Source organism: Mauremys reevesii, linkage group 24 (assembly GCF_016161935.1).
Source record: "Mauremys reevesii isolate NIE-2019 linkage group 24, ASM1616193v1, whole genome shotgun sequence".
Lineage (NCBI taxonomy): Eukaryota > Metazoa > Chordata > Testudines > Geoemydidae > Mauremys > Mauremys reevesii.
The window spans coordinates 18,796,558-18,927,313 of record NC_052646.1 but is presented as its reverse complement, the minus strand read 5'-3'; the positions used below and the strand labels follow the sequence as shown (position 1 = coordinate 18,927,313).

The window sequence follows — 130,756 nt, the reverse complement described above, 5'->3', positions numbered from 1 at the left end:
TGCCTACAGTTCCAGAAGGATGTTGACCCATCGGGGAGGGCTCAGAGGGGAGGCAGGAGAATGATTAACAGGTTAGAAAACCTGCCTCAGTGTGCACAATTTTTCCTTCAGTAACTGTCTAACGATGACGTTCGCATTGTATCCTTTGGACCGGTGTGCTAGGAACGGGCAGTCCCGGAACTCTTTGCCAGGAAAGGTCTTAAGAAAGGTAGAAAGACACTCACTGCTCTTAAATTCCCAGGACTTTTCCAGCTTTAAAGACACTGAAACAATGTAATTGGGTATGCGCAACCCTGTCTCCTGCGTGCATTCAAAATCGTAAAAAATACACTTTTCTGGTGATCTGGGCTTTCAAATGCTGTCCATAAAACAGAGCTGGCTGCCTACATCACGGGTGATCAAACCCTGACACTGCTTACAGAGCCTCTCTTAACACCTGTGCCCCGAACTGGGCCGATCGGCCGGAGGTGGAGCAAAGTCACTGACTGGAAACTTCCTGTTGTACGAGATCTGCTCAGCAACCAGCCTCCCAGCACAGCCACTGATGCCCACACACAGGGGCACAGAGCTGACGTGCCACTGGCCTGGGGCAGAGCGGGCCAAGGTCTGGCTGGGAGACCGGGCCAGGGTGGGGGACTTGGGAGGGCCCGGCCATCAGGACTGGCCTCAATGCATCTAGGGGGCGCTGCATTTCTTTTAGCTATAGGATTTTCCCAGACACTTCTGCAGCTCAGCACCGGGTGAGGGATCCTTGTATAAACAGTCCCTGCACCCCACCCCAGATTCAGCTGCATCTCAGCTCTTAAATTGAAGGCTGGAGTCAGTAGCCACTTTCAGCTGCCTTTCCTGAGACCCGCTGCCCCAGCTCTCATCACTAGGGAATCCTCAGTGACCCGGGACCTGGGAGGCGTTTGAGGAACCGAGAGACAGAAAGCAAACGTCTGCGTTCAATGAACCAGTTCCGATCTGCTGACGTTTCCCCTGCTAAGAGACCCCAGAGGGGAAATACCCATGTTCCATTCCCCCTCCCCACAGCCAGTCCCCCCCGTGGTGGGGTCAGAAGCCGGCTGTCCGTTGGAGCTGCCTGTATCTGGGACAATCTCTCACTTCCGTCGATGGCACCGAGATCTCCAGCCAGCGGATCCAAGTTGTGCAAGATGTTCTGGGGCCGCATTTCTCAAATGCAGCTTTTCCTGAGGTCGGAGACTCCTGGGTGGTGATTGGGGGGGCAAAGCAGAGGCCTCTCCCCTGGGCCCACCAGCAGGGGTTTGGCCCTGCCCCCTCTGGAGACACAAACACTGGAGGAGCAGGGGGCCAGTGAGTTCCCCACCTTCACAGGGATGGTGGGGTCAGTCTTCAGCCTTGGAGTGGCGGGCTCCAGTTGTGGGGTTTCGGGCTCCCACTCTGAGCCCCGGGTTCCATCTCTGGGCCCCGTCCCGTGGGCTTTGGGCTCTGTCTCCTGGCCATAAAGCAGTAGGTTCTGGCCCCAGGCTCAACCCCCACTCACCCATGGCCCCCACTGCTTCCCCAAGCCCCCCATTCAGTCCCACTATCACCCCTGACCCCCACTGCCTCCCTACCCGCCTCCCCATCCGGGGCTTAATTTGTCCCCTGCACTTCCGGGGCTGAGTCTGCTGGGAAAAGGGATACATGTACGTTTGTCGCTTTTCCAAGCAGACTTAGGAGCTAGCTGGGAGGCTGGAAAAAGCTCAGGGGCCTACTCTGCGGGTGCTCCCGGGCTGGAACATCCATGGGAAAAAATAGTAACAAGAACAAAAGACAGGAATGTTCTAAGCCCCTTATTTGTGTTTCTATTCTGTACAGATCCAGGAAAGAATAGAGAGAACTGAACATTATTTTATTATTGAGTCTGCAAAACTCCCTAAATAAATGACTGACAGTGATTTCGACATGGATCTGTGCATATTTCTGTGTTTTAAATAAAGTTAATTCAGTATTTTAGGATTTAGGAAGAATTCTCTGAGCAGTGCCAGTGAGCTCTTTCCAGCTGTCCCACCCCAGAGGCGAATGCGTCTCAGCTCCGGGTAAGTGATTAGGATCTGCAGCCCGTACAGTATGATAAGAGGTGTGAGTTGCTAGTGTTAAAATATTGTTTGGTAACTGGAGACAGCAGAAATAAAGGGTTAGAGCGGATGCAGGGGCTGGGCGCTCCCTCCTCCACTACTCGGTTCTGTCCCTGGCTCTGGAGGTGAGGGGGGTCTGGCAGGTTAGAGCAGTGGGGGCTGGGAGCAAGGACTCCTGGGTTGTATCCCAGCTCTGGGAGGGGAGCAGGGTCTATTGGGTTACAGTGGGGGGGTGGAGGCAGAGAATCACGACACCCGGTTTCTGTCAGAGCTCTGGGAGGAGAGTGAGGTGTAGAGGAGCTCAGAGCCAGGACTCATGGGTTCTATTTCCAGCCCCACAAGCAATATGCAGCCAGCCCCTATTGCAGGGAAGCCACAGGCAGCCCCAGCCAGAGGGAGGGGAAGTCGGCAGGATGCTGGTGCTGGGGTTTCTGAGAAAGCATCTCCCCCCAACGGCCCCTGCCAGCGCCCACTTCTGCTTTCAGCTTCCTGTGCTTGCTGCTTCCCCAGGCTCCGAGTCACAAACCCTGAGGATCCTGGGCTGCAGGGTCGGAGAGCCGGGTGCTGGGTCCCCCTCTGCAGTTCTAGGGGTGAGTTGAAATGCGGGGGAGGGAGCTGGATGGTCTGTGGAGACTGGGGAGCCCCTCAATCCCGACCTGCAGCCCCTTGCTATCCCAGCCCTGGGCTCCCTGCCCCCACAGCTCTGCCGGTGCCCCTCCAGCCTGAGCAGGGTCCCACCCCAGGGCTCCGCCACCATGGGGACCACATTGAGGTGTCAGCTCCGGGGGCCACGTACAGCAGGGGGTTCCCCAGCTCCCATCTCTCAGCCTCCTTCCTGAGAACATCTGAGGGCAGCAGAGGGATGGTGGGAAATGGAACTGCCGGGGGGTTTCCCCTTCCCTATGGGGGTGGTTTTGGGGGGCAGGGAGGGCACGTATTGCAGAGGGGGCAGTTATAGATACCCCAGGTTGAGCACGTATGTGCAAACTTCTCACCAATAGTCCAACTGTGCTCACTCCATTGTGCTGACCCAGCTCCATGGGGGGCAAAGTGGGGTGTATCTGTGGGGCACAGACCCCCTGGGGCTCCCAGCTACTCTATGGGGACAGGGCAGCCCCCAAGGGATGGGGATGGAGTCTGGATCTCTCAGGGCCGGTCCCTTCCCATCCAGCCCTGCTCTGGCAGGGGATGGTGCATGGGCCATGGGGGATCCGAGCTGAGACCCGCCCAGCTCACTGCAGTGGATGGGGGAGGGGGAGGCAGGAGTGAGAGGCCCGTACCATTAACAGGTAAAGACGGGGAAAGGTGTGAGTGGCCCAATTCACATGTGAGGAGGGGAAGGAGGGAGTGGGCCCCACCATTCTCATAAGAAGGAAGAGGATGGAGGGTCCATAACATTGACAATGAGGACAGTCCCAGCTGCAGGAGGAGCAGGGTGGAGCGGGGTAGGGGGGAATGCAGCTGTGGGGCACAGAGGGCAGCATTAGCGCCCCACCCTGTCTGCAGAGGGGGGGAGCCATGAGCTCTCTGCAGGACCGCCCCGCCCCCCCAGGGACGATTTACCCATGTCCAGTTCCACTGGGTCCCTGCAGAACCAGCCCCTCACCGTGCGGGGGCGACACCATCACTGCGGGGGGGGGGGGGGAGTTGAGCCAACGGGCTGCAAACAACAGGGGGGTTGGAGGCAAAGCACAAATCTGTGGATTAAAAAACCCAGTCTCAGGATCTTGAAATCCTTTTTCAGCCAATCACATGATTCTTAGGGGAAATCTCAGGATTTATTAGCGAATTTTGGGGCGGGGGTGGGTTTCTGATGTTTAAATCTCAAGATTTTTTAGCGAATCCTAGAATCACAGACCCACAGGGTGAGAAGGGACGACAGGGGTCACCTAGCCGAACCCCTGCCAAGGTGTAGGATTGGTTGGGTCTGTCCCAGGGGTCCACAATACAGCACCCGCGGGTGCCATGGCACCCGCTGGGGCATCTAAGTGTGCCCACATACTGGCCGGCAGATAAGCATCAGTCAAAATGCTGCTGAGTAGTAGCGTCATCCAGAGATGTTGCCCCCAAAATGCCACCAAAAATCAGCAGCATTTCGGTGGCGACACCTCTGGGTGACGCTGCTTCTCGGTGGCATTTCAATGGCAATGCCTATTGACGTTGCCGCTTGTCGACGGAATTTCAGCCGATGCTCGTTCACCGCCACGGTCCTCTGTGGCTCGTCGTCTGGCCCCTGCCAGACGAAAAAGGTTGGGGACCACTGATCTAACCCATCCCAGACAGATGCTGTCCAGCCTCCTCTCAAAACCCTCCACTGAAGGAGCTTCCACCACCTCCCTGGGCATCTGCGCCATTGTCCAACTGCTCTCACAGCTGGGGAGTTTTTTGTGAGATTAAATCTCAGTCAATGCTGCTGCAGTTTGAACCTGTTACCCCTCGTCCTGCTCTCTGGGGCGAGAGAGAACAACTTTTCTCCAGCTTCTCTATGGCAGCCTGTCCAGTACTTGAAAACAGCGATAATGTCCCCTCCCACCCCACCAATCTCTTTTCCAAACTAATCATACCCAGTTCCTTCAGGCTGTGCCCCTAGGGCTTCCATTCCAACCCTTTGATCCCTCGCCTCTGAATCCTTTCCAATTTCTCTACATCCTTTCTGTACATTGGTGAACAAAACTGGATACCGTCCTCCACTGAGGCATACAGCGGTGCTGTCACCTCACCTGACTTGAATGCTCTGCCTCTGTTCATGCAACCTGACATTGCATTTGTTTTTGGTTTTTTTTGCAACAGCATCACATTGCTGACTCCTGTCGAGGTTGTGATTTGCCACAACTCCCAGCTCCTTCTCAGCAGTGCTGCTGCCAAGCCAGTTCTTCCCCATCTTGTATTTGTGCATTTGGTTTTTCTTCCCTAAATAGAGCACCTTCCATTTGTCCTTGATGAATTTCATTGTGTCAACTACAGCCCAATTCTCCAATTTATCAAGATTCCTCTGAATTTTAGCTCCATCTTCCAAAGTGTTGGCAACTCCTCCCAGCTTTGTGTCATCTGCAGATTTGATCAGTCTGCTCCCTAGTCCTACATCCAGGTCATTGATAAAGATGTTAAACAACACGGGACCTAGGACAGACCTCTGTGGAGCCATACTTGAGACCTCCCTCCACTCCCACATCGTTCCATTAACAGTTACTCATCGTTTGCAGTTGTTAAACCAGTCCTGTATCCACCAAGTCCACATTTCTCCATAAGTATGGCCAGACTGGGTCAGACCAAAGGACAATCTAGCTCAGTATCCTGTCTTCCAACAGTGGCCAGTGCCAGGTGCCCCAGAGGGAATGAACAGAACAGGGAATCAAGTGACCCATCCCCTGTCGCACATTCCCAGCTTCTGGCAAAAAGATGCTATGGACACTATCCCTGTACATCGTAGCTAATAATCCATTGATTGACCTATCCTCTATGAATTTATCCAGTTCTTTTTGAACCCTGTTATAGTTTTGGCCTTCACAACATCCTCTGGCAAAGAGTTCCACAGGTTGATTGTGTGTGAAGAAATACTTCCTTACATTTTTTTTAAACCTGCCTGTAGACGGGTCGGACTCACCCCTGCGGCGCCTCCTGCTGGTGCTTTTGGGAATTAGCTCAGTTCCAGTCCAGAGCGCCCTCTGCAGGCCGGTGATCCGCCTGTCTTCAGGCCCCCGTGTCCCTCCCTGGACCCAGTGCCCTTTTACATGGGGTGTTGCCCCTGGCAGTAACCCCTTTTTCTCTGGGTCTCCCCTCCTTGGGGAACCCCCACCCTCTATCCCCACCTTGCCTCAGTATTGGCTACTGCCAGTCATTGTCTAGCCCCACACTCTGGGGCAGACTGCAGTATCAGCCTACTCATCACAGGCAAAGGGGTTTGGACCTGCTGCCTTGGCCTACCCCTGGGCTGCCCTCTGCAACCCCGAGTACCTGTTGGCCCACTGCTAGGCCGCAGCCTGGGGCTTTCCAGGCTGGAGCTCCCCAGCTCCTCAGCCTTTCCCCAGCCCTGCTTCACCCTAGGTACCTTGCCTATAGCCCCTGCAGCCAGGCCCTTCTTCCTCTTCAGGCAGATGAAGACTGTCTGGGCTTCTGGCTTCCCTGCCTTCTTATAAGGCCCTGTTCAGTTTGGGGCGTGGCCCCAGCTGCAGCCACTTCCTTAATCAGCCCAGCTTTTAGAGCCACTGCTCTCAAGCTCTGCCAGGCCGCTTTTTAAACCCCTCAGGGCAGGAGCAAGGGTTCACCCTGCTACACACACCCCACCTCAAGAACCCCTCCACCGGAGGGCAGGCAGGGTGCTCTACTGGCCCAGCTTTCTCCTCAGCTGGGACCGCAGAGAATCCCTTTCCTGCTGCAGGCTCTCCAGTGTTTGGAGCAGCCTGCTTACTTCCTCCACAGTCTGGGTCCCCACCGTAGACCTCCCTAGTCCTACGTGGGTTCCCACATCCATTTGGGTCCCCACTTCAGCCCTCCTGGCCCTGGTGTGGGTTCCCTGATTAAGGTGGGGCCTCTCTACCCCAGCCCCTTTCCCTTTAGGGGCCTCAGTCCGGACTACCCCTTCCTGGCAGCTAGTCCCTGACCGAGCCTTGGTTTTGGACACTCCCCCTCTATTCCTCAGGGGGCAATGCCTCTTTATGTGGCCCTTGGTGTGGGAGTGGAAGCACCCTTGGCGCCTTCCCCCTGCCACGGCCCTAGTTCTGCTTGTTTGGGCCCTAGCCCTTCCTTCTGGGCTGGCCCAGGCCTTGGGATCTCCATGAGGGCTCTCCTTCTTTAGGTGTCCCTGCTCCCCACAAGCCCAACAAGTTTGGAGCCCCCCTGTTAACTTCACAGGGGGCACTTGAGTCTTGTCTGGGTGAGGCCTCTCTGCCCCAACCCAGTAGGGGCACACCCTTCTCAGGTGTCCCCGTCGCCCACAGGCAAAACAGTCTTTAGGCCTCGGCACTGGCCTCCAGCCCAAGGTGCCTGGCCCCTGTTGAGGTCCATGTGCCCGCCCCCGCAGCAGCTGAAGCAGCCGTGCTTGCTGCTCGGCGAGCCGGGCCACACAGGCTCTCCAATAATAGTCCATCGTCGTTTTCTCCACCCTTTTATCTCTCAGCCTTGCAATGTGGCACAAACTGCCTAGTCTCTCAAGTCTCTGCTCCAGGCAATAGTCCTCAGTCCTTGCCCTGGCCCCTTGTATCAGGGGCGGACCGCAACTTCCCGCATTCTCCACCACGTGTAGACGGGTCGGACTCACCCCTGTGGCGCCTCCTGCTGCTGTTTTTGGGAATTAGCTCAGTTCCAGTCCAGAGCGCCCTCTGCAGGCTGGTGATCCGCCTGTCTTCAGGCCCCCCGTGTCCCTCTCTGGACCCGGTGCCCTTTTACATGGGGTGCTGCCCCTGGCAGTAACCCCTTTCTCTCTGGGTCTCCCCTCCTTGGGGAACCCCCACCCTCTATCCCCACCTTGCCTCAGTATTGGCTACTGAGGGTCATTGTCTAGCCCCACACTCTGGGGCAGGCTGCAGTATCAGCCTATTCATCACTGGCAGGGAGGGTTTGGACCTGCTGCCTTGGCCTAGCCCTGGGCTGCCTCTTGCAACCCCCAGTACATGTTGTTAGCCCTCTGCTAGGCCACAGCCTGGGGCTTTCCAGGCTGGAGCTCCCCAGCTCCTCTGCCTTTCCCCAGCCCTGCTTCACTCAGGTATCCAGTCTCAAGCTCCCTGCAGCTAGGCCCTTCTCTCTCTGAAGGCAGAGAGAGACTCACTTGGCTTCTCCCTGGGCTGCCCTCTGCAACCCCCAGTACCTGCTGGCCCATTGCTAGGCCGCAGCCTGGGGCTTTCCAGGCTGGAGCTCCCCAGCTCCTCAGTCTTTCCCTAGCCCTGCTTCACCCTAGGTACCTTGCCTATAGCCCCTGCAGCCAGGTCCTTCTTCCTCTTAAGGCAGGGGAAGACTGTCTGGGCTTCTGGCTTCCCTGGCCTTCTTATAAGGCCCTGTTCAGTTTGGGGCATGGCCCCAGCTGCAGCCACTTCCCTAATCAGCCCAGCTTTTAGAGCCACTGCTCTCAAGCCCTGCCAGGCCGCTTTTTAAACCCCTCAGGGCAGGAGCAAGGGTTCACCCTGCTACACTGCCGCTATTAATTTCATTGGGGAACTTCTCCTTCTTGTGTTATGGAAAGGAGTAAATAACACCACCTTATTTACTGTCTCCACACCAGTCATGATTTTATAGACCTCTATCATATCCCCCCTTAGTCATCTCTTTTCCAAGCTGAACAGTCCCAGTCTTAGTAATCTCTCCTCATACAGAAGCTGTTCCATCCCCTAATCAGTTTTGTTGCCCTACTCTAAACCTTTTTCAATTACAATTTGGGATAGGGCCACAGAACTGCATGCAGTATTCAAGATGTGCACGTACCATGGATTTATATAGAGGCAATATGATATTTTCTGTCTTATTATCTATCCCTTTCTTAATGATTCCCAACATTCTGTTGAGTTTTTTGACTGCCGCTGCACATTGAGTGGGTGTTTTCAGAGAACTATCCATCGTGACTCCCAGATCTGTTCCTTGAGTAGTAACAGCTAATTTATACCCCATCACTTTATATATATAGTTGGGATTATGTTTCCCAATGTGCATCACTTTGCATTTATTAACATTGAATTTCATTTGCCATTTTGTTGCCCAGTCACCCAGTTTTGTGAGATCCCTTTGTAGCTCTTCACAGTCAGCTTTGAACTTAACTCTCTTGAGTGGTTTTGTATCATCTGCAAACATTTCCACCTCAGTGTTTACCCCTTTTTCCAGATAATTTATGAACATATTGAACAGCCCTGGTCCCAATAAAGAACGCTGGGGGACACCACTATTTGCCTCTCTCCACTGTGAACATTAGCCTTTTATTCCCATCCTTGGTTTCCTAGTTTTTAACCAGTCATTGATCCAGGAGAAGCCCTTTCCACTTATCCCATGACAGCTCACTTTGCTTAAGAGTATTTTGGGGAGGAACCTTGTCAAAGACTTTCTGAAAATCTAAGTACATGGACTGGGTCACCCTTGTCCACATGCTGTTGATTCCCTCAAAAAATTCTAGTAGTTTGGCAACCCATGATTTCCCTTTACAAAAACCATATTGAGTCTTCCCCAACAAATCTCTGCATCTGATCATTCTGTTCTTTGCTATACTTTCACTTTACTATAATTTCAACCAGTTTCCCCGTCACTGAAGTTAGGCTTATTTGCCTTCAACTGCTGGGATCACCTTGTGAAGATGCAGTTCTGGTGGGACCCAGCTGAGAGTGCCAATTCAGGACCAATTGCTTAAACAGGAGAGTCACAGCCCAAGGCTGGATTTTTCCACCTCTAAGGCAAACCAAACCAGGCAGACAAAGAGGACTTTGGTTTTACCCCAGTGACCAACCAGAAGTCACACAAGCAATTTCCTTAGACACTCCAGTCTCCCAGTATCACCACCAGTCCCACGTCCTGGGAAATGAATGGTTATGAAAACCAACACTAGATAACCACAAGTCATACAAGCAATTTCCTCAGACACTCCAATTTCCCAGTATCACCACCAACACCACTCTTTATGGGGATGAATGGTTATTTAAAACAATACCCCAGTAAAAGAAAAAGGTTCTCCTGATCTCAAAGGACCAAGCCCCAGACCCAGGTCAATATACAAGTCAGATCTTATCCACAAATCACGCTGTTGCCAATCCTCTAGAATCTAAAATCTAAAGGTTTATTCATAAAATGAAAGAAATACAGATGAGAGCTACAATTGGTTAAATGGAATCAGTTACATCCAGTAATGGCAAAGTTCTTGGTTCAGGCTTGTAGCGGTGATGGAGTAAACTGCAGGTTCAAATCAAGTCTCTGGAGAACATCCCCAGCTGGGATGGGTCATCAGTCCTTTGTTCAGAGCTTCAGTTTGTAGCAAAGTCCCTCCAGAGGTAAGAAGCAGGATTGAAGACAAGATGGAGATGAGGCATCAGCCTTTTCTAGACTTTTCCAGGTGTAAGAACCTCTTTGTCCTCACTGTGGAAAATTACAGGAAAATGGAGTCTGGAGTCACATGGGCAAGTCCCTGCACACCCTGCTGAGTTACAAGGCGTATCTGCCTCCTCTCAATGGGTCAGTTGTGTAGCTGATGGTCCTTAATGGGCCATCAAGCAGGGTAGGCAGAGCTAACACCAACTTGTCTGCGATGTTACCCAGAAGCACAGCACAAATTTGAAATACAGACAATATAGAGCCAACACTCATAACTTCAATTACAAAATGATACATACATATAGACACTGATCTGAATTCATTCAAATTGGTCGGAACACCTCTGACGTGTTCTTTACTGATCCCGATCTGCAGCCCTTCCCCTTTGTTGTCCGTGGTAACTTCACTGGTCACCCGCTCACATGTTGGTTTTTGTGGGAAGACTGAAGCAAAGCAGGCAATGAGCAGCGCTGCCTTCCCACCATCTTCTGTCACCAGATCAGGATTTTCTGGCCGCTCTCATGATTCTTAAAGAAAATCTCAGGTTTTTTTCACCAATTTAAGGATTTTTTTAGCTCACGATCTCTCAGGACCGTCTGGTGATTTGGGGTTTTCTATGTTGGTGGGAGGTCCCTGCGCTGCCAGCAGCCCCAGATCAGCCCCCTGCAGAGCCCAGCAGCGCTGATGGTCCCCCAGGCAGATCTGCGCCCCCCAAACAGCCTCTGCTCTCACACTTCTCACCCCCCTTCTGTCTCTAGGTCTGTCCCAGCTCAACGCCCCAGCCATGGGCAGAGCCCTGCTGCCACAGCAGGATGCTGGGGAAAGGGAGCTCCTGCCTCAGAGCCCTCCCTGGATAGCAGGGGGTCCTGCCACGCTGAGGGTCCTGATCCTCGCCCTGCTCTGGACGGGTAAGTAAGCAGCACCTGCAGCCCCAGTGCAGTGGGAAGGGCAGAACCTGCACTAAGCGGGGCCAGGTCTGTCCCAGGACTTGGAAGGGAGACTGGCTGGAGGGGGAGGGGTGCGCAGTGCCCCAGTGTGGTGCTAGGGGGCGCTGAGCGACAGGCAGTGGGGGCAGGGGGCTCAATGTAGAGAGGGATGAAAGTAAATGGAGTGAGAATTGGTCAAGGACCCAGGGCTGGGCTCGCAGGGGCCTGCAGGTCAGGAGTGAGGGGAACCGGCAGAACTGTGGGGAGTTGCGGGGGCTCTGCTCTCTATGGGTCCCACTTCAATCCCTCCCCATCCCCGGCAGGGTCCCTGTCCCAGCCACCTGGATTTACCCTGGCGGTGCCTCTGGCGGTGTCGATGCAGGAGGGTCTCTGCGTTCTCGTCCCCTGCACCTTCACGTACCCAGCCTCGTACGACACCGACAATCCCTCGGCCCAGCTCTACAGATACTGGTACAAGGAGCCTGCTACTGTGGGCCAGGATCCTCCCGTGGCCAGCAGTGTCACCAGCCTGGGAGTGTCGCAGGAGACCCAGGGCCGGTTCCGGCTGGCGGGGGATCCAGCCCACGGTGACTGCTCCCTGCAAATCAGTGATGCCCGAAAGACGGATGCAGGGAGATATTTCTTTAGCATCGAGAAAGGCCTGTTAGATCACACTTACCGCTCCAATTCCGATGGCACTGACCCTGCGCTCACGATCTCTGTGCAAGGTAAGAGCAGCCGCAGTCACCACTTGTGAGGGTTCACCCCCACTCTGAATTCTGGGGTACAGATGTGGGGACCCGTAGGAAAGACCCCCCTAAGCGTATGTTCTACCAACTTCGGTTAAAAACTTCCCCAAGGCACAAATTCCTTCCCTTGTCCTTGGACGCTATTGCTGCCACCACCACGTGATTTATAGAAAAATCCAGGGAAGGGTCACTTGGAATCCCTGTCCTCCCAAAATATCCCCCCAAGCCCCTTCATCCCCTTTCCTGGGGAGGCTGGAGAGTAATGTACCAACTAATTGGTTAACAATGTGAGCGCAGACCAGACTCTTTGTCTTTAGGACACTGACAATCACTCAGGTTCTTAAAAGAAGAACTAATTTATATCTATAAAAAAGAATCACAGCTGCAAAAATCAGTTTGGAAGGTAACTTCCCAGGGTAAATAAAAGATTTCAAACACAGAGGATTCCCCTCTGGCTCAGCTTCACAGTTACAAAAACAAGAATCAAACTACATCTGTAGCATAGGAAAATTCACAAGCTAAAACACAAGATAACCTAGCGCCTTTCCTTGCCTCCTTACAATGTCTGTGGTTTTAGATCTATTCTTCCAGGTATATTTGCAGGAGATGTTGTACCTGTTCGGTCTCTTTCCTCCATCCAGAGAGGGAACAACAAAGAGAGCAACAAACAAATCCTCCCCCCACCCGCCCCAGATTTGGAAGTTTCTTCTTCCTTCATTGGTCCTTCTGGTAAGGTGCCAACTAGGTTATTTGAGCTGATTAATCCCTTACAGGGAAGGTGATTTAGTGCAGCTGCCAAAGAGGGATTTGATGCTACTACACACAGAGAGTTGTTACTCTTCCCTCTATATTTATGACACCGCTCATCAGCCCCCTGAGCCAGCCAGTCCCCGCCCTAGGGCCGGATCGGGGCCGCACCCCTAGAGGTGAAAGGCCCTGTGTCCCCGAGTGATTCTCTACCCTCTCCCCATGTCTCAGGGCTGAGGGAGGAGCCAGAGATCCACATCTCGCTGGCGCGGGGGCTGCCAGGGACGCTGCTGGCCGGGGAGCCGGTGACTGTGACCTGCACAGGCCCCGGGCGCTGCTCCGGGCCCCCTCCCCGAGTCACCTGGACGGGGCCGTTCAGCTACACAGCCCGGAACGCCTCAGCCCAGCTGGCGAATGGCACCTGGGCCCACAGCTCCATGCTCAGCTTCACGCCCGGCCTGGGGGACCACGACAAAGAGCTCATCTGCAGCGTCACCTACAGGCCGCCACAGGGACCTTCCACCCGCAGAACCGTCCGGCTCCACATTGGCTGTGAGTGACCCCCCCCAGCCCCTCCACACCGGCCCCCAGCCCCCTCTGCTGGGATCCCCCTCTGGGCGCCCCAGACCTGTCCTCGAGCCCCTCCCCCAACTCCGCCCTGTGCGGGGATCCCCACCCCCCACCAGGCACCCTCCGCCCATTCTCCTGCAGGCCCCGGCACCCCACACCGGGCCGCCCCTTCTCCCTTGGGATCTTCACCCCTTCCTGCCCCGCTTGGCTATGGCTCCCCCTTCCCATCCACACCCCCAGGCCCTTCTCTTCTGGGATCCTCTCTACCCGTGACCTGCCCTGCCCCCAGAATCCTCCTGTGCTTTGATCCACCCTCCCCCCGTACTGGGATTCCCCCACCACCACACCAACTACCCCAGTTCCCCCTTAGATCTCTCTGGGCCGTCCCACCGTGTCTCCTCCCCACTTTCCCTTTCTGCCGGGATCGGTGGATGCTCTATATGGGGCAGAGGGTTAACAGGACCCAGTCACTGTCCGGCACTAAACACGCTCTAGGCTCGGTGCCCAGAGACCTCGGCCCGCCCTGACCCAGGGCAAACCCCCATTGAATGGCCTGTTACCCTCGCGCTGCACCTCCAGGGCAGAGTGAAAATCAGTGGCCGCCTTTGCGAGGTGAAGGATTAAATCAGGCTTCACTGTAAGGACGGCCCTTGTTCCTTTCAGCCGGAGGGATATTTAGAAGGGACCTGACCCCCAATCCCCAGCCCGACCCTTAACAACTACACAGACCTCGGAGGAAACGTCCGCGCTGCAATCAGAGACCCGCAGCCCGAGACCTGCAAGCCCGAACCAATGGACCCAGGCTCTGAGCCTCGGCACCGTGGGGCTTTGAGGGCAGCGTGGACGGATCCTGCCAGGCCTGGCCAGCCGGTACCAGCGTCCGGCTGTGCTGGGTGTTACTTTTAGCTGCCCCTCTGGGCAGTGCCAGGCTGCAAAACACCCAGTCCTGGCCGGCCAAGCCAGAGGGCGAAAGGAGAGGGCTGGGGAGAGACGAACCGAGGGGGGAAGGCAAAGGACCCATGACAGGGGTGTCTGATGTCCCTGGTGGTGGCTGGGTCTGGGCTGGGATGGGAGTGGGGTTATTTAGACCCTGGCTCTGACCCGCCCTGGGGAGGAGACACTTGGGGAGCAGGACGCTGAATGCCCAGGCTCCCGGCAGTCAGTGGCACTGGTGACACTCGCTCAACTACCCAGGCTGAAGCAACCCGGCCCCTCGTTAGTGACTCTGCCAATTAGGCCCAATTTTGACCAACCAGTTTTGGTCCCTTAGGTGTCAGTTTCCCATGGTTCTGTTTCCCCGGCGCGGCCCTAACCCAGCCCCTGGGTTAAATCAGGAGCCTTTTGGGTGGGGCTCAGTCGGGTCTGTCACTTCCCTTCCCCGCCCACGGGCCTTGTGTCACTTCAGGGACTTTCTTGTCCCCCAGCTGAGCTCACAGCGAGGGGCCATGTCTAGGCTCAGGGATCACTAGCGACACCTCTCCCCCCCCGGTGCTGTGCAGCCCCCCTGATCCCCCCTGTCTGGTTTGTGTTTCAGACCCGCCTGGGCCCCCCAACATCACTGGGACCCTGACCAGGAACGGACACCCCGGTGAGAGGCCGCACTCCGAGCCCCGGGAATCAGCGAGCACCTCCTAGTCACGCTCTGCCCACGCTCAGGGCCACGCCCCAGGCTTAGCCAGGCCAGGCTGGTCTGTGCCCAGAGGGGAGAGCCTGAGGAAGCTACAGGACTGTGGGGAGGGTGGTGAGTGGAGCAGGCCCTTTTCCCTCTATCTCCGGACACCAGGGTGGCATTAAGGGGGCTCAAGATAGTGGGCATGAGATGGGTCAGGGACCGATTTCTCCAACAGAGACCGGCTGCCATTGAAAGTCACCAAGATTGGCCTCCGACTCCAGAGCTGCTACGGTTCCACACTGGGCGAGGGCTCCTCATGTAAACAGCTCCCATTTCCCACCCCAGAGGTGGCTGAATCTTGGTTCCTTGGCAGAGGATCTCTGGGGGGGTCATAACCTGTCCGCTCGTCTCTTCCAGTGCCAGATGCGTGGGGAGCTGAGGGCGACGTCGTGCCTCTGGAGACCCAGGAGGGCGACTCCCTGAGTCTGAGCTGTGAGGCTGGGAGCAGAGCCGAGGCCACCCTGACCTGGGCCAAGGGGAACGAGTCCCTGAGCCCCAGCCAGGGAGGGACTGGACGCCTGGTGCTTTCGAATCTCAGCCCAGGGGATGCTGGGGAGTATCGGTGCTGGGCCAACAATTCCTACGGGTCGGCCAGCCGGGCTCTGTGTGTGCACGTGCAGCGTAAGGCTCTAGGGGGCGGCCTGGCAGACAGAGGGTCCTCAGTGGGTGCGCTGGGCTGCAGGGAACAGGGTGGGCTGAGATCCAGGGGGGGGGTGCTGGGCTGCAGGAGGTGTGGGAGGGGTCAGTGATGGGTGCTGGGCTGTGGATCAGGGGGACAGTGGAGGGCTCTATCCATTCTAAAACGTTGCTGTGGGTATTTCAGCTCTAGAGAGGACTCTGCAAATCTCCCAAGCTAACAGGCGCGACCCCCAGTTATTCCAAGGTATCGCTAGGGGGTGGGAAGTGGGGCACGGGGCCTTTCCCCTCGAGGGGGCGCTGGCCCCAGTGCAGGCCCTGGGCAGGGACTGGCTGCCTCAGGGTGCGAGTGGCTACTTGTTATTCCTGTTCCCAGATCCCCCAACCCTGGTGGACAACGGTTCACAGCACATGGCCCGGGAGGGCGACTCCCTGCGGTTCCTCTGCTCCGTCGCCAGCAGCGCCCCTGCCACACTGGGCTGGGTGAGGGGGAATCGAGCCATTGGGGGTGCCGGGCCCATAGGGGTGCATCAGCTGTGGCTGGAGCTGCCCAACATGTTGACTGAGGATGGGGGGGCTGTATGGGTGCTGGGCCCAGAATGAGAGCTCTGCCAAGGGGACGTTCCAGGTGCGCATTGAGTGAGAATGGGGTTAGCCCACAGGACTTCCTGCCACCAGATGTGAGTGGAGTTAACCCGCGGGACTCCCTGCCACTGGATTTCTCTCTCTGACTATTGTCACTGGTTCTCCTGCGCTTCCCAGACAGCCCCCAGCCGGGGACCAGGCTGAAATCATCCTGCCAGTGCCAGGGGCCCAGCATCAGCTGCAGCTGCTCCCTGCGCTTCCACCCCCCACCCCGGCTCCAGTGGCAGGTGGACAGGGAGCCCCTGTCTGGGAACGGCTCATGGGGGGGCCCTGCAGGTCAGCCCGTGGGCCCCGGGGGACGAGACGGTCAGAAAAGTGTAGGGGACAATTTCCTGGTGCAAGTGCTGGAGGAACCAACTAGGGGCAGAGCTCTTCTAGACCTGCTGCTCACAAACAGAGAAGAATTAGTAGGGGAAGCGAAAGTGGATGAGAACCTGGGAGGCAGTGACTGTGAGATGGTCGAGTTGAGGTTCATGACACAAGGAAGAAAGGAGAGCAGCAGAATACGGACCCTGGACTTCAGAAAAGCAGACTTTGACTCCCTCAGGGAACTGATGGGCAGGATCCCCTGGGAGAATAACATGAGGCGGGAAAGGAGTCCAGGAGAGCTGCCTGTATTTTAAAGAATCCTTATTGAGGGTGCAGGAACAAACCATCCCAATGTGTAGAAAGAATAGTAAATATGGCAGGTGACCAGCTTGGCTTAACAGTGAAATCCTTCCAGATCTTAAACACAAAAAAGAAGGTTACAAGAAGTGGAAGACTGGAGAAATAACCAGGGAGGAGTATAAAACTATTGCTCAGGAGTGCAGGAGTGAAATCAGGAAGGCCAAATCACACTTGGAGTTGCAGCTAGCAAGAGGTGTTAAGAGTAACAAGAAGGGTTTCTTCAGGTATGTTAGCAACAAGAAGAAAGTCAAGCAAAGTTTGGGCCCCTTACTGAATGATGGAGTCAACCTAGTGACAGAGGATGTGGAAAAAACTAATGTACTCAATGCTTTTTTTGCCTCTGTCTTCACGAACAAGGGGAGCTCCCAGACAGCTGCACTGAGCAGCACAGTATGGGGAGGAGGTGAGCAGCCCTCTGTGGAGAACGAAGTGGTTCAGGACTATTTAGAAAAGCTCATAGACTCATTGACTTTAAGGTCAGAAGGGACCATTATGATCATCTAGTCTAACCTCCTGTACAATGCAGGCCACAGAATCTCACGCATCCACTTCAATAACAGCCCCCTAACCTATGTCTGAGTTATTGAAGTCCTCAAGTTGTGGTTTGAAGACCTCAAGCTGCAGAGAATCCTCCAGCAAGTGACCCGTGCCCCACGCTGCAGAGGAAGGCGAAAAACCTCCAAAGCCTCTGCCAATCTGCCCTGGAGGAAAATTCCTTCCCAACCCCAAATATGGTGATCAGCTAAAACCTGAGCATGTGGGCAAGACTCACCAGCCAGCACCCAGGAACGAATTCTCTATAGTAACTCAGATCCCACCTCATCTAACATCCCATCACAGACCACTGGGCATACTTACCTGCTGATATTCAAAGGTCAACTGACAAATTAATTGCCAAAATTAGGCTATCCCATCATACCATCCCCTCCATAAACTTATCAAGCTTAGTCTTAAAGCAAGATATGTCTTTTGCCCTCACTACTCCCCTTTGAAGGCTGTTCCAGAACTTCACTCCTCTAATAGTTAGAAACCTTCATCTAATTTCAAGTCTAAACTGCATAGTATCCAGTTTATATCCATTTGTTCTTGTGTCCACTTTGGTACGAAGCTTAAATAATTCCTCTCCCTCCCTAATATTTATCCCTCTGATATATTTATAAAGAGCAATCATATTCCCCCTCAACCTTCTTTTGGTTTGGCTAAACAAGCCAAGCTCTTTGAGTCTCCTTTCATAAGACAGGTTTTCCATTCCTTGGATGATCCTAGTAGCCCATCTCTGAACCTGTTCCAGTTTGAATTCACCGTTCTTAAACATGGGAGACCAGAACTGTACACAGTATTCCAGATGAGCTCTCACCAGTGCCTTGTATAAGCTGGACGAGGGTGCTAAAGGAGTTGGCTGATGTGATTGCAGAGCCATTGGCCATTATCTTTGAAAACTGATGGCAAAGAGGGGAGGTCCCGGATGACTGGAAAAAGGCTCATGTAGTGCCCATCTTTAAAAAAGGGAAGAAGGAGTATTTGGGGAACTACAGGCCAGTCAGCTTCACCTCAGTTCCTTGAAAAATCATGGAGCAGGTCCTCAAGGAATCAATTCTGAAGCACTTAGAGGAGAGGAAAGTGATCAAGAACAGTCACCGTGGATTCACCAAGGGCAAGTCATGCCTGATTAACCTAATTGCCTTCTATGACGAGATAACTGGCTCTGTGAATGAGGGGAAAGCAGTGGATGTGTTATTCCTTGATTTTAGCAAAGCTTTTGATACGGTCTCCCACAGTATTCTTGCCAGCAAGTTAAAGAAGTATGGGCTGGATGAATGGATTATAAGGTGGATAGAAAGCTGGCTAGATCGTCGGACTCAACAGGTAGCGATCAATGGCTCCATGTCTAGTTGGCAGCCAGTATCAAGTGGAGTGCCCCAGGGGTCGGTTCTGGGGCTGGTTTTGTTCAATATCTTCATTAATGAGCTGGAGGATGGCGTGGACTGCACCCTCAGCAAGTTTGCTGATTACACCAAACTTGGAGGAGTGGTTGATACGCTGGAGGGTAGGGATAGGATACAGAGGGATCTAGACAAATTAGAGGCTTGGGCCAAAAGCAACCTGATGAGGTTCAACAAGGAGAAGTGCAGAGTGCGGCACTTAGGACAGAAGAATCCCATGCACCCCTACAGACTAGGGACCGAGTGGCTGGGCAGCAGTTCTGCAGAAAAGGACCTAGGGGTTACAGTGGACGAGAAGCTGGATATCAGTCAACAGTGTGCCCTTGTTGCCAAGAAGGCTAATGGCATTTTGGGCTGTATAAGTAGGGGCAGTGGGCTCCCCTTTTTACCCCGACGTGTCCTGCTCCCAAATCCTCCTGTGCTGCGATCTGCACCCCCCATTCCAATCACCACTTGTTGGGATTTCCCCGCACACCAGCCGCCCCAGTTCGCCCTGAGATCCCCCCAGACTGTCCCACCACATCTCCTCCCCCTTCCCCTTTCTGCCGGGATCGGTGGATGCTCTATATGGGGCACAGGGTTAATGACACCCAGTCACTGTCCGGCACTAAACACGCTCTGGGCTCGGTGCCCAGAGATCTCGGCCCGCCCTGCCCCAGGGAAAACCCCCGTTAAATGGCCTGTGACCCTCGTGCTGCAGATCCAGAGCAGAGGGAAAAACAGCAGCTGCCTTTGCGAGGTGAAGGATCAAATCAGGACTCACTGTAAGGACGGCCCTTGTTCCTGTCAGTCGGAGGAAGATTTAGAAGGAACCTGCTCCCCCAGTCTCCCTCCCGTGTCTGAGCCCAGGCCCCAGCCCAACCTCGAATGTCTACACAGACCTCGGAGGAAACGTCCGCACTGCAATCAGAGACCCGCAGCCCGAGCCCCATGAGCCCGACCCAACGGACCCAGGCTCTGAGCCTCGGCGCCGCGGGGCTTTGAGGGAAGCGGGGATGGACCCTACCAGGTCTGGCCAGCCGGTATCAGCGTCCGGCTGTGCTGGGTGTTACTTTTAGCCACCCCACTGGGCGGTGCCAGGCTGCAAAACACCCAGGCCTGGCCGGCCAAGCCAGAGGGCGAAAGGAGAGGGCGAAAGGAGAGACGAACCGAGGAGGGAAGGCAAAGGACCCATGACAGGGGTGTCTGATGTCCCTGGTGGTGGCTGGGTCTGGGCTGGGGTGGGAGTGGGGTTATTTAGACCCTGGCTCTGACCCGCCCTGGGGAGGAGACGCTTGGGGAGCAGGACGCTGAATGCCCAGGCGCCCGGCAGTCAGTGGCACTGGTGACACTCGCTCAACTACCCAGGCTGAAGCAACCCGGCCCCTCGTTAGTGACTCTGCCAATTAGGCCCAATTTTGACCAACCAGTTTTGATCCCTTAGGTGTCAGTTTCCCATGGTTCTGTTTCCCCGGCGCGGCCCTAACCCGGCCCCTGGGTTAAATCAGGAGCCTTTTGGGTGGGGCTCAGTTGGGTCTGTCACTTCCCTTCCGCACCCACGGGCCTTGTGTCACTTCAGGGACTTTCTTGTCCCCCAGCTGAGCTCACAGCGAGGGGCCATGTCTAGGCTCAGGGATCACTAGCGACACCTCTCCCCCCCCCGGTGCTGTGCAGCCCCCCTGATTCCCCCTGTCTGGTTTGTGTTTCAGACCCGCCTGGGCCCCCCAACATCACTGGGACCCTGACCAGGAACGGACACCCCGGTGAGAGGCCGCACTCCGAGCCCCGGGAATCAGCGAGCGCCTCCTAGTCAAGCTCTGCCCACGCTCAGGGCCACGCCCCAGGCTTAGCCAGGCCAGGCTGGTCCGTGCCCAGAGGGGAGAGCCTGAGGAAGCCACAGGACTGTGGGGAGGGTGGTGAGTGGAGCAGGCCCTGTTCTCTCTGTCTCCAGACTCCAGGGTGGCATTAAGGGGGCTCGGGATAGTGGGAATGAGATGGGTCAGGGACCCATTTCTCCGACAGAGACCGGCTGCCATTGAAAGTCATCTATATTTGCCTCCGACTCCAGAGCTGCTACATTTCCACACTGGGTGATGGCCCCTCATGTAAAGAGCCCCCGTTTCCCACCCCAGAGGTGGCTGAATCTTGGTTCCTTGGCAGAGGATCTCTGGGGAGGCCTAACCTGCCTGCTCGTCTCTTCCAGTGCCAGATGCGTGGGGAGCTGAGGGCGATGTCGTGTCTCTGGAGACCCAGGAGGGCGACTCCCTGAGCCTGAGCTGTGAGGCTGGGAGCAGAGCCGAGGCCACCCTGACCTGGGCCAAGGGGAACGAATCCCTGAGCCCGAGCCAGGGAGGGGCCGGGCGCCTGGAGCTGCCGAATCTCAGCAGAGGGGACGCTGGGGAGTATCGGTGCTGGGCCAACAATTCCTACGGGTTGGCCAGCCAGGCCCTGCGTGTGCACGTGCAGAGTAAGGCTCTAGGGGGTGCCATGGCAGACAGAGGGTCCTCAGTGGGTGCGCTGGGCTGCAGGGAACAGGGTGGGCTGGGATCCAGGGGGGGTGCTGGGCTGCAGGAGGTGTGGGGGGGTCAGTGATGGGTGCTGGGCTGTGGATCAGGGAGTCAGTGGGGGGCTCTCTCCAATCTAATACGTTGCCGTGGGTATTTCAGCTCTAGAGAGGACTCTGCAAATCTCCCAAGCTAACAGGAGCGACCCCCAGTTATTCCAAGGTATCGCTAGGGGGCAGGGAGTGGGGCACGGGGCCTTTCCCCTCGAGGGGCGCTGGCCCCAATGCAGCCCCCAGGCAGAGACTCGCTGGCTCAGGGTGCGAGTGGCTACTTGTTATTCCTGTTCCCAGATCCCCCCACCCTGGTGGACAACAGTTCACAGCACATGGCCCGGGAGGGCGACTCCCTGCGGCTCCTCTGCTCCGTCGCCAGCAGCGCCCCTGCCACACTGGGCTGGGTGAGGGGGAATCGAGCCGTTGGGGGTGCTGGGCCCATAGGGGTGCATCAGCTGTGGCTGGAGCTGCCCAACATGTTGACTGAGGATGGGGGGGCTGTATGGGTGCTGGGCCCAGAATGAGAGCTCTGCCAAGGGGACGTTCCAGGTGTGCATTGAGTGAGAATGGGGTTAGCCCACAGGACTTCCTGCCACCAGATGTGAGTGGAGTTAACCCGCGGGACTCCCTGCCACTGGATTTCTCTCTCTGACTATAGTCACTGGTTCTCCTGCGCTTCCCAGACAGCCCCCGGCCGGGGACCAGGCTGAAATCATCCTGCCAGCGCCAGGAGCCCAGCATCAGCTGCAGCTGCTCCCTGCGCTTCCACCCCCCACCCCGGCTCCAGTGGCAGGTGGACAGGGAGCCCCTGTCTGGGAACGGCTCATGGGGGGGCCCTACAGGTCAGCCCGTGGGCCCCGGGGGACGAGACAGTCAGAAAAGTGTAGGGGACAATTTCCTGGTGCAAGTGCTGGAGGAACCAACTAGGGGCAGGGCTCTTTTAGACCTGCTGCTCACAAACAGAGAAGAATTAGTAGGGGAAGCGAAAGTGGATGAGAACCTGGGAGGCAGTGACTGTGAGATGGTCGAGTTGAGGTTCATGACACAAGGAAGAAAGGAGAGCAGCAGAATATGGACCCTGGACTTCAGAAAAGCAGACTTTGACTCCCTCAGGGAACTGATGGGCAGGATCCCCTGGGAGAATAACATGAGGGGGAAAGGAGTCCCAGAGAGCTGCCTGTAATTTAAAGATTCCTTATTGAGGGTGCAGGAACAAACCATCCCAATGTGTAGAAAGAATAGTAAATATGTCAGGCAACCAGCTTGGCTTAACAGTGAAATCCTTCCAGATCTTAAACACAAAAAAGAAGGTTACAAGAAGTGGAAGATTGGACAAATGACCAGGGAGGAGTATAAAACTATTGCTCAGGTGTGCAGGAGTGAAATCAGGAAGGCCAAATCACACTTGGAGTTGCAGCTAGCAAGAGATGTTAAGAGTAACAAGAAGGGTTTATTCAGATATGTTAGCAAGAAAGAAGAAAGTCAAGCAAAGTGTGGGCCCCTTACTGAATGAGGCAGTCAACCTAGTGACAGAGGATGTGGAAAAAACTAATGTACTCAATGCTTTCTTTGCCTCTGTCTTCACAAACAAGGGGAGCTCCCAGACAGCTGCACTGAGCAGCACAGTATGGGGAGGAGGTGAGCAGCCCTCTGTGGAGAACGAAGTGGTTCGGGACTATTTAGAAAAGCTCATAGACTCATTGACTTTAAGGTCAGAAGGGACCATTATGATCATCTAGTCTAACCTCCTGTACAATGCAGGCCACAGAATCTCACCCATCCACTTCAATAACAAACCCCTAACCTATGTCTGAGTTATTGAACTCGTCAAATTGTGGTTTGAAGACCTCAAGCTGCAAAGAATCCTCCAGCAAGTGACCCGTGCCCCATGCTGCAGAGGAAGGCAAAAAACCTCCAAGGCCTCTGCCAATCTAACCTGGAGGAAAATTCCTTCCTAACCCCAAATATTGCGATCAGCTAAACCCCGAGCATGTGGGCAAGACTCACCAGCCAGCACCCAGGAAAGAATTCTCTGTAGTAACTCAGATCCCATCCCATCTAACATCCCATCACAGACCACTGGGCATATTTACCTGCTGATAATCAAAGTCAATTGCCAAAATTAGGCTATCCCATCATACCATCCCCTCCATAAACTTATCAAACTTAGTCTTAAAGCCAGATATGTCTTTTGCCCTCACTACTCCCCTTTGAAGGCTGTTCCAGAACTTCACTCCTCTAATGGTTAGAAACCTTCATAGAATCATAGAATCACAGAATCTCAGGGTTGGAAGGGACCTCAGGAGGTCATCTAGTCCAACCCCCTGCTCAAAGCAGGACCAAACCCAACTAAATCATCCCAGCCAGGGCTTTGTCAAGCCTGACCTTAAAAACCTCTAAGGATGGAGATTCCACCACCTCCCTAGGTAACCCATTCCAGTGCTTCACCACCCTACTAGTGAAAAAGTTTTTCCTAATGTCCAAGCTAAACCTCCCCCTCTGCAACTTGAGACCATTACTCCTTGTTCTGTCATCTTCTACCACTGAGAACAGTCTAGATCCATCCTCTTTGGAACCCCCTTTCAGGTAGTTGAAAACAGCTATCAAATTCCCCCTCATTCTTCTCTTCTGCAGGCTAAACAATCTCAGTTCCCTCAGCCTCTCCTCGTAAGTCATGTGCTCCAGCCCCCTAATCATTTTTGTTGCCCTCCGCTGGACTCTCTCCAATTTATCCACATCCTTCTTGTAGTGTGGGGCCCAAAACTGGACACAGTACTCCAAATGAGGCCTCACCAGTGCTGAATAGAGGGGAATGATCACATCCGTCGATCTGCTGGAAATGCCCCTACTTATACAACCCAAAATGCCATTAGCCTTCTTGGCAACAAGGGCACACTGTTGACTCATATTCAGCTTTTCGTCCACTGTAACCCCTAGGTCCCTTTCCAGTCCCCAAACAGCCCTACGTGGCCCCGACCATGCTCTGCCCCCAGGTCCCCGAACTGCTGCCCAGGCATTCGGTCCCTATTCTATAGCAGTGCATGGGATTCTTCCGTCCTAAATGCAGGACTCTGCACTTGTCCTTGTTGAACCTCATCATATTTCTTTTGGCCCAATCCTCTAATTTGTCTAGGTCCCTCTTATCCTATCCCTACCCTCCAGCGTATCAACCACTCCTCCCAGTTTAGTGTCATCTGCAAACTTGCTAAGGGTGCAGTCCACACCATCCTCCAGATCGTTAATGAAGATATTGAACAAAACCGGCCCCAGAACCGACCCTTGGGGCACTCCACTTGATACCGGCTGCCAACTAGACATGGAACCATTGATCACTACCTGTTGAGCCTGACAATCTAGCCAGTTTTCTTTCCACCTTACCGTCCATTCATCCAGCCCAAAATTCTTTGACTTGCTGGCAAGAATACTACGGGAGACTGTATCAAAAGCTTTGCTAAAGTCCAGAAATAGCACTTCCACTGCTTTCCCCTCATCCACAGAGCCGGTTATCTCATCATAGAAGGCAATTAGGTTAGTCAGGCATGACTTGCCCTTGGTGAATCCATGCTGACTGTTCCTGATCACTTTCCCCTCCTTTAAATGGTTCAGGATTGATTCCTTGAGGACCTGTTCCATGATTTTTCCAGGGACCGAGGTGAGACTGACTGGCCTGTAGTTCCCTGGATCTTCCTTCTTCTCTTTTTTAAAGATGGGCACTACATTAGCTTTTTTCCAGTCATCCGGGACCTCCCCCGATTGCCATGATTTTTCAAAGATAATGGCCAATGGCTCTGCAATCTCATCGGCCAACTCCTTTAACACTCTCGGATGCAGTGCATCCGGCCCCATGGACTTGTGCTCATCCAGCTTTTCTAAATAGTCCCGAACTACTTCTTTCTCCACAGAGAGCTGGTGATCTCCTCCCCATACCGTGCTGCAGAGTGCAGCTGTCTGGGAGCTGACCTTGTCTGTGAAGACAGAGGCAAAAAAAGCATTGAGTACACTAGCTTTCTCCACATCCTCTGTCACTAGGTTCCCTCCTTCATTCAGCAAGGGGCCCACACTTTCCTTGACTTTCTTCTTGTTGCTAACATACCTGAAGAAACCCTTCTTGTTACTCCTAACATCTCCGGCTAGCTGCAACTCCAAGTGTGATTTGGCCTTCCTAATTTCACTCCTGCATGCCTGAGTAATACTTTTATACTCCTCCCTGGTTATTTGTCCAGTCTTTCACTTCTTTTAAGCTGTTTTTTTGTGTTTAAGACGAGCAAGGATTTCACTGTTAAGCCAAGCTGGTCGCTTGCCATATTTACTTTTCTTCCTACACATCGGGATGTTAGGAAGAAAATTTAATTAGACATCTAATTTCAAGTCTAAACTGCCTATTGTCCAGTTTATATCCATTTGTTCTTGTGTCCACTTTGGTACGAAGCTTAAATAATTCCTCTCCCTCCCTAATATTTATCCCTCTGATATATTTATAAAGAGCAATCATATCCCCCCTCAACCTTCTTTTGGTTAGGCTAAACAAGCCAAGCTCTTTGACTCTCCTTTCATAAGAAAGGTTTTCCATTCCTTGGATCATCTTAGCAGCCCGTCTCTGAAACTGTTGCAGTTTGAATTCACCCTTCTTAAACATGGCAGACCAGAACTGCACATAGTATTCCAGATGAGGCTTCATCAGTGCCTTGTATAAGCTGCAAAAGCAGCAAAGAATCCTGTGGCACCTGATAGACTAACAGACATTTTGCACCATGAGCTTTCGTGGGTGAATACAAAAAGTCTTGCATCCGACGAAGTGGGTATTCACCCACGAAAGCTCAAGCTGCTAAATGTCTGTTAGTCTATAAGGTACCACAGGATTCTTTGCTGCTTTTACAGATCCAGACTAACATGGCTACCCCTCTGATACTTGTATAAGCTGGACGAGGGTGCTAAAGGAGTTGGCTGATGTGATTGCAGAGCCATTGGCCATTATCTTTGAAAACTCATGGCGAAGGGGGAGGTCCCGGATGTCTGGGAAAAGGCTCATGTAATGCCCATCTTTAAAAAAGGGAAGAAGGAGGATCTGGGGAACTACAGGCCAGTCAGCTTCACCTCAGTTCCTGGAAAAATCATGGAGCAGGTCCTCAAGGAATCAATTCTGAAGCACTTAGAGGAGAGGAAAGTGATCAGGAACAGTCAGCATGGATTCGCCAAGGGCAAGTCATGCCTGACTAACCTAATTGCCTTCCATGATGAGATAACTGGCTCTGTGGATGAGGGGAAAGCAGTGGACGTGTTATTCCTTGATTTTAGCAAAGCTTTTGATACGGTCTCCCACAGTATTCTTGCCAGCAAGTTAAAGAAGTATGGGCTGGATGAATGGACTATAAGGTGGATAGAAAGCTGGCTAGATCGTCGGACTCAACATGTAGCGATCAATGGCTCCATGTCTAGCTGGCAGCCGGTATGAAGTGGAGTGCCCCAGGGGTAAGTTCTGGGGCCGGTTTTGTTCAATATCTTCATTAATGATCTGGAGGATGGCATGAACTGCACCCTCAGCAAGTTTGCTGATGACACCAAACTTGGTGGAGTGAGGTCAAAGCTAGGGGCCATGACCAGGCTCAGTGATCACTAGCGACCCCGCCCCGGTGCTGTCCAGCCCCCCTGATCCCCCCTGTCTTGTTTGTGTTACAGACCCGACCGGGGCCCCCAACATCACCGAGACCCTGACCAGGAGCGGACGCCCCGGTGAGAGGCCGCGCTGCGAGCCCCGGGAATCAGCGAGTGCCTCCTAGTCCCGCTCTGCCCGTGTTCAGGGCCAGGTGCCAGGGTCAGCTGGGCCAGGCTCATGGGTGTGGGTATCCCATGCCAGGGGAGGCTGAGCTGCCCCAAACAGCCCTACGTGGCCCTGCCCATGCTTTCCCCCAGGTTCTCTCCTGCTCACTGCCCACGCTGTTCCCCCATGGCAGCGCTGGAACTGGGGCTAGGGGAACAGGGGGGCAACCTGCAGCCTGGGACTCCAGGAGGCTAGTGCTGCACCTCCCTCCTGCCCAGTGGTCTGGAGCTGGGGTACTCTGGTGGCCCAGGGCTGGCTAGGGTGGGGGAAGTGGCTCCAGTGGGGGGGTTCTGGGCTTCAGTGGGGGTGGGGCCTCGGGCAGAAGGGGCGGGGCCATGGGCCGGCCTCCCTGAGCTGGCTGTTCATATGTCACCCATGGCCAGACTAGTCTATGCCCGGAGGGGAGAGCCCGAGGAAGCCTCAGGGCTATAAGGGGAAGGTGGGAGGATCGGGCCCGGTTCCCTCTGTCTCCAGGCTGCAGGGTGGCCCTAGGGGGTGCTGGGCAGCAGGGAGGAGATGGGTTAGGGACCAATCGGTGCGACAGAGACCTGCTGCCATGGAAAGGCACTGAGATTGTGCACCCCCCCCAGAGCTGCTACGTCCCCACGCTGGGTGAGGGGGGCCTGTATAGCCACCGATGCTGTCCAGCCCCCCTGATTCCCCCTGTCTGGTTTGTGTTACAGACACGACAGGGGCCCCCAACATCACTGGGACCCTGACCAGGAGCGGACGCCCCGGTGAGAGGCCGCGCTGCGAGCCCCGGGTATCAGCGAGTGCCTCGTAGTCATGCTCTGCCCGTGCTCAGGGCCAGGCCCCAGGCTGGTCTGTGCCTGGAGGGGAGAGCTCGAGGGATGCCACAGGACTGTAGGCAGGGTGTGTGGGGGAGCGGGCCTTGTTCCCTCTGTGTCCAGGCAATGGAGTGCCATTAAGGGGGTGCTGGTCAGTGGGGATGAGATCAGCCATGGACCAGTCTCTGAGACAGAGACCTGCTGCCATGGCGAAGCAACAAGATTGTGCTCCGACCCCAGAGCTGCTGCGTCTCTACACTGGGCAAGGGCTTCTCATGTAAACAGCCTCTGTTTCCCACCCCAGAGGTGGCTGAATCTTGGTTCCTTGGCAGAGGATCTCTGGGGGGCCTAACCTGCCTGCTCGACTCCTCCATGGCCAGCCCCAGGGCCGGTGCAACGATTTAGGTGACTTAGGCGGTTGCCTAGGGCACTGGGATTTGGGGGGCGCCATTTTCTTCGGCTGCTGCGGTTGCCGCCGGCATTTAGGCGGAGGGAGCTGGCGCAGAGGGGTGTGGGGAGGGCCGCCTGCAGCAAGTAAGGATGGGGGGGCAGCACGCAGGGGAACTCCCCGCCACAATTCACCCCTGCCCCGCCTCCTCCCCGCGCACGCCGTGGCTGCTTCACTTCTCCCGCCTCCCAGGCTTGCGGCGCCAATCAGCTTAGGGGTGCTCTTGCACGGAGCAGGGGTGAGCTGGGGTTGGGGGGTTCCTCAGGGTGGAGGGTAGGGAGCTGCCACAAGGGGAGCGCCTGAGGGCGGATGGGGGGAGCTGCCGTGGGGCGCCTTCCGGCCGGGGGGCGGGGGGAGGGGGACAAAGTGGAAACATCCTTGCACTGGCCCTGGTGTCAGTGAGGGATTTCCAATTAAACATGTTGCCGTGGGTATTTCAGCTCCACTGAGGACTCTGCAAATCACCATCTCCAGAGCTAACAGGAGCGGCCTCCAGCTATTCCAAGGTATCGCTAGGGGGCGGGGAGTGGGGCATGGGGACTTTCCCCTCTATGGGGCACCGGCCCTGATCCAGTCCCTGGGCAGGGACTGGCTGGCTCAGGTTGCGAGTGGCTCTGTCTTATTTCTATTCCCAGATCCCGGCACCGAGGTGGCCAACGGGTCACAGCTCTCGGCCCGGGAGGGCGACTCCCTGCGGTTCCTCTGCTCCGTCGCCAGCAGCCCCCCCGCTGTGCTGGGCTGGGTGAGGGGGGGGCGAGCCGTCAATGGTACCCACCCCGTGGGGGAGAATCAGCTGTGGCTGGAGCTGCCCAATGTGACGGTCGAGGACGGGGGGCTGTACGGGTGCTGGGCCCGGAATAAGGAGAGCTCTGCCCAGGGGACGTTCCAGCTGCTTGTCGAGTGTGAGTGGGGTTAACCCACGGGACTCCCTGCCACTAGATTTCTCTCTCTGACTATTGTCAGTGTGTCTCCTGCGCTCCCCAGACAGCCCCCAGCAGAGGACTCGGCTGAACTCGTCCTCCCAGTGCCAGGGGCCCAGCATCAGCTGCAGCTGCTCCCTGCGTTCCCACCCCCCACCTCAGCTCCAGTGGCAGGTGGACGGGGAACCCCTGGCTGGTAAAGGCTCACGGGGTACACTGCAGGTCAGCTCATGGGCCCAGGGGGACGAGACTGTCAGAAAAGTGTAGGGGACAATTTCCTGGTTCAAGTGCTGGAGGAATCAACTAGGGGCAGAGATCTTCTTGACCTGCTGCTCACAAACCAGGAAGAATTAGTAGGCGAAGCAAAAGTGGTTGGGAACCTGGGAGGCAGTGACCATGAGATGGTTGAGTTCAGGATCCTGACACAAGGAAGAAAGGGGAGCAGCAGAATACAGACCCTGGACTTCAGAAAAGCAGACTTTGATTCCCTCAGGGCACTGATGGGCAGGATCCCCTGGGAGAATAACATGAGGGGGAAAGGAGTCCAGGAGAGCTGGCTTTATTTTAAAGAATCCTTATTGAGGTTGAAGGAACAAACCATCCCGATGTATAGAAAGAATAGTAAATATGGCAGGTGACCAGATGGGCTTAACAGTGAAATCCTTGCTGATCTCAAACACAAAAAAGAAGGTTACAAGAAGTTGAAGATTGGACAAATGACCAGGGAGGAGTATAAAAATATTGCTCAGGCATGCAGGAGTGAAATCAGGAAGACCAAATCACACTTGGAGTTGAAGCTACCAAGAGATGTTAAGAGTAACAAGAAGGGTGTGTTCCGGTATGTTAGCAACAAAAAGAAAGTCAAGGAAAGTGTGGGCCCCTTACTGAATGAGGGAGGCAACCTAGTGATAGAGAAGTTGGAAAAAGCTTATGTACTCAATGCTTTTTTAGCTTCTGTCTTTACGAACAAGGTCAGCTCCCAGATGACTTCACTGGGCAGCACAGCATGGGGAGCAGGTGACCAGCCCTCTGTGGAGAAAGAAGTGGTTCGGTACTATTTAGAAAAGCTGGATGAGCACAAGTCCATGGGGCAGATGCGCTGCATCCGAGGGTGCTAAAGGAGTTGGCAGATGTGATTGCAGAGCCCTTGGCCATTATCTTTGAAAACTCATGGAGATCGGGGAATGTCCTGGATGACTGGAAAAAGACTAATTTAGTGCCCATCTTTAAAAAAGGGAAGTAGGAGGACCTGTGGAACTACAGGCCAGTCAGCTTCACCTCAGTTCCTGCAAAAATCATGGAGCAGGTCCTCAAGGAATCAATTCTGAAGCACTTAGAGGAGAGGAAAGTGATCAAGAACAGTCAGCATGGCTTCACCAAGGGCAAGTCATGCCTGACTAACCGAATTGCCTTCTATGAGGAGATAACTGGCTCTGTGGATGAGGGGAAAGCAGTGGATGTGTTATTCCTTGACTTTAGCAAAGCTTTTGATACTGTCTCCCACATTATTCTTACCAGCAAATTAAAGAAGTATGGGCTGGATGAATGGATTATAAGGTGGATAGAAAGCTGGCTCACGGGTAGTGATCAACGGCTCCATGTCTAGTTGGCAGCCGGTATCAAGCGGAGTGCGCAAAGGGTCGGTCCTGGGGCCAGTTTTGTTCAATATTTTCATTAGTGGTCTGGAGGATGGCGTGGACTGCACCCTCAGCAAGTTTGCAGCTGACACTAAACTGGGAGGAGTGGTAGATATGCTGAAGGGTAGGGAGAGCATACAGAGGGATCTAGACAAATCAGAGGCTTGGGCCAAAAGAAATATGATGATGTTCAACAAGGACAATTGCAGAGTCCTGCACTTAGGACGGAAGAATCCCATTCACTGCTAGAGACTAGGGACTGAATGGCTGGTCAGCAGTTCTGCAGAAAAGGACCTAGGGGTTACAGTGGACGAGAAGCTGGATATGAGTCAACAGTGTGCCCTTGTTGCCAAGAAGGCTAACGGCATTTTGGGTTGTATAAGTAGGGGCATTTCCAGCAGATCGAGGGCTGTGATCATTCCCCTCTATTCAGCACTGGTGAGGCCTCATTTGGAGTACTGTGTCCAGTTTTGGGCCCCACACTACAAAAAGGATGTTGAAAAATTGGAAAGAGTCCAGCGGAGGGCAACAAAAATGATTAGGGGGCTGGAGCACATGACTTAGGAGGAGCGGCTGAGGGAACTGGGATTGTTTAATCTGGAGAAGTGAAGAATGAGGGGGGATTTGATAGCTGCTTTCAACTACCTGAAAGGGGGTTCCAAAGAGGATGGATTTAGACTGTTCTCAGTGGTACCTGATGACAGAACAAGGAGTAATGGCCTCAAGTTGCAGTGGGGGAGGTTTTGGTTGGATATTAGGAAAACCTTTTTCACTCAGAGGGTGGCGAAGCACTGGAATGGGTTCCCTAGGGAGGTGGTGGAATCTCCATCCTGAGAGGTTTTTAAGGTCTGGCTTGAGAAAGCCCTGGCTGGGATGATTTACTTGGGGATTGGTCCTGCTTTGAGCAGGGAGTTGGACTAGATACCTCCTGAGGTCCCTTCCAACCCTGATATTCTGTGATTCTGCCCTGACCTGGACTGAGAGTGGGGACGGGGGCTCTGGATTTTCTCCCTTTGAACTCAGCCCCCTGCAGAGAGGTGAGACCTTTGTCTCCTGGATTCTGCCCCCAGCTCAGGGAGGGGAGTTGGGGGCGGGGGCGGGGGCTGGGATCCAGGACTTCTAGATTCTATCCCCAGATCTGAGATGAGAGTGGGGTGTCTGGGAAATAGGACTCCTGGGTTCTCTTCCAGCCGTTCCCCATGCTCTGTGTTTTTGCAGGTTCAAAGAAGCCTGACAATTGGATGATCATCGGGGTCACCTGTGGGTTGGGGGTCCTCATTGGCTTATTCCTTCTTGGGCTCTATGTGATCAAGTAAGTCTGAGGCCTCCCGCACTGACCCCCAACTGCCCCTCCTAGATTCCACTGAGTTCCCCTGACATCTCTGCTGGGGTATTCCAGCACCCCCAGTCCCCAATAAGATCTCCCCTCCCCTGACCTATCCCAGTCCCCTGCACTCTAGTCTCCTACACTGGTGTCACCCCTTTCTCCCTCCCCACGGGGCTATTCTATGTCCCTCCCCCCAGGCTCATGCATCTGTCCTGATACGTTTCCCTTCAGACTGCGGCGCCGGGAGCTGGCGCCCCCCAGCACCGAGTCCGGGGAGACGGCTAATGGGAGCCTGGTGGAGCACACAGCCAACGAGGCCAGCGTGATCTATAGTACCGTCACCCACATCCCCATGGTATGTACCTGTGGGGAGCAGGGGACCAAGCCCACCTGCCCTCCCCACCCCGTCTCTGCCCCCTCCATTTCTTCTCCTTCCCACCCCCATAACCAATGCATGAATATAAGTCAGGCTTTCACCAGGGCACCTGACCCTCCACGTGTGCCCAGTGCAAGAAATGCACCCCTGCCACCAGCCTGCGCTCGCTGAACTGCGTGGGATTGGCTCCTGCATGCAGAAAATGCACCTCATCCCTCGGGTTTCGCTCAGAGAGGAGGACATGCAGCGAATGCATTCATATGCATTCACAAAGTGCACGGGACTAGATTGGGGCTGGAATGCTGCCAATGCCTGGGCATCTCCCGAATGCACCAGCTGGGCAAGAAATGCATTTCTGCAGCTGCCTGCTATGGTATTAGGTGCATATGCTCAACAATGCATGCAGGGTGCACCTTGTCTGTTGCAAATATATTCACCCTGCAGAAAATGCAACAAACACATCAGCATCGTCTTTGGAACCACAACATGCATGGGATCTAATCATGCATGCACTGTGCATACAATGTACACAACCCCTTGCATATTGCTAATGTATGGCCAGTGCAGGCAATGCAGAGAATGCATTAATGTAACCAGTGCTGCCCAAGTGCTCGGTGCATGAAATGCAGAAAATACCTTTCCTGAACCTGTTCTGCAATGAGATGCAGGAGATGAAATCCTGCATTAATAGTGCATGAAATTAACATACCCACACGCATGTTGCTAATGTGTGCCCTGTGCAGCTGAGGCAGTGAATGCATTAACCGAGCTGGTGCTGGCATGGGATTGGCTCATGCGTGCAGAGTGTGAAACACACCCAATCCCACGCCTCTTACTAGTGCACGCCCGATGCAGGAAATGCATTTGCACCGAGGGTGGGGGAAACAAAGCCTGGGACAGCCCATGCAATCAGCTCAGCAGGGTGGATGCAAGTCTCTGCCTGGTGTCTCTGCCTTGCTTCTCACTCAGCATCACAAGACTCCAGCCGCCCACCGGACCAAAGGCGTCCAGGACAGGCCTGCAGCAGCACAGGGCCCGCTAGGCCCCGGGGAGCCGGAAGAGCTGCATTACGCCTCCGTCGAGTTCTCCAAGCGGCAGCGCAAAGGGGGGGAGCCTGCAGAAGCCCCCGCCACAGAATATTCCGAGGTCCGGCGCAAATAGCTTCCTCGCACCATTGGCCCAGGCTGGGAATCTCTGGCCCATCCAGTGCAGGGGGGATCACAGTGTGGAGGGAAGGGGGAAGGGGTCGGCCCAGGGCTGGGCCTGCGACGTGGGAAACCTGGGTGCAAATCCCTGCTCTGGCCTGGACTCAGGGTGGAGTCAACAAAGCCTTGGAAATGCTGGAGCGCTGCATTGAATGGAGGTATCCCAGAGTCCTCTGCAGCCAGGTCTCAAAGCCTGCCCCCTCCCAAACCTCACTGCCCCCTGGGGAAAGAGCCTCTCATCCCTCAGCCACAGAGAGTCTCTCTTCTACCCTGCCTGAGCCCTCACCCACTCGTTTCACAGGTGGACAGGATGGTCATCCTCAAGGGTAGCAGCTGGCGGGAGTGGAGGGATGGGCTTGTGTCTAAGCTGCTGGCCAGGTACTCTGGGTTCTAACCTCTGTTTCGCTAAAAAATGCTGTAGGGTGAGGTTGGTCCAGTTGCTGCATCTGTCTAGTCTCAGTTTCCTTACCCCCCAAAATTGGGATAATAATGGTAACTTGTTCACTCCAAAGCCAAAAGCATCTGATTGTAAAATTCCCTGTTTACAAGCTGTTCCTTGAAATAGATTTTCATGTGTCGTTTTTCTCACGGCTACTTTTTTAACAAAGGGCCACTAACAACTATGACTTATTTGTGTCCAGTAAAGAATCAGTTTTCACATCTGGCTTTCCCCTGGAAGGCCCCGATTGCAGCTGGTTTCTGGGCAGGGCCAGTTATAACATGGCCCCAATTCCAGCTGGGGCAGGGCCTGTCCCTTGCTGCGTATGAGCAGCACCTGGCGCAATAGGGCCCTTGTCATAAACATACAGCTAACGGGAGGATAAAATCCCTTCTTTACCTCTAAAGGGTTAAGAAGCTCAAATAACCTGGTTGGCACCTGACCAGAAGGACCAATGGGGAAGGAAGATACTTTCAAATCAGGGGGGCGGGAGGGGAGGAGCTTTTGTATGTGTGTAAAAGCAGCAAAGAGTCATGTGGCACCTTATAGACTAACAGACATTTTGGAGCATGAGCTTTCGTGGGTGAATACCCACTTTGTCGGATGCATGCGACCAAGTGGGTATTCACCCACTAAAGCTTATGCTCCAATACGTCTGTTAGTCTATAAGGTGCCACAGGACTCTTTGCTGCTTTTACAAATCCAGACTAACACGGCTCCCTCTCTGATACTTCTTTGTCTGTGTGTTCCCTCGGGATGCAGAGGGACCAGGGCAGGAAAAAACCTTTCCTAAACCCTTACCTGAAATAAGCATCTAAGGTTACAAAAATTGTAAGTAAAGGCAAGGAAACATATTAGATTATCTTTTGTTTTAGCTTGTGAATTTTCCCTATGCTAAGAGGGAGGTTTATTCCTGTTTTTTGTAACTTTGCAGTTTTGCCTAGAGGGGAATCCTCTGTGTTTTCAATCTTATTACCCTGTAAAATTACCTTCCATCCTGATTTGACAGAGGTGTTTTTTACTTTTTTCTTTATAATAAAGTTCTGCTTTTAAGAACCTGATTGGGTTTTAGTGTCCTAAAACCCAACGATCTGGTTTGTGCTCACTTTGTTTACCTATTTGGTTGATATATTATTCTCAAGCCTCCCCAGGAAAGGGGTGAAGGGGTTTGGGGGGATATTTTTGGGGAACAGGAACTCCAAGTGGTCCTTTTCCTGAATCTTTGTCTAACTCACTTGGTGGTGGCAGCAATACCGTCCAAGGACAAGGAAGGATTTGTGCCTTGGGGGAATTTTTAACCCAAACTGGTAGAAATAAGCTTAGGGGTCTTTCATGCAGGTCCCCACATCTGTACCCCAGAGATCAGAGTGGGGAGGGAACCCTGACAGCCCTGATCCCAGCTGGGGCAAGGCCTGTCTCTTGCTGTGTCTGGGCAGCAGCCAGCTGTCACGGACTCACAGGACTCATTCTCGCTAACAGTTAGCTATTGTCAGGAGAGCTGCACATGCCTGATTAAGGGGGAAAACTTTTTACAAAACTTAACGTTACCAACTTTCTCACTCACACCTATGTATTTGCTTAAAATACAAAACAGGGTGGATAAAAATCAATGATATTTTTAAAAAAATAAAAAAATGGATTTTTTTATTTTAATTGGATTTTTTTATAGGTTTTTTTCTCAAAAAGCATTTTATCTAAAAATCATTTTAATTAAAATACATTATAGCCCCAAAATATCTCATCATGGAATGGGGATTATAAATTCTAATTCTATAGTATGAGACAATATATTCATGTAATGTTAAGAAAAGTTTTGCAAATGAGTTCCAATAACAAATGGCATTATTATTAGTTAAATTGGATCAATATGAAATTGAAAGGTGGCTAAGGAACTGGTTAAAGGGGAGACTACAACGGGTCATACTGAAAGGTGAACTGTCAGTCTGAAGGGAGGTTATTAGTGGAGTTCCTCAGGGACTGGTTTTGAGACCAATCTTATTTAATCTTTTTCTTACTGACCTTGGCACAAAAAGTGGGAATGTGCTAATAAAGTTTGCGGATGACACAAAGATGGGAGGTATTGCTAACACAGAGAAGGACCAGGATATCATACAGGAAGATCCGGAGGACCTTGTAAACTGGAGTAGAAGTAATAGGATGAAATTTAATAGTGAAAAGTACAAGGACATGCATTTAGGGATTAATAACAAGAATTTTTGTTATAAGATGGGACTCATGAGTTGGAATTACCAGAGGAGGAGAAGGATCTCGCAGTATTGGTTGATCATAAGATGATTATGAGCTGCCAATGTGATATGGCTGTGAAAAAAGCCAATGTGGTCTTGGGATGCATCAGGCGAGGTATTTCCAGTACTGATAAGTGTTAGTACCATTATACAAGGCACTGGTGAGACCTCATCTGGAATACTGTGTGCAGTTCTGGTCTCCCATGTTTAAGAAGGATGAATTCAAATTGGAAAAGGTACAGAGAAGGGCTTGTAGGATGATCCGAGGAATGGAAAACCTGTCTTATGAAAGGAGACTCAAAGAGCTTGGTTTGTTTAGCCTAACCAAAAGAAGGCTGAGGAGAGATACGATTGCTCTCTATAAATATGTCAGAGGGATAAATACCAGGGAGGGAGAGGAATTATTTAATGTGGCCCAATGTGGACACAAGAACAAATGGATATAAGCTGGCCATCAGGAAGTTTAGACTTGAAATTAGATGAAGGTTTCTAACCATCAAAGGTGTGAAGTTCTGGAACAGCCTTCCAAGGGTAGCAGTGGGGCAAAAGACATATCTGGCTTCAAGACTAAGCTTGATAAGTTTATGGAGGGGATGGTATGATGGGATAGCCTAATTTTGGCACTTAATTGATCTTTGACTATTAGTGGTAAGTATGCCCAGTGGTCTGGGATGGGATGTTAGATGGGGTGGGATCTGAGTTACTACAGAGAATGCTTTTCTGGGTGCTGGCTGGTGAATCTTGCCCACATGCTCAGGGTTTAACTTATCGCCATATTTGGGGTTGGGAAGGAATTTTCCTCCAGGGCAGATTGGCAGAGGCCCTGGAGGTTTTTCGCCTTCCTCTGCAGCGTGGGGCACTTGCTGGAGGATTCTCTGCACTTTTATGGTATGTCTACACTACGAAATGAGGTTGAATTTATAGAAGTCAGTTTTTTAAAAATAGTTTTTATACAGCCGACTGTGTGTGTCCCCACACAAAATGCTCTAAGTGCATTATGTCAGCGGACTGCGTCCAGCATACCGAGGCTCACATCGACTTCCGGAGTGGTGCACTGGGGGTAGCTGTGAGTAGCTATCCCGCAGTTCCCACAGTCACTGCTGCCCATTGGGATTCTGGGTTCAGATCCCAATGCCTGATGGGGCAAAAACAGTGTCGCGAGTGGTTCTGGGTAAATGTTGTCAGGCCCCCCTCTCCTTCCCTCCCTCCATGAAAGCAACAGCAGACAATCGATTAGCGCCTTTTTTCCTGGGTTACCTGTACAGACGCCATACCACGGGAAGCATGGAGCCCGCACAGCTCACCATCACCGTACATCTCCTGGGTGCTGGCAGACATGGGACTGCATTGCTACACAGCAGCAGCTCATTGCCTTTTGGCAGAAAATGATCCCCTCCCCCCTTCAATCACTGCTCTCTTGGGCCGATCGGGCGGAGGTGGAGCAAACTCACTGACTGAAAACTTCCTGTTTTACAAGATCCACTAAGCAACGAGCCTCCCAGCACAGCCACTGATGCCCACACGCAGGGGCACAGAGTTGATGTGCCACTGGCCTGGGGCAGACCAGGCCAGGATCTGGCTGGGAGACCAGGCCAGAGTGGGATATTTGGGAGGGCCTAGCCACCAGGGCTGGCCTCAATGCATCCATTTAGGGGGTGCTGCATTTCCTTTAGTTATAGGTTTTTCCCAGACACTTATGCAGCTCAGCACCGGGCGAGGGATCCCTGTATAAACAGTCCCTGAGCCCCAAGCCAGATTCAGCTGCATCTCAGCTCTTAAATCAAAGCCTGGAGTCAGCAGCCACTGGAATCTAGCTGCCTTTCCTGAGACCCGCTGACCCAGCTCTCATCACTAGGGAATCCTCAGTGACCAGGGACCTGGGAGTCGCTTGAGGAACTGAGAGACAGAAAACAAACATCTGCGGTCAATGGACCAGTTCCGATCTGCTGACGTTTCCCCTGCCAAGAAACCCTAGAGGGGAAATACCCATGTCCTATTCACCCTCCCCACAGCCCACCCCCGTGGTGGGGTCAGAAGCTGCCTGTGTCTGGGACAATCTCTCTCCTTGCGTCGATGGCACCAAGATCTCCAGCCACTGGAGCCAGGTTGTGCAAGACGTTCTAGGGACGTGTTTCTCAAATGTGGCTTTTCCTGTGGCCAAAGCCTCCTGGGTGGTGATTGTGGGGGCAAAGCAGAGGCCCCTCTCCCAGACCCACAAGCAGGGGTTTGGCCCTGCCCTATCTTGAGACACAAACACTGGAGGAGCAGGGGGCCAGTGAGTTCCCCACCTTCCCGGGGGTGGTGGGATCGGTCTTCAGCCCTGGGGTGGTGGGCTCCAGCTGTGGGGTTTGGGGCTCTAACTCCGGACCCCATAGTCTATTGCTGGGCCCTGTCCTGTGGGCTTTGGGCTCTTTCTCTTGGCCACTCAGTGGTGGGCTCTGGCCCTGGACCCTCGCCATGCAGCAGTAGGTTCTGGCCCCGGGCTCACCCCCCAATAACCCACAGCTCCCACTGCCTCTCCAAGCTCCCCATCCAGTTCCCCTATTGCCCCTGGCCCCCACTGCCTCCCTACCCACCTCCCCATCCGGGGCTTAATTTGTCCCCTGCACCTCCGGGCTGAGTACGTCTGCTGGGAAAAGGGATACATGTATGTTTGTCCCTTTTCCCAGCAGACTGAGGAGCTAGATGGGAGGCTGGAAAAAGCTCAGGGGCCGACTCTGTGGGTGCTCCCGGGCTGGAACCCCAATGGGAAAAAATAGTAACAAGAACAAAAGACAGGAACGTTCAAAACCCCTTATTTGTGTCTCTATTCTGTACAGGTCCAGGAAAGAATAGAGAGAACTGAACATTATTTTATTATTGAGTTTGCAAAACCCCCTAAATAAATGACTGACAGTGATTTCAGCATGGATCTGTGCATATTTCTTTCTTTTTCCTAAAGTTAATTCAGTATTTTAGGATTTAGGAAGAATTCTCTGAGCGGCGCCAGTGAGCTCTTTGCAGCTGCCCCACCCCAGAGGCGAACGCGTCTCAGCTCCGGGTAAGTGATTAGGATCTGCAGCATGTACAGTGTGATAAGAGGTGCAAACTGCTAGTGTTAAAATATTGTCTTGTAACTGGAGACAGCAGAAACAAAGCGCTAGAGCGGATGAAGGGGTTGGGCGCTCCCCCCACCACTGCTGGGTTCTGTCCCTGGCTCTTGGAGGTGAGGGGGGTCTGGCAGGTTAAAGTAGGGGAGGCAGGGAGGCAGGACTCTGGGGTTCTGTCCCTGGCTCTGGGAGGGGAGCAGGGTCTATTGGGTTACAGTGTGGGGGGGTGGAGGCAGAGAATCACAACTCCTGAGTTCTGTCACAGCTCTCGGAGGAGAGTGGGGTCTTGTGGGTTAGAGTGGGGGATGGGGGTGGGGAGTCAGGACTCCTGGGTTTTATTTCCAGCCCCACAAGCAATATGCAGCCTGCCCCTGTTGCAGGGAAGTCGCAGGCAGTGCCAGCCAGAGGGAGGGGAAGTTGGCAGATGCTGATTCTGGGGGTTCTGAGAAAGCATCTCCCCCCAACAGCCCCTGCCAGCGCCCACTTCTGCTTTCAGGTTCCTGCACATGCTGCTTCCCCAGGCTCCGAGTCACAAACCCTGGGGAACCCGGGCTGCAGGGTCGGAGAGCCAGGTGCTGAGCCCCCCTCTGCCGGTCTAGGGGTGAGTGGAAATGTGGCCCCTCCAGCCCGAGCTCTGCCGTGGCCCCTCCAGCCTGAGCAGGGTCCCGCCCCAGGGCTCCCCCACCATGGGGACCACACTGGAGGTGTCGGCTCTGGGGGCCACGTACAGCAGGGGGTTCCCCAGCTCCCATCCCTCAGCCTCCTTCCCGAGAGCACCTGAGGGCAGCAGAGGGATGGTGGGAAATGGAACTGCCGGGAGTTTCCCCTTCCCCACATGGGTGGATTTGGGGGGCAGGGAGGGCAGGTATTGCAGAGGGGGCAGTTATAGATACCCCAGGCTGAGCACATACGTGCAAACTTCTCACCCATAGTCCCACTGCGCTCACTCCATTGTGCTGACCCAACTCCATGGGGGGCAAAGCGTGGGTGTGTGTGTGGGGCACAGACCCCCTGGAGCTCCCAGATACTCTAGAGGGGCAGGGCAGCCCCCCAGGGATGCGGATGGAGTCTGGATCTCTCAGGGCTGGTCCCTTCCCCTCCAGCCCTGGGCAGCGGGGCCCGTCCCACCCTGCTCGGGCAGGGGATGGTGCATGGGCCATGTGGGATCCAAGCTGAGACCCGCCCAGCTCACTGCAGTGGTTGGGGGAGGGGGAGGCAGGAGTGAGAGGCCTGTACCATTTTAACAGGTAAAGACGGGGGGAAGGTGTGAGTGGCCCAATTCACATTTGAGGAGGGGAAGGAGGGAGTGGGCCCCACCATTCTCACAAGAAGGAAGAGGATGGAGGGTCCGTAACACTGACAAGGAGGGGAGTCCCAGCTGCAGGAGGAGCAGAGTTGAGCGGCGGAGGGGAGAATGCCGCTGTGGGGCAGAGAGGGCAGCATTAGCGCCCCACCCTGTCTGCAGAGTTCACTGTGCGTTGTGTGAAGAAATACGGCCTTACATTTCTTTTAAACCTGCCGCCTATTCATTTCATTTGGGGACTTCTAGTTCTTGTGTTATGGGAAGGAGTAAATCATACCACCCTATTTACTGTCTCCACACTAGTCAGGATTTTACAGACCTCTATCATATCCCCCCTTAGGCGTCTCTTTTCCAAGCTGAACAGTCCCAGTGTTATTAATCTCTCCTTCTGTGAAATCTGTTCCACACCCATCATCATTTTTGTTACCCTTTTCTGAATCTTTTCTAATTCCAATTTGAGATGGGGCCTCCAGAACTGAATACAGTATTCAAGATTTGATTGTTACCATGGATTTATATCGAGGCAATATGATATTTTCTGTCTTATTATCTATCCCTTTCTTAATGATGCTCAACAAATTCTTTTGATGGCCGCTGCACATTGAGTGGGTGTTTTCAGAGAACTCTCCATACTGACTCTCAGATCTCTTCCTTGAGTGGTAACAGCTAATTTATACCCCACCACTTTATATGTATAGTTCGGATTATGGATTATGTTTCCCAATGTGCATAACTTTTCATTTATTAACATCAAATTTCATCTGCCATTTTGTTACCCAGTCACTCAGTTTTGTGAGATCCCTTTGTAGCTCTTTGCGGTCAGCTTTGAACTTAACTATCTTGAGAAGTTTTGTATCATCTGCAAATTGTTCCACCTCACCGGTTACCCCTTTTCCAGATCAGTTATGGACATGTTGAACAGCACTGCTCCCAGTACAGACCCCTGGGGACACCACTATTCACCTCTCTCCACTGTGAAAATTAGCCATTTATTCCTGTCCTTTGTTTGCTATCTTTTAACCAGTCACTGATCCAGGAGAGGATCTTCCCACTTATCCCATGACAGCTCACTTTGCAAAGGAGCCTTTTGGGAGGAACCTTGTCCAAGGCTTTCTGAAAATCTAAGTACATGGAATGTGTCACCCTTGTCCACATGCTGTTCACTCCCTCCAAAAATTCTAGTAGTTTGGTGAACCATGATTTCCCTTTACAAAAACCATATTGAGTCTTCCCCAACAAATCTCTGCATCTGATCATTCTGCTCTTTGCTATACTTTCACTTTACTATAATTTCAACCAGTTTGCCCATCACTGAAGTTAGGCTTATTGGCCTTCAACTGCCAGGATCACCCCTGGAGCCTTTTTTAAAAATTGGTGTCACATTCGCTCTCCTCCAGTCATCTGGTACAGAAGCTGATTTAAATGAGAGTTAGTAGTTCTGCAATTTCACATTTGAGTTCCGTCAGAAGTCGTCTCCAGCTTCCTTATGAGAATGTCATGTGGGACTGTGTCAAAAGCCTTGCTGAAGTCCAGGTATGTTATGTCCACTGCTTTCCCCCAGCTCCCAACCAGTTACCTCTTCAAAGAAGGAAACGAAGCTAGTTTGGCAGGATTTGTTCATGGTAAATCCATGCTGGTGATCACCGCTTCGGCCTCACAAATTGAAGGTTTTATACATTGCTCTAGTAACTTTCCAGGTGTTGAGGTCAGGCTGACTGGTCTATAGTTCCCCGGCTCCTCCTTTTTCCCCCTTTTAAAGATGGCCCCTCTGTTAGCCCTTCCCCCGTCTTCTGGGACCCCTCCTATCATCCATTAGTTGGCAAATATTATTTCCAGTGGGTCCAAGATTTTTTCAGCTAATTCCTTCAGCCCCCTGGGTTGAACAGCTTCCTGCCCCACTGATCTGAATTCATTCAAATTGGCCAGAGCATCTGTGACGTGTTCTTTACTGATCCCGATTTGCAGCCTTTCCCCTTTGTTGTCCATGGTAACTTCACTGGTTGCCTGCTCACATGTTGTTTTACACTGAAGCAAAGCAGGCACTGAGCAGTTCTGTCTTCTGACCATCTTCTGTCACCAGATCAGGATTTTCTGGCCGCTCTCATGATTCTTAGAGGAAAGTCTCAGGTGTTTTTTTTTTTTTGCCAATTTAAGGATTTTTTAGCCCACGATCTCTCAGGATCATCTGGTGATTTGGGATTTTCTGAGGAGGGGGAGGTCACTGTGCTGCCAGCAGCCCCAGATCAGCCCCCTGCAGGGCCCAGCAGCACTGATGGTCCCCCAGGCAGATCTGTGACCCCAAACAGCCTCTGCTCTCACACTTCCCACCCCCCTTCTCTCTCTAAGTCTGTCCCAGCCCAACGCCCCAGCCATGGGCAGAGCCCTGATGCCACACCTTGATGCTGGGGAAAGGAAGAGCCCGCCTCAGGGCCCCCCCTGGAGAGCAGGGGGTCCTGCCACGCTGAGGTTCCTGATCCTCACCCTGCTCTGGAGGGGTAAGTAAGCAGCACCTGCAGCCCCAGGGCAGGGGGAAGGGCAGAACCTGCGTTAAGCGGGGCCAGGTCTGTCCCAGGACTTGGAAGGGAGACTGGCCAGAGGGGGAGGGGAGCGCAGTGCCCCCGTGCGGTGCTAGGGGGCTCTGAGTGACAGGGAGCGGGGGCAGGAGGGAAGATGTAGGGAGGGATGGAAACTAAATGGAGTGAGATTTGGTCAGGGACCCAGGGCTGGGCTCGCAGGGGGCTGCAGGTCGGGAGTGAGGGGCACCGGCAGAGCTGGGGGCTGCATCTCAGGGTTGGTCTCTGCTCTCTAGTAGTGTCCCTGGAGCCGGCCCTGTCTGTGGGGAGCTCAGGGGGGGGCTCTGCTCTCTACGGGTCCCATTTTTTGGAGCCGGCCGAAAAACAAGGAGCGCCACCCCCCTCCAAGCGTCACACCACCCACGGTCCCGCCCCCGAGTGTCACACAAGCCCCTCCCCCCGAGGGTCGCGTCGCCCAAGTCCCCGCCCCCCCGAGGTTCGCGTCGACCAAGTCCCGCCCCCGTGCGTCGCGTCGCCCAAGTCCCGCCCCGTGCGTCACGTCGCCCAAGTCCCGCCCCCGAGCGTCACGTCGCCCAAGTCCCCGCCCCCCGAGCGTCACGTCGCCCAAGTCCCCGCCCCCCCGAGCGTCGCGTCGGCCAAGTCCCCTCCTCCCGAGTGTCCCTGGAGCCGGCCCTGTCTGGGGGGAGCTCGGGGGGGGCTCTGCTCTCTCTGGGCCCCACTTTGATCCCTCCCCGTCCCCTGCAGGGTCCCTGTCCCAGCAGCCCGGATTTACCCTGACGGTGCCGCAGTCGGTGTCGGTGCAGGAGGGTCTCTGCGTTCTCGTCCCCTGCACCTTCACGTACCCAGCCTCGTACGACACCGACAATCCCTCGGCCCAGCTCTACAGATACTGGTACAAGGAGCCTGCTACTGTGGGCCAGGATCCTCCCGTGGCCAGCAGTGCCGGCAGCCTGGGGATGTCGCAGGAGACCCAGGGCCGGTTCTGGCTGGCGGGGGATCCAGCCCACGGTGACTGCTCCCTGCAAATCAGTGATGCCCGAAAGACGGATGCGGGGAGATATTTCTTTAGCATCGAGAAAGGCCTGTTAGATCACACTTACCGCTCCAATTCCGATGGCTCTGACCCTGCGCTCACGATCTCTGTGCCAGGTAAGAGCAGCCGCAGTCACCGCTTGTGAGGGTTCCTCCCACTCTGAGCTCTGGGGTACAGATGTGGGGACCTGCCTGAAAGACCCCTTCAGCTTATATTCTACCAGCTTCGGTTAAACCTTCCCCAAGGCACAAATTCCTTCCCTTCGCCTTGGACGCTATTGCTGCCACCACCAAGTGATTTGTAGAAAAATCCAGGGAAGGGTCACTTGGAATCCCTGTCCCCCCCCCAAAATATCCCCCCAAGCCCCTTCACCCTCATTCTTGTGGAAGCTTGAGAATAGTGTACCAACCAATTGGTTAGCAATGTGAGCACAGACCCTTCAGGACACTGACAATCAATCAGGTTCTTAAAAGAAGAACTTATATATATAAAAAGAATCACACCTGCAAAAATCAGTTTGGAAGGTAACTTCACAGGGTAAATAAAAGATTTCAAACACAGAGGATTCCCGTCTGGCTCAGCTTCACAGTTACAAAAACAGAATTAAAACTACATCTGTAGCATAGGAAAATTCACAAGCTAAAACACAAGATAACCTAGCGCCTTTCCTTGCCTACTTCCAATGTCTGTGGTTTTAGATCTGTTCTTCCAGGAATATTTGCAGGAGCTGTTGTACCTGCTCAGTCTCTCCCTCTGTCTAGAGAGAGAACAATAAAGAAAGCAACAAACAAATCCTCCTCCCAACCCCCCAGATTTGAAAGTTTCTTCTTTCCTCATTGGTCCTTCTGGTCAGGTGCCAACTAGGTTATCTGAGCTGATTAATCCCTTACAGGGAAGGCGATTTAGTAGAGCTGCCAAAGAGGGATTTGATGTTACTGCACACAGAGAGTTGTTACTCTTCCCTCTATATTTATGACACCGCTTATCAGCCCCATGAGCCAGCCAGTCCCTGCCCTGGAGCCGGATCGGAGCTGCAGCCCCAGACAGGAAAGGCCCCATGTCCCCGAGTGATTCTCTCCCCTCTCCCCATGTCTCAGGGCTGACAGAGGAGCCAGAGATCCAGATCTCGCCGGCGCGGGGGCTGCCAGGGACGCTGCTGGTCGGGAAGCCAGTGACTGTGACCTGCACGGCCCCTGGGAGCTGCTTCGGGCCCCCTCCCCAAGTCACATGGACGGGGCCGTTCAGCGACACAGCCCAGAACGTCTCAGCCCAGCTGGCGAACGGCACCTGGGCCCACAGCTCCGCGCTGAGCTTCACGCCCGGCCCGGGAGACCAAGGCAAAGGTCTCGTCTGCAGCGTAACCTACAGGCCACCACGGGGACCTTCCACCCGCAGAACCGTCCAGCTCCACGTCGGCTGTGAGTGACCCCTCCCAGCCCCTCCACGCCGCCCCCAGCCCCCTCTGCTGGGATCCTCACCCCCCACCATGCACCCTCAGCCAATTCTACTCCAGGCCCCTTCCCCCCACACCGTGCAGCCCCTTCTCCCTTGCGATCTTCACCCCTTCCTGCCCCCCTTGGCTGTGGCTCCCCCATCTCATACTCACTCCCAGATCCCCAGGCCCTTCTCTTCTGGGATCTTCTCTACCCCTGTGTGGTGTTTAGATGTTGCTTGTGATTATTAGAACTGGGAGCACTGGTTGTTGGGAGTCTGAAAGGCAGGAAACAGGAAGGAGGGGGAGGAGTTGAGGAGGCACAGTGAGAGTTACAGAGGGTGCAGCAGCAGCTTGGTAAAGTGGTTTCCACTTTAAAAATGAAGTCCTGTTGAAGTTTGTTAGTACCTTGCCTTGTTGTTACAACATTTGGGCGACAAGGGTCGATCTTCTGCCTCTGAACCCACCTGCACCCTTTCTGCAAAACCCAGGTGAGCCTACTTTTACTGCCTGGATCCATATGTTTGAGATTTATCTTTCCGTCAGTGCTACAGAGATTTCTGAAGTTAGAAAGCATGCTCTGCTAATCCACTGCCTTGGAGCAGAATGGCAGCGTATATTTTACAATTTTCCCCTTGCAGATGATAAATATGCATTATCTGCTTTAAAGAATTTTTTGTGTCAAAAGTGAATGTAGTAGCTAATCGCTACAGATTTCGCCAGCGTGAGCAGAAACCCGAGGAGACTATAATGCCGTGTATTGCTTCCCTGAGGAGTCTGATTGTAACTTGTGACTTTGGGAATATGGCAGGTGAGATGATTCAAGACCAGCTCATTGAGAAAACAAGCATGCTTCGTGTAAGAGAATTCTTACTTCTAGAACCACAACTTACACTAGAAAAAGCAATAACCATTGCTACTCAGATTGAGTCAGCAACAGCTGAAGCCAAAATGATGAGCAGGGATACAGGAGGCACAGTCCAGGCTTTGACTCCTTTGCAGAAAAGTTCCCTGCTGCAGACAAACAATTGCATATATATATCTGCCCCTGGAAATTTCCACTACATGCATCCGACGAAGTGGGTATTCACCCACGAAAGCTCAGGCTCCAATACATCTGTTAGTTTATAAGGTGCCACAGGACTCTTTGCTGCAATTGCAAGAGGAAAACTCATGAAAAGCCGCTGAACCAGCAAATGCAAAATACAGTAAAAGCTTTCACTGTGGATCCCCACAACACCTTGCAAGCTACACAGGATGTCCAGCAAAAGTTGCTCAGTGCAATCATTGCAAACAGATTGGCCATTTTGCTAAAGTATGTCGCAGTAGCCAGTCCAATCAACAGGTGCATTCAGTTACAATACCAGATGTTACTGTGCTGGACGTGGACAAAATCACTACTGCACATATTCCAGAACAGATATAGTGCACTTTAAATGTTTCTGCCATACCCACAGGCAAATCACACTCTCTTCAGCTAATGCTGGACACTGGCTCAGCAGTATCTATACTACCTGATTCCATTTATTTGCATTACTTTAAAGATGTGCCTCTTACTGAACCCAAACTTCAGTTGGGGTGCTATTTGAAAAACCATATCCCAGTACATGGCTGCCTGCCAGCAATAGTTACTTTTGGTGATTGCTGTGCAACTGCAGAGTTCTACGTTGTCCACAAAGGCACTCCTATCCTTGGCAGAGATTTACTCGCTGCTTTAAATCTCAGGGTCGTTAATGGACGAATTGATCTTCCTCAGCAAAGCACTCTTGCGGTACACACACCAGTTTCATGGCATTTACCATTTTCAGTCCGGGAAGCTGTTTCAGAGGAACTTAGAAAACCTGTTCAAAAGGACATTATTGAAGAGATGAAGTCCTCGGAATGCGTTTCACCCATAGCGGTGACGCAGAAGAAGGGTGGAGGCATTCGCCTTTGTGTGGACTGTAAGGAGCCAAATAAAGCAATTGTGATTGACAGCCATCCTCTTCCTCACATAGAAGAAGTATTTGCACAGCTCCGTGGAGCAAAGATTGTTTCTACTCTTGACTTGCAGAGTTCATGCCACCAGGTTATGTTGCATGAAGATAGCCGAGACTTCACAGCATTTATTACACATGAGGGACTATTTCATTTTGAACATGTTCCATATGGTCTCGCATCAGCCCCAAGTGCCTTCCAAAAAATGATGTCATTGATTCTGAAGAATCAACATGGAGTTCAGTGCTATTTGGATGATATTATCGGGTTTGGAAATACTACTGAGGAGCATGACAATAACCTGCAGTCTGTACTAAACTGCATCAGCAAAGCAGGCCTCAAGCTGAATAGGTCCAAATGCAAATTTAGACAAACTGAACTCTCCTTTCTGAGGCCACAATTTCACAGACTGGACTAAAACTTGATCCAGATCATACCCTGGCAATTTCAAATGCTCCTCCTCCAACAGATTTGCAAACCTTACGTTCCTTCTTGGGTCTTACCTCTTGGTATGCAAAATTCATTCCCAATCATGCTTCTGTCATTGAACCATTATGAGAAGTATTATGGAGAAGTTCAACCTTAGTGTGGACAATGGACACACAAGCTAGTTTCGAGACGGTGAAAGACTTGATTGTACATAGTCCAGTACTGCACTATTCAGTCTTGTAACTACTGATGCTTCTGATTATGGACTTAGGGCTGTCCTCACACAACTTCATGAGGACAACACAGAGAGGACTGTTGCATTTGCTTCAAGGACACTGAGTAGTGCTGAGGGAAAATATTCTGCAGTAGAAAAAGCAGCACTTGCTTGTGTCTTTGGCTACTGAAAAATTTAGAACTTACCTGTGGGGCCGCATGTTCAAGTTACACACAAACCACTGCCCTTTGACGACATTGCTCACCATGAAAGACTGGGAAGAGCAGGATGTCATATTGCTAGATGTTCTGCAAGACTACTCTCTTTCAGTTATGAACTGGAATATAAGCCTGGAAACAAAAATGTGGTAGTCGATTGCCTTTCTCGCCTGCCTTTGCCTTCACCAGATGGTCCACCGGAGGATGAGGATGTAGTAGTTGCGCTTATTACAAGCACTCTTACTGCAGTTACAAGAGAACAATTTCAAGCTGCTTGTTCAGTGTGTCCAATTCAACAAAAACTACAGGAATTTCTGACAAAGAGATGGCCCAGTAACCCTAGAAACCTTGACCCAGTTTTGTTGCCTTACTTTAGAGTTTGGGATGAACTTTCTTTGCTCGATGGCTGTGTGCTATGAGGTACACACCGGCTACTTGTGCCAGAAGAATTACAGTCAAAACTCATACACCTGGCACACCATACTCATCAAGGAATTGTCCAAACCAAACAACGACTACAGGATCTGTATTGGTGGTCAGGGATGGACTCTCAAACTGAAGCATTCATAAAATCCTGTGTCATTTGCCAAATGCATGATAAGACAGCAGTGACATGTACCCCTCCATTACAGCCTGTTCCTCTTCCTGAATCTGAATGGGAAAAAGTGGCAATTGACATTGTAGGACCGTTTTGATACTGCTCCAATTGACTGTCGTTATGCCATCACTTTAATAGACTATTTCAGTAAATGGCCTGAGGTAGCGTTTACATTCCAAATCTCTTCTGCTACAGTAATTAAGATCCTCTCTTCAGTTTTTTAGCAGGGAAGGTAACCCCAAAGAACGGGTTTCAGATAATGGTAATCAATTTACTTCCCTGGAGTTTGAAACCTTTCTAGCAGAGAGGAACATTTTACACAGAAGGTCATCCCTATATTACCCTCAAGCCAATGGGGAAATCAAACAGTTTAACAGAAGTTTGAAAGAGAGTTTTCAAATGGCTCAGCTGGAAAGGCGATTGTGGATATCCTTCACTACTGATTTCTTGCAAGCATACCGAGCTATATGACATGCCACAATGCAAAGATCACCCGCAGAGTTACTGCATGGGAAACAGATGAACACTGAACTGAACATTGCTGGATTATTAAAGGCACAACCTGAGGCCCCAACCAAGGATGATGTGAGAAAAACAGTTGAACAGAACCAATCAAAGTATAAGGCTTTCACAGACAAGTGGTGGGGTGCTAAGGAACCAAAGTTTGAGTGTGGTTCCTTCGTTAGAATATGAAAACCTGGAATTTTACACAAAGGGGGCCATGAATTCACAGCTCCTCTTAAAATCATAGAGAAGAAGGGACCTTACACCTATCGACTTTCTGATGGGCAGGTATTGAATGCTTCTTACCTTGCACCTGCCTATGCACCAAGAGGAGATTATGCCAACACCCAGTCTGCATTGGATGACTTCACTGTAGTATCAACACAACAAGACATTGCACTGGAACCGGAGCTTGAGAGACGGCCTGTCAGACCCAGACGACCACCTGTCTGGACTAGAGACTATGTTTTGTAGTATCTACAGTGTTTTCAGTGTAATATTTCTGCCAATAGTATAGTGTCTTGTTTCCTATTTGTTCCTGTGATTAGAACAAAAATGTTTATTTTAATTGAGAGAGTTTCTTAAGAGAGGAGAGAATGTGGTGTTTAGATGTTGCTTGTAATTATTAGACCTGGGATCACTGGTTGTTGGGAGTCTGAAAGGACAGGAAGGAGCGGGAGGAATTGAGGAAGCAGAGTGAGAGTTACAGAGGGTGCAGCAGCAGCTTGGTAAAGAGGTTTCCACTTCAAAAATAAAGTCCTGTTGAAGTTTGTTACTACCTTGCCTGGCTGTTACAACACCCTGACCTGACCTGACCTGCCTCCAGAATCCTCCTGTGCTGGGATCCCCCCTCCCCCCCATTCCAGTCCCCACTTGCTGGGATTCCCCTCCCCCTCATGCCAGCCACCCCAGTTCCCCCTGAGATCCCCCCAGGCTGTCCCACTTGCTTCCTTTTCTGCCGGGATCGGTGGATGTTCTATATGGGGCACAGTGTTAATGGGACCCAGTGACTGTCCGGCACTAAACACGCTCCAGGCTCGGTGCCCTGGGACCTCGGCCTGCCCTGCCCCAGGGCAAACCCCTGTTAAATGGCCTGTGACTGTCACGCTGCAAATCCAGGGCAGAGGGAAAACCAGCGGCCGCCTTTGCAACGTGAAGAATCAAATCAGGCTCCACTGTAAGGACGGCCCTTGTCCCCTTCAGCCAGAGGGAGATTTAAAAGGACACTGCTCTCTACTCTACCCCTTCCCCGCCCACGGGTCTTGTGTCACTTCAGGGACTTTCCCGTCCCCCAGCTGAGCTCACAGCGAGGGGCCATGTCTAGGCTCAGGGATCACTAGCGACCCCCCCCCGGTGCTGTCCAGCCCCCCTGATCCCCCCCGTCTGGTTTGTGTTACAGACCCGCCTGGGCCCCTGACCATCACCGGGAACCTGACCAGGAATGGACGCCCCGGTGAGAGGCTGCGTTGCGAGCCCCGGGAATCAGCGAACGCCTCCTAGTCCCGCTCTGCCCACGCTCAGGGCCAGGGCCCAGGCTCAGCCGGGCCAGGCTGGTCTGTGCCCAGAGGGGAGAGCCCGATGAAGCCTCAGGACTGTAGGGAGGGTGCGGGGGGTGGGAGGGCCCGGTTCACTCTGTCTCCAGACCCCGAGGTGGCACTAGGGGGCTCTGGGCAGTGGGGAGGACATGGGTTAGTGAATTATCTCTGTGATGGAGACCCGCTGCGCCCACTCCAGAGTTGTATACATCTCCATGCTGGGTGGTGGGTCCCTGAATAACCAGCCCCAACAATCCCACCCCATAGGTGGCTGCATCTTGGCGCCTCATTGGGGGATCTCTCGGGGGAGTCTAACCTGCCTGCTCGTCTCTTCCAGTGCCAGATGCGTGGAGAACTGAGGGCAACGTTTTGTCTCTGGAGACCCAGGAGGGCGACTCCCTGAGCCTGAGCTGTGAGGCTGGGAGCAGAGCTGAGGCCGTCCTGAGCTGGGCCAAGGGGCATGAGTCCCTCATCCCTGGTCCTGGAGGGGACGAGCGCTTGGAGCTCTTCAATCTCAGCAGAGAGGACACTGGGGAGTATCGATGCTGGGCCAAGAATTCCTACGGGTGGGTCAGCCGGGCCCTGCTTGTGCACATGCCGTGTAAGGCTCTAGGGGGTGCCGTGCTGCAGGGAGCAGGTTGGGGCCTCAGTGGGGTGTGCTGTTCTGCAGGGGGTCGGGCAGGGAGTCCATAGGTGATGCTGTGCTGCAGGCAGAGGGGCAGGAGTCTATGGTGGAATGTCCCAGGGGAAGTTCCAGCTGCTCCGCAAACGTGAGTGGGGTTCCTCTGCCGGTCTCCCTGCCGCTGGGTGTGAGTGGGGTTAACTCCTGGGACGCTGATGCTGGAGAGTAGCAGTGTTAATCCGTGGGACTCCTCACCACTGAGTACTAGCAGGTATCACAGGTGCCTGGCTCCTGTAAACGGAGACAGAGCCACCCACTCCGGTGCCATAGTTAATTAGCTGCTTCGAGGGCAGCCCCAAGGGGGGCAGCTGAGGCTTGAACAGACTCCTGGGCCATCTACAAGAGCCGTGAGCGCCCAGGCTGAGGATGGAAAAGCAGGTGAGTTGGTGTGAAGTGCAGCTGCCTGAGGATGGGGCCAGATCAGTGCCTGGGGCCAGCCAAATAGACACCTGAGCGCAGAAGAACCCACGGGATTCCCTGCCACTGGATATTAGCAGGTTAATCTATAGGACTCCCAGCCCCTGAGTATTAGTATGGTTAACCTGTGGGACTCCCTGCCACTGGGTAGCTGGGGACCAGGCTGAATGCATTCTGCCAGTGCGAGGGGCCCAGCATCAGCTGCAGCTGCTCCCTGCGCTCCCACCCCCAGCTCCAGTGGCAGGTGCACAGGGAGGCCCTGGCTGGGAATGGCTCATGGGGGGGGCCCTGCAGGTCAGCTCCTGGGCCCAGGGGGATAAGGCCATCAGCACCCTGAGCTCGATGGGGAGTGGGGATGGTGGCCCCCAGATTTTCTGCCTTGCTTCAACCCCCATAAGATGTACGCTGTACTGCTGAGCCCCCCGGAATCAAGTGAGAACCCCTCCCCTCTAGGGTGCGCGAGCTCCGAACTGGCCCCAGAGTGGGGATTAGCTTGCTGGGGGGGGGGGGGGCGGGGATTGGGCCACAGGACTTTTTCCCTCAGAGAACGTCAGCTACAATCTGGCCCCAGGGCCCCAGGGTGGGGCTGGGTGGCTCAGGAGCTGGGGAATTTCCCCTCTAGGGGGCGCTGGCTCCAACCTGGCGTCAGGCCAGGGTTGCAGGGATCTATCCCAGACTCTCGGCTTCTTCCAGCTCCCACAGATGGCCTCACTCGGGCGTTTATCGAAATGAGCTGCAAACTCGTCTTCGTGGCGACTGGATTCTTCCTGGCCTATTACCTCACCCTGCTCTATTACAGATGGTAACTCAGCTACCGACCCACCTACCGACCTACCCCCCTACCCATATACCTACCCATCTATCTATCTATCTATCTATCTATCTATCTATCTATCTATCTATCTATCTATCTATCTATCTATCTATCTATCTATCTATCTATCCAGACTGCCAGCCACATAAATACCCTAGAATCTCTCTCTCCCAGGAGACCCTGCTGCTGTCATGGAAGCAGAAGAAAGGACCAACGGGGAGCCAGGGAATCCACGGTGCCTGAATCCGATGTGTAGATCAGGCCGTTCCTCAGCCACCGATGAGCTGATGAGAAATTGGAATCTCACGGGACTGAGGAAACATAGAATGAGACCTCAGCTGGGGGGACTGCCCCCCAAGGTGAGGCCAACAGGCCCATCTAGCCAGATACCCTGCCCCCTCCCTAACCCTCTGAATCAAACTCATGGGCTTGAGAAGCATGTGGAAATTGCCTGTAATATTTATATGACCACGTGATGTTATTAATATGAACTGTGATGGTATAGATCATTGTTGCAACCAAGGTCATATAGTGGCATCAAATTGTGTACAAAGGAGGCCAAGGAAGGTGTCTATGAAAAGGTTAGGATTTGCTGGTTATGATTATAAATATTGGCTCTATCCTGTCTGTGTTTCAATCTTGTGCCATGCTTCTCGGTAACACCCCAGACAATTTGGCATCAGCACTAGCTAGTCTGCTTGATGGCCCATTGAGGACCATCAGCTGTACAACTGACCCATTGAGAGAAGGCTGATACACCTGGTGACTCAGCAAGGCAGGGACCTGCCTAGGGACAGAGCTCTAAAGTTTTTCTGTGCTGGGCAGCTTGTGTTTGGAACAAAGGAAGCACAAGCCACATGGCAAAAGGACTATAAAAGGCAGCTGCATCAACTCCATTGTGTCTTCAGTCCTGCTTCTTACCTCTGGAGGGACTTTGCTGCACTGAAGCTCTGAACAAAGGACTGATGACCCATCCCAGCGGGGTATGTGCTCCAGAGACTGCTACAATCATGAGCCAAGAACTTTGCCATTACTGTATGTAACTGATTCCATTTAACCACTTCTAGCTCTCATCTGTATTTCTTTCTTTTTATGAATAAACCTTTAGATTTTAGATTCTAGAGGTTTGGCAACAGCGTGATTTGTGGGTAACATCTGACTTGTATATTGACCTGGGTCTGGGGCTTGGTCCTTTGGGATCAGGAGAACCTTTTTCTTTTCCTGGGGTATTGGTTTAAATAACCATTCATCCCCATAAAGAGTGGTGTTGGTGGTGATACTGGGAAACTGGAGTGTCTGAGGAAATTGCTTGTGTGACTTGTGGTTAGCCAGTGGGGTAAAACCGAAGGCCTCTCTGTTTGGCTGGTTTGGTTTGCCTTGATAATAAAGGATACCCAGCCTTGGCTTATGGCTGCCCTGCTCTAAGCATTTATCCTGAACTGATACTCTCAGTTGTGTCCCGCCAGAGGCTGCATCATTACAGACCAGTAGATGATGGGTTTGTTGCCTTGATGGTTATGACTTTGTTTACTCTGTGATGACCCCAAGGCACCCAGATACCCCGGTGACAATCGCGGTCTGAGACCCTCTAGAGAACAGAGCAGATCAGCTGATGTTAGTTACCTGTCCCTACAAGACAACACCCAACCCAGCAGCTCTGACAGCTGTTCCCAGCCAGCGCAGGGAGGAAGTTTCACAGAGAAACTTTTTTTGGTGCAAAATGGAAATTCGGCAACACCAAAAGTGCATGAATCCAGGTCAATTTTGCTGAATTGTTCATTTGGGGAAAAAACTCCCCAAATTCCCCAAAATGCAAAGATATTTTTAGGCATTATCAAAAAGAAACGTTTCACTTTCTTTATTCAAAACCACTGTATGGGTTGAAATTTCGTGTAATTTTATTTTTTGAATTAAAAAAATCTCAAATGCTAAAAGTGGGAAGAAAAGTTTCATCCACAAACCAAATCTATTTCTGACCTTGTAGTTCGCTGAAAATGTTGAGACTAATTTTCATTTTCAGTTTTACATGAAACGATGTTTCCCCCTGACTTTTGGTTCCCTCAAAATGTATCAAATTATGCTTTCAGATTGAGGCACCAATATTTTCTTTCAAATGTTTGGTTTGCCAAAAAATTAAACAATTTTTCTTTTTGTTTCAACCCAAACAGTTTTCTGTTTGCTAAAAATTTTTGACAATTTTTTGTTTCAAGCCACAAGCCAGGTGGGGAATGGGCTACTGGGCCTTTCCCCCCTTGTGGGCGATGGCTTGGATCCAGCCGCAGGGCAGGGGACTGGCTGGTTCAGGTGGTAGCGGTGGGATACCTGTGACAATGAGGGCAGGCTGTGTTGCTCGGTAGCTGTGCTGAACAATTTCCCCTTGGTGATGTGCAGATAATAGCAGCCCCCATCCCTGGCTCACACGTCCTCGATGCCCAAGGTGCAGCCCCCCTTTTCCAGGTACCCCAGCATTCAGAAGTGGCCCCACACCTCCCCCAACACCTCTTGGTAGGGGATGTTCGCAGTGACAGGATTCCCCCAGAAGATGTCTGCTTTACCCAATGAACCAAGGCCCACAGATCCCACCATCCAATCTCGGCCACATCAGTGACCTGAATATGCAGGGGATAATGAAGCAAAGACCTACCCAGGCTCACACCAATTTTGGGACCCTTGGGCCCAGGTGTGGGCTCTCACAAAGAATCCTTCATAAAAGAGATGGGATGGGAGCAACAGGCTATTCTGAAGGGAACCACCGGATGGCACAGTTACACAAAGCCAGACATAATCTGAGTGCTTGAGCAAGTGTTAAGTCTTTGGAGAAATGCTGGATTGATTGTGTTCAGTATTTTTATGTAGCTGTATACCTACCTCTCTCTCTCTCTTTATATACATATATGTGTGTGTGTGTGTAGCTATATCTATTTTAATATGTTGTTTTATATATATATATATATATATATTAGTGACAGACTCAAACGAGTGGGGTACAGGAGTCTGGCAGAGGGCAAATATACTGGTCACTGGATGAGAAGTTTTCTGTTCCCTGAGTGACCAGAGCAGGGGCTGCACTAGAATAATCAGGAACCTGCTAGAACCAATTAAGGCAGACAGGCTGATTAGATCACCTGCAGCCAATCAAGGCAGCTAATCAGGGCACCTGGGTTTAAAAAGGAGCTCACTCCAGTCAGGCGGGGGTCAGCCAGAGGAGAGGAAGTGCGTGTGAGGAGCTGGGAGCAAGAGGCACAAGGAGCTGAGAGTGAGAGGCTGTGCTGCTGGAGGACTGAGGAGTACAAGCGTTATCAGACACCAGGAGGAAGGTCCTGTGGTGAGGATAAAGAAGGTGTTTGGAGGAGGCCATGGGGAAGTAGCCCAGGGAGTTGTAGCTGTCATGCAGCTGTTACAGGAGGCACTATAGACAGCTGCAATCCACAGGGCCCTGGGCTGGAACCCAGAGTAGAGGGTGGGCCCGGGTTCCTCCCAACTCCTGATCAGACACAGGAGAAGATGACTCAGACTGTGGGGAGGATCACTGAGGTGAGCTGCTAACGTTAAAATATTATTGTGTGACTGGAAAATACAATAATAAAGGGATAGACCTGGAATGGGGGGCAGGTAGCCAGGACTCCTGGGTTCTATTCCCGACTCTGAGAGGGGAGTGGTCATAACAGTGGGGCTGGGAGCCAAGACTCCTGGGTCCATCCAGAGCTCTGGGACCAGAGTGAGGTGAAGAGGGTCTCAGAGCCAGGAGTCCTGGGTTCTGTCCCTGCTTCTGGGAGGGGAGCAGGGTCTAGTGGGTTAGAGCTGAGGTTGGAGGCAGGGCATCAGGACTCCTGGGTTCTATCCCAGGTCTGGGATGAGAGTGAGGTGTAGAGGGGCTCAGAGCTCGGACTCCTGAGTTCCATTTCCAGCCCCACAAGCAATATGCAGCCTGCCCTTGTTGCAGGGAAGCCGCAGGCAGCCCCACCCAGAGGGAGGAGAAGTCGGCAGGATGCTGGTGCTGGGGTTTCTGAGAGAGCATCTCCCCCCAACCCCGTCCCATCCACACGCACTTCTGCTTTCACATTCCTGTGCTTGCCGCTTCCCCAGGCTCCGAGTCACAAACCCTGGGGAACCCGGGCTGCAGGGTCGGAGAACCAGGTGCTGGGCCCCCTTCTGCAGGTCTAGGGGTGAGTGGAACTAGGGTGGGGGAGGGAGCTGGATGGTCTCGGGGTACCTCTCATTCATGACCCTCAGCCCCTTGCTATCCCAGCCCCTGGCTCCCCACCCCCACAGCTCTACTGATGCCCCTCAAGTCCAAGCAGGGTCCCACCCCAGGGATGGGGATGGAGGCTGCATCTCTCAGGGCCAGTCCCTACGCCTACAGCCCTCGGCAGTGGGGCCTGTCTCACCCTGCTCTGGCAGGGATGGTTCATGGGTCATGGGGGATCCCCTTGTCCTGCCCTCTGGGGCGAGAGAGAACAACTGTTCTCCAGCTTCTCTATGGCAGCCTTTCAAGTATTTGAAAACCGCGATCATGTCCCCAAACCACCCATGCCCAGTTCCTTCAGGCTGTGCCCCTAGGGCTTCCATTCCATCCCTTTGATCATCTTTATCCCTCGCCTCTGGATCCTTTCCACTTTTTCTGCATCCTTTCTATACTTTGGTGACCAAAACTGGACACAGTCCCCAGCTGAGCCCTAGCCAATAGTGAGTAGAGCGCTAATGTCACCCCCCGTGACTTGCATGCTCTGCCTCTGTTAATGCAACCTGAAATTGCATTTGCTTTTTTTTTTGCAACAGCATCGCATTGCTGACTCCTGTCGAGGTTGTGATCCACCACAACTCCCAGCTGCTTCTCAGCAGTGCTGCTGCCAGGCCAGTTCTTCCCCATCCTGTATTTGTGTGGTCTTTCTTCCCTAAGTGGAGCACCTTCCATTTGTTCTTCATGAATTTCATTGTGTCGTCTACAGCCCAGTTCTCCAATTTATCGAGATTCCTCTGAATTTTAGCTTCATCCTCCAAAGCATTCGCAAGTGTTTGTGTCATCTGCAGATTTGATCAGTCTGCCCCCTAGTCCTCCATACAAGTCATTGATAAAGATGTTAAACAACACAGGACCCAGCACAGATCCCTGTGGAGCCCCACTTGAGACCTCCCTCCAATCCCACATTGTTCCAATAACAGTTACTTGTTGTTTGCGGTTGGTTAACTAGTTATGATCCACCTAATGGTAGTTCCACTGAGCCCACATTTCTCCATAAGAATGGCCATACCTGGTCAGACCAAAGGTCCATCTAACCCAGTATCCTGTCTTCCGACAGTGGTCAAAGCCAGGAGCCCCAAAGGCAATGAACAGAACAGGGAATCAACAAGTGATCCATCCCCTGACACCCATTCCCAGCTTCTGGCAAACAGAGACTAAGGAAACCATCCCTGTCCATCATGGCTAATAGCCATTGATGGACCTGTCCTCCATGAAATTATCCAGTTCTTTTTTGAACCCTGTTATAGTTTTGGCCTTCACAACTTCCTCTGGCAAAGAGCTCCCCAGGTTGACTGTGCGTTGTGTGAAGAAATACGTCCTTACATTCCTTTTAAACCTATGGCCTATTAATTTCATTTGGGGATTCCTGGTTCTTGTGTTATGGGAAGGAGTAAATCATACCACCGCATTTACTGTCTCCAGACCTGTCATGATTTTACAGACCTCTATCATATCCCCCCTTAGTTGTCTCTTTTCCAAGCTGAACAGTCCCAGTCCTATAAATCTCTCCTTATATGGAAATTGTTCCATCCCCTAATCATTTTTGTTGCCCTTTTCTGAACCTTTTCCAATTCCAGTTTGGGATAGGGCCACAGAACTGCACACAGTATTCAAGATGTGGGCGTACCATGGATTTATATAGCGGCAATATGATATTTTCTGTCTTATTATCTGTCCCTTTCTTAAAGATTCCCAACATTCTGGTCACTTTTTTGACGGCCGCTGCACATTGAGTGGGTGTTTTCAAAGAACTATCCACCGTGAATCCAAGATCTCTTTCTTCAATGGTAACAGCTCATTTTATATATATAGTTGGGATTATGTTTTCCAATGTGCATTACTTTGCATTTATTAACAGTGAATTTCATCTGCCATTTTGTTATCCCTTTGTAGCTCTTCACGGTCTGGTTTGATCTTAACTATCTTGAGTAGTTTTGTATCACCTGCAAATTTTGCCACCTCACTGTTTACCGCTTTTTCCAGGTCGTTTATGAATATGTTGAACAGCACTGGTCCCAATGCAGAACACTGGTGGACACCACTATACACCTCTCTCCACTGTGAAAACTGACATTTTATTCCTACCCTTTGCTTCCTATCTTTTAACCTGTAACTGATCCAGCCACTGGAGCCAGGTTGTGCAAGATGTTCTAGGGACGTGTTTCTCAAATGTGGCTTTTCCTGCAGCCAGAGCCTCCCCAGTGGTGATTGGGGGGTGAGGGGGCAAAGCAGAGGCCCCTCTCCCAGGCCCACAAGCAGGGGTTTGGCCCTGCCCCATCTGGAGACACAAACACTGGAGGAGCAGGAGGCCAGTGAGTTCCCCACCTTCCTGGGGGTGGTGGGGTCGGTCTTCAGCCCTGGGGGGGTGGGGTCCAGCTGTGGGGTTTGGGGCTCTAACTCCAGGCCCCATAGTCCATCCCCGGGCCCCATCCTGTGGGCTTTGGGATCTTTCTCATGGCCACTCAGTGGTGAGCTCTGGCCCTGGACCCTCGCCATGCAGCAGTAGGTTCTGGCCCAGGCTCACCCCCCAATGACCCACAGCTCCCACTGCCTCCCCAAGCCCCCCATCCATCCCCCCATCGCCCCTGGCCCCCACTGCCTCCCTACCCACCTCCCCATCCGGGGCTTAATTTGTCCCCTGCACTTCCGGGCTGAGTCAGTCTGCTGGGAGAAGCGATATGTGTATGTTTGTCTCTTTTCCCAGCAGATTTAGGAGCTACCTGGGAGGCTGGAAAAAGCTCAGGGACCGACTCTGTGGGTGCTCCCGGGCTGGAACATCCATGGGAAAAAATACTAACAACAACAAAAGACAGGAAAGTTCAAATCCCCTTACTTGTGTCTCTATTCTGTACAGGTCCAGGAAAGAATAGAGAGAACTGAACATTATTTTATTATTGAGTCTGCAAAACCCCTAAATAAATGAATGACAGCTAGGTTGATCAAGGGTAGGGAGGAGCCCGGTTCTGTTGGTCGCAACATGATGCTCCTGGGAAGTGTTGGCACGATGAACCCAAAGTTTCATGGCAAAGCCCCCTGTTTATATATCAGAGGGGGAGCCGTGTTAGTCTGGATCTGTAAAAGCAGCAAAGAGTCCTGTGGCACCTTATAGACTAACAGACGTTTTGGAGCATGAGCTTTCGTGCATCCGACGGACATGGATCTGTGCATATTTCTTTGTTTTTCCTAAAGTTAATTCGGTATTTTAGGATTTAGCATTTTTTATTTAGGAAGGATTCTCTGAGTGGTGCCAGTGAGCTCTTTGCAGCTGTCCCACCCCAGAGGCGAACGCATCTCAGTTCTGGGTAAGTGATTAGGATCTGCAGCCCATACAGTATGATAAGAGGTGCAAACTGCTAGTGTTAAAATATCGTTTTGTAACTGGAGACAGCAGAAATAAAGGGTTAGAGGAGATGCAGGGGCTGGGCACCCCCCCCCCCGCCACTACTGGGTTCTGTCCCTGGCTCTTGGAGGTGAGGGGGGTCTGGCAGGTTAGAGCAGTGGGGGCTGGGAGCCAGGACTCCTGGGTTCTATCCCAGCTCTGGGAGGGGAGCAGGGTCTATTGGGTTACAGTGGCGGGTGGAGGCAGAGAATCACAACTCCCGATTTCTGTCCCAGCTCTGGGAGGAAAGTCGGGGTTTAGCAGGGTCCAGAGCCAGGACTCCTGGGTTCTATTTCCAGCCCCACAAGCAATATGCAGCCTGCCCCTCCTGCACGGAAGCCGCAGGCAGTGACAGCCAGAGAGAGGGGAAGTTGGCAGATGCTGATTCAGGGGTTTCTGAGAAAGCATCTCCCCCCAATGGCCCCTGCCAGCGCCCACTTCTGCTTTCAGGTTCCTGCGCATGCTGCTTCCCCAGGCTTCGAGTCACAAACACTGGGGAACCCGGGCTGCAGGGTCGGAGAGCCAGGTGCTGAGCCCCCCTCTGCAGGTGTAGGGGTGAGTGGAAATGAGGGGGAGGGAGCTGGATGGTCTGTGGAGACTGGGGTGCCCCTCAATCCCGACCCGCAGCCCCTTGCTATCCCAGCCCTGGGCTCTCCGCCCACACAGCTCTGCCGTGGCCCCTCCAGCCCAAGCAGGGTCCCACCCCAGGGCTCCCTATGGGGGACCACACTGGAGGCGTCGGCTCCGGGGGCCACTTACAGCAGGGGGTTCCCCAGCTCCCATAACACTGACAATGAGGAGAGTCCCAGCTGCAGGAGGAGCAGGGTTGAGCGGGGGAGGGGGGAATGCAGCTGTGGGGCAGAGAGGGCAGCATTAGCGCCCCACCCTGTCTGCAGAGTTCACTGTGCGTTGTGTGAAGAAATATGTCCTTACATTTCTTTTAAACCTGCCGCCTATTCATTTCATTTGGGGACTTCTAGTTCCTGTGTTATGGTAAGGAGTAAATCATACCACCGTATTTACTGTCTCCACACTAGTCAGGATTTTATAGATCCTATCATATCCCCCCGTAGTGGTCTCTTTTCCAAGCACAACGGTCCCAGTCTTAGTAATTTCTCCTTCTATGAAAGCTGCTCCACACCCATAATCATTTTTGTTGCCCTTTTCTGAATCTTTTCTAATTCCAATTTCAGATGGGGCCTCCAGAACTGCATACAGTATTCAAGATTTGAGTGTTACTATGGATTTATATAGACGCAATATGATATTTTCTGTATTATTATCTATCCCTTTCTTAATGATGCCCAAAAAATTCTTTTGATGACCGCTGCACATTGAGTGGGTGTTTTCAGAGAACTCTCCATAGTTACTCTCAGATCTCTTCCTTGAGTGGTAACAGCTAATTTATACCCCCACCACTTTATATGTATAGTTCGGATTATGTTTCCCAATGTGCATAACTTTTCATTTATTAGCATTGAATTTCATCTACCATTTTGTTACCTAGTCACCCAGTTTTGTGAGATCCCTTTGTAGCTCTTTGCGGTCAGCTTTGAACTTAACTATCTTGAGAAGTTTTGTATCATTTGCAAATTGTTCCACCTCACTGGTTACCCCTTTGTCCAGATCATTTATGAACATGTTGAACAGCACTGGACCCAGTACAGACCCCTGCGGACACCACTATTTACCTCTCTCCACAGTGAAAATTAGCCATTTATTCCTGTCCTTTGTTTGCTATCTTTTAACCAATCACTGATCCAGGAGAGGATCTTCCCACTTATCCTATGACAGCTCACTTTGCATAGGAGCCTTTTGGGAGGAACCTTGTCCAAGGCTTTCTGAAAATCTAAGTACATGGACTGGGTCACCCTTGTCCACATGCTGTTGACACCCTCCAAAAATTCTAGGAGTTTGGTGAACCATGATTTCCCTTTACAAAAACCATATTGAGTCTTCCCCAACAAATCTCTGCATCTGATCATTCTGCTCTTTGCTATAGTTTCACTTTACTATAATTTCAACCATTTTGCCCATCACTGAAGTTAGGCTTCTTGGCCTTCAATTGCCAGGATCACCCCTGGAGCCTTTTTTAAAAATTGGTGTCACATTAGCTCTCCTCCAGTCATCTGGTACAGAAGCTGATTTAAATGAGAGTTAGTAGTTCTGCAATTTCACATTTGAGTTCTGTCAGAAGTCTTCTCCAGCTTCCTTATGAGAATGTCATGTGGGACTGTATCAAAAGCCTTGCTGAACTCCAGGTATGTTATGCCCACTGCTTTTCCCCAGCCCCCAACCAGTTACCTTGTCAAAGAAGGAAACCAAGCTGGTTTGGCAGGATTTGTTCTTGGTAAATCCATGCTGGTGATCACACTTTCGTCCTCACAAATTGAAGGTTTTCTACGTTGTTCTAGTGGCTTTCCATTTGTTGAGGTCAGGATGACAGGTCTATAGTTCCCCAGCTCCTCCCTTTTCCCCTTTTTAAGATGGCCCCTCTGTTAGCCCTTCCCCCATCTTCTGGGACCTCTCCTGTGTCGGAGAAAAACTCAGTTCTCGCTTTTTGTTTGGGTGCAGCAAAATCAAATACTTTATTATTTCTCCAGTAATTACAATGGAGGGAGAGAGTGCCATAGGACACAGGGTCGCCCCAGTTCTGGACAGGTCTCTCAACTGGTAAACCATTACAGCAAGCCTTTATACCTTTGTTACAGACAATTTCTAGCAATAATACAGATGGTAAAAAGAAACAATTGCATTTGTTTATACATAAGCCTTTCTGCTATCTTATTTGTCTCACTACTAGAAAAAGCAAGCCTGCATATTTGGTTACAGCAAGGTCGTAATAACTTTTTACACAGTTCGTTCGTCTGTCCCACACTATCTTTGCTTCTACAAGTCTCACGTCATTAGGGTTACAGCTAGGCTAACTCTTGCTAACTGACTGACATGCATTAAAATCCCCTTCAAATCCTTATTAATTCTTTCCCTGCTTCCACACTCCCCCCTTTTGTACTTCTAGTACAACAAATATTATCAAATCTCTATTTGCATTAATTCATGGATTTCAGATTCTACATCAGATGTTTCAACCTTAGGTGTTTTGATTGGATGTAATGACAATGCATGATTAGCATGAACATGAAAGGTATTGCTATTATTACGTTTTTTACAACAACAACAACAACATAATCCGAAGCTAACTAACAATACTATAAACAATAACATTCCCATAGCAATAATATAATGGGGCTGTTGTACAATTTTGGTTACAAAGCACAAGACATCATACGTAGTACATAAAGTAGACACTCTATAAGCTGTATGAAAGGCATTCTTTTCAGCTTGATATATATTCTGAAGCATGTGAATTTGCCCTTGCAATTCAGAGATTCTTTGAACCTTTGGTAACAATGAAAGCAAATTTTGAAACCGATCAGGCACTACTCTAGTCCAATTAAAATATACCTGAAATCTAAGAGCTACTTGCAACATTCTATCTGCAGGCCAGAAAATGATATGATTGCCTGCAGCAGTGGTAAGATTAATATGTATATCTTGCAATGTGGTGGCTTTAACGTACACACAGCTATCATTAGCTTGAAAAAAAATGGGTGTCCCATCAGGGTAGTTCCTTGACCTCCACCCTCTCAGCAAATATTGTCATAAACAGTGACAACTTCCCCTGGCATCAGTTTATAGATACACTGAGCTGTGGTGGTTCTAACGGACAAAATGTCCATTGACTCTCTATTCTTATCCAAAATGTCAGGTGTTATTCTAGGGGTACTGTCTAGAAATCAGTTAGGTATACCAGGTGGTCTAATTTCCCAGATGTCTCGGTAAATAATTACAGTCCCACATGCATCCTCCCCATGGACCCAGCAGGATTCGGTATGTGGGAGCCCACACCCACTCTAACCGGTCCATATGCTTGGAAGGAGTACTGTAAATGTTCACACTTCCATCCAGAAAGTGTCCAAGTATGTTTCCATGACCATAAATCAGATGGTACTCCTGATGTGTCTGTAAGGGCAGTGGGCCAAGTCTGGTCTAGATCCCACTGCAATGCCTTCCCAGCCTCAGTGATATTCAATACCATCTCTGTCAGCAACTTCTGGGTCATAGAATTAAGGGTGGAAATGACATGTAACTCACCAACTCCAGCCTGTACTTAAGATAGCTGAGCTTTAAAAATAAGGCTAGTGGCCTGTTCTAGTTGGCCCAATTTCTTATCATGTTCTTGACCTTTAAGAATATTCCAAATGGCTACTACACTATTGGCCCCAGCCCACAGGGATCTGGTCAATTCCCTTTTTGTCCAGAGGAAATAACCCAGGCTTTTTGTTGTGCTAATCCAATGGCAGCCCGTTGTGAGCAATCCGGGTATGTAGAAGTGATCTGAAAACTGGATAAGGGCAATGTCATTTAAAATCCAATTAGGGAGGGCAATACATACTGAAGGATTTATCCAAAACACAGGGCGCAGCCTGTAGAATAAACCCCAAAATCCAATCAATACCACATTCCCAAGCAAGGGTCCCACAAATATTTTCCTGCCAGTGTGTAATTCTTCGTTTCTTCACCAGGGTCAGTTCTCAATGTCCTTTCTGGTCAGGAATTCCTGGACTTTGGCAATGTCAGTGGAGTGGGTGTTTCTTCTTCTTTCCCGAAGCAGTCGTGGTTCAGCATCCTACAGGGGAGATTACCAGGACATCACCCTGTAATGGTTTTGCTTTTTCTAGAAAAGTTCAAAGGCACAGTAGGTCTGTCAGTGGACAAGGGAGAGGTTACGAGCACGTCACCTTGTCCTTTTTCCTGCTGTCCAGAAGCACAGTGGAACTAGAAGAAAGAATAGGCTAATCATCAGTAGGAAAATTCTCCTGATGTGGAGGGGTCTTTTTGCAGTGAGAATCCTGGGTCCAAGCAGTCAGTCTGTGGCACTTCACAGCGGTGTTGGTAGTCAACAGGACTTGGAAAGGGCCTTTCCAGCATGGAGCCAAGGCAGTCTTTCGTTGATGGATCTTTATGTAGACCCAGTCTCCTGGTTCCAACGAGTGGCAAGGTTGCACAGGATCCGTCGGTAGTGCTTCCTTCACCTGTGTATAAAAAGACTTAACACATTTCATTAGTGCCTGACAATACTTAAGCATTATGTTATCCATCAAATGAATGTCCATCTGAGCTGGGGTTAGTGGGGGTGCAGTTGGTAGTCGCATTGGGCGTCCTGTCAAAATCTCATGAGGGCTGAGTCCAGTCTTGCGATTGGGAATGGCTCTCATACTCATCAGTGCCAAAGGAAGGGCATCTGGCCACTTTAAGTTTGTTTCAGCACAAATCTTGGCCAGTTTATTTTTTAAAATCCCGTTCTGGCGTTCCACTGTCCCAGCAGACTGTGGGTGGTGAGGGCAGTGAGCTGCACATAACTCCTTTACAATCTGTCCAGTAAAATGAGTTCCATGATCACTGTTGATACTCACAGGGATGCCAAAACGTGGTACAAAATCTTTAAGCAGAAGTTTCACAACAGTCCTGACATCTGCTTTCCTGCAGAGAAAAGCTTCAACCCAATTGGTAAATACATCAACTAAAACTAATACATATTCATAACCACAACATTTAGACATTTAAATAAAATCAATCTGAATATTTACAAAAGGTCCCCAAGGAGGAGGGTGGGCTGCCCGCTGCACACCAATCCCGTTTAACTGCAGCAACCATCCCCCCCCTTCCTTGGTAGTCAGCCAAGTCTTAGCCGTGAGCGGTGTCCTTGACTGGGGCCAGCGCTTTATCCTTAGACTGAGCATGTTAGCTATTCTCTTTTTTTTCTCCCTTCTTGGCTTTTTTTTTAACCTACAAAGGAAACTTTTACTCTTTACTTATAGACCTTCTTTTATACCATGAACACATAAACATTACTGTTATACAGTACATTAGTCTTATTATTCAGTGTATGCCACATATACCCTTTAACTAAAATAACCTTATTACAGAACTTTGGAACAACAAGCCAGGACAAGCACACCCACTTTGAGAAGTTCACTTAATATAACCTCTAGTCCAATAGCTTTCCACCATCCCCAGCCCTCTGGCTAGAAGTCTGAGGTAGCCAGAAGGATCCCCTGTACAATATGGGGAGTGGGTTAACTTTTCATGTCCTTGCTTCCAAAGACTGTTGGTATGCAAATTTTAACAACAATTCTCAATTAAAAGATTTGGCCAATGTAGTTTCTTTCTCTTACTTAAGAAAATGTATTAGACTTTAGTATATCACATTTTTCTGATGTAACCAAACACTTTGTATTCTAAGTCGAACAAAACAAGTATCTGCATTTCAATCCAACACTTCCGCTTGATTTCAAATCAGACCATCTCATGAAAATATTAAACACAACAATTCTGGCCACGAGACAAACACCACAAGACAGAAAATAATTTTTATTGTGCTAGTAAATGCATGGTACGTTGAATGCTGTTCAGCTGGCATCAGTTTTCTCTGATTATCTGAAAGACAAAAACAGAGGTCTACCCCTTCTGGACAGTCAATCTTTGCTTAAAATATACAAATACCCTTGTTGATTTCAGGCAAAACAGGGGAATTACCCCATATTTTCTCGTATGGGTTTCATAGGCAGCCCTGGTTTCAGCGGCCTCTACCTTATCAGTTAGTTAATTTGCATTAACACAGATGCTTTCTGGCTTGCTTTTTTTACTTTTAACTCCTGCTTTTAAACACTGAAAGAAAACATCACCACTTATAGTGCCTTTAGAGCCTAATAAAATTTTCATTACATAGCACTGTATACATTCTTCAACTGATTTAACAAAATTGTTCATAGCCAAATGATTGCACTCTAATAATTTCTTTGCCTGAATTTATTTACAAACATTTCAAAGACACCAAAAACTTTTCTCTTTAGCATTTTTACAAAGTTCAACTGCTGTTCCCTCCAGCAACTACAGAGTCAACTTTTCACTTTCCTTAAAAATCACTTGCTTGACTCCCAACAGTCACTTTTATCAACTCAAATCACCATTCCAAATATCCTCCTGAGTATTTGAAATCCTCATGCTTATATTCACTTACTCCTTCTTTCCACTACACCCTCAAAAGTTTCCAACCTGTTCTCCAATCTCTCTGTCTGTTGCCTGCCTGCCTGGGCCCGATCCTTCTTTTCTCGCTGAGCCGTCCCTTCCATTGGCACCAATTTGCTCCACTACCAGTTTAGCTAGGAGGGTGGGCTTCTCAACTAGCCCCCACCCTTCTGGTCTTTTCTCTAAAACATTTCTACTCACAAGACTACCCGAGTCCTCCCTTGTAAGGCTTGCCACCTGGGAAAAAATACATGGCCATTGGGTAAAGGACATTTACTTAACACATAATCCAAACCACTTTAGGGGGTCTACCCAGAGACCCACCCATTTGTCTGCTGACACTTAAACAGAAAAGAAAATTACACAGAAAGCAGAGAGAATTACAGTCTAAGCCAGATTTTCTACTTCTATTACATTGTCCGTTACAGGGGGCGGGACAGAAAGATCTCAATACAACCTCAGAGCTTCATCGCACACATGGCTTCCACTCTGAGGAATTACAAACGAGAAGTTCAGTTCCGCCCACACACCTAACGCCCAAATGAACAGAGCAGAAAAACAAAAGTAACCGGTTAAACAAAACAGCACAAAACCAGATAGTGTTTCCTTATTCTATTAGGGCTTACCTTTAATCATGCTATTCTTAACATATAACACCAACAGTACCAAACAAAACAAACATAAAATAACAAGGGTAAAACAGATAGATGGTGTAAATTCTGCAGGGCTCCCCCATTCTTAATTGCTCACCAAACTGTGACAAATTCCTGTTACCAATTTATCCCTCATGTCAGGTGATCAGACTGACACTGTAGGAGGTGGGGGGAAGAAAACACACCATATAACCAAATTTTAAAGCTTCATTAAAAATAATAAAACAACAATGGAGAGTGTTGGGAATGCTCCCACCTCACTCAGGAAAAATATGAATGCTCCAAGACTTAAGCCACTTTAATACTCACACATGTCTCAATGGAAAGTTAAGCTTTGCAAATATAATTCCAATACTGTAACTTGTACTGCCTTTGGTTTGCCTCCGTCTCTATTTTTCCACATCAGCTGAGGCTGAAAGCAGTTTTTCTTTGCACTTAGCATAGTCTGCGCTGATTCTTGACCTTGAACACAAAACAACTTCTCCTTTATCTCTGGGCTAAGCTGAATTTCTTTCCCTGCTTCCACACCTGGCATCCATGAGTTTGCAAATATTATTGCCAGTGGCTCCAAGAGTTCTTCAACTCATTCCTTCAGCACTCTGGGTTGAACAGTTTCCTGCTCCACTGATCTGAATTCATTCAAATTGTCCGGAACATCTCTGACGTGTTCTTTACTGATCCCGATCTGCCGCCCTTCCCCTTTGTTGTCTGTGGTAACTTCATTGGTTGCCTGCTCACATGTTGTTTTACACTGAAGCAAAGCAGGCACTGAGCAGTACTGTCTTCTGACCATCTTCTGTCACCAGATCAGGATTTCCTCGCCGCTCTCATGATTCTTAGAGGAAAATCTCAGCATTTGTCACCAATTTAAGGATTTTTTAGCCCACGATCTCTCAGGATCGTCTGGTGATTTGGGATTTTCTGAGGAGGGGGAGGTCACTGCGCTGCCAGCAGCCCCAGATCAGCCCATTGCAGAACCCAGCAGCACTGATGGTCCCCCAGGCAGATCTGTGTCCCCAAACAGGCTCTGTTCTCACACTTCCCACTCCGCGTCTGTCTCTAGGTCTGTCCCAGCCGGCAGTCCAGACATGGGCAGAGCCCTGCCACCACAGCATGACGCCGGGGAAAGGGAGCTCCCACCTCAGGGCCCCCGCTGGAGAGCAGGGGGCCCTTCCACGCTGAGTGTACTGATCCTCGCCCTGCTCTGGAGGGGTAAGTAAGCAGCACCTGCAGCCCCAGGGCAGGGGAAGGGCAGAACCTGCGCTAAGCAGGGCCAGGTCTGTCCCAGGACTTGGAAGGGAGACTGGCCAGAGGGGGAGGGGACTCCAGTGCCCGAGTGTGGTGTTAGGGGGCGCTGAGTGACAGGGAGTGGGGGCAGGGGGCTCGATGTAGAGAGGGATGGAAACTAAATGGAGTGAGATTTGGTCAGGGACCCAGGGCTGGGCTCAGATGGGGCTGCAGGTCGGGAGTGAGGGGCACCGGCAGAGCTCTGGGGGCAGGGCCGGCTCTAATATTTTTGGCGCCTGAAGCAAAAATAAGGAGCACCGCCCTCCTCTGAGCGTCACGCACCCAAGGCCCCGCCCCTGAGCATCACACAAGCCCCTCCCCCCGAGCGTCGCCCCGCCCAGTCCCCACCCCGAGCGTCGCCCCGCCCAAGTCACCACCCCCGGAGCGTCGCGTCGATAAAGTCCCCGCCCCCCAGAGCGTTGCATCGCCCCAGTCCCCGCCCCCCAGCAGGGCCCCCCGCCGGCGAAGCCCCGCCTCCCCCCAGCGTCGCTTGGCCAAACAATAACAAACCCCGAGTGCCGCCCCCTCCCAAGTTTGGCAGGCTGGTGCCTGGAGCCGGCCCTGTCTGGGGGGAGCTCAGGGTGGGTCTCTGCTCTCTATGGGCCCCACTTCGATCCCTCCCCGTCCCCTGCAGGGTCCCTGGCCCAACAGCCCGGATTTACCCTGACGGTGCCGCAGTCGGTGTCGGTGCAGGAGGGTCTCTGCGTTCTCGTCCCCTGCACCTTCACGTACCCAGCCTCGTACGACACCGACAATCCCTCGGCCCAGCTCTACGGAAACTGGTACAAGGAGCCTGCTACTGTGGGCCAGGATCCTCCCGTGGCCAGCAGTGCCTTCAGCCTGAGGGTGTCGCAGGAGACCCAGGGCCGGTTCCAGCTGACGGGGAATCCAGCGCATGGTGACTGCTCCCTGCAAATCAGTGATGCCCGACGGACGGATGCGGGGAGATATTTCTTTAGCATCGAGAAAGGCCTGTTAGAACACACTTACCGCTCCAATTCCGATGGCACTGACCCTGCGCTCACGATCTCTGTGCCAGGTAAGAGCAACTGCAGTCACCGCTTGTGAGGGTTCCCCAAACTCTGAACTCTGGTGTACAGATGTGGGGACCTGCAAGAAGGACCCCTTAAGCTTATTTTCTACCAGCTTCAGTTAAAAACATTCCCAGGGCACAAATTCCTTCCCTTGTCATTGGACGCTATTGCTGCCACCACCACGTGATTTATAGAAAAATCCAGGGAAGAGTAACCTGGAATCTCAATCCGCCCAAAATATCCCCCCAAACCCCTTCACCACCTTTCCTGTGGAGGCTGGAGAATAATGTACCAACCAATTGGTTAGCAATGTGAGCGCAGACCAGACTCTTTTTCTTCAGGACACTGACAATCAATCAGGTTCTTAAAAGAATTATATATATATAGAGAGAGAGAAATAGAATCACACCTGCAAAATCAGTTTGGAAGGTAACTTCACAGGGTAAATAAAAGATTAAAAAAACAGAGGATTCCCCTCTGGCTCAGCTTCACAGTTACAAAAACAGGAATCAAACTACGTCTGTAGCCCAGGACAATTCACAAACTAAAACACAAGATAACCTAGCGCCATTCCTTGACTACTTACAATGTCTGTGGTTTTAGATCTATTCTTCCAGGCATATTTTCAGGAGAAGTTGTACCTGCTCAGTCTCTCCCTCTGTCCAGAGAGGGAATAACAAAGAGAGCAACAAACAAATCCTCTCCCCACCCCCACAGATTTGAAAGTTTCCTCTTTCCTCATTGGTCCTTCTGGTCAGGTGCCAACTAGGTTATCTGAGCTGATGAATCCCTTACAGGGAAGGCGATTTAGTACAGCTGCCAAAGAGGGATTCTATGCTACTGCACACAGAGAGTTGTTACTCTTCCCTCAGTATTTATGACACCGTTCATCAGCCCCCCTGAGCCAGCCAGTCCCCGCCCTGGGGCCGGATCAGGGCCGGCGCCCCTAGAGGGGAAAGGGCCCATGTCCCCGAGTGATTCTCTCCCCTCTCCCCGTGTCTCAGGGCTGACGGAGGAGCCAGAGATCCAGATCTCGCCGGCGCTGGGGCTGCCAGGGACGCTGCTGGCCGGGGAGCCGGTGACTGTGACCTGCACGGCCCCTGCTCGCTGCTCCGGGCCCCCTCCCCGAGTCACCTGGACGGGGCCGTTCAGCGACACAGCCCGGAACGTCTCAGCCCAGCTGGCGAACGGCAACTGGGCCCACAGCTCCGCGCTGAGCTTCACGCCCGGCCCGGGAGACCACGGCAAAGAGCTCGTCTGCAGCGTCACCTACAGGCCACCACGGGGCCCTTCCACCAGCAGAACCGTCCAGCTCAACATCACCAGTGAGTGCCCCCCCCAATCCCCTCCATGCCGGCCCCCAGCCCCCTCTGCTGGTATCTCCCCCTGGCTCCCAGCCCTGCCCTCCAGCCCCTCCCCCAACTCAGCCCTGTGCTGGGATCCCCACCCCCCCCCCACGCACCCTCAGCCAATTCTACTCCAGGCCCCTTCACCCCACACCATGCAGCTCCTTCTCCCTTGGGATCTTCACACCTTCCTGCCCCCCTTCGCTATGGCTCCCTCACTTCCCTCCGCACCCCCAGGTCCTTCTCTTCTGGGATACTCTCTACCCCCAACCTGCCCTGCCCCCAGAATCCTTCTGTGCTGGTGTCCACCCCCACCATTCCAGTCCCCTCTTACTGGGATTCCCCCCCTCACACCAGTCTCCCCTGAGATCCCCCCAGGCTGTCCCACCGTGTCTCCTCATCCCTCCCCTTCCTGCCGGGATCGGTGGATGCTCTATATGGAGCAGAGGGTTAACGGGACCCAGTCATTGTCTGGCACTAAACACGCTCCGGGTTCAGTGCCCAGAGACCTCGGCCCGCCTTGCCCCAGGGCAAACCCCCGTTAAATGGCCTGTGACCCTCGCGCTGCAGATCCAGGGCAGAGGGTAAATCAGCAGCTGCCTTTGCAAGGTGAAGGATCAAATCTGGCATCTGTTTAAGGACGGCCCTTGTTCCTGTTAGTCTGAGGCAGATTTAGAAGGAACCCGCCCCCCAGTGCCCGCAGCCGTGTCTGAGCCCAGGCCCCAGCCTGACCCCGAACGTCTACACAGACCTCGGAGGAAACATCCGCGCTGCAATCAGAGATCCCAGCATGAGCCCCACGAGCCCGACCCAACGCACCCAGGCTCTGAGCCTCGGCACCGCGGGTCTTTGAGGGCAGTGTGGGGCTGTTAGTCGGGAGTGAGGGGAACTGGCAGAGCTGGGGGGTGCAGCTCAGGGTTGGTCTCTGCTCTCTATAGGTCCCACTTTGATGCTTCCCTGTCCCCTGCAGGGTCCCTGTCCCAGCCACCTGGATTTACCCTGACGGTGCCTCAGCAGGTGTCGGTGCAGGAGGGTCTCTGCGTTGTCGTCCCATGCACATTCACGTACCCAGCCTCGTACGACACCGACAATCCCTCGGCCCAGCTCTATGGAAACTGGTACAAGGAGCCTGCTACTGTGGGCCAGGATCCTCCCGTGGCCAGCAGTGTCTCCAGTCTGAGGGTGTCGCAGGAGACCCAGGGCCGGTTCCAGCTGACGGGGAATCCAGCGCATGGTGACTGCTCCCTGCAAATCAGTGATGCCCGACGGACGGATGCGGGGAGATATTTCTTTAGCATCGAGAAAGGCCTGTTAGAACACACTTACCACTCCAATTCCGATGGCACTGACCCTGCGCTCACGATCTCTGTGCCAGGTAAGAGCAACTGCAGTCACCGCTTGTGAGGGTTCCCCAAACTCTGAACTCTGGTGTACAGATGTGGGGACCCGCAAGAAGGACCCCTTAAGCTTATTTTCTACCAGCTTCAGTTAAAAACATTCCCAGGGCACAAATTCCTTCCCTTGTCATTGGACGCTATTGCTGCCACCACCACGTGATTTATAGAAAAATCCAGGGAAGAGTAACCTGGAATCTCAATCCGCCCAAAATATCCCCCCAAACCCCTTCACCACCTTTCCTGTGGAGGCTGGAAAATAATGTACCAACCAATTGGTTAGCAATGTGAGCGCAGACCAGACTCTTTTTCTTCAGGACACTGACAATCAATCAGGTTCTTAAAAGAATTATATATATATAGAGAGAGAGAAATAGAATCACACCTGCAAAATCAGTTTGGAAGGTAACTTCACAGGGTAAATAAAAGATTAAAAAAACAGAGGATTCCCCTCTGGCTCAGCTTCAGAGTTACAAAAACAGGAATCAAACTACGTCTGTAGCCCAGGACAATTCACAAACTAAAACACAAGATAACCTAGCGCCTTTCTTTGCCTCCTTACAATATCTGTGGTTTTAGATCTATTCTTCCAGGTATATTTCCAGGAGATGTTGGACCTGCTCAGTCTTTCCCTCTGTCCAGAGAGGGAACAACAAAGAGAGAGCAACAAACAAATCCTCCGCCCACCCCCACAGATTTGAAAGTTTCTTCTTTCCTCATTGGTCCTTCTGGTCAGGTGCCAACTAGGTTATCTGAGCTGATGAATCCCGTACAGGGAAGTCGATTTAGTACAGCTCCCAAAGAGGGATTCGATGCTACTGCACACAGAGAGTTGTTACTCTTCCCTCAGTATTTATGACACCGCTCATCAGCCCCCCCTGAGCCAGCCAGTCCCCGCCCTGGGGCCGGATCAGGGCCGGCGCCCCTAGAGGGGAAAGTCCCCGTGTCCCCGAGTGATTCTCTCCCCTCTCCCCGTGTCTCAGAGCTGACGGAGGAGCCAGAGATCCAGATCTCACCGGCGCGGGGGCTGCCAGGGACGCTGCTGGCCGGGAAGCCGGTGACTGTGACCTGCACGGCCCCTGGGCGCTGCTCCGGGCCCCCTCCCCGAGTCACCTGGACGGGGCCGTTCAGCGACACAGCCCGGGATGTCTCAGCCCAGCTGGCAAACGGCACCTGGGCCCGCAGCTCCGCGCTCAACTTCACGCCCGGCCTGGGGGACCACAGCAAAGAGCTTGTCTGCAGCGCCACCTACAGGCCACCACGGGGACCTTCCACCCGCAGAACCGTCCGGCTCCACGTCAGCTGTGAGTGACCCCCCAGCCCCTCCACGCCGCCCCCAGCCCCATCTGGGATCCCCCCCCCAACCTTGCCCTCTAGCCCCTCCCTCAACTCAGCCCTGTGCTGGGATCCCCACCCCCACCCCAGGCACCCTCAGCCAATTCTACTCCAGGCCCCTTCACCCCACACCATGCAGCTCCTTCTCCCTTGGGATCTTCACCCCTTCTTGCCCCCCTTGGCTATGGCTCCCTCACTTCCCTCTGCACCCCCAGGTCCTTCTCTTCTGGGATACTCTCTACCCCCAACCTGCCCTGCCCCCAGAATCCTCCTGTGCTGGTGTCCACCCCCTCCATTCCAGTCTCCTCTTACTGGGATTCCCCCCCGCACACCAGTCTCCCCTGAGATCCCCCCAGGCTGTCCCACCGTGTCTCCTCATCCCTCCCCTTCCTGCCAGGATCGGTGGATGCTCTATATGGAGCAGAGGGTTAACGGGACCCAGTCATTGTCTGGCACTAAACACGCTCCGGGTTCAGTGCCCAGAGACCTCGGCCCGCCTTGCCCCAGGGCAAACCCCCGTTAAATGGCCTGTGACCCTCGCGCTGCAGATCCAGGGCAGAGGGTAATCAGCAGCTGCCTTTGCAAGGTGAAGGATCAAATCTGGCATCTGTTTAAGGACGGCCCTTGTTCCTGTCAGTCGGAGGGAGATTTAGACGGAATCCGCCCCCCAGTGCCCCGCCGCGGTGTCTGAGCCCAGGCCCCAGCCTGACCCCGAACGTCTACACAGACCTCGGAGGAAACGTCCACGCTGCAATCAGAGATCCCAGCCTGAGCCCCACGAGCCCAACCCAACGCACCCAGGCTCTGAGCCTTGGCACCGCGGGTCTTTGAGGGCAGTGTGGGGCTGTTGGTCGGGAGTGAGGGGAACCGACAGAGCTGGGGGGTGCAGCTCAGGGTTGGTCTCTGCTCTCTATGGGTCCCACTTTGATGCTTCCCTGTCCCCTGCAGGGTCCCTGTCCCAGCCACCTGAATTTACCCTGACGGTGCCTCAGCAGGTGTCGGTGCAGGAGGGTCTCTGCGTTGTCGTCCCCTGCACATTCACGTACCCAGCCTCGTACGACACCAACAATCCCTCGGCCCAGCTCTATGGAAACTGGTACAAGGAGCCTGCTACTGTGGGCCAGGATCCTCCCGTGGCCAGCAGTGTCTCCAGCCTGAGGGTGTCGCAGGAGATCGAGGGCCGGTTCCGGCTGGCGGGGGATCCAGCGCACGGCGACTGCTCCCTGCAAATCAGTGATGCCCGACGGACGGATGCAGGGAAATATTTCTTTAGCATCGAGAAAGGCCTGTTAGAACACACTTACCACTCCAATTCTTTTGGCACTGATCCTGCGCTCGTGATCTCCGTGCCAGGTAAGAGCAGCCGCAGTCACCCCTTGTGAGTGTTCCCCCCAACTGTGAACTCTGGGGTACAGATGTGGGGACCTGCATGAAAGACTCCTTAAGCTTATATTCTACCAGCTGAGGTTAAAATCTTCCCCAAGGCACAAATTCCTTCCCTTATCCTTGGATGCTATTACTGCCACCACTGAATGATTTATAGAAAAATCCAGGGAAGGGTCACTTGGAATCCCAGTCCCCCCAAAATATCCCCCCAAACCCTTTCACCACTTTTCCTGTGGAGGCTGGAGAATAATGTACCAACCAATGGGTTAGCAATGTGAGCACAGACCAGACTCTTTTTCTTTAGGACACTGACAATCAATCAGGTTCTTAAAAGAAGAATTTTATATATAGAGAGAGAGAGAAATAGAATCACACCTGCAAAATCAGTTTGGAAGGTAACTTCACAGGGTAAATAATTGATTTAAAACCCAGAGGATTCCCCTCTGGCTCAGCTTCACAGTTACAAAAACAGGAATCAAACTACATCTGTAGCCCAGGAAAATTCACAAGCTAAAACACAAGATAACCTAGCGCCTTTCCTCGCCTCCTTCCAATGTCTGTGGATTTAGATCTATTCTTCCAGGTATACTTCCAGGAGATGTTGTACGTGCTTGGTCTCTTCTCTCCATCCAGAGAGGGAACAACAAAGAGAGCAACAAACAAAGCCTCTCCCCACCCCACCCCCCCGATTTGAAAGTTTCTTCTTTCCTCATTGTTCCTTCTGGTAAGGTGCCAACTAGGTTATCTGAGCTGATTAATCTCTTACAGGGAAGGCGATTTAGTACAGCTGCCACAGAGGGATTTGATGCTACTGCACACAGAGAGTTGTTACTCTTCCCTCTATATTTATGGCACCACTCAGCAGCCCCCCTGAGCCAGCTAGTCCCCGCCCTGGGGCCGGATCTGGGCTGTGCCCCTAAAGAGGAAAGGCCCCGTGTCCCTGAGTGAGTATCTCCCCTCTCCCCATGTCTCAGGGCTGACGGAGGAGCCAGAGATCCAGATCTCACCGGTGCGGGGGCTGCCAGGGACGCTGCTGGCTGGGAAGCCAGTGGCTGTGACCTGCACGGCCCCTGGGCGCTGCTCCGGGCCCCCTCCCCAAGTCACCTGGACGGGGCCGTTCAGCGACACAGCCTGCAACGTTTCAGCCCAGCTGGCAAACGGCACCTGGGCCCACAGCTCCGCGCTCAGCTTCACGCCCGGCCCGGGGGACCACGGCAAAGAGCTCGTCTGCAACGTCACCTACAGGCCACCGCAGGGACCTTCCACCCACAGAACAGTCCGGCTCCACGTCGGCTGTGAGTGACCCCCCAGTCCCTCCACACCGGCCCTCAGCCCCCTCTTGGATCCCCCCCCTGGGCTCCCCAGCCCTGCCCTCCAGCCCTCCCCATGTCAGCCCTATGCTGGGATCCCCCCCCCGAGGCACCCTCAGCTAATTCTACTCCAGGCCCCTTCACCCCACACTGTGCAGCCCCTTCTCCCTTGGGATCTTCACACCTTCCTGCCCCCCTTGGCTATGGCTCCCTCCCTCCCATCCACACCCCCAGGTCCTTCTCTTCTGGGATCCTCCCTACCCCGGACCTGCCCTGCACCCAGAAGCCTCCTCTGCTGGGATCCACCCCCCCATTCCAATTCCCCCTTGTCGGTGTTGGTGTCATTAGGCATGACTCTAGGTAACTCAGGAGGGTGGAAAACCACAGTGCCAATGAAGCCTTTTTGTAGTAGGCCTGAATGAACTAAAGTCACTCCATGTCTGACCAAATCGCTTCCATGTTGATGTTTGAACTTTAATTGACCTAACAGGCCGGCAACAAAGAATGGTTATCAGTTACAACACCTGCACCAAAAGGTAATAACAAGGCCTGCTATAATGAGCCTGCCTGCTCAAAGAGGGAGTAAAACAAGATAACTGTTCACAGAAGAGTTACTAACGAGCTAAAGTGGTTTTTGCCAAGTATGACTTAACTGCTTAATGTAATTGCCATTGCAAAGTGTATTTGCTACATGGGAATAGACGGGAGGGGCAAGAAGGGGGGGTAAAGGGGAATGAGTAGTGTGGGGGGTGATGGGAAGGCTTAGCTGAAATCATGTATAAAGAGGGGAAAACTGCTTGTATGTGTGTGCAAGATTTGAGATTGCTATGTCTCCCTTGCACCTTATTTGGGCTCAAATAAACCTGGTTTGCTTCTCCACCCTGGTGTGTTAATTAGTGCGGCGCACACCGGGCAACGAACCCCTGTTGCTGTCCTTGGGCCTCTGTGCCAGCAACATTGGGATTTCCCCTCACACCAGCCACCCCAGTCTCCCCTGAGATCCCCCCAGGCTGTCCCACCATGTCTCCTTGATCTAATCCCTCCCCTTCCTGCCGGGATTGGTGGATGCGCTATATGGGACAGAGGGTTAACGGGACCCAGTCACTATCCGGCACTAAACACGCTCCAGGGTCGGTGCCCAGAGACCTCGTCCCGCCCTGCCCCAGGGGAAACCCCCGTTCAATGGCCTGTGACCCTCGCGCTGCAGATCCAGGGCAGAGGGGAAATCAGCCACCGTCTTTGCGAGGTGAAGGATCAAATCTGGCATCTGTGTAAGGATGGCCCTTGTTCCCGTCAGCCGGAGGGAGATATAGAAGGAACCCGGCCTCCAGTCCCCCACCCCCGTGTCTGAGCCCAGGCCCCAGCCCAACCCCGAACGTCTACACAGACCTCGGAGGAAACGTCTGCGCTGCAATCAGAGACCCGCAGCCCGCCCCACGAGCCCGACCCAACGGACCCAGGCTCTGAGCCTCGGCACCACAGAGCTTTGAGGGCAACGTGGACAGACCCTGCCAGGACTGGCCAGCCGGTACCAGCGTCCGGCTGTTCCGGGTGTTGCTTTTAGCCGTCTCACTGGGCGCAGCTGTGCTGCAAAATACCCAGGCCTGGCCGGCTAAGCCAGAGGACGAAAGGAGAGGGCTGGGGAAGGATGAACTGAGTGGGGAAGGCAAAGGACCCATGGCAGAGGTGTCTGATGTCCCTGGTGGTGGCTGGGTCTGGGGTGGGGATGGGAGTGGGGTTATTTAGATCCCCAGCTCTGGCCCACCCTGGGGAGGACACGTTTGAGAAGCCAGACACTGAACGTCTTGGCACTTGGCAGACAGTGGGGCTGTGGATGCTCGCTCAGGTACCCCGGAGCAGCCCGGCCCCTCGTTAGTGACTCTGCCAATTAGGCCCAACTTTGACCAACCAGTTTTGGTCCCTTGGGTTTCCATTTTCCACATTTCTGGTTCCCCGGCGCGGCCCTAACCCGGCCCCTGGGTTCCGTCGGGCGCCTCTTGGGTGGGGCTCAGTCGGGTCTGTCGCTTCCCTTCCCCACCCACGGGCCTTGTGTCACTTCAGGGACTTTCCTGTCCCCCAGCTGAGCTCACAGCGAGGGGCCATGTCTAGGGTCTGTGATAACTAGTGACACCCCCCCCCCCGGTGCTGTGCAGTCCTCCTTATCCCCCATGTCTGGTTTGTGTTACAGACCCACCCTGGCCCCCCAACATCACCGGGACCCTGACCAGGAACAAACGCCCCGGTGAGAGGCTGCGCTGCGAGCCCCAGGAATAAGCGAGCGCCTCCTAGACACGCTCTGCCCGCGCTCAGGGCCAGGCCCCAGGCTCTGCTGGGCCAGACTGTTCTGTGACCGGAGGGGAGAGCCGGAGGACTGTGGGGAGGGTGGTGGGGGAGCAGGCCCAGTTCCCTCTGCCTCCAGACCCTGGGGGTGCTGGTCAGTGGGGATGAGATCAGTCATGGACCAGTCTCTGAGACAGAGACCGGCTGCCATGAAAAGTCTCCAGGATTGTGCTCCGACCCCAGAGAAGCTACATCTTCACACTGGGCGAGGGCTCCTCGTGTAAACAGCCCCCATTTCCCACCTCAGAGGTGGCTGAATCTCGGTTCCTTGGCACAGGATCCCTGGGGGTGGCAAAACCTGCCTGTTCCTCTCCTCCAGTGCTGGCCCCATTGGGAGCTGAGCGCAACATTGTGTCTCTGGAGACCCGGGAGGGCGACTCCCTGAGTCTGGGCTGTGAGGCTGGGAGCAGAGCCAAGACCAAGGGGCATGAGTTCCAGCTGCTCGTCAAGTGTGTGTGGGGTTAACCAAGAGGACTCCCTGCCCCTGGTTTTCTCTCTCTGACTCCTGTCGCTTTGTCTCCTGCTCTTCCCAGACAGCCCCTGGCCGGGGACCGGGCTGAACTCGTTCTGCCAGCGCCAGGGGCCCAGTGTCACCTGAAGCTGCTCCCTGCGCTCCCACCCCAGCTCCAGTGGCAAGTGGACGGGGAGCCCCTGGCTGGGAATGGCTCACGAGGGGGCCTGCAGGTCAGCTCCTGGGCCCAGGGGGACGAGGCCGTCAGCACCCTGAGCTGGACGGGGAGCGCTGATGGAGGCCATCAGATCTTTTGCCTCGGTTCCAACCCCCATGGGTTCTATATTTTACTGCTGAGCCCACCAGAAACAGGTGAGAGTCCTACCCCTCTAGGGGGCGCCAGCTCTGACTTGGTCCGAGGGTGAGGGATTGGCTTCTTCTGGGGGCAGGGAATGGGGTACGGGTCTTTTCCCCTCTAGGGGGCGCTAGCTCTGACCCAGCCCCAGAGTAGGGACTGACTGTCTCAGGGGGCTGGGAATTTCCCCTCTAGGGGGCGCCAGCTCTGACTCAGCCCCAGGGTGGGGGTTGGTTGGCTCGGGCAGGGATTGCAGGGATCTGTCCCTGACTCTCGGCTTGTTCTGGCTCCCACAGTGGCCTCACTCGGGCATTTATCGAAATCAGCTGCAAACTCATCTTCGTGGCGACTGGATTCTTCCTGTCCTATTACCTCACCCTGCTCTATTACAGATGGTAACTCAGCTACCGACCCACCTACCGACCTACCCCCCTACCCATATACCTACCCACCTATGTACCCACCTAGCTACCAACCCACTGATCCACCCATCTACTGCCCTACCACTCCACCTACCTACCTACGAACTTACCATCCCACCCCCCTACATACCCACCTTCCTACCTATGTAATTAGTTACCCACCCAGCTTCCTACTACCCCACCTAGCTACCAACACACTGACCCAACCACCCACTGACCTACCCACCTACGCACCCACCTACCTCCTATCTATCTATGCACTTACCCAGCTGTCAGCTTTCCCTCCCCACTCTGAACTCTGGGGTACAGATGTAGGGACCCACGTGAAAGACCCCCTATGCTTATATTCCACCACCTTAGGTTAAAAACTTTCCGGAGTCACAAATTCCTTTCCTTGTCCTTGGACGGTATTGCTGCCACCACCAAGTGATTTAAACAAACATTCACTTTGAGCCCTATCCCCCCCTCCCCAAATATCCCCCCAAGCCTCTTCACCTGCTTTCCTAGGGAGGCTTGAGAATAATGTACCAACCAATAGATTAAACCAATGAGCACAGACCAAATCCCTGGTTTTTAAGGACATTGAAAATCAATTAGGTTCTTAAAAGAAGAATTGTATTCTCAAGAGAAAAAGTAAAAGAAGCACCTCTGTAAAATCAGGATGGACGATAACTTCACAGGGTAAATAAAAAGATTCAAAACACAGAGGATTCCGCTCTGACTCTGCATTCCAGTTACAAAACAGGAATAAAATTACCTCTTAGCATTGGGAAAATTCACAAGCTAAAACAAAAGACAATCTAATGCATTTCCTTGCTATTTTTGTAATTTTAGATGCTTATTCCATGTCGGCCTTTAGGAGAGTTTATTTTTCTGCCTGGTCCCTCTCTCTGCCCCGAGAAAGAACAACAGAAAAAGCACAAACAAAACCTCCCCCCTTCCCAGTTTTGAAAGTATCTTCTTTTCCTGTTGGTCCTTCTGGTCAGGTGTCAACTAGGTTAATTGAACTGATTAACCCCTTACAGGTAAGTGATTCTGTACCTCTGGCCAGGAGGGATTTATGTTACTGCATACATAGGGTTATTACCATTCCCTTTCTATTTATGATACCAACTAACTAACTACTTACCCACCCACCTATGTACCCACCTATCACCAGGCCTAGCTACCTACTCACCCACCCACCCACCCATCTATCTATCTCTCTGTCTCGAGTGTCAGCCACTTACATATCCCAGAATCTCTCTGTCTCTCTCTCTCTCTCTCAGGACATCCTGCTGCTCTCATGAAAGCAGAAGGAAGGAAGGACAGGACAGGGGTCAGGGAATCCACAGTGCCCAAGCTCAGCGTGTAGATCTTCACCGAAGAGCCGACAGGGAATTAGAAATTCATGGGACTGAGGAATCAGAGAATGAGACCTCAGCTGGGGGAACGGCCACCCCCGGTGAGGCCAATGGGCCCCGTTGCCTCCCACAGTGTTTAATTTGTATTGAAAGGGATGCCACAGCTCAGCTGTGACTCAAATTAAGCCCTGGCAGGTCGGCCTGATACTGGCAGGTGCTGGCCGGGCACCCAGCTCTGAAGGCAGCGCCACCGCCAGCAGCAGCACAGAAGTCAGGGGGGCCTGGCACATGGGGTGTTGCCACCCTCCTGCGCTGCTGCTGGGGCTTGTGGTGCCTGGTGCTCGGCATGTGGCTCAAGGCTTCATGCTCCCACAAGTGGGCTGCATCTCGCCAGAGCCCACGGCCTCCCGCAGCCCCCTGGCCACTCCTGGCTCACCCGGGAGGGGGGGCACCAGTTCAGACTTGGGGCAGGGGGAGGAAACTTTAACCATGATTCCAGGGACTACTTAGGCACCTGAAAACTTTCAGGGCTTTGCAGATAATAACTTAGCGATTCGCTGACAGGAGCACTGTATCTAGCTGTTATATAAAGAAATAAAATATATATACAAACGCCCATTAAAGCCACGTTTAAATCTTATATGTAAATTTAGAACAATCAGGAGCTAATGCAGCGAGATATTCCCAATCCCAAGCCTTGAGGTATCAGTTCTGGAGCTTTAACGCAGCTATCAGAAACACACGTCTGATACTTTGTGCACAATCTTTAGTAGAGATAAATAAAAATAAATAATATCGTCTTACTTTCTGAAACAGACACACTGTGTTACTGCCAAATCGCCTCTATTTTAGTCAATTATTTTTCACTAAAAACATAATTTTAACATATGTGATTAAGGGTTTTTTTCCTCTTTTATTAAGAAAGGGAATTAATGTTTCTAATTCTTTTGGTATTTATGTTTATCAACCACAATCCTGTATTTATATGTGACTCACTAACATTTGACTCCACCATTGCTATTGGTATCACAGTTGGAACTGCAGTTATTTTCATGCAAATGTTAAGTTAATTTACAGCTATAACTAAAAATACAATTTGAAAATAAGTGACTTTCATCTGCGCAGTGTCTATAATTCTGTGTTTAGCTAATGTTTTTGAAACTGGAATTACTAAAGTGAGTAAAAGCTACAGTTACATTCTAGGAGGATGCTATTATTTCATTGTGCCACTTTACATAATGAATGGCAAAGCACAATATGATACTAACAGTAATAATGCTAATTACTCCAGCCCGGACAGGTTAGGCAGTTTAGAACTCACTGCTCAAAGAATTCAGTGTGAGCATAAGAGAGAAATAAAATTATTTAATGCAGAGACCAGTCAACAAACTCAACTAACGGCACTTTGAAAGAATAAAATTACAGAGCATATATGTGCATTGCAGGAAGTAACAAGTAACAACAGCAAGAAAAGTATGTGTTGGGTGGAGTGAGTGTGAAAGAGACAGTGTGTGTGAGCTGGCGGTGTGTGAGATCTGGGGGAGTGTGTGCGAGACCGCATGCTGCCCCTTTAAGAGAGCAGCTCTTTGCAGGCTGAAGGAAAGCTCCTTGAGACACAGCAGCGCCGTCCCACTCTGGGTGAGCCCTGTCCCCCACCCCACCTGCTCTGCAGAGATGGGGCACATTGGCAGGACAGGGAACAGGCTGACATCAGAGCCCGTCCCCCTGCTCCTTACAGCAGACTGGAATCTCCCAGGAGCAGCTGGCCAGGGTGGCTCCAAGGCAGGGGGCAGGAGCCACGGGGCTGCAGAAGCCAGCAGGGGGAGGGGCACCCCTGCTGCGGAGGCGCCCCTGTGACGTTGCACTCCATCATGCTTTATAAAAAGATGTGTATGAGTGTGAATATAACATAACTGGAATATGCTTTATGAAAAAGGTCTCTTGTAAGGGATCATTACAAAGCTTATAATCTACTGAGTGTGGTCCTCCTAGTTTTATGAATGTATCATTCTTGTACCTGAATCTAGGAATATGTAGCATAACTCTGAGGTCCTATTGTAATTATGCAACGTGTGGGCCACTAATGGTGGCTTGGAATCTTAATGGCTCCCATTAGCTAGGACAATTGACTGTGGATGGCTCTGTTTACCTGCAAGTCTCCAGTGCATCCGTGCAGGCCAGTCCTGGAGGAATGGAGGGGGGGCTCACGGGACATGTCATCATGTCACCTGACCTGGAATCCATCTTTAACCTGCTGCTTCTCCAGTTAGAAGGAGGGGTGGGAAGGAAGGAGAGACTAACGATTCCCTCCTTGTGCCAAAGATATAAAGGGGGTGGAGCACAACAAAGGGGGCTGCTGGTCATGAAGAAATCCCTACGTACCAACTGAGCTGGAGCTAACAAGAATTGAACCAGGGGAGAGGATTGGGCCCAGACTAGGAAGGAGTCTAGTCTGTGAAAGAAGCTTATTGGAACATCTCTGAGGGTGAGATTTACCTGTATTCAGTTTCTTGATGTATTAGGCTTAGACTGGTGTGTTTTGTTTTATTTTGCTTGGTGACTTACTTTGTTGTGTCTGTTATTACTTGAAACCACTCAAATCCTGTTTTTGATACTTAATAAAATCACTTTTGTTTATTAATTAACCCAGAGTTAATGATTTATACCTGGGGAGCAAAGAAGCTGTGCATCTCTCTCTATCAGTGTTAGAGAGGGTGGAGACAATTCATGAGTTTCCCCTTGATAAGCTTTATACAGAGTAAAACAAATTTATGTGGGGTTTGGATCCCATTGGGAGCTGGGTCTCTGGGTGCTGGAGACAGGAGCACGTGCTACGTCATTTTCATTTAAGTCTGCGGCTTGCGGGCCTGGCGCTGGGTTGCAGCAGGCTGGCATGTCTGGCTCAACAAGGGCAGGTTTCTGCAGTCCCAAGCTGGCAGGGAAAATGGGCTCTGAGGTAGTGTCAGCACATCAGGTGACAGTCCCAACGGGGTCTCTGTGACCCAACCCGTTACAGCCCCGTTCGCCCGTGGCTAAGGCCAGCCCTGGATTACTTCATTTGCTCTGTGATGACCAGAAGGCGTTCAGATACCCCGGTGTCGAGCGCAGTACGATACCGTCTAAAGCAGTGGCTCTCAAACTGTGGATCAGGACCTCAAAGTGGGTCAAGACCCCATTTTAATGGGGTCACCAAGGCTGGCTTAGACTTCCTGTACCCGGGGACCAAAGCCCGAGACTCCCTGCCTGGGCTCCGGTGGGCTCATACTTCGATCCCCCCTCCTGGGGTCGTGTAGTAATGTTTGTTGTCAGAAGGGGGTTATGGTGCAATGAAGTTTGAGACCCTCTGCGAGAACAGAGCAGACCAGGTGATGCTAGTTACTGATCCCTGCAAGCCAATGCAGTTACCACAAAGCCAAATCTTAGCGTGAAAGCAAGTGTTCAGTCTTTGAGAAATGCAGAATTGATTGTGTTTGTCTTTGTGTTACAGGAGCACCTACTATGTGCTAAGATTGGTCCAAGCACAGAAGAATCCTTGGTTTCTAGACATGTCAGAGAATCACAGAAACTGTAAACTTGCAAATAGGAATAAAACTCACTTTTTGGCACCTGCCAAAAGAAATCGATACCTGCGCTGTGCCATGACGCTGTTTAAAATGACTTATAAACCCCTTGCTGGCTTGGAATGATTCATCCCCTGTTAAATTTCCAAATTTGGTCGCTTGGTCTTGAAGAATTGGCCCCCTTAGCGGCGTTCCTTTCAGCCTTTCCTGAGCAAACCACGTGCGCATGGTTTTCTCTTTCGTGGGTTTTGCTGAATAGTGCACACGTTTTCACTTAAGCCCCGTGGCAGAATCGATATTTTGTACAAAGCCGTTCAGATTATATTCATTGTTTTTTCATCCTCGGAGAGCAGATTCGGCAATCCCAGTGTCTTTTGAAACTTTGGCCTGGGTTTCTCCGCTATTTGCTCGATGTATTGCAGCAGCTTTTCTTCTCCACTGTAGGAACGCTGACGCTTGCCCTCTGCCCTGTAGCGTGACTATGACTAAGCGTGCGTGATACGTCTTTACGAACATGGGGAAAAACATACAACACGATTCTGCTCCGCACTTCCTGTCGATTTCTATCTCAGTGAGTTAGTGAGCAAATCTGTAGCGCTATATAGCAAGTTCCTGTACTGCGTGATAACGAGTCTTGCGTGTTAAATAGGTAGCACGGGGAGGCATGGCGCTACCACATGTTAAGTGGATTCACGCATAAACTGGTCATGCGTAAATGGCTCTGTACCGTACATACATGCGCACACACACATACACACTCATATACACACACATATATATACAGAGAGAGAGAGAGTACATATAGACAGTGCGCACACACATACACTGGATAGATACATACACTGACTATTATTTTAGGATATGTAGCAGGGTGGACCCCTGCTCCTGCCCTGAAGCTCCAGCCCTGGGAAGGGGCTTTAGGATGGGCTGATTGGGGAAGTGGCTGCAGCTGGGGCCACGCCCCAAACTGAGCACCAGGGCCTTATAAGAAGGCCAGGGAAGCCAGAAGCCCAGTCAGTCTCTCTCCATCTATAGAAGGAGATGGGCCTGGCTGGAGGGAGCAATGCTCAGTGCCTCACAAGCCTTATGAAGACACCCAAAATGACAAACTTTGCGTTGGATACACACAGTCATTTTCTAACGATAAAAATGGGGGTGTAGGTTGTTTCCCTGAGATACAGAGCATGAAACTCACCCTGGGGCAGATTGGAGCCAGCGCCCTATAGAGGGGAAGGGCCCTGTGCCCCATTACCCTCCCAGCCAGTCCCCCCAGCCAGTACACACCCCCACATGGTGGGGTCAGAAGCCGGCTGTCCGTGGGAGCTGCTTGTATTTGGGACAATCTCCCGCTTGCGTCGATGGCACCGAGATCTGCAGCCACTGGAACCGGCTTCTGCAAGACACTCTAGGGCCAGATTCACACCCTGACTTCCCTTTCCTGTCTTGAAATTTCACATCTCTCCACAGCCCTTGCCCTGACACTCGCGCCTGCTCAGTCCAAGGGAGGTCTCCTCACGCACCCGGTTCTTCCCATTGGAGTCGGGATTCACTAGCCGTCCTAACTGGACATCTGCTGTTCCAGTGCGCTGTTCCCAGCGCCTCGCCCCAGAGGCAGACGCAGCTCAGCTCCGGGTGAGTGATTAGCATTTGCTGCATGTACAATACGATAAGAGGTGTGAGCTGCTAGTCTTCAAATATTATTGTGTGATGGGGAAAACCAGTAATAAAGGGATAGATCTGGGATGGGGGGGCAGGTAGCCAGGACTCCTGGGTTCTATTCCCGACTCTGGGAGGGGAATGGTCATAACAGTGGGGCTGGGAGCCAGGACTCCTGGGTCCATCCAGAGCTCTGGGACCAGAGTGGGTTGTAGAGGGTCTCGGAGTCAGGTCTCCTTTCCTGTCCCTGGCTCTGGGAGGGGAGCAGGGTCTAGTGGGTTACAGTGGGGGGTGGAGGCAGGGAGTCAGGACTCCTGGGTTCTATCCCAGCTCTGGGAGGAGAGTGAGGGTTAGCAGGGCTCAGAGGCTGGACTCCTCGGTTCTATTTACAGCCCCACAAGCAATATGCAGCCTGCCCCTGTTGCAGGGAAGCTGTGGTTTGGGCCGGCCAGAAGGAAGGGAAGTCGGCAGGATGCTGGTGCTGGGGTTTCTGAGAGAGCATCTCCCCCCAACCCCCTCCCGTCTGCTCCCACTTCTGCTTTCACATTTCTGTGCTTGCTGCTTCCCCAGGATCTGAGTCAGGAACCCTGGGGAACCCGGGCTGCAGGGTCGGAGAGCCCGTCTCTGGTCCCCCTCTGCAGGTCTAGGGGTGAGTGGAAATAGGGGGGAGGGAGCTGGATGATCTATGGAGACTGGGTTGCCCCTCAATCCCGACCAGCAGCCTCTTGCTATCCCAGCCCTGGCTCCCCGCCCACACAGCTCTGCTGATGCCCCTCAAGGCTGAGCAGAGTCCCAACCCAGGGATGGGGATAGAGGCTGGATCTCACGGGTCCGGTCCCTGCCCCTACAGCCCTGGGCAGCAGGGCCCGTCCCACCCTGCTCTGGCAGAGGATGGTGCATGCGCCATGGGGGATCCAGGCTGACACCCTCCCAGCTCACTGCACCAGCACCCAGGTGGGGTGGATGAGGAAATGGGCTGCAAAGAACCGGGTGCTGACTTGTCTATAGTTCCCAGGCTCCTCCTTTGCCCCCTTTTAAAGATGGCCCCTCTGTTAGATGTGGGGACCTGCATGAGATAACCCCTAAGCTTATGTGCCAGCTTAGATTTAGTAGCTGCCACCACCAAATAGTTTAGACAAACGTTTATGGGAGCGTCATTGGAAACTCTGTCTTCACCCCACATATTTTCCCAGTCTTTATCCCCCCTTTTCCTGGCAGGATTGAGACTGATTCACCTCTCACCAGTTCCTGGTGAGCCCAGATCCAAAAAACCCTTGGATCTTAAAACAAGGAAAAAATCAATCAGGTTCTTAAAAGAAGACTTTTAATTAAAGAAAAAGGGGTGATAGGAATACCTCTGTGAGATTAGCATGCCAGCTACTCTCACAGACAACAGATTCAAAACCAGGGCCAGCTCTGGCTTTTTTGCTGCCCCAAGTGCAAAAAAAAAAAAAAAATGCAAACCTGCGGGGTGGCTGGAGCGCCAGAGCAAAAAAAATGGTGCAGGGTGGCCGGGACGTGGGTGCAGGGTGACTCCCGGCGCTGCAGACGTGCCCTGGGCAGCGGAGGGAGCGAGAGGGAATGAGGGAGGAAAGAGAAAGGGGGCGGCCAGCTGGGGCAGACAGAGGGTGCAGCCTGCTTCCAGCAGGGTGCTCCTCTCCTCTGTGCCACCGCCCCCTACAGGGCAGCTGGAGCGGCAAACCAAAAAGAAAAAACCCGCGGGGCGGCCGAAGTGATGAAGCCAAAAAAAAAAAAATACCGTGGGGCAGCCGAAGCGGCAAAGTAAAAAAAAACAAAAACAAAAATAATTTGAGGGAATGCCGCCCCTTAGAACCTGCCACCCCAAGCAGGAGCTTGCTTGGCTGGTGCCTGGAGCCGGCCCTGTTCAAAACACAGAGGATGTTCCTCGGGGCAAAAACCTTAGTTACAAAAAAAGAACCCAATTTGATTTTCCCTCTGTGCAAAACCAAGTCACAAAAGAAAATAAACATAAGCTAATACATTCCTTCTCTAAACACTTACTACTTTTAAGAAATGTTAAATGGCTGATTCTTGGATCCTTCACTCCGTCACAAACTTTTCTGAAGAGACAAAGACTGATTTCCCTCCTCCCTCTTGGTCCCCCCCCCCCATTGGTTCCTCTGGTCAGGTGTCAGCTAGGTTATGTGACCTTCTTAACCCGTTTCAGGTAAAAGAGGAATTAACACTTAAGTGTCTGTTTATGACAGATGTCGTTTCCAGTCCTCCTTTCTTTTAGACCCCCTGAGGATGCAGTGTCCATCGGTATTCTGAATGAAGCATCATCCTTTTCCCAAATACTAGAATATGGGGGAGCTGAGAGGAGATTATGGTGTTGGGAGAATGGTTTGTCAGTCCTTGGTTTTTTTATTCACAACCCCTAAAGCGTGTGCTCCAGGTGTGTGAATGTGGGCGTTTTCGCTCACAGTTTTCTCTGGGCTTGGTGTGGTGGTGGCCGCTAAGGAACTGGAGTTGTGTTTGAGTGGTTGGTTTTTAACAGAGTCTTTTGTGTTGTCCTTGGGTTTGACGTATAGGAGGTGTGGACTGTCCTGAGGCTTCATCTGCACTCTTGTGCTATTTGGTATTGGTGTCTTTAATGGTCTCAAAGCAGATTCCTGGTTCTTTGGCTGTTCCGGTGAAGCTGTCCCTGTAGCTCCAACTACAGCATTGTCAGGAGAGCTGCACATGCCTGATAAGGGGGAAAAAACATTTTACAAAACTTAACTTTACCATCTTTCCCACCGTCACCTATGTATTTGCTTAGTATACAAAACAGGGTGGATAAAAATCAATGATTTTTTTAAAAAAATAAATAAATAACATTGGATTTTTTTAATTTAAATAGGATTTTTCTTTTATAAAATACTTTTTGAGGAAAAAAAATCTATCTAAAGATTATGTCAAGTATCAGAGGGGTAGCCGTGTTAGTCTGGATCTGTAAAAGCAGCAAAGAATCCTGTGGCACCTTATAGACTAACAGACGTTATGCAGCATGAGCTTTCGTGGGTGAATACCCACTTTGTCGGATGCAAGACATCCGACGAAGTGGGTATTCACCCACGAAAGCTCATGCTGCAAAACGTCTGTTAGTCTCTAAGGTCCCACAGGTTTCTTTGCTGCTCTATCGAAAGATTGTTTTAATTAAAATACATTATAGCTCCAAAATATCTCATCATGGAATAGGGAGTATAAATTCTAATTCTATAGTATGAGACAAGATATTCATGTAATATTTAAAAAAAATGTTTTGTAAATGAGTTCCAATAACGAGTGGCATTATTATTAGTTAAATTGGAAAAGACGGGGATCATTATGCAAATTGAAAGGTGGATAAGGAACTGGTTAAAGGGGAGACTACAATGGCTCATACTGAAAGGTGAACTGTCAGGGTGGAGGGAGGTTACTAGTGGAGTTCCTGAGGAATTGGTTTTGGGACCAATCTTATTTAATCTTTTTATTACTGGCCTTGGCACATAAAGTGGGAGTGTGCTAATAAAGTTTGCAAAAGACACAAGGCTGGGAGGTATTGCTAACACAGAGAAGGACCGGGATATCATACAAGAAGATCTGGATGACCTTGTAAACTGGAGTAGAAGTAATAGGATGAAATTTAATAGTGAAAAGTGCAAGGTCATGCATTTAGGGATTAATAACAAGAATTTTTGTTATAAGCTGGGGACTCATCAGTTGGAATTAACAGAGGAGGAGAAGGATCTCGCAGTATTGGTTGATCACATGATGAGCCACCAATGTGATATGGCTGTGAAAAAAGGCTAATGCGGTCTTGGGATGCAACAGGCGAGGTATTTCCAGCAAAGATAAGGAGGTGTTAGTACCGTTATACAAGGCACTGGTGAGACCTCACCTGGAATACTGTGTGCAGTTCTGGTCTCCCATGTGTAATAAGGATGAATTCAAACTGGAACAGGTACAGAGAAGGGCTACTAGGATGATCCAAGGAATGGAAAAACTGTCTTATGAAAGGAGACTCAAAGAGCTTGGCTTGTTTAGCCTAACCAAAAGAAGGCTGAGGGGAGATACGATTGCTCTCTAGAAATATATCAGAGGAATAAATATCAGGGAGGGAGAGGAATTATTTAATGTGGACACAAGAACAAATGGATATAAACTGCCCATCAGGAAGTTTAGACTTGAAATTAGACTGAGGTTTCTAACCATCAGAGGAGTGAAATTCTGGAACAGCCTTCCAAGGGGAGCAGTGGGGTACAAGACGTATCTGGCTTCAAGACTAAGCTTGATAAGTTTATGGAGGGGGTGGTATGATGGGATAGCCTAACTTGGGCAATTAATTGATCTTTGACTATTAGTGGTAAATATGCCCAATGGTCTATGATGGGATGTGAGATGGGGTGGGATCTGAGTTACTACAGAGAATTCTTTCCTGGGTGTCTGGCTGGTGAGTCTTGCCCACATGCTCAGGGTTTAGCTGATGGCCATATTTGGGGTGGGGAAGGAATTTGCCTCCAGGGCAGATTGGCAGAGGCCCTGGGGGTTTTTCACCTTCCTCTGCAGCGTGGGGCACGGGTCACCTGCGGGAGGATTCTCTGCACCCTGAAGTCTTTAAACCATGATTTGAGGACTTCAATAGCTCAGACATAGGTTAGGGGTTTATTGCAGGAGTGCGTGGGTGAGATTCTGTGGCCTGCGTTGTGCAGGAGGTCAGACTAGATGATCATAATGGTCCATTCTGACCATAAAGTCTATGAATCTATGACTGTATTCTTCCTTTGTTTTCCCTCTGGATGGAACTGGCTGGTCTGGTCACTCAAGTCCTCTCTTCATAGCTCATTGTTCTCCCACTGGCCAGAACGAGCTGTGACTCCTGAACTGGGCCTCCGAGTCACCAGGTCACCAGTCACTGGGGTATCCATTCTCCAGGCCATTCACTGGCCCCCTGTAACAACAAACTCCCTCTCCCACCACCTCGTTAAACCAGTAACACCCAGGGAAACTGAGTCCCACCCCCCCTGCATGCAAACCATTGAAAAAACAAAACAAAAAATCCTGCTTCATCACACCCGCTCCCCTGCTCTCCGCTGCTCTTGCCCGGCCCCGAACTGTGGCCGATTGGCCGGAAGTGGAGCAAACTCACTGACTGGAAAATTCCTTTTGTACGAGATCCGCTTGGCAACCAGCCTTCCAGCACAGCCATTGATGCCCACATAGAGGGGGGCAGAGCTGACGTGCCACTGGCCTGGGGCAAAGCGTGCCAGGGTCTTGCTGGGAGACCGGGCCAGGCTGGGAGACTGGGGAGGGCCCAACCGCCAGGGCTGGCCTCAATGCATCTAGAGGGTGCTGCATTTCTTTTAGTTATAAGTTTTTCCCAGACACTTCTGCAGCTCAGCACTGGACGAGGGATCCCTGTATAAACAGTCCCCGTGCCCCACCCCAGATTCAGCTGCATCTCAGCTCTTAAATCGAAGGCTGGAGTCAGATCCGCTGCCCCAGCTCTCATCATTAGGGAATCCTCAGTGACCCGGGACCTGGGAGGCGTTTGAGGAAACAAGAGACGGAAAACAAATATCTGCGCTCAATGGACCAGTTCTGATCTGCTGACGCTTCCTCTGCTAGGATTCCGCAGGGGAAAATACCAGTGTCCTATTCCCCCTTCCCACAGCCAGTCCCCCCATGGTGGGGTCAGAAGCCAGCTGTCTGTTGGAGCTCCATGTATCTGGGACAATCTCTCGCTTGCATCGATGGCACCGAGATCTCCGGCCAGCGGATCCAGGTTATCCAAGACGTTTCTCAAATGCGGGTTTTCCTGTGGTCAGATCCTCATGGGTCGTGACTGGGGTGGACAAAGTAGGGACCCCTCCCCTGGGCCTGCCAGCAGGGGTTTGGCCCTGCCCCATCTGGAGACACAAACTCTGGAGGAGAGGGGGCCAGTGAGTTCCCCTTCCCAGGGTGGTGAAGTCGGTTCATCCCTGGGGTGGCAGGCTCCAGCCGTGGGGTTTCAGGCTCCATCTCCGCGCCCCGGGGTCCCTCCCTGGGCCTGTCCTGTGGGTTTTGGGCTCTGTCTCCTGGCCATGCAGCGGTGAGCTCTGGCCCTGGACCCTGCCCATGCAGCAGTAGGCTCCAGCCCCGGGCTCACTCCCCATACCAATCGCTCCGACTGCCTCCCCAAGCCCCCCCATCCAGTCCCCCTATTGCCTCTGGCCCCCACTGCCTCCCTACCCACCTCCCCATCTGGGGCTTAATTTGTCCCCTGCACTTCCGGGGCTGAGTCAGTCTGCTGGGAGAAGGGATACGTGTATGTTTGTCCCTTTTCTCAGCAGACTTAGGACCTAGCTGGGAGGCTGGAAAAAGCTCAGGGGCCGACTCTGTGGGTGCTCCCAGGCTGGAACCCCCATGGGAAAAAATAACAACAACAAAAGACAGGAACGTTCAAAGCCCCTTATTTGTGTCTCTGTTCTGTTCAGGTCCAGGAAAGAATAGAGAGAACTGAACATTATTTTATTATTGAGTCGGCAAAACCCCCTAAATAAATGACTGACAATGGTTTCGACATGGATCTGTGCATCTTTCTGTGTTTTTCCTAAAGTTAATTCAGTATTTTAGGATTTAGGATTTAGGAAGAATTCTCTGAGCGGCGCCAGTGAGCTCTTTGCAGCCGTCCCACCCCAGAGGCGAACATCTCAGCTCGGGTAAGTGATTAGGATCTGCGGCCCGTACAGTGTGATAAGAGGTGCAAACTGCTAGTGTTAAAACATTGTTTGGTAACTGGAGACAGCAGAAATAAAGGGTTAGAGCGGATGCAGGGGCTGGACGCCCCCCTGCCACTACTGGGTTCTGTCCTAGCTGAGGGAGGAGAGTTGGGGGTTAGCAGGGCTCAGAGTCTGGACTCCTGGATTCTATTTCCAGCCCCACAAGCAATATGCAGCCTGTCCCTCTTGCAGGGAAGCCGCAGGCAGTGTCAGCCAGAGGGAGGGGAAGTTGGCAGATGCTGATTTTGGGGTTTCTGAGAGAACATCTGCCCCCAAGGGCCCCTGACAGCTCCCACTTCTGCTTTCAGGTTTCTGTGCATGCTGCTTCCCCAGGCTCCGAGTCACAAACCTTGAGGAACCCGGGCTGCAGGGTCGGAGAGCCGGGTGCTGAACCCCCCTCTGCAGGTCTAGGGGTGAGTGGAAATGGGGGGGAGGGAGCTGGATGGTCTATGGAGACTGGGGTGCTCCTCAATCCCGACCCACAGCCCCTTGCTATCCCAGCCCTGGGCTCCCCACCCCCACAGCTCTGCTGATGCCCCTCCAGCCCAAGCAGGATCCCACCCCAGGGCTCCCCCACCATGGGGACCACACTGGAGACATTGGCTCAGGGGGGGCATGTACAGCAGGAGGTTCCCCAGCTCCCATCTCTCAGTCTCCTTCCTGAGGGCAGCAGAGGGATGGTGGGAAATGGAACTGCCGGGGGTTTCCCCTTCCCAATGGGGGCGGGTTTGGGGGCAGGGAGGGCAGGTATTGCAGAGGGGGCAGTTATAGATACCCCAGGTTGAGCACATACGTGCAAACTACTCACCCGTAGTCCCACTGTGCTCACTCCATTGTGCTGACCCAACTCCATGGGGGGCAAAGTGGGGTGTATGTGTGGGGCACAGACCCCCTGGGGCTCCCAGATAATCTACAGGGGCAGGGCAGCCCCCCAGGGTTAGGGATGGAGTCTGGATCTCTCAGGGCTGGTCCCTTCCCCTCCAGCCCTGGGCTATGGGGCCCGACCCACCCTGCTCTGGGAGGGGACGGTGCATGGGCCATGGGGGATCCAAGCTGAGACCCGCCCAGCTCACTGCACTGGATGGGGAGGGGGAGGCAGGAGTGAGAGGCCTGTACCATTTTAACAGGTAAAGACGGGGGGAAGGTGTGAGTGGCCTAATTCACATGTGAGGAGGGGAAGTCGGGAGTGGGCCCCACCATTCTCACAAGAAGGGACAGGATGGAGGGTCTGTAACACTGACAAGGAGGAGAGTCCCAGCTGCAGGAGGAGCAGGGTGGAGCGGGGGAGGGGAGAATGCAGCTGTGGGGCAGGGAGGGCAGCATTAGCGCCCCAATATGTCTGCAGAGTTTACTGTGCGTTGTGTGAAGAAATACGTCCTTACATTTCTTTTAAACCTGCCGCCTATTCATTTCATTTGGGGACTTCTAGTTCTTGTGTTATGGGAAGGAGTAAATCATAACACCCTATTTACTGTCTCCACACTAGTCATGATTTTACATACATCTATCATAGCGCCCCTTAGGCGTCTCTTTTCCAAGCTGAACAGTCCCAGTTTTATTAATCTCTCCTTCTGTGAAAGCTGTTCCACACCCATCATCATTTTTCTTGCCCTTTTCTGAATCTTTTCTAATTCCGATTTGAGATCTGGCCTCCAGAACTGCATGCAGTATTCAAGATTTGATTGTTACCATGGAGTTACAGAGGGGCAATATGATATTTTCTGTCTTATTATCTATCCCTTTCTTAATGATGCCCAACAAATTCTTTTGATGACTGCTGCACACTGAGTGGGTGTTTTCAGAGAACTATCTATAGTGACTCTCAGATCTCTTCCTTGAGTGGTAACAGCTAATTTATACCCCACCACTTTATATGTAGAGTTGGGATTATGTTTCCCAATGTGCATTACTTTTCATTTATTAACATTGGTTTTCATCTGCCATTTTGTTACCCAGTCACCCAGTTTGGTGAGATCCCTTTGTAGCTCTTTGCGGTCAGCTTTCAACTTAACTATCTTGAGAAGTTTTGTATCATCTGCAAACTTTTCCACCTCCCTGTTTACCCCTTTTTCCAGATCGTTTATGAACATGTTGAACAGCCCTGGTCCCAGTACAGACCCCTGGCGACACCACTATTCACCTCTCTCCACTGTGAAAAGTAGCCATTTATTCCTGTCCTTTGCTATCTTTTAACCAGTCACTGATCCAGGAGAGGATCTTCCCACTTATCTCATGACAGCTCACTTTGCATAGGAGCCTTTTGGGAGGAACCTTGTCAAAGGCTTTCTGAAAGTCTAAGTACATGGACTGGGTCACCCTTGTCCACATGCTGTTGACTCCCTCCAAAAATTCTAGGAGTTTGGTGAACCATGATTTCCCTTTACAAAAACCATATTGAGTCTTCCCCAACAAATCTCTGCATCTGATCATTCTGCTCTTTGCTATAGTTTCACTTTACTATAATTTCAACCAGTTTGCCCATCACTGAAGTTAGGCTTATTGGCCTTCAAATGCCAGAATCACCCCTGGAGCCTTTTTTAAAAATTGGTGTCACATTTGCTCTCCTCCAGTCATCTGGCACAGAAGCTGATTTAAATGAGAGTTAGTAGTTCTGCAATTTCACATTTGAGTTCCGTCAGAAGTCGTCTCCAGCTTCCTTATGAGAATGTCATGTGGGACTGTGTCAAAAGCCTTGCTGAAGTCCAGGTATGTTATGTCCACTGCTTTCCCCCAGCTCCCAACCAGTTACCTCGTCAAAGAAGGAAACGAAGCTGGTTTGGCAGGATTTGTTCTTGGTAAATCCATGCTGCTGATCACCCCTTCGGCCTCACAAACTGAAGGTTTTATACATTGTTCTAGTGGCTTTCCAGGTGTTGAGGTCAGGCTGACTGGTCTATAGTTCCCCGGCTCCTCCCTTTTCCCCCTTTTAAAGATGGCCCCTCTGTTAGCCCTTCCCCCGTCTTCTGGGACCCCTCCTATCATCCATTAGTTGGCAAATATTATTGCCAGTGGCTCCAAGATTTCTTCGACTAATTCCTACAGTCCCTCTGGGTTGAACAGCTTCCCGCCCCACTGATCTGAATTCATTCAAAATGGCCAGAGCATCTCTGACGTGTTCTTTACTGATCCCGATTTGCAGTCTTTCCCCTTTGCTGTCTGTGGTAACTTCATTGGTTGCCTGCTCACATGTTGTTTTACACTGAAGCAAAGCAAGCACTGAGCAGTGCTGTCTTCTGACCTTCTTCTGTCACCAGATCAGGATTTTCTGGCCGCTCTGATGATTCTTAGAGGAAAATCTCAGGGTTTTTTTTTTGCCAATTTAAGGATTTTTTTAGCCCACGATCTCTCAGGATCATCTGGTAATTTGGGATTTTCTGAGGAGCGGGAGGTCACTGCACTGCCAGCAGCCCCAGATCAGCCCCCTGCAGGGCCCAGCAGCACTGACGGTCCCCCAGGCAGATCTGTGTCCCCAAACAGCCTCTGCTCTCACACTTCCCACCCCCCTTCTGTCTCTAAGTCTGTCCCAGCCCAACGCTCCAGCCATGGGCACAGACCTGCTGCCACACCGTGATGCAGGGGAAAGGGAGCTCCCGCCTCAGGGGCCCCCCTGGATGGCAGGGGGTCCTGCAACACTGAGGGTCCTGATCCTTGCCCTGCTCTGGAGGGGTAAGTAAGCAGCACCTGCAGCCCCAGGGCAGGGGGAAGGGCAGAACCTGCGCTAAGCAGGGCCAGGTCAGTCCCAGAACTTGGAAGGGAGACTGGCCGGAAGGGAGGGGAGCCCAGTGCCCCCGTGCGGTGCTAGGGGGCGCTGAGAGACAGGGAGTGGGGGCAGGGGGCTCGATGTAGGGACGGATGGAAACTAAATGGAGTGAGAATTGGTCAGGGACCCATGGCTGGGCTGTCATGGGGCTGCAGGTCGGGAGTGAGGGGCACTGGCAGAGCAAAAACAAGGAGCGCCGCCCCCCTCCGACCGTCACGCCACCCAAGGCCCCGCCCCCGATCGTCACACAAGCCCCGCCCCCGAGCACCACCCCGCCCAGTCCCCACCCCGAGCGTCGCGTCGCCCAATTCCCCGCCCCCCCGAGCGTCGCGTCACCCAAATCCCCGCCCCCCCGAGCGTCGCGTCGCCCAAGTCCCCGCCTCCCTCCAGCGCCGCCTGGCCAAACAAAAACAACCCCCGAGTGCCGCCCCCTCCCGTGCTTGGCAGGCTGGTGCCTGGAGCCGGCCCTGTCTGGGGGGAGCTCAGGGGGGGGCTCTGCTCTCTATGGGCCCCACTTTGATCCCTCCCCATCCCCTGCAGGGTCCCTGTCCCAGCTGCCCGGATTTACCCTGACGGTGCCGCAGTCGGTGTCGGTGCAGGAGGGTCTCTGCGTTCTCATCCCCTGCACCTTCACGTACCCAGCCCGGTACGACACCGACAATCCCTCGGCCCAGCTCTACGGATTGTGGTACAAGGAGCCTGCTACTGTGGGCCAGGATCCTCCCGTGGCCAACAGTGCCTCCAACCTGAGTGTGTCGCAGGAGACCCAGGGCCGGTTCCGGCTGACGGGGGATCCAGCGCGCGGCGACTGCTCCCTGCAAATCAGCGATGCCCGACGGATGGATGCCGGGAGATATTTCCTTTACATCGACAAAGGCCTGTTTGAACACACTTACCGCGCCAATTCCGATGGCCCTGACCCTCCGCTCACGATCTCTGTGACAGGTAAGAGCAGCCGCAGTCACCGCTTGTGAGGGTTCCTCCCACTCTGAACTCCGGGGTACAGATGTGGGGACCCGCAGGAAGGACCCCTTAAGCTTATATTCTACCAGCTTCGGTTAAAAACTTCCCCAAGGCACAAATTCCTTCCCTTGTCCTTGGACGCTATTGCTGCCACCACCAAGTGATTTATAGAAAAATCCAGGGAAGGGTCACTTGGAATCCCTGTCCCCCAAAATATCCCCCCAAACCCCTTCACCCCCTTTCCTGGGGACGCTTGAGAATAATGTACCAAACAATTGGTTAGCAATGTGAGCACAGACCAGACTCTTTGTCTTCAGGACACTGACAATCAATCATGTTCTTAAAAGAAGAATTTTATATAGAGAGAGAGAAAAATAGAATCACACCTGCAAAATCAGTTTGGAAGGTAACTTCAGAGGGTAAATAAAAGATTTCAAACACAGAGGATTCCCCCCTGGCTCAGCTTCAAAGTTACAAAAACAGGAATCAAACTGCATCTGTAGCATAGGAAAATTCAAAAGCTAAAACACAAGATAATCTAGCGCCTTTCCTTGCCTGCTTACAATGTCTGTGGTTTTAGATCTATTCTTCCATGTATATATGCAGGAGATGTTGTACCTGCTCGGTCTCTCCCTCTGTCCAGAGAGGGAACAACAAAGAGAGCAACAAACAAATCATCCCCCCACCCCCACAGATTTGAAAGTTTCTTCTTCCTTCATTGGTCCTTCTGGTCAGGTGCCAACTAGGTTATCCGAGCTGATTAATCCCTTCCAGGGAAGGTGAGTTAGTACAGCTGCCAAAGAGGGATTTGATGCTACTGCACACAGAGAGTTGTTCTCTTCTCTCTATACTTATGACACCGCTCATCAGCCCCCCTGAGCCAGCCAGTCCTGGCCCTGGGGCTGGATCGTGGCTGCGCCCCTGGAGGGGAAAAGCCCTGGGTCCTCAACTGATTCTCTCCCCTCTCCCCATGTCTCAGGGCTGACGGAGGAGCCAGAGATCCAGATCTCGCCGGCGCGGGGGCTGCCAGGGACGCTGCTGGCCGGGGAGCCGGTGACTGTGACCTGCACAGCCCCTGGGCACTGCTCCGGGCCCCCTCCCCGAGTCACCTGGATGGGGCCGTTCAGCGACACAGCCCGGGATGTCTCAGCCCAGCTGGCGAATGGCACCTGGGCCCGCAGCTCCGCGCTCAGCTTCACACCCGGCCCGGGGGACCACGGCAAAGAGCTCGTCTGCAACGTCACCTACAGGCCACCACGGGGACCTTCCACCCACAGAACCGTCCGGCTCCACGTCGGCTGTGAGTGACCCCCCCCAGCCCCTCCACGCCGGCCCCCAACCCCCTCTGCTGGGATCCCCCCCTGGGCTCCCCAGCCCTGCCCTCCAGCCCCTCCCCCAACTCAGCCCTGTGCTGGGATCCCCACCCCGCACCAGGCACCCTCAGCCAATTCTACTCCAAGCCCCTTCACCCCACACCGTGCAGCCCCTTCTGCCTTGGGATCTTCACCCCTTCCTGCCCCCCTTGGCTATGGCTCCCCCTCCCATCCACACCCCCAGGTCCTTCTGGGATCCTGTCTACCCCCGACCTGCCTTGCCCCCACAATCCTCCTGTGCTCCGATCCACACATCCCATTCCTGTCCCCCCTTGTTGGGATTTCCCCTCACACCAGCCACCCCAGGTCCTCCTGAGATCCCCCCAGGTTGTCCCACTGCGTCTCCTCCCTCTTTTCCCTTTCTGCCGGGATCTGTGGATGCTCTATATGGGGCAGAGTGTTAATGGGATCCAGTCACTGTCTGGCACTAAACACACTCCAGGCTCTGGGTTCGGTGCCCAGAGACCTTGGCCCGCCCTGCCTCAGGGAAACCCCCATTAAACGGCCTGTGACCCCCGCGTTGCAGATCCAGGGCAGAAGGGAAATCAGTGGCCGCCTTTTCAAGGTGAAGGATCAAATCAGGCATCAGTGTAAGGACGGCCCTTGTTCCCTTCAGCCAGTGGGAGATTTAGAAGGAACCCGCCCCCAAGTCCCCCACACATATCTGAGCCCAGGCCCCAGCCCGACCCCGAACGTCTAAACCAGTGATTCCAAACTTTTTGTCTGGAGGGCGCCAGACAAAGGACCACTGCGGCAGTGGAGCACCCGCTGAAATGCCTCTGAATTTCAGCGGCATTTCGGCCGGGACGCCTCTCGATGACAACGCTTGTTGCCAACAAGCAACATCATCGAGAGGCTCTCTCCCGGGGGCCAGGAGGCGGGCACTCCGCGTTGGGGACCCCTGGTCTACACAGATCTCGGAGGAAACGTCCGCGCTGCAATCAGAGACCCGCAGCCCAAGCCCCGTGAGCCCGACCCAACGGACCCAGGCTCTGAGCCTCGGCGCCGCGGGGCTTTGAGGGCAGAGTGGACGGACCCTGCCAGCCTGGCCAGCCAGTATCAGCGTCCAGCTGTTCTGGGTGTTACTTTTAGCCTGCCCTCTGGGCGCAGCTGGGCTGCAAACTACCCAGGTTTGGCTGTCCAAGCCCGGGGACAAAAGAAGAGGGCTGGGGAGAGACGAACCAAGGGGAGAAGGCAAAGGACCCATGACGGGGGTGTCAGATGTCCCTGGTGGTGCTGGGTCTAGGGTGGGGGTGGGGGTGGGGTTATTTAGACCCCTGGCTCTGTCCCTCCCTGGGGAAGAGACATTTGGTGAGCAGTACGCTGAATGCCCAGGGGCCAGGCAGACAGTGACCCTGGTGACACTCGCCCCAATACTCAGGCCAGAGGAGCCCGTCCCCTCGTTAGTGACTCTGCCAATTAGGCCCAATTTTGACCACTCGGTTTTGGTCCCTTGGGTATCAGTTTCCCACGGTTCTGGTTCCCCGGTGTGGCCCTAACCTGGCCCCTGAGTTCCGTCGGGCACCTCTTGGGTAGGGCTCAGTCAGGTCTGTCACCGGGACCCTGACCAGGAACGGACGCCCCGGTGAGAGACTGCCCTGCGAGCCCCGGGAATCAGTGAGCGCCTCCTAGTCACGCTCTGCCCACGCTCAGGGCCAGGCACCAGGCTCAGCCAGGCCAGGCTGGTCCATGACCGGAGAGGGGAGCCCGAGGGAAGCCACAGGACTGTGGAGGGGGGAAGCAGGCCCGATTCACTCTGTGTCCAGACCCAGGGTAGCACTAGGGGGGGCTGGGCAGTGGGGAGGAGATGGGTCAGGGACCGATCTCTGCGACAGAGACCTGCTGCCATGGCAAGGCACCAAGATTGTGCTCTGACCCCAGAGCTGCTACGTCTCCACACTGGGCAAGGGCCAGGGAGGGGCCGGGCACCTGGAGCTGCCAAATCTCAGCAGAGGGGACACTGAGGAGTATCGGTGCTGGGCGAAGAATCCCTTTGGGTTGGCCAGCCGGGCCCTGCATGTGCACGTGCAGCGTAAGGCGCTAGGGGGTGCTGTGCCAAACGGAGCAGGGCAGGGCATCAGTGGGGCGTGCTGTGCTGCTTGGAGTGGGGTGGAGAGTCAGTGGGGGGCACTGTGCTGGGGGAAGAGGGGAGAGGCTCACAGCTCAAGGTCCGGGAGGGCGACTCCCTGAGGTTCCTCTGCTCCATCATGAGCAGCCCCCCCACGCTGGGTTGGGGGGGGCAAGCCAGCTGTGACTGTAGCTTCCCAATGTGAGGGCCGAGGACGGGGGGCTCTACGGGTGCTGGGCCCAGAGAGAGGAGACCTCTGCCCATGTGACGATCCAGCTGCTCGTTGAGTGGGAGTGAGGTTAACCCATGGGACTCCCTGCCATGGGTGTGAGTGTGGTTAATTAACCGGACTCCCTGCCACTGGAGATGAGTGAGATTGAGCCGGGAAGCTCCCTGCCCCAGGGTATCTTTCTCTGACTATGAATTTGTTGCTGTGTCACCTGCTCTCCCCAGACATCCCCCGGCTGGGGACTGGACTGAACTCGTCCTGCCAGAGCCAGGGGCCCAGCGTCAGCTGCAGCTGCTCCCTGTGCTCCCAGCCCCCGCCCCAGCTCCAGTGGCAGGTGGACGGGGAGCCCCTGGCTGGGAACGGCTCACGTGGAGCCCTGCAGGTCAGCTCCTGAGCCCAGGGGCATGAGGCCATCAGCACCCTGAGCTGGAAGAGGAGTGGAGACGGGGGTGGGTGGCCTGGCTGGTTTGGGACAGGGGTTGCAGGGATCTATCCCTGACTCTCGGTTTCTTCCAGCTCCCACAGGAGGCCTTACTTGGGCATTTATCGAAATCAGCTGCAAACTCGTCTTCGCGGCGACTGGATTCTTTCTGGCCTATTACCTCACCCTGCTCTATTACAGACGGTAACTCAGCTATTGACCCACCTACTGACCTACCCACCCGCACATCTACCCCACTACCCATCTACCTACCCACCAGGGGTGGCAGGTTTGTAGAAATTTTGGTGCTGCCCAGAACACTCAGAGCCTGCGCCCCCCAAACTTCATCCCCCACCTGCCTAAGACTCTGGGAGGGAGTTTCGGTGGGGGGAGGAGGTCTGGAATGCAGGCCCTGAGTGGGGACAGGGGATTGGAGTGCAGGATGGGTGCAGGGTGCAGGATCTGAGAGGCAGTTTGCATGCAGAAGGGGTGAGAGGTTGGGCTCTGGGAGGGAGTTTGGATGGAGGGGTTCTGGGGTGCAGGCTCCGGGCTGGGACAAGGGGTGGGGGTGTAGGAGGGTGTGAGTTGTGCAGGCTCTGGGAGGGAGTTTGGGGGCAGGATAGGGTGCGTGGGAAGGGGGTGGGGAGCAGATTCTGGGACAGAGTTTGGATGCTGGGTGCAGGCTCTGAGCTGGAGCAAGGGGTGGGGGTGCAGGAGTGGGTGAGGGGTGCAGGTTCTGGGAGGGAGTTTGGGGGTGGGGTGCATGGGAAAGGGGTGGGAGTGCAGGTTCTGGGAGGGGGTGCAGCACTTACCTAGGGCTCCTAGGCAGGGCGGGCTGGGGGGTGCTCCGTCTGCTTCTACCCCCAGGCACTGCCCCGCAGCTTCCTATTGGCTGCAGGGGCGCTTGCAGCGGGTCACAGACCCACCCCACCCAGAGGCTGCAGGGAGGGGCTGGCAGCCACGTGGAGCGAGCAGACAGGAAGCTGCACTGCCAGTGGTGGGTGGGGGCCCCGGGCCGTTTTAAATCACCTGGAGGATGCGAGGGAGGAGCGCCTGGGGGCAGAAGGTGGGGCCAGGGGAGAGACCAGGCCTCAAACAGTGCTGGATCTGGGCCCCGGGACAGTAATATTCCTGGTGCCCAGGCACCAAAGGTCCAAAGAACTTGCTGCCCATGCTACCCACCAATCTACCCACCTACCTACCGTCTATCCACCCACCCACCCAACTCTGTCCCTACCCACCCGTCTATGCGTCTATTCATCCCCATACATCAACCTATCTAATCTATCTCTCTATCCCGACCGCCAGCCACTTACATATCCCATAATCTCTCTCTCTCTCTCAGGACACCCTGCTGCTCTCATGGAAGCAGAAGGAAGGACCAGCCGGGGGCCAGGGAATCCACAGTGCCTGAGTCCGGCGTGTAGATCGGGCCGTTCCTCAGCCACCGAACAGCCAACAAGGAACTGGAATCTCACAGGACTGAAGAAACAGACAATGAGACCTCAGCTGGAGGCACTGCCACCCCAGGTGAGGCCAATGGGCCCTGTTGCCTCCTCCAGGGTTTAATTTGTATTGAAAGAGATGCCAGAGCTCAGCTGTGGCTCAAATTAAGCCCTGGCAGGGCGGCCTGATACTGGCGGGGGCTGGCCGGGCACCCAGCTGTGAAGGCAGCGCCACCGCCAGCAGCAGCGCAGAAGTCAGGGGGGCCTGGCACATGGGGTGTTGCCACCCTCCTGCGCTGCTGCTGGGGCTTGTGGTGCCTGATGCTCAGCATGTGGCTCAAGGCTTCGCGCTGTCACACGTGGGCTGCATCTCGTCAGAGCCCACGGCCTCCCGCAGCTCCCTGGCCACTCCTGGCTCACCCGGGGCAGGGCACCAGTTCAGATTTGGGGCAGGGGGAGGAAACTTTAACCATGATTCCAGGGACTCCTTAGGCACCTGAAAACTCTCAGGGCTTTGCAGATAATAACTTAGGGATTCGCTGACAGGAGCACTGTATCTAGCTGTTATATAAAGAAAGAAAATATATATACAAATGCCAATTAAAGTCACGTTTAAATCTTATATGTAAATTTAGAACAATCAGGGGATAATACAGCAAGATATTCCCAATTCCAAGTCTTGAGGTATCAGTTCTGTAGCTTTAACGCAGATATCAGAAACACACGACTGAGACTTTGTGCACAATCTTTAGTAGAGATAAATAAAAATAAATAATATCGTCTTACTTCCTGAAAGAGACACACTGTGTTACTGCCAGTATCGCCTCTATTTTAGTCAATTATGTTAAAATTATGTTTTTAGTGAAAAATATGTGATTAAGGGTTTTTTCTTTCTCTTTCATTAAGAAAGGGAATTAATGTTTCTAATTCTTTTGGCATTTATGTTTATTGACCGCAATCCTGTATTTATATGTGACTCACTAACATTTGACTCCACCATTGCTATTGTTCTCACGGTTGGAACTGCAGTTATTTTCATGCAAATATTAAGTTAATTTACAGCTATAACTAAAAATACAAATTGAAAATAAACGACTTTCATCTGCGCAGTGTCTATAGTTCTGTGTTTAGCTAATGTTTTTGAAACTGGAATTACTAAAGTGAGTAAAAGCTACAGTTACATTCTAGGGGGATGCTATTATTTGATTGTGTCACTTTACATAATGAATGGCAAAGCACAATATGATACTAACAGTAATAATGCTAAATACTCCAGCCCGGACAGGTTAGGCAGTTTAGAACTCACTACTCAAAGAATTCAGTGTCAGCATAAGAGAGAAATAAAATTATGAAATGCAGAGACCAGTCAAAAAACTCAACTAACGGCACTTTGAAAAAATAAAATTACAGAGCATGTATGTGCATTGCAGGAAGTAACAAGTAACAACAGCAAGATAAGTATGTGTTGGGTGGAGTGAGTGTGAAAGAGACAGTGTGTGTGAGCTGGGTGTGTGTGTGCGAGACCGCATGCTGCCCCTTTAAGAGAGCAGCTCTTTGCAGGCTGAAGGAAAGCTCCTTGAGACAGAGCAGCGCCGTCCCACTCTGGGTGAACCCTGTCCCCCACCCCACCTGCTCTGCGGAGATGGGGCACATTGGGAGGACAGGGAACAGGCTGACGTCAGAGCCCCTCCCCCTGCTCCTTACAGCAGACTGGAATCTCCCAGGAGCAGCTGGCCAGGGTGGCTCCAAGGCAGGGGGCAGGAGCCATGGGGCTGCAGAAGCCAGCAGGGGGAGGGGCACCCCTGCTGCGGAGGCGCCCCTGTGACGTTGCACTCCACCATGCTTTATAAAAATATGTGTGAGTGTGAATATAACGTAACTGGAATATGCTTTATGCAAAAGGTCTCTTGTAAGGGATCATTACAAAGCTTATAAACTACTGAGTCTGGTCCTCCTAGTTGTATGAATGTATCATTCTTGTACCTGAATCTAGGAATATGTAGCATAACTCTGAGGTCCTATTGTAATTATGCAATGTGTGGGCCACTAATGGTGGCTTGGAATCTTAATGGCTCCCATTAGCTAGGACAATTGACTGTGGATGGCTCTGTTTACCTGCAAGTCTCCAGTGCATAAGAGCAGGCCAGTCCTGGAGGAATGGAGGGGGGCTCACGGGACATGTGATCATGTCACCTGACCTGGAATCCATCTTTAACCTGGTGCTTCTCCAGTTAGAAGGAGGGGTGGGAAGGAAGGAGAGACTAACAATTCCCTCCTTGTGCCAAAGATATAAAAGGGGGTGGAGCAGAACAAAGGGGGCTGCTGGTCATGAAGAAATCCCTACATACCAACTGAGCTGGAGCTAACAAGAATTGAACCAGGAGAAAGGATTGGGCCCAGACTAGGAAGGAGTCTAGCCTGCGAAAGAAGCTTATTGGAACATCTCTGAGGGTGAGATTTACCTGTATTCAGTTTCTTGATGTATTAGGCTTAGACTGGCATGTTTTGTTTTATTTTGCTTGGTGACTTACTTTGTTGTGTCTGTTATTACTTGAAACCACTTAAATCCTGGTTTTGATACTTAATAAAATCACTTTTGTTTATTAATTAACCCAGAGTTAATGATTTATACCTGGGGAGCAAACAGCAGTGCATATCTCTCTATCAGTGTTAGAGAGGGTGGACAATTCATGAGTTTCCCCTTGATCAGCTTTATACAGAGTAAAACAAATTTATTTGGGGTTTGGATCGCATTGGGAGCTGGGTCTCTGGGTGCTGGAGACAGGAGCACGTGCTAAGTCATTTTCATTTAAGTCTGCGGCTTGCGGGTGTGGTTCAGACCCTGGGTCTGTATTGCAGCAGGCTGGCATGTCTTGCTCGATAAGGCAGGTTTCTGCAGTCCCAAGATGGCAGGGAAAATGGGCTCTGAGGTAGTGTCAGCACATCAGGTGACAGTCCCAAGGGGGTCTCTGTGACCCAACCCGTTACAGCCCCATTCGCCCGTGGCTAAGGCCAGCCCTGGATTACTTCATTTGCTCTGTGATGACCAGAAGGCGTTCAGTGTCGAGCGCAGTACAATACCCTCTAGAGCAGTGGCTCTCAAACTGTGGATCAGGACCTCAAAGTGGGTCACGACCCCATTTTAATGGGGTCACCAAGGCTGGCTTAGACTTGTTGTACCCGGGGACCAAAGCCCGAGACTCACTGCCTGGGCTCCGGTGGGCTCAGACTTCGACCCCCCCTCCTGGGGTCGTGTAGTAATGTTTGTTGTCAGAAGGGGGTTATGGTGCAATGAAGTTTGAGACCCCCTGCGAGAACAGAGCAGACCAGGTGATGCTAGTTACTGATCCTGCAACACAGTGCAGTTACCACAAAGCCAGATCTTAGCGTGAAAGCAAGTGTTCAGTCTTTGAGAAATGCTGAATTGATTGTGTTTGTCTTTGTGTTACAGTAGCACCTACTATGTGCTAAGATTGGTCCAAGCACAGAAGAATCCTTGGTTTCTAGACATGTCAGAGAATCACAGAAACTGTAAACTTGCAAATAGGAATAAAACTCACTTTTTGGCACGTGCCAAAAGAAATCGATACCTGCGCTGTGCCATGACGCTTTTTAAAACGACTTATAAACCCCTTGCTGGCTTGGAACGATTCATCCCCTGTTAAATTTCCAAATTTGGTCCCTTGGGCTTGAAGAGTTGGCCCACCTTAGGAGCATTCCTTTCAGCCTTTCCTGAGCAAACCACGTGCCCATGGTTTTCTCTCTCGTGGGTTTTGCTGAATAGTGCACACGTTTTCACTTAAGCCCCGTGGCAGAATCGATATTTTGTACAAAGCCATTCAATTTATATTCATTGTTTTTCCATCCTTGGAGAGCAGATTCGGCAATCCCAGTGTCTTTTCAAACTTTGGCCTGGTTTTCTCTGCTATTTGCTCGATGTATTGCAGCAGCTTTTCTTCTCCACTGTAGGAACGCTGATGCTTGCCCTCTGCCCTGTAGCGTGACAATGACTAAGTGTGCATGATACGTCTTTACAAACATGGGGAAAAACATACAACACGATCCTGCTCTGCACTTCCTGTCGATTTCTATGTCAGTGAGTTGGTGAGCAAATCTGTAGCGCTACATAGCAAGTTCCTGTACCGCGTGTTAATGAGTCTCACGTGTTACATAGGTAGCACGGGAAGGCATGGCGCTACCGCTTGTTAAGTGGATTCGCGTGTAAATGGGTCGTGCGTAAATGGCTCTGTACCGTACATACATGCGCACACACACATACACACTCATATACACACACATATATATACAGAGAGAGAGAGAGTACATATAGACAGTGCGCACACACAAACACTGGATAGATACATACACTGACTATTGTTTTAGGATATGTAGCAGGGTGGACCCCTGCTCCTGCCCTGAAGGGGTTGAAAACAGCCCTGGGAAGGGGCTTTAGGCTGGGCTGATTGGGGAAGTGGCTGCAGCTGGGGCCACGCCCCAAACGGAGCACCAGGGCCTTATAAGAAGGCCAGGGAAGCCAGAAGCCCAGTCAGTCTCTCTCCATCTATAGAAGGAGATGGGCCTGGCTGGAGGGAGCAATGCTCAGTGCCTCACAAGCCTTCTGAAGACACCCGAAATGACAAACTTTGCATTGGATACACACAGTCATTTTCTAACGATAAAAATAGGGGTGTAGGTTGTTTCCCTGAGATACAGAGTGTCAAACTCACCCTGGGGCAGATTGGAGCCAGCGCCCTATAGAGGGGAAGGGCCCTGTGCCCCATTACCCTCCCAGCCAGTCCCCCCAGCCAGTATGCACCCCCACGCGGTGGGGTCAGAAGCTGGCTGTCCGTGGGAGCTGCTTGTATTTGGGACAATCTCCCGCTTGCGTCGATGGCACCGAGATCTGCAGCCAGTGGAACCGGCTTCTGCAAGACGCTCTAGGGCCAGATTCACGCCCTGACTTCCCTTTCCTGTCTTGAAATCTCACATCTCTCCACAGCCCTCGCCCTGACACTCGCGCCTGCTCAGTCCCAGGCAGGTCTCCTCACGCACCCGGTTCTTCCCACTGGAGTCGGGATTCACTAGCCGTCCTAACCAGACATCTGCTGTTCCAGTGCGCTGTTCCCAGCGCCTCGCCCCAGAGGCAGACGCATCTCAGCTCCGGGTGAGCAACCCCTGGGCAGTGTCGCTGTGTGGCTGTTCCCAGCCGCCCCGCCCCAGAGGCGGCTGCATCTCAGCTCGGGGTGAGTGATTAACATTTAATGCATGTACAATACGATACGAGGTGTGAGCTGCTAGTATTCAAATATTATTGTGTGATGGGGAAAACCAGTAAGAAAGGGATAGATCTGGGATGGGGGGCAGGTAGCCAGGACTCCTGGGTTCTATTCCTGACTCTGGGAGGGGAATGGTCATAACAGTGGGGCTGGGAGCCAGGACTCCTGGGTCCATCCAGAGCTCTGGGACCAGAGTGGGGTGTAGAGGGTCTCAGAGTCAGGTCTCCTTTCCTGTCCCTGGCTCTGGGAAGGGAGCAGGGTCTAGTGGGTTACAGTGGAGGGTGGAGGCAGGGAGTCAGGACTCCTGGGCTCTATCCCAACTCTGGGAGGAGAGTGAGGGTTAGCAGGGCTCAGAGCCCGGACTCCTGGGTTCTATTTCCAGCCCCACAAGCAATATGCAGCCTGCCTCTGTTGCAGGGAAGCCGTGGTTAGGGCCAGCCAGAAGGAGGGGAAGTCGGCAGGATGCTGGTGCTGGGTTTCTGAGACAGCATATCCCCCCAACCCCCTCCCATCCGCACCCACTTCTGCTTTCACATTCCTGTGCTTGCCGCTTCCCCAGACTCTGAGTCAGGAACCCAGGCTGCAGGGTCGGAGAGCCAGGTGCTGAGCCCCCCTCTGCAGGTCTAGGGGGGAGTGGAAATAGGGGGCAGGGAGCTGGATGGTCTGAGGTGCCCCTCAATCCCCACCTGCAGCCTCTTGCTATCCCAGCCCTGGGCTCCCTGCCCCCACAGCTCTGCCGATGCCCCTCAAGGCCGAGCAGGGTCCCGACCCAGGGATGGGGATGGAGGCTGGATCTCACGGACCCGGCCCCTGCCCCTACAGCCCTGGGCAGCAGGGCCCATCCCACCATGCTCTGGGCTGGTGCATGGACCATGGGGGATCCAGGCTGACACCCGCCGAGCTCACTGCACCAGCACCCAGGTGGGGTGGATGAGGCAAAGGGCTGCAAAGAACCGGGTGCAGGGAGACAAAGCACAAATATGTGGATTTTAAAAGCCAAAGTCAGGATTCTGTGAGCAAATCTCACAATATTTGGCCAATCTCAGGATTTTTAAAGCAAACCTCAGGATTTATCAGTGAATTTCAGGGAGGGGTTGGGGTTGTCATGTTCACATTCAATCTTGGGATTTTTTAGCGAATCCTAGAATCACAGACCCACAGGGTGAGAAGGGACCACAGGGGTCACCTAGTCCAACCCCTGCCAAGATGTAGGATTTGTTGGGTCTAACCCATCCCAGACAGATACTGTCCAGCCCCCTCTTGAAACCCTCCAGTGAAGGCACTTCCACCACCTCCCTGGGCATCTGCTCCATTGTCCAACTGCTCTCGTCCTGCTCTCTGGGGTGAGAGAGAACAACTTTTCTCCAGCTTCTCTATGGTAGCTTGTCCTGTACTTGAAAACTATGATAATGTCCCCTCTCACCCCACCAATCTCTTTTCCAAACTAGTCATACCCAGTTCCCCTAGGGCTTCCATTCCATCCCTTTGATCCCTCGCCTCTGAATCCTTTCCAATTTCTCTACATCCTTTCTATACATTGGTGACCAAAACTGGACACAGTCCTCCAGCTGAGGCATAGAGCGGTACTGTCACCTCTCCTGACTTGCATGCTCTGCCTCTGTTCATGCAACCTGACATTGCATTTGTTTGGGTTTTTTTTTTGCAACAGCATCGCATTGCTGACTCCTGTCGAGGTTGTGATCCGCCACAACTCCCAGCTCCTTCTCAGCAGTGCTGCTGCCAAGCCAGTTCTTCCCCATCTTGTATTTGTGCATTTGGTTTTTGTTCCCTACGTGGAGCATCTTCCATTTGTCCTTGATGAATTTCACTGTGTCAGCTACAGCCCAATTCTCCAATTTATCAAGATTCCTCTGAATTTTAGCTCCATCTTCCAAAGTGTTGGCAACTCCTCCCAGCTTTGTGTCATCTGCAGATTTGATCAGTCTGCTCCCTAGTCCTACATCCACGTCATTGATAAAGATGTTAAACAACATGGGACCTAGAACAAATCCCTGTGGAGCCCCACTTGGGACCTCCCTCCAATCCCACATCGTTCCATTAACAGTTACTCATTGTTTGCGGTTGTTTAACCAGTTCTGTATCCACTTAATGGTAGTTCCACCAAGTCCACATTTCTCCATAAGAACGACCAGACTGGGTCAGACCAAAGGACAATCTAGTCCAGTATCCTCTCTTCTGACAGTGGCCAATGCCAGGTGTCCCGGGGAGATGGACAGAACAGGAAATCATCAAGTGTCCCGTCCCCTGTCGCCCATTCCCAGCTTCTGGCAAAAAGACGCCATAGACACTATCACTGTAGATCGTGGCTAATAATCCATTGATTGACCTACCCTCTATGAATTTATCCAGTTCTTTTTGAATCCTGTTATAGTTTGGGCCTTCACAACATCCTCTGGCAAAGAGTTCCACAGGTTGACTGTGTGTGAAGAAATACTTCCTTACATTTTTTTTAAACCTGCCGCCTATTCATTTCATTGGGGAACTCCTAGTTCTTGTGTTATGGGAAGGAGTAAATAACACTCCCTTATTTACTGTCTCCACACCAGTCAATGATTTTACAGACCTCTATCATATTCCCCCTTAGTCGTCTCTTTTCCAAGCTGAACAGTCCCAGTCTTAGTAATCTCTCCTTATAAGGAAGCTGTTCCATCCCCTAATCAGTTTTGTTGCCCTTTTCTGAACCTTTTCCAATTCCAATTTGGGATAGGGCCACAGAACTGCACACAGTATTCAAGATGTGCACGTACCATGGATTTATATAGCGGCAATATGATATTTTCTGTCTTATTAGCTATCCCTTTCTTAAGGATTCCCAACATTCTGTTAAGTTTTTTGACAGCCGCTGAACATTCAGTGGGTGTTTTCAGAGAACTATCCATCGTGACTCTCAGATCTCTTCCATGAGTGGTAACAGCTAATTTATACCCCACCACTTTATATGTATAGTTGGGATTATGTTTTCCAATGAGCATAACTTTACATTTATTAACATTGAATTTCATCTGCCATTTTGTTACCCAGGCACCCAGTTTTGCGAGATCCCCCTGTAGCTCATCGCAGTCAGCTTTGAACTTAACTCTCTTGAGTGGTTTTGTATCATCTGCAAATTTTGCCACCTCCCTGTTTACCCATTTTTCCAAATCGTTTATGAACATGCTGAACAGCTCTGGTCCCGGTACAGACCCCTGGGGGACACCACTATTCACCTCTCTCCACTGTGAAAATTAGCCTTTTATTCCCATCCTTGGTTTCTTAGCTTTTAACCAGTTACTGATCCCTTCCCACTTATCCCATGACAGCTCACTTTGCTTAAGAGTATTTTGGGGAGGAACCTTGTCCAAGACTTTCTGAAAATCTAAGGACATCGACTGGGTCACCCTTGTCCACATGCTGTTGATTCCATCAAAAAATTCTAGTAGTTTGGCAACCCATGATTTCCCTTTACAAAAACCATATTGAGTCTTCCCCAACAAATCTCTGCATCTGATCATTCTGCTCTTTGCTATACTTTCACTGTACTATAATTTCAACCAGTTTGCCCGTCACTGAAGTTAGGCTTATTGGCCTTCAACTGCCGGGATCACCTGGTGACGATGCGGTTCTGGTGGGACCCAGCTGAGAGTGCCAATTCAAGACCAATTGCTTAAACAGGGCAGTTACAGCCCAAGGCTGGGGTTTTTCCATCTCTAAGGCAAACCAAACCAGCGAGACAAAGAGGACTTTGGTTTTACCCCAGTGACCAACACAAGCAATTTCCTTAGACACTCCAGTCTCCCAGTATCACCACCAGAGCCACTCATCCTGGGGAATGAATGGTTATGAAAACCAACACCCCAATAAAAGAAAAAGATTCTCTCAATCCCAAAGAATCAAGCCCCAGGTCAATATACACATCAGATCTTACCCACAAATCACGCTGTTGCCAATCCTTTAGAATCTAAAACCTAAAGGTTTATTCATAAAAGGAAAAAGGTAGAGATGAGAGCTAGAATTGTTTAAATGGAATCAATTACATACAGTAATGGCAAAGTTCTTAGTTCAGTTACCTCATCAAAGAAGGAAACCAAGCTGGTTTGGCAGCATTTGTTCTTGGTAAATCCATGCTGGTGATCACCCCTTCGGCCTCACAAATTGAAGGTTTTATACATTGCTCTAGTAGCTTTCCAGGTGTCGAGGTCAGGCTGATTGGTCTGTAGTTTCCCAGCTCCTCCCTTTTCCCCTTTTAAAGATGGCCCCTCTGTTAGCCCTTCCCCCATCTTCTGGGACCTCTCCTGGCATCCATGAGTTTGCAAATATTATTGTCAGTGGCTCCAAGATTTCTTCCACTAATTCCTTCAGCCCCCCTGGGTTGAACAGCGTCCTGCCCCACTGATCTGAATTCATTCAAATTGGCCATAACATCCCTGACGTGTTCTTTACTGATCCCGATCTGCAGCCCTTCCCCTTTGTTGTCCGTGGTAACTTCGCTGTTTTTTGTGGGAAGACTGAAGCAAAGCAGGCACTGAGCAGCGCTGCCTTCTGACCTTCTGTCACCAGCTTGGGTTTTTCTGGCCGCTCTCATGATTCTTAAAGAAAATCTCAGGTTTTTTTCACCAATTTAAGGATTTTTTTAGCTCATGATCTCTCAGGACCATCTGGTGATTTGGGGTTTTCTGTGTGGGTGGGAGGTCCCTGCATTGCCAGCAGCCCCAGATCAGCCCCCTGCAGAGCCCAGCAGCACTGATGGTTCCCGAGGCAGATCTGCGCCCCCCAAACAGCCTCTGCTCTCACACTTCTCACCCCCCCATCTGTCTATAGGTTTGTACCAGCCGGATGCCCCAGCCATGGGCAGAGTCCCGATGCCACAGCAGGACGCTGGGGAAAGGGAGCTCCCGCCTCAGGGGCCCCCCTGGAGAGCAGGGGGTCCTGCCACGCTGAGGGTCCTGATCCTCGCCCTGCTCTGGAGGGGTAAGTAAGCAGCACCTGCAGCCCCAGGGCAGGGGGAAGGGCAGAACCTGCGCTAAGTGGGGCCATGTCTGTCCCAGGACTTGGAAGGGAGATGGGCCAGAGTGGGAGGGGAGCCCAGTGCCCCAGTGTGGTGCTAGGGGGCGCTGAGTGACAGGGAGTGGGGGCAGGGGGCTCAATGTAGGGAGAGATGGAAAGTAAATGGAGTGAGTTTTGGTCAGGGACCCAGAGCTGGGCTCGCAGGGGGCTGCAGGTCGGGAGTGAGGGGCACCAGCAGAGCTCTGGGGTACAGGACCGGCTCTAACATTTTTGGCGCCCAAAGCAAAAACAAGGAGCGCCGCCCCCCTCCGAGCGTCACCCCGCCCAAGGCCCCGCCCCCCGAGCGTCGCCCCGCCCAAGTCCCCGCCCCCCCGAGCGTCGCGTTGCCGAAGTCCCCGCCCCCGAGCGTCGCGTCGCTCAAGTCCCACCCCCCGAGATTACGTCTCCCAAGTCCCGCCCCGAACGTCACGTCGCCCAAGTCCCCGCCTCCTCAGGTTAGCGTCGCCCAAGTCCCGCCCCCCGAACGTCACGTCGCCCAAGTCCCCGCCTCCTCAGGTTAGCGTCGCCCAAGTCCCGCCGCCCGAACGTCGCGTCGCCCAAGTCCCGCCCCCCCAACAGGGCACCCCGCCTCCTAAGCCCCGCCTCCCCCCAGCGCCGCCTGGCCAAACAAAAACAAACCCCCGAGTGCCGCCCCCTCCCGGGCTTGGCAGGCTGGTGCCTGGAGCCGGCCCTGTCTGGGGGGAGCTCAGGGGGGGTCTCTGCTCTCTATGGGCCCCACTTCGATCCCTCCCCGTCCCCTGCAGGGTCCCTGTCCCAGCTGCCCGGATTCACCCTGACGGTGCCGCAGTCGGTGTCGGTGCAGGAGGGTCTCTGCGTTCTCATCCCCTGCACCTTCACGTACCCAGCCTCGTACGACACCGACAATCCCTCGGCCCAGCTCAACGGAGTCTGGTACAAGGAGCCTGCTACTGTGGGCCAGGATCTTCCCGTGGCCAGCAGTGTCTCCAGCCTGAGGGTTTTGCAGGAGACCCAGGGCCGGTTCCGGCTGACAGGGGATCCAGCGCGCGGCGACTGCTCCCTGCAAATCAGTGATGCCCGACGGACGGACGCCGGGAGATATTTCTTTAGCTTCGAGAAAGGCCTGTTAGATCACACTTACCGCTCCAATTCCGATGGCTCTGACCCTCTGCTCACAATCTCCGTGCCAGGTAAGAGCAGCCGCAGTCACTGCTTGTGAGGGTTCCTCCCACTCTGAACTCTGGGGTACAGATGTGGGGACCTGCCTGAAAGACCCCTTAAGCTTATATTCTGCCATCTTAGGTTAAACCTTCCCCAAGGCACAAATTCCTTCCCTTGTCCTTGGGCGCTATTGCTGCCACTACCAAGTGATTTATAGAAAAACCCAGGGAAGGGTCACTTGGAATCCCTGTCCCCACAAAATATCCCCCCAAACCCCTTAACCCCCTTTCCTGTGGAGGCTGGAGAATAATGTACCAAGGAATTGGTTAGCAATGTGAGCCCAGACCAGACTCTTTGTCTTCAGGACACTGAAAATCAATCAGGTTCTTAAAAGAAGAATTTTATATGTAGAGAGAGAGAAATAGAATCACACCTGCAAAATCAGTTTGGAAGGTAACTCACAGGTTAAATAAAAGATTTCAAACACAGAGGATTCCCCTCTGGCTCAGCTTCACAGTTACAAAAACAGGAATCAAACTACATCTGTAGCTTAGGAAAATTCACAAGCTAAAACACAAGATAACCTAGCGCCTTTCTTTGCCTACTTACAATGTCTGTGGTTTTAGATATATTCTTCTAGGTATATATTCAGGAGATGTTGTACCTGCTCGGTCTCTCCCTCTGTCCAGAGAGGGAACAACAAAGAGAGCAACAAACAAATCCTCTCCCCACCCCCACAGATTTGAAAGTTTCTTCTTTCCTCATTGGTCCTTCTGGTAAGGTGCCAACTAGGTTATTTGAGCTGATGAATCCCTTACAGGGAAGGCGATTTAGTACAGCTGCCAAAGAGGGATTCGATGCTACTGCACACAGAGAGTTGTTACTTGTCTCTCTCTATTTTTGACACCGCTCATCAGCCCCCCTGAGCCAGCCAGTCCCCGCACCGGATTGGAGCTGCACCCCTAAAGGGCAAATCCCCCTTGTCCCCGAGTGATTCTCTCCCCTCTCCCTGTGTCTCAGGGCTGACGGAGGAGCCAGAGATCCAGATTTCACCGGTGCGGGTGCTGCCAGGGACGCTGGTGGCCGGGGAGCCGGTGACTGTGACCTGCACGGCCCCTGGGCGCTGCTCCTGGCCCCCTCCCCGAGTCACCTGGACGGGGCCGTTCAGCGACACAGCTCAGAACGTCTCAGCACAGCTGGCGAACGGCACCTGGGCCCACAGCTCCGCGCTCAGCTTCACGCCCGGCCTAGGGGACCACGGCAAAGAGCTCGTCTGCAGCGTCACCTACAGGCCACCACGGGGACCTTCCACCCGCAGAACCGTCCGGCTCAACATCACCAGTGAGTGACCCCCCCAGCCACTCCACACCTGCCCCCAGCCCCCTCTGCTGGGATCCCCCCCACCGGGTTCCCAGCCCTGCCCTCCAGCCCCTCCCCCAACTCCCTTCCTGTCCCCCTTAGCTATAGCTTCCCTCTCTATCCCCAACCTGCCCTACTCCCAGAAACCTTCTGTGCTGGGATCTACCACCCCATTCCAGTCCCCCCCATGTTGGGATTCCCCCCCTCACACCAGCCACCCCAGTTCCCCCTGAGATCCTCCCGGCACCGCGGGGCTTTGAGGGCAGTGGGGACGGACCCTGCCAGGCCAGTGTCTGTCTGTTCTGGGTGTTACTTTTAGCCACTCCTTTGGGGACAAAAGGATAGGGCTGGGGAGAGACAAACCGAGTGGGGAAGGCAAAGGACCCATGACGGGGGTGTCTGATGTCCCTGGTGGTGGCTGGGTCTGGGCTGGGGGTGGGAGTCGGGTTATTTAGACCCCTGGCTCTGTCCCGCCCTCGGGAGGACACGTCTGGAGAGCAGGACGCTAAATGCCCAGGCGCCCGGCAGATGGTGGCGCTTGTGATGCTCGCTCCAGTATCCAGTCTGAAGCAGCCCGGCCCCTCGTTATTGACTCAGCCAATTAGGCCCATTTTGACCAACCAGTTTTGGTCCCTTGGGTTTCCATTTCCCACAGTTCTGGTTCCCCGGTGCGGCACTAACCCGGCCCCTGGGTTCCATCGGGCGCCTCTTGCGTGGGGGTCAGTCGTGTCTGTCGCTTCCCTTCCCCGCCCACGGGCCTTGTGTCACTTCAGGGACTTTCCCATCCCCCAGCTAAGCTCACAGCGAGGGGCCATGTCTAGGCTCAGTGATCACTAGTGACACACACACACACACGGTCTGTCCAGCCCCCATGATCCCCCCCCCTTTCTGGTTCGTGTTACAGACCCGACCGGTCTCCCCAAATCACCGGGACCCAGACCAGGAACGGACGCCCCGGTGAGAGGCCGCTCTGCGAGCCCTGGGAATCAGCGAGTGCCTCCTAATCACACTCTGCCCGTGCTCAGGTCCGGGTGCCAGGCTCAGCCGGGCCAGTCTGGTCATTGTGGGGATTAACCGGCCATGTTCCCTCTGTCTCAAGACCACATGGTGGCATTAAGGGGGCGCTGGAAAGTGGGGATGAGATGGATCAGGGACCGATCTCTGCAGCAGAGTCCTGCTGCTATGGAAAGTCACCAGCATTGTGCACCCACCCCAGAGCTGCTACGTCTCCACACTGGGCGAGGGCTCCTCATGTAAACAGCCCCCGTTTCCCACCCCAGAAGCAGGGCTGGCTCCAGGCACCAGCTCAGCAAGCAAGTGCTCGGGGTGACACATCGGGCTCTTCGGCGGCAATTTGGCGGTGGGTCCCTTGGTCCCTCTTGGAGGGAAGGACGTGCTGCCGAAGAAGAAAGCAGCGCGGTAGACCTACCACCGATCGCAATTGCAGCTTTTTTTCCCCCCAAAAACCCTGGAACTAGCCCTGCCCAGAGGTGGCTGAATCTCTGTTCCTTAGCAGAGGATCTCTGGGGGGCCTAACCTGCCCGCTCGTCTCCTCCAGTGCCAGATGCGTGGGGAGCTGAGGGCAATGTTGTGTCTCTGGAGACCCAGGAGGGCGACTCCCTGAGCCTGAGCTGTGAGGCTGGGAGCAGAGCCGAGACCACCCTCAGCTGGGCCAAGGGGAAGGAGTCCCTGAGCTCTGGCCAGTGTGGGGCCAGGCGCCTGGAGCTGCTGAATCTCAGTAGAGGGGATATTGGGGAGTATCGGTGCTGGGCAAAGAATTCCTACGGGTCGGCCAGCCGGGCCCTGTGTATGCACGTGCAGAGTAACTCTCTAGGAGGCGCCGTGCTGCAGTGTGGCAGGGGGTCAGTGGGGGGCTCTCTCAATCTAACATGTTGCTGTGGATATTTCAGCTCTAGAGAGGACTCAGCAAATCACCATCTCCAGAGCTAAAAGGAGCGACCCCCAGCTATTCCAACCTATTGCTAGGGGGCGGGGAGTGGGGCACGGGGACTTTCCCTTCTAGGGGGCGCTGGCCCCAATCTGGCCCCCGGGAAGGAACTGACTGGCTTAGTGTGCGAGCGGCTACTTGTTATTCCTGTTCCCAGATCCCAGTACCCTGGTGGCCAACGGCTCATAGCCCGGGAGGGCGACTCCCTGCGGTTCCAGCTGCTCATCAAGTGTGAGTGGGGTTAACCCATGGGACTCCCTGCCACTGGATTTCTCGCTGGTTCTCCTGCTCTCCCCAGACAGCCCCTGGCCAGGGACTGGGCTGAACCAGCCCCCTTGATCCCCCCTGTCTGGTTTGTGTTACAGACCCGACTGAGCCCCCCAACACCACTGGGACCCTGACCAGGAACGGACGCCCCGGTGAGAGGCCGCGCTGCGAGCCCCGGGAATCAGCGAGCACCTCCTAGTCACGCTCTGCCCACGCTCAGGGCCAGGCCCCAGGCTCAGCCGGGCCAGGCTCATGCGTGTGGGAATCGCAGGCCAGGGGAGGCTGAGCTGCCCCAAAGAGCCCTACGTGACCCTGCCCCTGCTCTGCCCCCAGGCCCTCTCCTGCTCACTGCCCGCGCTGTTCCCCCATGGCAGCGCTGGGGCTGGGGCTGGGATTAGAGGGGGCCGGCCTGCAGCCCGGGACTCCAGGAGGCTAGGGCCCGGTTCCCTCTGTCTCCAGCCCGTGGGGCGGCACTAGGGAGCACTGGGCGGCAGGGAGGAGATGGGTTAGGGACCGTTCTGTGTCATGGAGACCTGCTGCCATGCAGGGCCGGTTCAAGGATGTTTTGCACCCTAGGCGAAACTTCCACCTTGCGCAATCCCCGAGCCCCTGCCCTGAGGTGCCCTCCCTGCGGTAGCTCCCCACCTCCACCCTGAGTTCCCCCCCCCTGCGGCACCTCCCCACCCCCCCCCCTCCGCCCTGAGGCACCCCCGCCGTCCCAGCTCACCCCTGCCCCTCCAATCAGCTTAGGCGCCGCAAACTTGGGAGGTGGGAGAAGTGAAGTAGCCACGGCGTGCTCGGAGAGGAGTTGGGGCAGGGGTGAGCTGGGGCAGAGATTTCCCCTGCATGCTGCCCCCCCGCCCTTACTTGCTGCAGGTGGCCCTCCCCGCGCTCCCCTGCCCCTGCTCCCTCTGCCTAAATGCCGGCGGCAACTGGGGCAGCTGAAGATCCAGCTGCCGTGTTGCTGCCAAAGAAAATGCCACCCCCCCAAATCCTAGCGCCCCAGGCAACTGCCTAGGTTGCCTAAGTGGTTGCACCAGCCCTGCTGCCATGGAAAGGCACCAAGATTGTGCACCCACCGCAGAGCTGACTACGTCCCCACGCTGGGTGAGGGGGGCCTGTATAGCCACCGGTGCTGTCCAGCCCTCCTGATCCCCCCCTTTCCTGCGAGCCCCGGGAATCAGCGAGCGCCTCCTAGTCACGCTCTGCCCGTGCTCAGGGCCAGGCGCCAGGCTCAGCTGGTCCGTGCCCAGAGATGAGAGCCCGAGGAAAGCTACTGGGCTGTAGGGAGGGTGGGGGGGGGGGGGAGCGGGCCATGTTCCCTCTGTGTCCAGATCCTGGGGTGGCATTAAGGGGGCACTGGGCAGTGGGGAGGAGATGGGTCAGGGAGCGATCTCTGTGACAGAGACCTGCTGCCATGGAAAATCACCGAGATTGTGCTCCAACCCCAGATCTGCTATGTCTCCACAATGGGCAAGGGCCAGGGAGGGGCCGGGCACCTGGAGCAGCTGAATCTCAGCAGAGGGGATGCTGTGGAGTATCAGTGCTGGGCCAAGAATCCCTTTGGTTTGGCCAGCCAGGCCCTGCGTGTGCACGTGCAGCGTAAGGTGCTAGGGGGCGCTGTGCCAAACGGAGCAGGGCAGGGCATCAGTGCGGGTGCTGTGCTGCTGGGAGTGAGGTGGAGAGTCAGTGGGCATAGGCGGCGAGTTCTATGGGCCCGTGGGGCCCAGGCCCCAGCAATAATCCTGAAGCTGGGCCCAGCTCCACCAATGTTTGGGCCCCAGGCCCTGTGCTTTGGGGGGTCCCCGCGTCGCAATGCCGGGCGCTCTCACTGCAGCGGCAGCTCCCGGGAGAGGCTCCAGCAGCGACAGGGCTCACAGCCCATTGGCCGGGAACCCCAGCCAATGGGAGCTGCCGGGGGCGGTGCCGGAGCTGCCTGGCCGCGCCTCCACAGCAGGGAGGGGGAGCGAGCCACAGGCAGGGGCTGAGCCCTGGGCAGAGCAGCAGCAGGGTCTGTGCCTATCAGACAGACTCAGCCGGGGAGCTGTGGGGGCAGCCAGACACATGGACACAGCCGGGGAGGGGGGTTTGGTGGGGACAGACAGACACAGCCGGGGTGCTGGGGGCAGCCAGCCAGACACAGCGGGGGGGTTGTGGGACAGACAGACACAAGGACACAGCCAGGGGGTTGTGGGACAGAAACACACAGCGGGGGGGGAGGGGACAGACACACACAGCGGGGGGTGGTGGGGGCAGCCGGCCAGACACAGCCGGGGGGTTGTGGGACAGACAGACACAAGGACACAGCCAGGGGGGTTGTGGCACAGACACACACAGCCGGGGGTGGTGGTGACAGACAGACACACAGACGCAGTAGTGGCGGGGCATTGGTGGGGACAAACAGACACAGCTGGGTGGTTGTGGGACATACAGACACAGCCGGGGGTGGTGGGGGCAGCCAGCCAGACACAGCTGGGGGTTGTGGGACAGACAGACACAAGGACACAGCCAGGGGAGTTGTGAGGACAGACAGACGGACACAGCTGGGGGGTTGTGGGGACAGACAGATGGAGCCGTGGGTGGGGAAAGGAGCAGCAATGGGCACCCCGGGGCTGGTATAAAATACACAGGATGGGGGGAGCTTCCTGAGGGGACTATAGCAACACCCTCCGCAGAGCAGACCCAGGTTGCAGCTGGCTCTGCCCATCACAGCCCCCTGCCCCACAGAGACCCACACAATCCTCTGCCCCCTCGAGAGACTCCCAATGACCCCTGTGCCCCTGTCACTCCTCTCCAGAGAGCCCTCCCCTTTGTGCCAGCCCACTCCCCTCCCCCACTGCCTCCCCTCCTCCAAAGCTCCCTACAATCTCCCCCTTTGCCTTCCGCCCCCCCAGCCCAGCCCATTCCATTGGCCGGGAGGCTCCCAGTCTAGTGGCTATCAGGGCCCACGGGAGCTGCACATGAGGCAGGGTGCCTGCCTGCAGATGCAGACCTGCCTGGCTGTGCCTCCACAGCACAGGGAGGGGGCGCCCAAGCCACAGGTGAGCAAGCCCTGGTCATCATCACAGGCCCAGTAATTCTCTGGATATTTAATTTCACTGAGGCAAAATGTGTGCAATTTTATGGGTTGAATGATTGAATGACATAATACCCACCTGCCTGCATTGTCCATCACTAAGTCCAGTAATTTTGTCAAGTGTTTATTGCACAACATGGTGGTGCCTACCACTACCTTGTGCTTCAGGGGGTGATGGGGTCCAGGGCAGCCTGTTATAGCCTGTTATAGAACTACCTGATTAGTAATTGGATATGTTGGCTGGCATCTTTTTTTATGTGTTCGCTCCCCCTGATGTTAGAACCTGGCTACACCACTGGGGAGGGGAGCTTCCTAGACCTGTGCAGCTGGGGCTTAGGTGAATTTTGTGATACTGTGCCCCTCCCCAGCTACCACCCTGCAGTCCCCACTCCTGCACCATGCTGGACAAGGGGCAGTCCCATCCGCAGTGAGTCTATGGTGAGGGGTGGCAGCAGGGGACGCCACACGTGATGGCAACCTCCCCCCTCGGTACCCACCATAGGGGAGGCGAGTGGGCTTTCTGGACCTGAGAGGGACCTAGGAGCATGTGCAGTGAACTGCGGGGGAGAGGAGGGGTCCCTCCCCTGTAGCTTGCTGCTGCCAGGGAGGGTGGAGGGGAGTCCTCTTTGGCCCTAGCCCTGGGGCAGCCTGTCTGCACCCCAAGTTCCTTATCCCCAGCCCTGCCCCAGAGTCCTCACCTGACGGGAAAAACACGCAACTTAAATTTGGTGGTCAGTTTAGAGTATCATAGAATATCAGGGTTGGAAGGGGCCTCAGGAGGTATCTAGTCCAACCTCATGCTCAAAGCAGGACCAATTCCCATAAATCATCCCAGCCAGGTCTTTGTCAAGCCGGGCCTTAAAAACCTCTAAGGAAGGAGATTCCACCACCTCCCTAGGTAACCCATTCCAGTGTTTCACCACCCTCCTAGTGAAAATGTTTTTCTTAATATCCAACCTAAACCTCCCCCACTGCAACTTGAGACCATTACTCCTTGTTCTGTCCTCTGCTACCACTGAGAACAGTCTAGATCCATCCTCTTTGTAACCCCCTATCAGGTAGTTGAAAGCAGCTATCAAATCCTCCCTCATTCTTCTCTTCTGCAGACTAAACCATCCCAGTTCCCTCAGCCTCTCCTCAGAAGTCATGTGCTCCAGCCCCCTAATCATTTTTGTTGCCCTCCACTGGATTTTCCAATTTTTCCACATCCTTCTTGCAATGTGGGGCCCAAAACTGCACGTAGTACTCTAGATGAGGCCTCACCAATGTTGAATAGAGGAGAATGATCATGTCCCTCGATCTGCTGGCAATGCCCCTACTTATACAGCCCAAAATGCTGTTAGCCTTCTTGACAAAGGCCAGAGGAGGGAGTGTTAGTGCCTGTGCGGACTTCTGGGAAGTGCATGGGGTGGAAGGGGATGCTGGGATGCTCTGGAACCACTCCTTCAAAGCCAGTCAGGACTCTGGGGGAGCCTCCTCTCTGAGCAGACTGTCTCCAGGGCAAGAAGCTTACACCTTCCTGCGTCTGACCTCAGAGCTTTCAGCATGCCCTTCCACACCATGCACTTTCCGCAGTCAGTCCGCCCAGATGGGGCCCTGGGGCAGCCAGAGGTCCCTGCATCCCAACTCCGCAGTCAGATGTGACTCTCAGCCAGACTGTAAAACAGAAGGTTTATTAGATGACGGGAACACAGTTTAAACAGAACTTGTTGGTACAGAAAACAGAACCCCTCTGTCAGGTCCATCTTGCGGGGTGGGGAGTCCAGAACCAAGTTCTGGGTCTCTCCCCATTTCCCCAGCCAGCTCCAAACTGACACTCCCTCCTCTGGCCTCTGTGTCTCTTCCGGACAAGGAGGCCACCTGATATCTTTGTCCCCAACACCTTCAGTTGGCATCTTGCAGGGGAAACTGAGGCACCCACACAGTATTCAGAGAAAATATTAAGAACATTCCCACTTCATCACAACAGGTACAACAAAATATAATACTGTATATTGAAGTAGGCAAGTGCTGCTTCTGACTTTCCACTTTTAATTGACCCTTGTAATCTTGTGGCGCTGACGCGTTGTAGCTTCATTTTATATCGGCTTACAGGGCGGGAGCGGGGGGCACCACCATTTTGGGCCCCGCCAAAAATTATACAAACCTGCCGCCTATGTCAGTGGGGGGCACTGTGCTGGGGGGAGAGGGGAGAGGCTCACAGCTCAAGGTCCGGGAGGGCGACTCCCTGCGGTTCCTCTGCTCCGTCATGAGCAGCCCCCCCGCGCTGGGCTGGGGGGGTGAGCCATCGAGGGCACCTGCCCCACGGGGCAGAATCAGCTGTGACTGGAGCTTCCCAATGTGACCGCCGAGGATCGGGGGCTGTACAGGTCCTGGGACCAGAGAGAGGAGAGCTCTGCCCATGGGACGATCCAGCTGCTCGTCGAGTGTGAGTGAGGTTAACCCGTGGGACTCCCGGCCAATGGGTGTGAGTGGGGTTAATTAACAGGACTTCCTGCCACTGGATGTGAGTGAGGTTGAGCCGGGAAGCTCCCTGCCCCAGGATTTCTTTCTCTGACTAATAATTTGTTGCTGTGTCGCCTGCTCTCCCCAGACAGCCCCCGGCCGGGGACTGGGCTGAACTCGTCCTGCCAGCGCCAGGGGCCCAGCATCAGCTGCAGCTGCTCTCTGCGCTCCCACCATAGCTCCAGTGGCAGGTGGACGGGGAGGCCGTGGCTGGGAATGTCTCACGGGGGGCCTGCAGGTCAGCTCGTGGGCCCAGGGGGATGAGGCCATCAGCACCCTGAGCTGGATGGGGAGTGGGGACGGGGGGGCTGGCTGGTTCGGGCAGGGGTTGCAGGGATTTATCCCAGACTCTCAGCTTGTTCCATTTCCCACAGATGGCCTCATTCGGGCATTTATCGAAATCAGCTGCAAACTCGTCTTCTCAGCGACTGGATTCTTCCTGGCCCATTACCTCACCCTGCTCTATTACAGACGGTAACTCAGCTGCTGACCCACACACCAACCTACCCACCCACCCATCTACCCCCGCTACCCATATACCTACCCACCAATCTACCCACCTACCTACCATCTATCCATCCACCCACCCAACTCGGTACCTACCCACCCGTCTATGCATCTATTCATCCCAATACACCCCATCTATCTATCTATCCCGAGTGTCAGCCACTTACATATCCCAGAATCTCTCTCTCTCTCTCTCAGGACACCCTGCTGCTCTCGTGGAAGCAGAAGGAAGGACAGGCCAGGGGCCAGGGAATCCACAGTGCCTGAGTTTAGCGTGTAGATTGGGCTGTTCCTCAGCCACCAAAGAGCCGACAAGGAATTAGAAACTCAAGGGACTGAAGAAACAGAGAATGAGACCTCAGCTGGGGGCACTGCCACCCCGGGTGAGGCCAATGGGCCCTGTTGCCTCCCCCAGGGTTTAATTTGTATTGAAAGAGATGCCAGAGCTCAGCTATGGTTCAAATTAAGCCCTGGCAGCGCGGCCTCATACTGGCGGGGGCTGGCCGGGCACCCAGCTCTGAAGGCAGCGCCACCGCCAGCAGCAGCGCAGAAGTCTGGGGGGCCTGGCACGGGGGGTGTTGCCACCCTCCTGCGCTGCTGCTGGGGCTTGTGGTGCCTGGTGCTCGGCATGTGGCTCAAGGCTTCACGCTCTCACATGTGGGCTGCATCTCGCCAGAGCCCACGGCCTCCTGCAGCCCCCTGGCCACTCCTGGCTGACCTGGGGCGGGGCACCAGTTCAGATTTGGGGCAGGGGGAGGAAACTTTAACCGTGATTTCAGGGACTACTTAGGCACCTGAAAGCTCTCAGGGCTTTGCACATAATAATTTAGGGATTAGCTGACAGGAGCACAGTATCTAATTGTTATATAAAGAAAGAAAATATATATACAAACGCCAATTAAAGCCATGTTTAAAGCTTATATGTAAATTTAGAACAATCAGGAGATAATACAGCGAGATATTCCCAATCCCAAACCTTGAGGTATCAGTTCTGGAGCTTTAACGCAGATATCGGTGTGCAAGTTGGGAAAAGCGCAGACATCTTAGTCTTCCAGGAAGCGCAAGAGTCAGATTAACTCTAAAAGCTAATAACGTGAGACTTCCAAGCAGGGCCTGGGCGAGTGGAAAAGGACTGTAAGAGATGCTGGTTTCAACCGTGTGCTAGATAAGAATGGAACACAGACTGTAGCAGGAATTGCTGAGGAAAGTAAGATCTCAGGAAGTAATATGTATACACAAAATGCAGTTGTTGATCATCACTGTATGTAACAAAAAGTATAAATGCTTGACCTCAGTGTTTAGCTTTTGGGAGACCTGCTGTTGTGCATTCTCCTCCTTGCAATATTGCTTCGGAATAAACTGCCTCTGACATGTTGCAACCAACCTCAGAGCGAGGACTCGTTTTTTCCCCACATCAGAAACAGACGTTTGATACTTCGCACACTATCTTTAGTAGAGATAAATAAATACAAATAAAATCTGCTTCCACAGACACACTGTGTTACTGCCATTGTCTCCTGTATTTTAGTCAATTGTTTTTCACTAAAAATATAATTTTAACATATGTGACTAAGTTTATTTTTTCTCTTTTATTAAGAAAAGTAATTGATTTTTCTAATTCTTTTGGCATTTATGTGTACTTACCACTATCCTGTATGTGACTCACTAACATTTGACTCCATCATTGCTATTGGTATCACAGTTGGAACTGCAGTTATTTTCATGCAAATGTTAAGTTAATTTACAGATATAACTAAAAATACAATTTGAAAATAAGCGACTTTCATCTGCCCAGTGTCTAAAGTTCTGTGTTTAGCCAATGTTTATGAAACTTGAATTACTAAATTGAGTACAAGCTAAAGTTCCATTCTAGGAGGATGCTATTATTTGATTGTGCCACTTTACATAACGAATTATAAAGCACGATATGATACTAACAGTAATAATGCTAATTACTCCAGCCAGGACAGGTTAGGCAGTTTAGAACTCATTCAATGTAAGCGTAAGAGAGAAAAAAAATTATGAAATGCAGAGACCAGTCAAAAAACTCAACTAACAGCACTTTGAAAGAATAAAATTACAGAGCATGTATGTGCATTGGAGGAAGTAACAACAAGAAACAACCGAAATATAAGTATGTGTTGGGTGGGGTGAGTGTGAAAGAAACAGTGTGTGTGAGCTGGGGGAGTGAGTGAGCTGGGGGAGTGTGTGCGAGACCGCATGCTGCCCCTTTAAGAGAGCAGCTCTTTGCAGGCTGAAGGAAAGCTCCTTGAGACACAGCAGCGCCGTCCCACTCTGGGTGAGGCCTGTCCCCCACCCCACCTGCTCTGCGGAGATGGGGCACATTGGCAGGACAGGGAACAGGCTGACATCAGAGCCCCTCCCAATGCTCCTTACAGCAGACAGGAAGCTCCCAGGAGAAGCTGGCCAGGGTGGCTCCAAGGCAGGGGGCAGGAGCCACAGGGCTGCAGACTCCAGCAGGGGGAGGGGCACCCCTGCTCCGGAGGCACCCCTCTGACATTGCACTCCACCATGCTTTATAAAAATATGTGTATAAGTGTGAATATAACATAACAGGAATATGCTTTATGCAAAAGGTCTCTTGTGAGGGATCTTTACAAAGCTCATAATCTGCTAACTGTGGTCCTCCTATTTGTATGAATGCATCATTCTTGTACCTGAAACTAGGAATATGGAGCATAAATCTGAGGTCCTATTGTAATTATGCAAACTGTGGACCATTAATGGTGGTTTGGAATCTTGATGGCTCCCATTGACTCGGACAATTGACGGTAGATGGCTCTGTTTACCTGCAAGTCTCCACTGCATACATGGGGGCCAGTCCCGGAGGAATGGAGGGGGGCTCACGGGACATGTGATCATGTCACCTGAACTGGAATCCATCTTTAACCTGGTGCTTCTCCAGTTAGAAGGAGGGGTGGGAACAAAGGAGAGACAAAGGATTCCCGCCTTGTCCCAAAGCTATAAAATGGGGGGACCAGAACAAAGGGGGCTGCTGGTCATGAAGAAATCCCCTACTTACCACCTGAGCTGGAGCTAACAAGAATTGAACCAGGGGAAAATTTTGGGCCCAGACTAGGAAGGAGTCTAGTCTTTGAAAGAAGCTTATTGGAACATCTCTGAGGGTGAGATTTACCTGTATTCAGTTTCTTGATGTATTAGGCTTAGACTTGTGTGTTTTGTTTTATTTTGCTTGGTAACTTACTTCATTTCTGTCTGTTATTTCTTGAAACCACTTCAATCCTGTTTTTTATACTTAATAAAATTACTTTTGTTTATTAATTAACCCAGAGTTAATGATTCATACCTGGGGAGCAAACAGCAGTGTATATCTCTCTATCAATGTTAGAGAGGGTGGACAACTGATGAGTTTATACAGAGTAAAACAGATTTATTTGGGGTTTGGATCCCATTAGGAGCTGGGTCTCTGGGTGCTGGAGACAGGAGCACGTGCTAAGCCATTTTCATTTAAGTCTGCGGCTTGCGGGTGTGGTTCAGACCCTGGGTCTGTGTTGCAGCAGGCTGGCATGTCTGGCTCAACAAGGCAGGTTTCTGCAGTCCCAAGATGGCAGGGAAAATGGGCTCTGAGGTAGTGTCAGCACATCAGGTGACAGTCCCAAGGGGGTCTCTGTGACCCAACCCGTTACAACCCCATTCGCCCATGGCTAAGGCCAGCCCTGGATTACTTCATTTGCTCTGTGATGACCAGAAGGCGTTCAGATACCCCGGTGTCGAGCGCAGTACGATACCCTCTAGAGCAGTGGCTCTCAAACTGTGGATCAGGACCTGAAAGTGGGTCACGACCCCATTTTAATGGGGTCACCAAGGCTGGCTTAGACTTGCTGTACCCGGGGACCAAAGCCCAAGAATCACTGCCTGGGCTCCGGTGGGCTCAGACTTCGATCCCCCCTAATGGGGTTGTATAGTAATGTTTGTTGTCAGAAGGGGGTTATGGTGCAATGAAGTTTGAGACCCCCTGCGAGAACAGAGCAGACCAGGTGATGCTAGTTACTGATCCCTGCAAGCCAATGCAGTTACCACAAAGCCAGATCTTAGCGTGAAAGCAAGTGTTCAGTCTTTGAGAAATGCTGAATTGATTGTGTTTGTCTTTGTGTTACAGTAGCACCTACTATGTGCTAAGATTGGTCCAAGCACAGAAGAATCCTTGGTTTCTAGACATGTCAGAGAATCACAGAAACGGTAAACTTGCAAATAGGAATAAAACTCACTTTTTGGCACGTGCCAAAAGAAATCGATACCTGCGCTGTGCCATGACGCTTTTCAAAACGACTTATAAACCCCTTGCTGGCTTTGAATGATTCATCCCCTGTTAAATTTCCAAATTTGGTCGCTTGGGCTTGAAGAGTTGGCCCACCTTAGGGGCATTCCTTTCAGCCTTTCCTGAGCAAACCACGTGCGCATGGTTTTCTCTCTCGTGGGTTTTGCTGATTAGTGCACACATTTTCACTTAAGCCCCACAGCAGAATCGATATTTTGTACAAAGCCGTTCAGTTTATAGTCATTGTTTTTCCATCCTCGGACAGCAGATTCAGCAATCCCAGTGTCTTTTCAAACTTTGGCCTGGGTTTCTCCGCTATTTGCTCGATGTATTGCAGCAGCTTTTCTTCTCCACTGTAGGAACGCTGACGCTTGCCCTCTGCCCTGTAGCGTGACAATGAGTAAGCGTGCGTGATACGTCTTTACGAACACGGGTAAAAACATACAACACGATCCTGCTCCGCACTTCCTGTCGATTTCTATCTCAGTGAGTTAGTGAGCAAATCTGTAGCGCTATATAGCAAGTTCCTGTACAGCGTGTTAACGAGTCTCGCGTGTTAAATAGGTAGCACGGGGAGGCATGGCGCTAC

General features: G+C 52.7%; 2 protein-coding genes and 1 long non-coding RNA gene across 3 annotated transcripts; all 3 read left to right on the top strand.

Moving 5' to 3' along the window:
* Positions 1 to 11,384: 11,384 nt before the first annotated feature.
* LOC120390591 (sialic acid-binding Ig-like lectin 12) lies at positions 11,385 to 53,549 on the top strand. The gene is made up of 6 exons (XM_039513325.1): positions 11,385 to 11,736; positions 45,436 to 45,756; positions 51,110 to 51,163; positions 51,583 to 51,846; positions 53,038 to 53,146; positions 53,333 to 53,549. Exons 1-6 carry the CDS (start codon positions 11,385 to 11,387, stop codon positions 53,412 to 53,414), a joined length of 1,182 nt encoding a protein of 393 aa, XP_039369259.1. The 3' UTR covers positions 53,415 to 53,549.
* Positions 15,249 to 20,909, top strand: LOC120390237. The gene is made up of 3 exons (XR_005591044.1): positions 15,249 to 15,367; positions 20,328 to 20,381; positions 20,822 to 20,909. It is a non-coding gene; the product is annotated as an uncharacterized LOC120390237 (long non-coding RNA).
* On the top strand, positions 39,302 to 125,838 carry LOC120390590. The gene is made up of 17 exons (XM_039513324.1): positions 39,302 to 39,419; positions 61,231 to 61,335; positions 69,589 to 69,737; positions 70,447 to 70,851; positions 71,851 to 72,171; positions 73,163 to 73,567; positions 74,570 to 74,890; positions 75,870 to 76,274; positions 77,282 to 77,602; positions 98,788 to 99,192; positions 100,190 to 100,510; positions 115,830 to 116,234; positions 117,226 to 117,546; positions 119,123 to 119,426; positions 119,670 to 119,743; positions 119,878 to 119,931; positions 125,735 to 125,838. Exons 3-17 carry the CDS (start codon positions 69,614 to 69,616, stop codon positions 125,836 to 125,838), a joined length of 4,290 nt encoding a protein of 1,429 aa, XP_039369258.1. The 5' UTR covers positions 39,302 to 39,419; positions 61,231 to 61,335; positions 69,589 to 69,613.
* Positions 125,839 to 130,756: the final 4,918 nt, after the last annotated feature.

Bases quoted from the DNA above. Each gene is read 5' to 3' on its own strand.
- LOC120390590 (XM_039513324.1), top strand. From the start codon at position 69,614: ATGGGCAGAGCCCTGCCACCACAGCATGACGCCGGGGAAAGGGAGCTC. The intron at 73,568-74,569 runs GTAAGAGCAACT...CCCGTGTCTCAG, and splicing joins GCTCACGATCTCTGTGCCAG to AGCTGACGGAGGAGCCAGAG. The intron at 119,427-119,669 runs GTCAGTGGGGGG...TCCTGTTCCCAG, and splicing joins GTGCTGCAGTGTGGCAGGGG to ATCCCAGTACCCTGGTGGCC.
- LOC120390591 (XM_039513325.1), top strand. From the start codon at position 11,385: ATGCAGGAGGGTCTCTGCGTTCTCGTCCCCTGCACCTTCACGTACCCA. The intron at 11,737-45,435 runs GTAAGAGCAGCC...CCCATGTCTCAG, and splicing joins GCTCACGATCTCTGTGCAAG to GGCTGACAGAGGAGCCAGAG. The intron at 53,147-53,332 runs GTAACTCAGCTA...TCTCTCTCCCAG, and splicing joins ACCCTGCTCTATTACAGATG to GAGACCCTGCTGCTGTCATG.